This window comes from Colias croceus, chromosome 21 (assembly GCF_905220415.1).
Source record: "Colias croceus chromosome 21, ilColCroc2.1".
Classification (NCBI taxonomy): Eukaryota; Metazoa; Arthropoda; class Insecta; order Lepidoptera; family Pieridae; genus Colias; species Colias croceus.
Genome location: NC_059557.1, coordinates 5,054,263 through 5,197,669, shown reverse-complemented (window position 1 = coordinate 5,197,669; position 143,407 = coordinate 5,054,263). Strand labels below are relative to the sequence as shown.

General features: G+C 33.0%; 5 protein-coding genes, 3 long non-coding RNA genes and 2 other non-coding genes across 13 annotated transcripts; 3 read left to right on the top strand and 7 right to left on the bottom strand.

Annotated features, from left to right (window-relative positions):
• Positions 1-35,399: 35,399 nt before the first annotated feature.
• On the bottom strand, positions 35,400-35,471 carry Trnad-guc. The gene has a single exon. It is a non-coding gene; the product is annotated as a tRNA-Asp (tRNA).
• A 24,154-nt stretch (positions 35,472-59,625) lies between these two features.
• LOC123701294 lies at positions 59,626-62,250 on the bottom strand. Its single transcript, XR_006752717.1, has 4 exons — positions 62,032-62,250; positions 61,680-61,790; positions 61,128-61,300; positions 59,626-60,663 (listed from the first exon to the last, which is right to left on the bottom strand). It is a non-coding gene; the product is annotated as an uncharacterized LOC123701294 (long non-coding RNA).
• A 180-nt stretch (positions 62,251-62,430) lies between these two features.
• LOC123701303 lies at positions 62,431-63,938 on the bottom strand. Of its 3 annotated transcripts, none has more exons than XM_045648727.1 (6): positions 63,552-63,938; positions 63,434-63,459; positions 63,267-63,355; positions 63,076-63,164; positions 62,817-62,874; positions 62,431-62,636 (listed from the first exon to the last, which is right to left on the bottom strand). In XM_045648727.1, exons 1-6 carry the CDS (start codon positions 63,592-63,594, stop codon positions 62,486-62,488), a joined length of 456 nt encoding a protein of 151 aa, XP_045504683.1. In that variant the 5' UTR covers positions 63,595-63,938; the 3' UTR covers positions 62,431-62,485. The 3 variants fall into 3 exon arrangements, with proteins under 3 accessions (XP_045504683.1, XP_045504681.1, XP_045504684.1); XM_045648725.1 differs by having other exon boundaries at positions 62,817-62,940; positions 63,552-63,932; XM_045648728.1 differs by lacking the exon at positions 62,817-62,874 and having other exon boundaries at positions 63,552-63,935.
• Positions 63,939-65,183: 1,245 nt separating this feature from the next.
• LOC123701282 lies at positions 65,184-97,709 on the top strand. Of its 2 annotated transcripts, XM_045648703.1 has the most exons (8): positions 65,184-65,593; positions 66,417-66,608; positions 67,106-67,144; positions 79,780-79,890; positions 94,059-94,223; positions 95,072-95,163; positions 95,634-95,781; positions 96,349-97,709. In XM_045648703.1, exons 2-8 carry the CDS (start codon positions 66,497-66,499, stop codon positions 96,615-96,617), a joined length of 936 nt encoding a protein of 311 aa, XP_045504659.1. In that variant the 5' UTR covers positions 65,184-65,593; positions 66,417-66,496; the 3' UTR covers positions 96,618-97,709. The 2 variants fall into 2 exon arrangements, with proteins under 2 accessions (XP_045504659.1, XP_045504660.1); XM_045648704.1 differs by lacking the exon at positions 67,106-67,144.
• Positions 97,710-100,380: 2,671 nt separating this feature from the next.
• LOC123701490 lies at positions 100,381-101,766 on the top strand. The gene is made up of 2 exons (XR_006752745.1): positions 100,381-100,608; positions 101,102-101,766. It is a non-coding gene; the product is annotated as an uncharacterized LOC123701490 (long non-coding RNA).
• Positions 101,767-113,537: 11,771 nt separating this feature from the next.
• LOC123701487 lies at positions 113,538-115,485 on the bottom strand. The gene is made up of 2 exons (XM_045648982.1): positions 114,137-115,485; positions 113,538-114,009 (listed from the first exon to the last, which is right to left on the bottom strand). Exons 1-2 carry the CDS (start codon positions 115,159-115,161, stop codon positions 113,775-113,777), a joined length of 1,260 nt encoding a protein of 419 aa, XP_045504938.1. The 5' UTR covers positions 115,162-115,485; the 3' UTR covers positions 113,538-113,774.
• Positions 115,486-115,985: 500 nt separating this feature from the next.
• LOC123701155 lies at positions 115,986-116,611 on the bottom strand. Its single transcript, XM_045648551.1, has 2 exons — positions 116,576-116,611; positions 115,986-116,321 (listed from the first exon to the last, which is right to left on the bottom strand). The coding sequence occupies exons 1-2, from the start codon at positions 116,597-116,599 to the stop codon at positions 115,986-115,988; spliced, it is 360 nt and encodes a 119-aa protein (XP_045504507.1). The 5' UTR covers positions 116,600-116,611.
• A 7,112-nt stretch (positions 116,612-123,723) lies between these two features.
• On the bottom strand, positions 123,724-123,799 carry Trnas-gga. The gene has a single exon. It is a non-coding gene; the product is annotated as a tRNA-Ser (tRNA).
• A 3,075-nt stretch (positions 123,800-126,874) lies between these two features.
• LOC123701489 lies at positions 126,875-130,161 on the top strand. The gene is made up of 2 exons (XR_006752744.1): positions 126,875-129,620; positions 130,068-130,161. It is a non-coding gene; the product is annotated as an uncharacterized LOC123701489 (long non-coding RNA).
• Positions 130,162-138,918: 8,757 nt separating this feature from the next.
• LOC123701488 lies at positions 138,919-142,985 on the bottom strand. Its single transcript, XM_045648983.1, has 2 exons — positions 142,576-142,985; positions 138,919-140,368 (listed from the first exon to the last, which is right to left on the bottom strand). The coding sequence occupies exons 1-2, from the start codon at positions 142,748-142,750 to the stop codon at positions 139,590-139,592; spliced, it is 954 nt and encodes a 317-aa protein (XP_045504939.1). The 5' UTR covers positions 142,751-142,985; the 3' UTR covers positions 138,919-139,589.
• Positions 142,986-143,407: the final 422 nt, after the last annotated feature.

The window sequence follows — 143,407 nt, the reverse complement described above, 5'->3', positions numbered from 1 at the left end:
AAATCATGTAATCTTTTAAACAGAAAACGAGTTTAAAAAATTGCAGATAATGACGGGGCAATGTGCGCTGACATTCATAACATACAAGAAAATATAGAAAATAATACTAAACAAAGCATACAGAGAAACCGCAAGAAAAAAAAATCGTATATAAAAAGTATTATATTTATAAAGTAAATCAAATTTGCAGAGTAATTTTCTGTACAAAAAGTAATGATATCCCACCAAAAACATAAATGTAAAAATTGGAGCCGAGTTCAATCGTTGACTTAATTTGCCGAAAAAAGAAATGAGATCTAAATGTGTGCCAAGTTCTGCAGACAGTCCAGAAATTTATTTACAAAGATGTATTAAATTCTTAGGTTGACTGAAAACTCAATTGTTTTATTTTCCCAGAGAACAATGTTTATTCCAAAATATAACTTTTTTAATTTGAATAATATAATTATTTTCACAAAGCAAACAACTAATGACCTATAATTGAACCCCATAATTTGATGAGGCTAGTTTTACATACTGTTTATATTTTGTGAGGTTCTAAAAACTAGCCTCATCAAATTATGGGGTTCAATAGGTCATTAGTTGTTTGCTTTGTGAAAATAATTATATTATTCAAATTAAAAAAGTTATATTTTGGAATAAACATTGTTCTCTAAGGGAAAATAAAACAATTGAGTTTTCAGTCAACCTAAGAACTTAATACATCTTTGTAAATAAATTTCTGGACTGTCTGCAGAACTTGGCACACATTTAGATCTCATTTCTTTTTTCGGCAAATTAAGTCAACGATTGAACTCGGCTCCAATTTTTACATTTATGTTTTTGGTGGGATTTACATCTAACGAACAAAGAGCTAGAGCAAGAGCATTATTTCGTTATCTTTTAGTGTAAACGAAAACTCGTATCGAGTGTTATTCAGTATTAGAACATTTCATAGAATTTTCGAACGCTCTAAGAGAAATGAAAGAATACTCTACGCCTGTTTACACTAAAATAATTTGACATAATGGAGTTAGAACGAGCATTCGTCGTTTGATATAAATGCGCCGTTACAAAATCGTAAACGACATAACATTTGTTTATTTAATTATTTATTGCACACACAAAAGAAATTGAGACACATAAAGTACAGATAAGAGGAAAATAATGTGTACAAACGGTGGCCTTATCGCTAGGTAGCGAACTCTTCCAGGCCACCGTCTTATTCTTAGATATGTATGAAAAATTGTACATTAATATTATTACTTTCAATAGTTTAATTAAGGGATTTATTAATGTGTTTTTCTTTACTATAGAACTTATTGACGGAAAAGAGCAGAGTCGTAGAGCGTATTATCAGCACGTTAAAACCGAAATATCGATTATATAGTGTTACATTAATGTAATCTAAATACAAAATATTATTTTGTGAAAAGAAATTTGCAAAATACACTCAACTCCATTATACGATAAAGTTTTGGCCTGTTTAGGTTTCATACAAGTGCAGTCTGAAGTTTGAGGTCTGTACCCACCTACGTGCAAACTTTTCTTTTAGGGTCTACATTTAACTAAAATGTTACACAAAGTATTAAATAAAATAACAATTCTAGCAGAAATACACTGTTGTTACTTGTATTCTTCTATGGTAATATGTAAGTCTGTAACGATTTAAAAAAAAAGACCGGTTGCACTCCGGGAGTGCCGGCAGAAGTGAAAACTTGATTATTAACGTTCAGCATGTTTGATATTTTGGAATGGTATCCGTCTTACGCATGGAATATAAGGGCTAAAAAAAACATCCGTCTTACGCTTTTTCGATCAGGCCACGTGTCCTGACGCGAGTTTAAGATTTTATACCCAACGCCGCTAAAGAAGTTTTCACTTCAATTATTTTAGTTCATGATTTTTAGAGAAATATTTTGAAATGGCGTAACCCAATTACTATAGATATTATCTTAAATAACAATTATCCTCCCTCAAATAATAATCTCAAGGTAAAAGTCCCCTTTTATATTTGAATTTTCTACAATATTTCCAACCCTCTAAATTCAAAGGGTCTAATATTATTAATACAAAAAAATATTCATGAATTTGTCCGTAAAATATTGAAAATTTCCCAGTAACATGGTTAGGAAGCTTGTATGAATATTTCCATTTTCCATACTTACTGGATGGAATTCTGAAACCGATACTATTTTAGCCATATAGTGCTCGCTTTCAAGCATTTACAGGCAATTTCGTTTGTCAATGTTAGACGCAGCCGAGGTTCATGTATTCCTAAAAGGTAAGCTAAGAGTATATTCAAGGTACACTATCTCTATTTCAAACTTAGTGTACCTACAAGTGATATTTCATTTTCTTATAGATAAATTTGAGTTTAATATGAAGATACATGTGGGATTATAAACTATATACTTAACCTAAACTAATATTATGATGCTGGAGAGTATGTTTGTTTGCTAAAACACGTAAATCTCAGGGACTACGGGTCCGATTTGGAAAAATATTTCATTGTTAGATAGTCCATTTAGCAAGGAAGGCTCTATCATCATGCTAAGTCCAATAGAAGAGAACCAATATGGGTAAATCCACGGGGCACAGCTAGTTACTCTTATATTAAACATCGCACCTTCGATAGAATTATACCACCAACGCGTGAACAAGGCATTTTACTTAAATTGTATTTATTTAGTACAATAACCTCGGCTTTATATAAAATTACGTAGGATTTGAGCGGGATCCCTCATACCGCGCGATCTCAGAAGTGCTCGAATACCTGAACATTATTGTTGTTACAAACTCAATTTCTATGTTACAATGCTAAAATTATTATTATTATGGAAATGCGTATCTTAAATAGAAAGATGTTTGTAAAATATTAATTAGTTAGTTCAATTTAAATGCATACCACTCATTTTACTAGCTTATCACGAGTTAACAATACAAAGGATAAATTATGTATTAATTATAATAATTTATTCTAGGTATGTAAATTGTACTAAATTCATGTTCTGAACATGACATCTATTAGTTACATGCAATAATGTTTCAGCTAAAATAGCATGTCAAAGTATGTGAGCGTTTGTGAAATATAATTATACATACGATATCGAGGAATAGAATTTAAACATAAAGATATACATATAGAAGATTTTTCTAATTGATTTTTAAATAAAGGCCTTACTATGCCTTATTACTAACATTAGTTCAAATATTAATTATTAATTGACCTTCTTGGATTCTGAAGCAAATTTGGAAGTATTGGTGAAAACAATTATAATATACTAGCTTACCGCCCGCGGCTTTGCCCGTTTTGACTTAAACCTATTAAATTATATACTAAAACCTTCCTCTTTAATCACTCTATTAAAAAAGCCGCATCAAAATCAATTGCGTAGTTTTAAAGATTTAAGCATACATAGAGACATAGGGACAGAGAAAGCGACTTTGTTTTATACTATGTCACTACATAGTGCACAAACAAGTACATGACGTAGTGTGTATCTTTTTATTTAAAACTCAGTCTACGAGAACAGAAAAAATTAAACTTACTACATTTACCTAACAACTAAAACTGGTAAAACTGTAAATAACTTAAACCATGATTTAACCCTTACCTTCTTATCACTTGGGGCACTAAACGGTGCAAGTGTCCCTTCGAGGGCCATAAATCAGGCGTGAGGTGTAATCTGAGCTGTGCTCCTAATTTATCCTCTGAAGCTGACGGCTTATTCCCCTTTAGAATAATCCATACTGATGGTATAGAACCTTGTTATCATTAGTTAGTACCTAGTAGTTAGTCATATTGAAGTACTGGCCTTAATTATAGTATAAAAATATTAAGATGAGAGTTTTTTATCATATTCCGATTCGTTTATTTTTTGTGAATCTATTTGTACTCCTTTAATATTTGTCATTTAACTTATAAAAATAAATGAATATATCCGGACAATTTTCATACACGGCACGATCTGATCCCATACTACACTTTCGCTTGTGTTATGGAAACCAGATGGCTGATAAACATACTGCATATTATATAATTTTAAATAAATACTCTTATAGATATTTAACACCCAGACACAGCAAACATCGATGTTCATCACACAAATATATTGGCCCTATGTGGGAATCGAACCCACGACCTCTGGCTTGGAAGGCAGTGTCACTACCAACCAAGCCAATCGGTCAGTCAAAAAATAAATAAAGTAACATTTATAATTTCAGTAGTTGATGATGAGATGATCCTCTCAACTCTACTGGCTTTTAAAAGACTTTTCAGGCTGCATTTGACTGTTATTTATGTTATACTACTCGCAATTTTGCTGATATTTTATGATTTTATACTATATTTTAACATTGTTATTTGTATTTTTGTATTTATATTTCCTACTTTTATTTGCACCTTTTATAATGCTTCGCTATGCTCCTTCTACTATCCAATTGTTCATTTTCTTCAAACTTTTCCTATATCCTAAGTTTGCCTGGAAGATATCGCTTCTTAGCAATAAGGCCGCCTATTTGTACCGCTCCAGTGTGTATTATTATTATTTGATTTTGTTTTGTTTTGTGTGTGCAAATAAAGTGTTTTTTATTTTTATTTATTTATTATTAAATACTAGCTTTTCGCCCGCGTCTTCGCCCGCGTTTTCAAAGGAAAACCCGCAGAGTTCCCGTTCCCGTGGGATTTCCGGGATAAAACCTATCCTATGTGTTAATCCAAGTTACCCTCTATATGTGTGCTAAATTTCATTATAATCGGTTCAGTAGTTTATAGTATACATACATACAAACCTTTCCTCTTTATATTATGAGTATAAATTATATATTCTCTAGTTAACCAAGTCTAAACGAAATACCGCAAATTTAAATAAATTCTACATTCATGGATCGTTGCTAATGAAACTGTTTCAGAAAACATTATTCAAATATAAGCTGTAGGGAATTTGTGGTGCATGTTAATTACTGCTTGTATATTGAAGATAGCTATTAAATATTTGGTTAAAAGGTTAACCAACACACTCGAAAATTACTATAAATCCTGCCCATTTATAACAAATATTCCTACGGCCGGTTGCAGAGCTTGACCGACCATCAGTGCGTACGTCAGTCGGGCTTGTCATATAATTATATGGAAATTCATAAAACCGTTCATAGCCAGACCGACCATACGTGGACCATACGCACGCGTATTGTCATGCGATGTCATAGTCATACAATAATTGTTGATGCGTTTCGTCATGACCGACGGTACGCACCGACGGTCGATGAAGCTCTGCAACCGGCTTAAAAAGTATCGAGTGTAATTTTCTTGGATAATTATTATCAGTGAATAAAGTAACAGTAATAATTATTTTTTACAAAAAAAATACACCGCCTTTAAATCGTCAGAACTAAACCAAAGTTAAATGAGTAGAAAAGCTTTCACCCATTCGTAAGTTATGAGGTAACGAACTCAAAAAACTACAGTTGAATTGAGGACCTCCTCCTTTTTTAAAGTCGGTTGAAAAACTTTAAGACCGTATAACTCATTGACACTATTAGACATAGTTGCAGGTAAGATTATAATTGCAAATTTACCAAGAAATCCTGAAAATCCATCGTCGTAACATAGATTTAAGATGCTCTTTACCATTCAAGCATACTTATCAAGCTTGCAGTTGAGTTGACATCCATTTTGGAGAATCAAGCAAACTTGCAAATTATTCCTCAAGACTGTGTTTAGATTCTAGATTGAACTGAAGTTTGTTGAATAGTTATCGAGGTTATCTTATTATCTACTGTTTGACCTTTCTTTGGTACTGTTGATAAACCGTGAACGACCAAGAGGTCCTGCGTTCAATTCCGGTAGGTAATATAAAAATTATATTTCAATCTAGGAGAACAGAGAAAACTTTACTTTTTGTTCTTATCTAAAACGGCTTAAATTCTTTGGTTTGCTACACATTCACTTTGGTAAACAACGTACCTACAGATACATTTCTGTGCACATAATATTGTATAGCGATAATATTATATAAAACTATTTAAATCTTTTTATACATGAATAGGAAAAAGCGCTCTATCTAGAGCGACAAAATAACCTAAAATAAAATAATCATTTAATCGTTACAAAATAAACTAGCGTTGATTAGAGAACACCTATTTAACCCTAGAATACTAATATAAATTTACTACAGCTTAATACTAATGATCGCTCCGGAGGCTACTTTTTAAATAAAACTGTGTAATATATGTAAATTATATCAGTTTTCCTTATTTTTATTTATAAAGGTAACCTAAATTAATAGGCAAACCTCTACCTTTGCAAAAACTAAACTGAACCATTCTTCTTTAAAATAAAATTTTTACTAAAACCTTAAAGTCATTAACATTTTTTATTATAATATAACAGTCTTTGAACAGTCTTAAAACAAAAAAAAATCTTCTACATCTTATTTTTTTTTTGGCATCATTATACTATTGAGTTTATAAACTTCTTAAAAATCTAAATAAAACTTATGGCAACATTACAGTTTTGTCTACAAACTAATTTGAACTCAGATATATTTTTTGTCACAGGAACTGCAGTTTGGAGAGCGATGTTCCAAGCAGTAATTTTTATTGTTATGTTATGGCTATGTAATTATATGTTCAGGGGTTCTGGTCATCTAGTACAATATTTTCTTAGTCTTTTCCCCGTCGAAATTCGACGAAAGAAGGATCTGCCACGCATCGTCAGAGTCATAAGGATCCATTTCCAGGTGGTCCTCAGTTTCACTGTCAGAGTTCTCATTAAGTAAAAAATCGGCTATTTGTTCGTCGTTGAGATCCATCTAAAAATAAAATAAACATTTCGAAAGTTATAACATAGCTACATGCTAAAAAAATCGCAAAACAAAAAATAGTTACAAAAACTTACCGTAAATACTAATGATCGCCTCCCAAGCGACTGAGTGCCTTATATTTCGTAAACAAAGCATCCGAGCCTGGCCCGCTTGCGTTGGCTACTGCGGCTCGGAGAATACCGAATTGGCGTGAAAGCACAATATGCTTCGCGGACGCGTACTTGAAATAATCGGAAAAAACTGACCGCACGCGGCCTGTCAGGCGATGTTTAGTATTCTAGGGTTAATATTGATCGATGCGTGGAACTACATATAAAATACGAGCGAAACTTCTTTAGGCGCATGGGAATACTGTCACGTCATGAACTAAAGGGACGATTTTGGTATCTTTGAATCTTGCCAATGAAGTTTCACTTCTAACATGTGTGCTCAGCACATATGCTTTTTTGTTTTGCAATGCTGTCATAGGAAAACTAAACTGCTTAACCGGGTTTACATATGAATTCTTTAGATAACAAACAAAAAATACACGATTCAGGATTACTGTCACCTGACTCTCAAACAAGCCATAGCCTGATCCAGCCAATTTATCTGCAACACCCGGAGCCAATTCATCTTTATATATCCCCACATTAGTCCCTTACCGTTGTACTTTATACATGTTCCGGTGAACACACACACTGGGCACCACCATTAATATTCAGCGAGCGATGTATGTGCTACATATTATGGTAATGTCCGTTTGGGATGATTTATAAGAAGCTATGTAGCACGCTATGAATTGAGATGTTCAATAAAAACTTAATGAATAATATTCATACAACTATTCAAATTGCTTTATATCACGAATAACCAAATTATGGAAAAGCCTTTCTGCGGCGACATTCCTAATGTTTAAAACATGAATGCAAAAGTCGGCAACGCATCTGCAGAGGCCTCTGTAGATGAATATGTGATAACTATAATGAAGTTGTGGACTCGCTTACGATCGCAAGCTCGTTTGCCCGCAGTTATTTAGGCACACATTTTCTAATATGTATATTCTCAACTTTTTTTCACCAAATTAAATTAATATAGGCAGATAGAGTCAGATAACAAAACTCAAAAGGCAGTTCAATAATACATTAACGTAACAGTAAACACAAATCATTCTTACACAATAACTAAGTAATATCTAAGAATATTAATTATTCTCGACATTCAATAAATCATTTAAATTGTTCAAACAAACAAAGTATTCTATAATTGAAAAAAAACGATCTCATTGCATTACCTTCAGAAGTATTTTAATGTTCATAGATAATTTAATTTCACCCCATTTTCCTTTGAACACCCCTAAGCCTGTTTCTCTAAAGAACTTCCGGAAAGTGTCTACTATTTTTCCTAAGTTTAATTGACTTTGTAACGACGTTGCGGTGGTCTAACGCCTTCAGAATATACAATTTCTTTAACAGAAAAGGGAATCATATTACCGTTTTGAAGTTCTTTCCCGATCTATCCTGAGCTGACTATAGCTATAACTTTTAAGATCTACAATCTACATATATTTGAAACTCATTTTATTCTGATGAAAAAAAGCATGATTTATAAAAATGAGTATTTAATAATTTTGATTTAGCTTTTCCGCAAAAGATGATAAATTACATATGACCTATTTACCGAGTAATATATTATTGTCATTGATACTTGGTAAAGATGTAGTGTAGTTAGAGTTTACGATACATCCATACATAATATTATAAATGCGAAACTCAAACTCAAACTCAAACACAAACACAAACACAAACACAAACACAAACTCTCAAATTAATATTTCAAATTTTATTAGAAGGTTAAAATAAGACAAAGTTTATATTAAAAAAAATATTTTCAAACACTGGTTTACATTTAAATTGTAGATATCTTATCATTAAAATCTCAGTCCAAAGGATTTACAGAATCAGGGATTATCTCTATTTCTGATATCGTAGAATGATCAGAAATTTCATTATGCTCTTATTAACTTTCACTTTCCCCACTGCTTTCTGCTACCTGTGTAAATAATCATTTTATCGGAAAATTCAACTTTGAAACAAAACTAAGAAGGGTATGTAACAGCAGCTCTATATAGTTCCATACAGATATAATTCGTGCGGTCACCACCAATATATAAAGACGACTGACGGATTTTTGAATTTTTTGACTGACATGCTACCTTTACCTACCGCCCGAATTGTTTTCGATTGTGTATGACTCTGAATTGAATCCTATTTCTTACGAACAAGGTGCAAGATGCAAGTGCATTGTTCAGGTCACTTACGATTCAATGATTCGGGATGATTCGGGTGTTTCTGGAAATACGATTCTGGAAATTAGCGAAGATCTGCATGCGCATTATTAATTTTGGAGTACTATATAATTAATAATAAATAGATGAAATCAAATTTAATTATGAAACATTTTTTTTCTGAAACATCTTCTGCCTTTTGATTTATATGACATATCTTCTAACAGTTATTTGTCAACAATGTACCCGATGAATGTACACACAACACTACAAGTTACAACATATCTCATTAAACTAATAATTTATTTCAACGCAAGTCATTGAAAAACAGTACCTAATTTAAGCTGGCAAATTGAACACATAATGTTTCGTTAAATCGGTCTAACGAGAATTTAGAGTGAAACGGAACTGAGGCTACTTACTAAGGCTTGATAATGGTGAAATAAAGCCGAAGTTGTGATTTTGTTTATGGTATGTGGAAACAACATGACTATCTATTTCCTAGCGAGTGTTATAGTAGTAGACATATACTTGTATTTCTACTTTAGTATGTATCCCTAACAGTAAGAAACTTTTATACATTATTGAGCGATTCTTTGTTTATTGGAGAGCGTAATTTAAAGAAAAAAGTACATTATAAAAAACAGAGAAGTCTAGTTACTGGCCTACTAGACTAATATTTTAAGAATTCACCAAACTTTATACCCAAAAAAGTAAATATTTGTTCAGCTATTTTTACCAACCAAACGCAAAAATATTAAAATTAGCTTAATTCTCTTTTGATTATCGCAAAATAATTGGAGTGAAAAACAAGTTTTCTCGACGCTGTTCGCTAAACTTCGTCGACTCGTATATTCTGAAATAAAAATAATATTACTGAGAAACCCTTGTATAATTCAAAGTCTGCAAAGAATGCAAGTAATTTAATAAGTTTCGCTCGCCAGCTGGACAGTTGAAACGAAGGTAATGTTGTGAGAGAATACGCCAATTTGCTTTTTTTTCGTAATATAATATTACTAGCTGACCTACGCAACCACTTCTCCCTACAAATAATATTTTACCCATTTTTTCAACATTCTTTATTGATACTCCGATACATGTTACACGATAAATGGACCATACAGGCCAAATAACATTTGACAATTCAACACAGTTGTTCCCGAGATTAGCTCATTCAAACAAGTTAAATTGTAGGTCGTAGTCGAGGTCAAGTTAAGACAAATTGTTAACTTTTTAAATACTCCAATATATTTAATAAGTTAATACATCATAAATTAGAAAAACAGAACAGTGATGAAATGACAATATGCATACATGCAATATGTTTATTCGCAGGGTTTTTCATACAAACATTCTCCCTCGTTTAATTACGTAGGTAACTACTCTTTAACAAGTGTGTTATTTGCAAAACGTGAGCGCTTTAACTGTAGAACGGTTCCGATTAAAATTCCTTTTTCGATTTTTTTATCTTCAATCAGGTTAGTTCGTGGTTGGATAAGCGATGACTAATCAACATTTTCGGAAACAAATCTGCAAATGTGTTGCCAACTATGACAAAAGGATTTTGGAAAATGAAAAAATAAAAAAAAGGATTATTATGGTTTAAAAATAAACATCGTATATTTTTAAGCCACTTCTTTAAGCTTCCCAATTATAAAAAATAAAACAACAGACGTACGTAATAAATAATACCTGATTAATTCAATCAATATTGATACATAGTACAAAAAATGTCAAAAGTAATAAATTAAATAATATCTACCGGTCCCAGCTGGTCAATAAATCATATTTGACAGAGGTCCAAGAGTCGTAAAATGAACGCGATACATAACATGTACAGAAATATAAAATTATCAATTTATGAATATCTGCTATTTTGGCTACCTTATGAGTTAATATAATTTGGGTCAGTTTTTTGTTGTTTTGATGTAATTTATGGTATAAAAATGTTTAATAAATAATGTGTATTACTGCATAAAGATTCGTAAGGTTATCGAGTTTTTTCTGGTATGAACTAATGGTGGTTACACTTTCTTTAATTCATTTCTGAACTATCTTCTTACTTTAGTCGCAAACTAATATCCGAACCTTTTCGCCTGGCTTCGTGTCTATGTACTTATAAGTTATACAGCATAGAGGGATCACTGATGACATTCATATCCAACTATGAAATAATTTTAAATCGGTCCTTTAGTTCCTGAGACTAGCGCGTTCAAACAAACTCTTATTAGTATAGAAAAAACACACTTCTATTTCTCTTATACATATCATTTTATTATATTCTTTATTGTATGCTACTCCATAAATTTATTTGTATACTGCCGACCACTATTTCCAATAATCTACTGTATTTATTCCCCTCTGGGGATACAAGTGCTCTAAGCACGTATCAAGATGAAAAATGCACTTTCTAAGCTAGACTTCCAGTTGAAAACTGCATTTTCATGCGAAGTAACGTTATGTTAATAAAAGTCGAAGTAAAAGCACCGTAAAAATGCTTATAATAATTAATATTCCGCTAAAAATTAACTGAAATAAAAGGTTTTAACCTATAAATGAATTGATGATCAAAATAAATATATAAAATAATCTTTATTTTCATAATAATCTTTATTTGCTTTATTTGTATGGTTTTATAGGTCTTACTTTTATAAATTGTACAGCACATTCGCCAGAATACCACCGCTTGTCGGTTTTTACTTTTTAAAGAAGAACGGTTTTGTATCTTTTAGGAAACAAAAAGCAAGTAAAAATTCCTACTAGTAGTCAAACATTTATTCATTCAAATAGACTTCTTTTGGTGTGGTATCGAATTGTCTTGACGTAAAATTCTTCCTTTTCGAGACAATTTTGTTTACACGAAGAGCCGCCGCGCCGTAGACTCCTAAAACCATTTAAAAGTTTTAATATCACTTCATTTAAATATAATATAGTAATTAAATACAATATAGAAGCCTATAATATCACAAAGACAATGCCCAAAAGGGTACCTTATACCCAGGCCCCTTTATAGTGAGCATAATTTACCGAATTATATGACTGCCATAATAACTTATGAAATGAGTATTTCTTTGTGGGATAGAGTAAAATTTACATTTTCTCATAAATCTTGACTCGAAAAAGGCCAATAAAAGCTTTTATTAAATGAAAGGAGGGAATCCCAATGATTCTTTAGAAGCGTTTTTCTTACAATAACCTGTGTCTTTCCTACTTATGTAATGGCTTTTGGGAATCCATGAATAACAATATATTCTAAAAGATTACTCTTGAGTATATTCACTTCAATCTCTATTATATTTATTTGATTGTGATGATTTTGTTTAAAGTTATAAGCTAAGGTTTTAATATATATATATTCTAATAGATTGATCTTGGAAGACATAATATAGATTCTCTGTGTTTATTTGTCTTCTGTGACTGTCATATTTTTTAAGTATTAATTCATGACATAAATTAATTTTAAAAACATAATACATACACAATAGGTATTAATGCAGCAATAGAAAAAACTTTATACACTAGAAATAATGTAGTAGAATGCACCTCCTATGTTGTAAAATAAAATGTAACCCAGGCAAAGCAATAAAACTAAATGAATGCTATTTTAAAAGTCGTAGCGCACAAAATACTGGCCTGCACTGTGTAATAGAATTGTAAAAATGTAGTTAAATTATCAAAGTGACTATAATATAATCTACGAATATTATGTGTCAATTGCATACTATAACATAAGTATTATGTAGTCAAATACATTAGCATAAGAAACTCTAGGTAAAGTCTTAAGAATCGAATATAAAATACTTATGAATATATTATTTTAAACTGTTATTATGAAACGTCTTGGTTGCACAATAATAATCGAACTAAAGGTACAAACTGCCAATCTTTGAAGTACTGTTTCTAATTATAAATATAAGAATACAAATAAAACAAAAAGCCAATTCCTTCCATCAAACTTTGACCAGCTTTAATCTCACAATATTTTTATCTACTAAATTTTCATTGAACAGCACCCAAGCATTTCAATAGGAAATTTCCGAAACGTTATATCCAAAAAACTCCATAATACCACACAAAGAGCACTCTTCATACATCAGTGATATCATTCAAGTTTATCAGCCAATCGAAAGCCTTTGAATTGAAGAAAATATATTCTCACAAATTCTCACTAGAATTTCTTTTAGAAAAATATTTTATAAAAGTATTCCAACTAAGAGCTACTAGCCTTCCTAAGGCTTACGTTTGTCAGGAAAATTTAGATAAATGCTGTAACATTGCGCGACACAGCATTAAAATATTACGAAGTAAATTTTAGAATTGTAACAAATTTTCGTCGAGACATATCGAAAGATGAATTGCTTTTTACTGACAAGGTGACATGAATAAAAAATAATGTTATATTAGTAAAATTATATAATTAATTATTAGTATAAATATTTTTACAATTATTTTGCATACATAATAGAGTTCTAAATGTCGGCTTATCTAGTAATTCAGACGTCGGGGGAGTCCTTTCAGCGAAGCGGAGTAAAATTGGTTTGCAAGATCAAATTTTTCATGTATTTTCAATTATATGACGCTTCTAGAAAAAATAATCAATACACTTCAAGATATTTCCTAAAAAGTGTGCTAATTTGTTACACAACCACGTGTATTTTGGTCGATCATATAAAATCATAAAAATAGGCTAAAATAAAGATCGAAAACGAATTATTTATTAATGAAATTTCTGATTTTGGAAATAATTTTTATATAAGGATATGTATTTTGATGTACTGCAGAAAACGTGCTAAATTTTGGTTTTCTACTGAAGCCCTGTAATTATTAAATACATATTATATCTCAGAACTTAACGTTGCCCAGCGTTTTCTTTACAAACCGCGCTGCCCGCTACCCCGCCAGTCCTGATCAGGCGCTTGCTAACGTAGGACCTGTGTCAAATTATCTCCGCTCGATTTTACGTTTTGAGTAACGATAAATTATTGAAAATGGGTAACAAAACAAAATTCGGAAGAAAGCAGTGTCAGTATCAAAAAAAAGAGTAAACTATAAGAAACGGTATGTAAATTGAGTAATATGATAAAAACGTAGTTACTTGATGACACAGAATAAAAATATCAGTTGGTCATAAAGTTTCACCTCGTATGCTTTTATTTCAAAACGATAAAAGCTGCGTTACTGTGAAATAAGAGTTTAGTTTATAATAATTTGTTTTATATATATAATACTAGTGGTCCGCCCCGGCTTCGCCCGTGGTACATATTTCGCAATAAAAGGTAGCCTATGCCCTTTTTCGGGTATCAAAATATCTCTATACCAAATTTCATGCAAATTGGTTCAGTAGTTTAGGCGTGATTGAGTAACAGACAGACAGACAGAGTTACGTTCGCATTTATAATATTAGTATGGATTATTATTACGTAATTGGTGTATTATTTGCATAATTTTGGGGTATTATTATTAATTACAGTTGTTTATTTTAAGGAAAAAAACAATAATGATTATTAGTTAAAAAATAATTGATAATAGTCAAATAATAATGATTATTGACTTATAATAATTATTAATCACTACAGTAAAAGTTCCTTATTGGCGGGGTATATGTTCCATAAAATATATGCCTCGAATACAGAAACCGTAATTATTATATGGGATTATAGGTTCTACGTTATACGTTCCTAGGTGACGATTGAGATTTTTTTCGTGTCTCATTTTTTTTAGTTGACATTATAAACTAGGAAGAGTGCAGTAGACGTTACTCGATCACAATTTTTGTAACGAATGTGAAAGACGAAACAATAAAACACGCAAAGCGGCTTTTACTATAAACGGAACTACATTTAAAAATATACTTTATTTATTGAGTTATAAGGTTGCTTCCATTCTGTTTATTTACGCTCCTTCTATGTCTCGTTTCAGCACCATACTATGCCTGATTAAATAAATAGATATTAGATAATAAATACAAGGGGAAGAGGGAGGCGGACACGCGCAGGCTCGCTCGCGCACCCTTCGCACACCTTACTGCCGCCACGTGATCGTAGTGATGTGACTTGACCAACGCTGTACTCGATAGTTTACAAGAAAAACTATATTTTAACATATTAATATTTGACTTTAATATTAAAACTCTTTTAAAAATATATAAAAAATAATTTTGTGTTGTGTTTTGTATCATACACTTTCTAATATTATGAATGCGAATGTATTATAGTGTAAATGTAAAGTATGTAATGTTACGATATTATATTTTAACCGCTAAATTGATTTTTGAAGGTTTTGGTAGGTATAGAATTGATATATATTTATATTGTTTATTATTTCATTTTAAATTATTAATTAATTCTTATTTTTATTTAACATTAAATACTATTATTATTTGATTTATTATTAAAAAATAGTACTAAACCCGATCTTTTATTTTCTTAATTTTAATAGTTAAGAAGTCCACACGTTTTTCCAGATATTTCAATTATACATTTTTTTTAAACTACTTATAATTAATAGAAGACTTTACATTATTATTTAAAATTACATATATTTATACTTTCTTCATACATTTCTCCTTTAATAACATATTGAACAATATATTTTCTTATGTTACATATTTATTTACATAACTTATCGATAGCTCAACACGCAATTGATACCTACCCATCCCTATTTGTCACACACACATTTATATAGTATCTATAGCTCATCTGCCTTCGATGCGCACTAAGCAATTTGTGCAATACACGCGCTCTATACTATTCTAATATTATAATACTCTAAGCTTCTACTGGTAGCAGCAAGTAATATTTATTAGTTACACCAAGTACTTCCATAATTATGTTGTGCTAATTAATAAATTCCTAGTACCTACTTATCTCAGTTTATAAAGTTGTAAATGCTTACTTAATTTACTTTTATATTTACAATCTGACACAAACACTTTTACATTGCTTACATAATAAAAATTGATCACAATTTACTTTTGATATATTTTACACTGTGGCATAGCGCACGTTACGAAAAACAAACGACGCGAGGAGCGCGAGGAGCGCGAGTCACGCGAACGGCCCCCCACACTTCACATCCTAAAATCTTGCCTCGCGTTGAAATACCTCGCGATAGTCCTTTCCACCTAAGATGATTTCTGTGACACATCGATTTTTGACACGTGTAGAGATGTCTGTACTGAAATCATATCAATTCTTTCCGATAATCGATAATATTTTATATGGAAATGAAATCGATTTGAATAATGTACCAAAATTAGTTTTTTCGGCATTTCGCCATCAATTAACTAAGAAAATTTAGCAAACAACAACAACAAAAAGTCAACAATAACAATTAGTAACAATAGCAGAATACCACGTAAAGTATCAATATAAAAATACAACTTGTATACAAGGCTGACGCACTCGTACAGACGATTGACTCGATTGACAAACGATCACAAGATGGGCGCCGATTATATGATTTTCCAACTCTATGATTTTTCAACGATCCATTTCATATACACGAGTTACGTAGGTATTACATTTTTGTGTTATTTTATTTTATTTTTCATTATATTAAACTAAACAATACTGTTTTTGATTTATAAGCTTAAGATGTTTCATTTTTATATTTTTGGTAATAATGCCGCCATAAAATAAAAATATTATGCACTAAAATTATTTTGGCGTTTTAAACATAAAATACGTAATTCGGAACACGATGAAGTGTCACAGGAATCATCATAGCTGAAAAGGACTATAATTGAATATTAAACCTTTATGTTCACCCTATAGTGTAACAAAATCGCATTTTTAATAGTCTAAAAATAAACACCACAAAAATAGCAGACTCAGCAAGTAAAATTGATGGTGTATTGTTCAATGTCTTTAATTAGAATTGTTTATCACTTAGCCGTTCAAACAAAAAGGTTATAGCAGGCTTCGTGAAAGGTCAACGCAAGGTCGAACATGCTATTTAGTGCGGCTATATTTTAGTGCTAGTAAAAATTACCTACAAACTTTATAATTCCTTACACCTACGCAATAAGCTTTAAAAACATCTTGGATGTCCCTATTTACTTTCGTTGATAAGTCCGTCTCATATGTATATGTCGTGGTCATATCGTAGATTTGATCATTTCATGATATGAGTGGCCATTTCACGAAATGGTCGCATATCGTGAAATGGCCAACATAGTTTGATCAGATCGTTAAATCGTCAACGTTTCACGATTTGGTCATCCACATTTGGCCAGATCGTATAAAATATAAAGAGTCCATAAAATATTAAAAAATTTCAGAATAACTATATTCTAAAAACTTGTTTAATGTCATTTAAGTTAGTGCCGCGGCAGCGGCCGGCGAATGCCAGAAGCGAATCGTTTTTGCAATAGAAAACAGTTAGGTTAGGTTAGGTTAGACTTTGATAAACAACGCACGAGCCGAGCGAGCAAAGCGAGCGTGCCGCGGCAGCGGCCGGCGAGTGCCAGAAGCGGATCGCTTTTTAAAAAACAAACAATTATAATAATATAGTAGTAGCTTCTTAAATTATTTTATTTAAGTCGCATTTTTTCTTAAATACATATAAGATATCCACATTTTCCATAGTACTCGTACCTCTTCGTCGTAAATTCTTTGCTATGACTTTCTTCATAATATTGTTATTAAACGAATTATGAAGTTTTTAACTGCGAATAATTTAATTTTCGCCAGCGGCCGCCATCTTATCACATAAACACAGAGCTTGCAGCGCCTCTACCAACGATTAATGTAACTATTTTACGATATGATCAAATAATTTTGATAATTTCATGAAAAAACCGTGCGTTAATTGGCCATATCGTGAAACGATTTCTTATCATTGATCTGCCCAAACCACATCATGATGTGGCCAAACTAAATTGGCCATTTCACGATATGCGACCATTTCGTGAAATGGCCACTCATATCATGAAATGATCAAATCTACGATATGACCACGACATATATACAGTTTGAGTAAATTTTATATACCTATGAGCCGGACTTAACGGACAAAGACGAAATTTTTTCTAAATTTATAAAATGTAAGGATATTTTCGATACATAAAACAAACCCAATATTATAACATTTTATAAATGTAGCTTATTTTCACTTTATAAAAAAGCTCGATAGCATGATGTGTGGTGGAGTTTGGCCTAAATTTTTTATATCTATCTAGCTCTTCGCCCGCGTTTTCAAAGAAAAATCCGCATAGTTCACGATGGATTTCCGGGATAAAACCTATCCTATGTGTTAATGCAAATTACCCTCTATATGTGTGCCAAACTTCATTTTAATCGGTTCAGTAGTACTTGAATAATAGCAACAAACATCCATACGTACTGACCAACTTTCGCATTTATAATATTAGTATTCATGAGTCTAGTTTGCTGTTTGATGTGTGTATATACACGATTCATATTAACAACAACACAGCCGATTTGCTTCATAGTCTAGCTTAAACTGTTATTTTAAAAACAGATGATATAACTACTTATCTACACACAAGAACGAAAATCAAAGCCAATATAAACTACTTTAACGAATGAACATAATACAACCATGGGCGTAGCTAGCCATGGGCTCAAGGTGGGGCAACAAAAAAAAAATAATATGTAACTAGCAACTGTATGTACCCAAAGTCATATCCAGGTCTTCGAACCTCAAATGCCGGTGGCACGGCCGGCGGCTGTGCCGCCGGCATTTGCGAAGGTATTTGCGAAGGCATTTGCGAAGGCATTTGCGAAGGCATTTGCGAAGGCATTTGCGAAGGCATTTGCGAAGGCATTTGCGAAGGCATTTGCGAAGGCATTTGCGAAGGCATTTGCGAAGGCATTTGCGAACGCGCTTGCGATGGCATTTGCGAAGGCATTTGCGAACGCGCCTGCGAACGCGCCTGCGAACGCGCCTGCGAACGCGCCTGCGAACGCGCCTGCGAACGCGCCTGCGAACGCGCCTGCGAACGCGCCTGCGAACGCGCCTGCGAACGCGCCTGCGAACGCGCCTGCGAACGCGCCTGCGAACGCGCCTGCGAACGCGCCTGCGAACGCGCCTGCGAACGCGCCTGCGAACGCGCCTGCGAACGCGCCTGCGAACGCGCCTGCGAACGCGCCTGCGAACGCGCCTGCGAACGCGCCTGCGAACGCGCCTGCGAACGCGCCTGCGAACGCGCCTGCGAACGCGCCTGCGAACGCGCCTGCGAACGCGCCTGCGAACGCGCCTGCGAACGCGCCTGCGAACGCGCCTGCGAACGCGCCTGCGAACGCGCCTGCGAACGCGCCTGCGAACGCGCCTGCGAACGCGCCTGCGAACGCGCCTGCGAACGCGCCTGCGAACGCGCCTACGAACGCGCCTGCGTACGCGCCTGCGAACGCGCTTGCGAACGCACCTGCGAACGCGCCTGCGAACGCGCTTGCGAACGCGCTTGCGAACGCATTTGCGATGGCATTTGCGATGGCATCTTCTTTACCTTGAAAACTTTTTTATAACACTCACTTTATTCTGTGTAATATTTTCTGAAAGTTTTTTTTTCTTTAGAAAAAAAATTGCTTTGAAAAAAGTGGGCTTTAGCCCATATTTTTTTGAGTTGTAACTCACGTGACACGTTCTTTAGAACGTGAAACTGAAAACAAAATTGAAATTGGATAAAATAGTGGGGTAACTAACTGTACTACACTCATTTTTCTTACAGTTTATGTAACATCTATCTCTATTTGTGGCTTCTCTTTGCCATGTTGTTCCAGCTACCTTCCTATACAAATAGAGATAGATGGAAAAGCCTAGGGGAGGCCTATGCCAAAAGGCAAACTGATAATTAAGTTACCGATGTATGACCGATGTAAAATGAATCTAATTTATATTTATATTATTTAATTAAATATTGTTATTAATGATTAAAAGTGCATGTAATCTTATCATAATTGAAATTAAAAATGAAATTGCTAAATGTGCATGAAACTGATTGTATTAAAATAAATATGAATGGCATTGTAATATATTGAAAATTATTTATTACAAGAGAGATAGAAATTATATGTAATGTATAATGTATTGTAATGTAATGATGTTATCAGTAATAAAGGCTATTTTTATTTTTATTTATTTATGTAACATAGAAGCCTCAGCTATTTTCTTTTTTCGTGTGTAATTCGTTATTCGAATTATTCTTATTCAAAACACCTTATTGTTCACCTACCACATCACGAAATAGATCCAAAATGTGTCCCTATCTTCAGCCGTTTGGTCGCTGGGCGTATGACAATTATTTGTTAATCAGTCATTGTAGAGGTAAATAATACTAATGTTTTGGTCTCATTTTCTGTGTCGACTGTCGACTTTCGAGAATCGAGTGTGAATTTTCTTACGGATATTAAGTTTAGTAGTTAGTACCTGGATAATTCAATTTTTAGATTTGGTTAGGTACCTTCCAGGTCAAAGCCTGGGTGGGGCAAGCGCCCCACCCTGCCCCACCGTGGCTACGCCCATGAATACAACACGTATAGATGAATCTTTCATTAACAGCCAATAAAAGCTAACTATCAGAGGTTAATTGGAATGTGTCTTGGGAATCAGTTGTACGGTATATTATTTATATTATCTGTGGCTGAACAGTAACATATATACATTAACACATAACTACGAAGATTGATATGTGCTATTAATTATTTATTTGATAGTATACAATTGAAATGTTATTGATTTTGAATTAGCAAAATTTTTTTAGAGCAAATACATAATATTATATTGTTTTTTTTTATATAATTGCACCTATATTTCTGTCTGATATAACATTTCGAAGAAAGTATAGAATGGAAATTCAAACTTGAACATTCAGTAACTCAATTACACTTCATAATCGCTTATCCTCATTTCACGGACAAGAGAGCAGTTTCTATAGAGAAGAGTCACTTAATCTGTAATTGCATTTTGGAATAATATACCTCTTTTTGAATTATATATATTTTATCAAATATATAAAATATATTTGTCTTGTAGACAAATATATTTTATATATTTGATAAAATACTAATTCAAATAAAAATACTATTCGCAAATAAAGTCTGTTCTCACTTATGATACTTTATACATAATATCGATGTCATCTTATCCCTTCGATAACGGATTCAGTGAGCTATAAATTTAAATATTATATTGTCTCATAAAATTGGCCCTAAACATCGCCTATAAAGGATAAACTGACATTTATTTAGGAAAAGGAACGTAAAAGTACAATGTAGGCCCTTTGTAGGATGGAAGAAAAACAATACATATGTAACATAGATATTACGGTGCATTTACATCAAACGAGCGAATGCTCATTCTAACCCGAGTATTTCAAATTCTTGTGTAAACAGGCGTAGTGCATTCTATGCAATGTTCTAATACCGATCAACACTGATACGAGTTTTAGTTTACACTAAAAGATCACGAAAGAATGCTCTTGCTCAAGCTCTAGCTCTATGTTCGTTTGATATAAATGCACTGTAAGAGTAAATACCTAGTTGGAAATGGGAAATAACGAAAATCTTGGACGTTTAGATAAAGTTTTGGGTTTCCCCATGAGGTGTTCAGCCTACGCAAACTTCCAAGTAAGTACTGTATATCATCCAAGTATCATAGTATCATTGCGTGTGATTTTTCGCATCAAATTTGAGTTATGTTATGTGTATATTGGAAATAAAAATTCCTCACTGATCTAATTTATTAATTCTTTAATTGATAAATCAACTATAGCTAGCTGACCAGGAAGGAAAAAAAATAGAATACAACCGATCTACGGACCATGGTTGAGTGGCGACAAATACTGTGAGACGAAAATGTAATAAGATACAGTTATTTTTTACGTACAAATAGCGTGTAAAATATTAGCAAAGTTATATTTATCCAAACGTCAATATTGCTTAGAAAATCATAAAAAGTTGAAAAGGATAATCCCATCAGAACGGATTGTAAATGATTGATGAGCTGATAAAGTTGGAAATTTTCTTAGAACCATGGAAATTTCATTCATTTCATACTTATTTTGTTTGTGAAGATTGATGATATTGACTCGTAATTCAATATTTTGCTGCAAAAAACATTCCTGTCTTCATCACTCCATGAATTGGCACAGAGTAATCTTTGACCAAATCGGCCTTAAATTAAAAAATATAATCAGCTTATATTAGCTTACTGTCTGTGAATTATTAAATTCTGAAAGAAAAGAACGAACTTGTAAATTAATGGAAATTAACTTTCTCACCGCATAGGTATACTTATTTGCAAATTAAGTATGAAATAGTTAGATTTAGTACTAAAACTAAGTGTGAGACTGGTGCCTAAACTAGATAACCTAATAACGAAAACCTCTACGACAATTATTTGGGAAAAATCATCCTATTGTTTCTTAATAATTAACTTTATAGATAACATTTAACTGCGCTCATAACATTATTATGCGGGCAGCAGGTGCTTTAAAACAATAATAAAATCTAAATTCTTATAGTAACAAGAAAATATGCGCAGTAATGTATTCAATGAAATCTTCGGCAAGCACGTTCAGCAAATATCTACGGGAACGCGATAATGCATTTGAAAACATTGCGTTTTGTTTCATCCGAGCACCTGCTTTTTAGTAACAATATAATATTATATTAATCGTATTGATATATTTCCATTAACTGTATGTATACTAATGCCCCGCGGTTTTAGCCGCATTGCTCTGCTCTTATTCGTCTTAGTGTGATAGCTTATAATATGATGTATAGAATACCTCGATAACTGAAGTACCTATCTAACAGTGAAATAGTTTTTCAAATCGGACCAGTTGTTTTTGAGATTATAGATGATATATAGATAACATACATTATAGAATACAGATACATACAGATAGATTACAAGAACGTGTTAGTTACACCACGGCTAAAATTATGGCTTAACAGAATTTAATGCGGTGCAGCCGAGACGATCACCTGTAATTCAACAGCTAACCATAACACAGACAATGTTAATTCGTTAAAATTAACAAAATATAGTTTCAAGAAGTACTGAACTAAGTAGATAACATAAATATAAAAGTTAAAACGTCACAATTCCTTGTTATTTTTAAAGGTCACTCATTTAAAAGATAAATGTAATTAGTATCCCATATCATTCATAAAGGAGAGAACATTTTTCTAGACGATATTATTTGACGTTGATGAATCAACGCTGCCATTACTCATTACCACTATTATTTTGATTAAGATCTGCCTGAATATACTGTTCTATATAGGTACCTTTCATGTTATTTAAGGCTGACTTTTTTCAATAAGCAGCATATTATGTCGTGATTTTAACAAGTAATTTTTTATCTATTCTGTATTTTTTTTAATATCTATAAAATAATTTTAAGACACATGTAAATAGAATGGCAATTTATGCATCGAAAGTTTAAACAATCAGCTTTTTTAGTTTAGTTTTTATTTAAATAATATTTTGAATTTGTATCATACATGTTTATGTAAATTGCGATACCGTAATAAAAATGATACCCTTAATAAAATGAATTTTATTTCTAAACTTAAAGTTTAATACATTCCTTAGCTCGGGTTTTACGTAAATCCTCAAATCAATCCACAACCATACGGGTCAGTAGATATCTGTTAGATTAAATAGAGCAAATACATGGACAGGTCCAATCTCACATTTCGCCTTCACTAGTAATTTTATGTCAGTTCTATAAAGTTGTAAATTGAAAAAAGACATTAAGGAAATTATTAAATTTAATCAAAATCTGTATAATAATATATCCCCGGTAAAACTATATTGAACCATGTTCTGATTACAAATGCAATAAAACATACTTAATTGATTTCTTGAGATTTATTTCGCGGCTATCGTTAACATAAAAACAACCCCATGATCTACAGTGCCCATTCGTTTAAACCTTAAATTTTTGCTAAACAATAACCTAAAATAATACACTCATAATACCAAAATAATTAAAAGTTTAATAGATTACAATATCTCTACATTAACAATTTCAAAATAACCAAAATCATGAAAAATCACATCAAACTAACGAACCACACGACTGCAAAACTTTAAACCATTAACCACACACACTAGTTCCTTTTGATTGTTAAACGGCCTCGATTGCTCGACCAATGAAAACTGTAGCACATCGGAAATTGGAAATCTCACAGTGATGGAAATTCCCGTGTTCGCACCGTTGTCAATCGAATAGTCTTTGGTTCGTACGTAGTACAATTCACGTTTTACAACTGAACACTGGATTTGTATTCAAGAAGATTTGTTTGTATGAATCATAATATGTGTATGGAAATATGTTATCTAAATTCTGTAAGATAAGAATTACCATACTTTTCACTACATAGTATAAAACAAAGTCGCTTTCTCTGTCCCTATGTCCCTTTGTATGCTTAAATCTTTAAAACTACGCAACGAATTTTGATGCGGTTTTTTTTAATAGATAGAGTGATTCAAGAGGAAGGTTTTAGTATATAATTTATTAGGTTTTAGACAAAGCGGGCGAAGCCGCTTGCGGTATATTATAAATGCGAAAGTTTGTGAGTGTGTATGTTTATTACTCTTTCATGCAAATACTACAATGAAATTTGGCATACATATAGAAAGAAACTTGGATTAACACATAGGATGGGTTTCATCCCAGAAATCTCACAGCAGAGGAAATTATTAAGAGGGCGAAGCCGCGGGCGGAAAGCTGTTTACTGATAAGTTTTTAGAATACAGCAACTAATTCAATAAATAACATTTTAGCCTATAATTACTGTTAGATAGAAAGAAGATTATAAATTTTATCGCTCTAGTAAGTGCACGTTTAATATTTGACGTTAATTATATCGTCGCCTTCACGAGATAAGGGTTGCCAGCCGAACTCTAGAATATAAATATAAAATAATTATACTCTTCATAATGTACTCATCACCTATAATATCTACTAATAGAAAGCCCTTAAATGTTTACTATTCTAGTTCCCAGACTGATAACAGTTTGTATAACAATTATTTACCGGGTTTCAAGCCAACTGTATCATAAAGATAATAATATATCATATTTTGTACCGAAAAAATTAGGTAAGTACTACTAGGTACAGGAAAAAATTATGTGCTATTACTACTACTACTTAAAAAGACGTTTTCTAATGTTCAAAAGATTATACTCATATATTTTCTAAGTCTATACTCTTTTAAATCGAATACGAAATGAGATAAACATTATTTATTCTTTTAAAAAGTGACAACCCTCATCGAGACGTTTGACGAGCTGCGGTTTTGCTTTTACGAGAGACTGAATCTAATTACGTTCAAAATATGGGAGCAAAATCATACTTTATTTTAATAATAACGATAAAATCAATTATTAAGCTTAAGTTATAATCATTATTTAAAAAAAAATGGGGACCAATTAAAAACTGCCCTTAGGATGGTCCACTTTCCTAGAGGTTGACCTTGTTGTTGTTGTTGAACCTTGATTCAAACTTCGGTGGAAACTTATACATCAAAAAATCCTAAAAAAATAAAATAAATAATTTTTAAATATTAATGTATAATTACAATTACATACTATGTTATTAGTACTGTTCAAATGTCACGGCCATAACATAAAGCCGCTTAGGAGAAGTGATGAAAATTGACTCATAATAAAATTATTATAATAAAAATCATTCGGCATTCATCGGGAATATAAAACAAGTACCTAATTTTGTATCTACATTAATTGAACAATAATAAATCTTTTTCATATTTATCTACAAACCAAAAACAATGTTTTCATTATATTTTCTTCATTTAACTTTATTTATTGGTATTGTCGAAATAATATCGTACAACCTTTGATTATATACTCTAATCAAAGCGTACAACTTATTTCGTCTAGTCACGGTTATCCCTTGAGAAATATGACTGTATACAAAAAAATGACGAATGGCTTGAAAAAAGTCGATCAATATACAGAAATATTGTCTCAAGACATTACTTTTATCATAACATCAATGATGTTAAATATCTAATCTTTATAAATGTGAAAATTTTCGTGTCACAATGTTAGTTAGCCATACTCCTTCGAAACGATTCTTATGAAATTTTGTGTGCTTATTGAGTAGATCTCATCCAACATCTATTTTTCATACCCCTAAGTGATAAGGCAAAACAACGTTTGCTGGGACAGCTAGTAATATCGAAATTTATAAAATTTCTTCATCATAGAGTTCTGGTGTGTAGAGTAAAGGAGACAAATCTTAATAATGATAATCTTTTCGTAGCAAATACGGTTTATGCGATTTAAAAATATTTTAACACTAGCGGTCCGCCCCGGCTTCGCCCGTGGTACATGTTTACGTTTTCTCTACATAAGATCCATCCTCGTACTTCAAGAAATATAATAAAAAAAGAATTATCTAAATCGGTTCAGCCGTTCTCGAGTTATGCGCTTACCAACACATTTTGTGATTCATTTTTATATATAAGATTCAAAAGCACTTTTCCAATAAAGATAAAAGTATAAAATACCTATAACTTGTAAAAGTAGAAATGCTGCTTTGATCTATATGCATAGGTGAATTCATACAATTACAGGAATATTACTTATAATTTTTATCGCCAAGTTTTCTGTACCATATATATAGTTAGATGTTCAGTATTTCGCTTCGACACAAACGACCCTTTGACGCCTGAAAACGGTTTAGAAAGTTTTATTTTGTACGAGAGTACGGAATAGCGAACATACTTGCATGTCGCAATCCAATTTCATTTTATACATTCGTGGCATAGAAATGCTCATGCCAAGATATACGGGGTGTCACAGATGTGGTATATCAATGGAAGAGGTGGTTTTTCAGACATTGATTACATAAAAATACTAGTTTTGATACATGGTATTCTGTATTTGTTGATATTGTATCTCGAAGTACAAATAAAATCCAAAGAAAAAACAAAAAAAAAGAAGAGTAGAGCCTATACGGCAGTGGCATTTTCTATTTCGATTCAGCGATAGACCCAAATAGTAAAACTTATTATTTAATAGGGCTGTTATTCTTTTTAATAGGGCAAAAACAACTTTACAAATTAGATTTTAACGATTTCATTGAATAGGTAATTTTATCTGCAATTTATATCTATAAACGTATAACAATACGACTCTTTAAACCTTTACAAAAACTTTCAGAACCAATTTAATCTGTTTCCTCATTTCGAAACTTAAGCTTGAAATTTTTTTTCGTTTTTCGAACCCGTTTACACCGAAATTAAAAAAGTAATTCAATTAGATCGTTATTCTTTCTGTAATAAATAATAATCGAAGAATATACGTATATCTTTAATTTTCTTGTTGAATTCTTAAATAAATATGCCGTAGGGCTTCATAAACAAATGCCTTAAAGAATAAACTTGAACGTTAAATCTTGAAAAATAGGAAAAAGGGACTTCCTTGTCATGGCAAACATTGCAGTAACTATTTTGATTCTTTTGATGTGGGAAATGTATGTAATCAATATTCAAGATCATTTATTTAGGGATATTCTAGTGAAAGCTCAATCCATCACAATGTAGAGTTATTACTCTAAATATTTTTGGGGGTTCGTAATGCTACTTATTACATTTTTAAATAATGGTATTGCTCCAAGGACAAAGGTCAAAATTATATTTAGTCATGATATCAGTATATAATGTATTTAATGTATGCAACGCAATCTAATCTTACGTATTTTGTTTTAAAAGCTAACTTAGTATGTATTTAATTTCGTCTCGTGCACATAACATATTTGTTTCTGGATATTATAATGAAAAAACACTATACAAAAGTAAAAATAATATATAAACAAGCATTCTTATAAAACGGTTTTATCTTATTATTTCGAACGCATTAACATTATTTTTATTGGATAGAGATTATCACAATCAACTCAATTTCATTGAGTTAATCGCTAACTAACTTAGCCTCACATTTTCTTTTATCAGATCATACTATCCATAATTCCCGCTAATAATAAAGCATTTTAGAAGCAATATTTTTTACCATTTCAGTAATCAAAACACAAATAAATAAAATAACTAATGTTTTCATTTTTAAACTCACCTCAGTTAGGTACAAAATGATTGTTAAATATTTTTTTTTATGGTATGGCAAAATTTAATTAACCGGGAAGCACTAGCTTTCAAATAAAAATATAATAATCATAATCTGTTCACTCAGTCGAAGGTAACAAATCCAATACAAATACGTCGAATTTAGAACCTCATCCTATTCTTTACGTCCGTCGGTTGTACTATAATCTATACTTAATATTATAAAGCTGAAGAGTTTGTTTATTTGTTTGTTTGAACTCGCTAATCTCAGGAACTACTGGTCCGATTTGAAAAATTCTTTCGGTGTTAGATAGCCCATATTTTATCGATGAAAGCTATAGGCTATAATATATCATCACGCTAAGACCAACAGGAGCGGAGCAATGCGGGTGAAACCGCGCAGCACAGCTAGTTAAATATATATGTACTTAGAAAGCTAGTAAAAATTTACGATTACTAAAACTAGCATCGTATCCTATATCCCAAAGATGACGTAACAAAATTGAAATGTGCTATGACGTCACAACTTTATACACCGAAATTGACACTCGCGGGAGTTGGATAACAACCTCCCACAGGACCTTCAGAATATGAGTTATGTTGCTGTCCTTGTAAAGTATCCAATTGAATGCAAACAGGAAATTGGGAATATGTGAAATTATATTTTATTTTAAAATAGGTTTTATATAGGGCTGGTTATTTATTTATATTATACAGTGGTTGTAATAGGTTTATCTAAGGGTTTATGATTAGACATAATTTTAAGAAGACAGTATTTGTGATATATTATTTTTAATTTGAAGCTATTAACTGTATTTTTTTATAATAAATAAAATACTAGCTTTCCGCCCGTGGCTTCGCCCGCGTTTTCAAAGAAAAACCTGTTCCCGTAGGATTTCCGGGATAAAACCTCTCCTATGTCCTTTCTCGGGTATCAAAATATCTCTATACCAAATTTCATGCAAATTGGTTCAGTAGTTAAGGCGTGATTGAGTAACAGACAGACAGACAGACAGAGTTACTTTCGCATTTATAATATTAGTATGGATTCACAGATTGGCTGCTGCTGACTGCTCTCCATTTACTATTGCGCAAAGGTTGCCTGGTAAAGATCGCTTATAAGCGACTAGCTTTCCGCTTGCGGCCTCGCCCGCGTTTTCAAAGAAAAACCGGCATAGTTCCGGTTCCCGTGGGATTTCCCCTTTTAGTACGTATGTGCCGTGTGTTTTCATTGTATTTAATTATAGTATAGCTTATTTATGTTGGTATATTATGTACAATAAAGAATAAAATAAATAAATAAATGAAATACATACATACATAGAGTAATTACAAACCTTTCCTCTTTATAATATTAGTATATGTAGATAAGACAGCCTACTTAACATAGCAAAAGTTACCTACCTTCATTGTATGTGTACTTAACATACAGTGTATGTGTATTGTAAATTTTATTAATATACATAATATATATCTCAGAGTTTTTTTTTATATAATTCATGCTTTACTAACTGAGTAAGTACCTTTTAATAGAAATTGATTAACACCAGCGCGAGATGGCCGCACTCGACTTCGTTGCTCAATATTTGAGTAAGGACAAAGTTTGAATCAATTTTACGTTAGAGACGTGAAATTAATTTAGATTTACTATGTCTTGTAACTTAAAATTCAAATAGTGATTCAATATTCGGTTTCGCTCTTGTTATTCATAATATATATCATTTTGAAAATATAATACTAGTTTTTTTTCCCGTTCAGACTGCAAAATCACTACATATTATAAAACAAAGTCCCATTCTCTGTCCCATTATCCCTTTGTATTCTTAAATCTTTAAAACTACACAACGGATTTTGTTGCGGTTTTTTTTTAATAGATAGAGTGATTCAAAGGGAAGGTTTTAGTATATAATTTATTAGGTTTTAGACAAAGCGGGTGAAGCCGCGGGCGGTAATCTAGTGTCAGTTATTAACCTTTGCTCATAATTTTAGTTTGCAATTTAATACGTTCAATTTATATGAAAACAGTTGTTATGTGAAAATATAGTCCCCTTTATCTCATTTCTAATCTAAACATTTATTAATACAAATAAAGCTCAGTCTCAATCTAAAATGAAACAGAATTCTCGTCAAAATAATAGTTTCGATATATATTATTAAACTATGTCCAGCAGGAAATCATAAACCCCTAGAGGTATTTGGAAAAGCCAAATAAGCTCTCTGTTTAACATTGCGTCACTAATAGAGTTCAGAGAAATAGCTTTATTCAGATAAATTCTACTATAGGAAATCAGAAGCAAAACCATATACAATATTAAAAAAATAGGGCGTTAGGTAATCTAATAATATATAAATGAAACGGTAAATATGTCGCTATGTGCAAAACTCGAGAACGGCTGAACCGATCTTGTTTATAATATTCCTTGAAGTACGAGGTTGATTATTATGGTGAGATAGTATGTTATAATTTATATACTTTGTACTCTTTATCTACGTCCTTCTTTATACTATTAGATACTCCACGCAGTGGGTTGCTTGGAAGTTGGACGAGATCACTCTTAAGTGATAAGCCTTATGTGCAGGACTTGTTTTAAGTTTTAATTTGAAAGACATTTGTAGGCCGCACATTTGTAGGCCGCACAGGTTGATGGAATTTCACTTATTTCGATGATATTTTAATTATTTTGAAATAAAAATTGCGTCTGGCACCTATTTAACAACGAAAAAAAACGTCTTGCAATAAAAAATGTATGTCTAATGGATCTATCTAAAGGCAAAAGATTAAAAATTACGCGTAAAAAAATGACTTTAAATTAAGGATATTTTCCTGTGCAGATAAGATGCGCACTATTAAACGCAACCACTGCGGCCAGCCAGACAGCCCGGACTGTAACCGAAATAGCAAGAGGATCAGCATATCAAAGAACCAACTATACTAAAATGCTCACTTGCCAACGTTGCTACCTCCTATACGAATATAAGTAGTTATTTAAAATTATATATGTATGTTTATCAGCCATCTGGTTTCCATAACACAAGCGAAAGCTTAGTATGGGATCAGATCGTGCCGTGTGTGAAAATTGTCCTAAAAAAAACTATTTATTTATTTCCTTTCGTCTACAGTCTACACCAATCGGAGCAGTAGTATTTTGATAAATCATAATGTACCAATACGCCATTTTTTATCCTCAATTTTAATTTCAATCTGGAACCCCAATGTTTTAAAATGATTATATTGAAGTACTTTGTATAAGTTGAATTTTATGTAAATTTTTTAATTCGTCTCTAACTCATATACGTGTGATAAGATAGTATAAAAATGAAATAACAGAAACCTAACTTATATCAAGTGAATAACATGAATAAAAATACTCAAACTATTGTACTAAAGCTTTAGATTAAATAAACTAAGCATATTATCGCTATTAAGTTGACTCGAAGCAAGTTATTACATAGAGTACTTACGGCATGCGGGCCCATGTGATCAAGTTGGCAAAACTTTGATGACGGTTAAGTAGTTCGAAAATTACTAGAACTAAGACTTCTATGAACTCATCTTTTATCACCTAACTTAATATAACGTTATCTATACTTATTCTGAAGTAGATACCTACTTTCTATTTTTGGTTATAGCTGATTTTTTGCTCAATAATAATTCCCGATAACATTTTTCTTCCCGTATTACTATTTATGTTATACATAGGTACATATACAGGGTGTAATCGTTAAGTGTGCACAGGCAATTATTCCGTAACTATTACAGATAACAAAAAACTTTAAACTGATATCGAAAGTACTTAGCCTAATGAGTAAAATGGCCATAATATTTTTTTCAAATAACACGTAAAATATCATTAAAATTATCTTTAAACCCTCCCATACATTTAGATAGATATGAATATCCCATGTTCATTTAATGTGAAAGATTTTAGCTTTCTCTTTCTTTTTTTGGGTTTCTACTTTAATTACTTCGCAAATTTAAGGGGAAGATCATTTAGAAACATTAAATAGAGCTCCTCATTGTGCAATACAATGAGGAGCTCTATTTAACGTCACTACGAAAATCTGCTATTGAATACAAAATGTATGGGAAATCAAATGTATGGGAGCGTTTAATGTAACATTTTTTGATATTTCTCGATTTATTTTTAAAAATTTATTACGGCCATTTTACTCAATAGGTTAAGTACTTTCGATATCAGTTTAAAGTTTTTTGATATCTGCAATAGTTACGGAATAATCGCTTGTGCACACTTAACGATTACACCCTGTATATATAAAAAATCAACTGGTTTTTCCATCCAAATTAATCCTCTCCCAGTAAAGAAGGTGGTCGAAAACTTAAAAAATATATGGACAAAATGACATTTGATCAATAATACTGAGCCGTGGAATTCATAAAAATGGGATTAAAATTCTCGACTTTATTACAAAAGCTAGTAAAACCATATAAATATAATTAAAGAGATTTTCTCACAATGTTTTATTCTCTTTTAACATTGACTTTTCCCTTTACCTATACTTTAACAAACATAATATGTGGCTTGTACAGGAACGATCACTTTCAATCAATAAGCTCTATTTCCTAGAATTACATTGCTTGTAGCCTACAAGTAAGTAATACTAAGAAATAGAGCTACCAATAAATAGCCTTTATGAGAAAACTCTACAAGTTGTAGAGTTTTCTCATACACACAATAAAGTATAATAAAAATCGACTGAAAATCGAATAATCTCTTACTCTTTATTTATTTTAGAAGAATCTTATTAGTCTAAGAAATAACGATATAATAAGAAAACCATAAAATTATGGCAACGTCACAAAACCCATGATTGTGTGCGTGCCTCGAATATAAGACGAGGGGATTTTACGCGTGACGTTATTGTCAACAACTATCCATTTATTTTTGTTTGGAAGTATCATTTATAAGCCTGTTAGAAAGATATATCATTTATTTTTAACGACACGTGCTAAGATAAATTATTATAAGTTAATTAAGGTCAAATCTTTCGGTGACTTTTGCTTTGCCATACAAAGAAAATGGACTCGACTGTTTGTAATATCCAAATAAATAAATGAGTGAGTCGCTTATAAACCGTTCAGCATAAAAAAAAAATCCCCATTCTAAGCGTCACCAAATTAATATTTTAATATTCGCAACCAAAATGGGAATTGATAATTGATGTAAATAAAACGGTCAACTCAGTAAAGCGTATTCGCAAACATTTATGAACGAACTTGTACTAAACGAATTTGTAATAAACGAACCGATACACAAATGTTTACTTTTCAGGCTATGAATATTGACTATTAATAAAAACAATGTTATGACACTTTCATTACACTTAGCTGAAAAATAAACTTGATCCTAATATAGGCATATATGCCTATATTAATAATATAGGCATATATGCCTATATTAAATGCCTGTTCAAACTGATGTCACAATCACACACAATAGACCAGACTTAATATATGTAGATAAAATTAACAACAAAACATATTTGATAGATATAACAGTACCTATAGACTACAACATAGGACCGAAAGAGATAGAAAAGTTAAGTAAATATCAACTACTCAAGACTGAAGTAAGCCGTTTGTGGAAAACTCAAACAACGGTCATTCCGATTGTCATAGGAGCCACAGGGGTAGTAGCTAAAAACACGTTTATTGACATCAGCATTCTTCAAAAACAAGCAGCCATACATTCATCAATCATATTAAGTAAAGTACTTGGCGATAACGTATTTATAAACGCAGCAGTAAATCATAACACACAAAGTATAGGACCATCAACACATACATCTCAACCAATGAACATACAACACACATCACAAACAGACGAACCAGATAATCGATTAGAGCCACATCAAATATCTACAGACGAACAAACAATAAATATAGCACCAGATTCAATTTCAACAGTTCATGCACCAAGGAATCAAGAACAGAACAAAAGGCGAAGAAGAAGGTTGAACGAATAGTACTATATACTTTTCTTACACTTTATGACATAACATTTACAATAACATGATAATAACGGTTTAATTAAGGGGATTCTAAATACTTTTATTCTCGTGGGATACGAGACGGAGTATTTAATGTACCGACAACATGTCGTGAAAGTGGGCATCCACAAACAGAAACTTAGGCATATATGTAGGTAGATATAACAGATTTTGAGGTCACATAGCATTATCCATAATACATAGATATTTATATCCATACAACATCTATCAAATGTAAACATTAGAAAAGAGAATAATTATGTCTTCCAAATAAATTCAAAATTTAATTTAAAATTTGTCACAAAAATTAATTATTTATAAAAAAAACCACGTCGATAATGTGAATTTTAAATATATTTACTGCTAACTACTTCATGTATGACCCGTTTTATATATTTTTTGAAACGCACAAAATACAAAACAACTAACAAGCCAATTGACATAACGTTCTCGTTAACGAAAGTTAATTTTCTTTATCGCGGTCTCTCCTTACTCTACGCGCCATTTAACCCTATTTTCTCACCCGACCTCACACGTTGACGAAGTGCTATTAGGGCCTGAAAGAAATGGACTTTGACCCCTATTGTACGTAGTAACAGCTTTTTGTTATAATACCACTTTCGAAATTCTATCCTTTTGTATTGCATTGCTTTCTATGGAACCACATTGTGTTTATGGTTTACTGTGATTGCGTTTTAGATGGCATTTGAAGAAGATTATGAACGAAATTCGCTATCTTAGTACTGAAATCTCGTTTATAAGAAATGTTCCATATTATAATTATTATTGTAGTTTTGATATTTATTTTTTTGTTAGAGAAATTACAAAAAGAACAATAATTAATGTACTGTGTTTAATAAATGAATGCTTAAATCAAAGCGCCTGTAGTTTTGATACAGGCAATATATGATTAAAGGAAATTAATTTTTTTACAAGGTGTTTTAACTGATGGAATTCGTATTGGCAACAGAACCTTATTCTAGAAAAAGAAACGTTAACTAGAAAGAACTCAATGTATAAAAATAAAACTAACTATTTCAAATAAAAAGTAAAATTATTTGAAAAACGTATTTTTTATTACATATTTGAAAATGTTCAGATAAAAAATAACTAAAAACGTCAATAAAATGCTATATTATAAAAATTCAAACATTATTTATTTAAAAATTTAAATTAACATCAATTATTTAAATGCAAGTATGTACGATATAAAATAAAAATACAAATAAGGAAAAACTAAAAAAGGATCTCTCCGGCGGGGAATCGAACCCCGGTCTCCCGCGTGACAGGCGGGGATACTGACCACTATACTACCGAAGACTTATGAAGCCATTCGAAAATAACGTATAGTTGAATCAAAATAATAATTTATATTCAACGCTGTACGTCATGACTCATGAGTCTGAGTATATTTTTTTGTTCAATGCAAAAAGTATGTACATATATGATGCGTACATAGTACATACACAATATGTTATGTACCTACATATAACACGCCTTAATTATAAGAAGATGCATAAGGCCACCCAAGAAGGACTTGTACCTAATAACTAGACATCGGATTAGGTATATGCACTAACAAAATGCCAAAATATGCATGCAAATATGCACTAAAAAAGGCCGAAATATGCACTAAAACCGACTGATATGCCTAAAATATGCACATATAAATCAAAAAAACCTTTATTATTTTTATATATTTAAATCAAAGATTGTACAAAAACATTGAAATTTTCTTGAAATTGAGTATAGTTTTTGTGCCAATATAAAATTAAGCATTTTTACCAAATTTTCGAGCGCAAATTTGTGACGTTTGTTACCCGCGAGCCCAGTGTTGCCACCATTTCGGGCTAAATCTAGCCCTTTTTTGGAATTCAACCCGTGTTTTAAGTTTTTAGTCCCAAAAGGGTAATCTAGCCCTATTTTGAATGGCTCAAAATTTACTTAAAATGGAGCCCATTTTGTAATTTTTTGCTATTTTACCATGCCAAAATAGGGTTTGTGTACTTGCTGAGCGTTCTGATTGGCTAATGAAGGTTAGTCAACCAATCAAAACTCCCGCTACTTAACGAAATATGCACGATTGGGGAAAAAGGCTTAAATATGCACTAACGCCGTAATTAGAGAGTTTTATGCATTTGCATATGCAAACATGCAAATGCATATAATCCGATGTCTACTAATAACGATTGCGACATCACGCACACCCCTTCGATTCCAGAGAGTGTTACGGCAATCACCAATCACCACCACCGCGACGCTGCCCCGCCGAAGACGATGGACACTCTTGGTTTCAAGTTTCAACATTGAACGGGAGGTTAGTAGTACAATAAATTATTAATAAGTAAATTTCGGTTTTTCTTAAAATCAAAACCCATGCTATTAAAAAACATAATTCTACTTCATACACCGTTTTTACAGGTTTTTACTATTGCGACTAAATACTTTCGTTTTACTTGTCAAATCAAAACAAGACATCTTTAACTATATCTCTCAAGTCGTGTCACGTGCGACATCAAAAAAAAAGAAAAAAATAAGACCGCTTTCCGAGTTTCGAGGTCGTTAGAGCCTCATAAGAAGCACTTAGGTTCCACTTTAAAAATCCTTTTACAAGTTACAGCGAGCGTAGGTTTCTCGTAAGTCGGGATTATTGACTTGCAAATGCGTTCAAAATAACTATTTCGTGAAATATTTCACAAGTGCAACACAGCTTGGATATAATATTTTACCTATTTAAATGTTCAGTACTTTTTAAATGTACCGATTAACAAGTAGATACCGCAAGATTTCTGCGCAGTATTGAATTTTACCATTTTTTTTAATGCAGTAAAGTTTGCACTACGTCTGTCCCTTTGTAAAATGCTTAAATCTTTAAAACTACGCAACGGATTTTGATGCGGTTTTTTTAAATAGATAGAGTGATTCAAGAGGAAGGTTTTAGTATATAATTTATTAGGTTTTAAACAAAGCGGGCGAAGCCGCGGACGGTAGGTAAGCTAGTTTCCAATAAGTTCGAACTGTATGTGATGTAATAATATGCAAATATTTGTACATATTTGTGTACCTATTTAATATAATATGTAACATTAAAATAACATTTAAAGTATTTTCAAGCAAGAAATATTATGAAATAAATTTTCTCGGATTATTAGGTATAAGATCATTTTCTATATGTAATTACGCTTAACGTAATTAATTTAATAACTGCAGGAATGAAGATATTGTAAGTACCTAGTATAGGTTCCTGAGGGAAAATTAAACTTGATGTTTATCTTGCGTGATATGAAATTTTGAAGTTCAAAGTCATTAATTAAGACGAACCTTCTTTAATTAAATTAATTTCAACGTAGACGTCTTATGTTTTTGAGATATTTTAATTATAGCACTTAAGCATCCACCTCAAGAAAATTTTCAATTCGAATTTATAGTAGAGCCATTTTAATAGGCAACATTTGACAGTTCAACAAAATTCAACAACGTAACCTAGTAACGACGACATAGAATAACATGATATTTCGTTTTGTTAGAACTGCACATTTGCTTAACTTTTTTCAATTATGATTACATATTTATAATAATAATGACCGATACAAGTAATTTTAAGATTTCATTTTACTGATAAACCATACTAAACATAATAAACAATTTCTGAATTGAAGAACTGACGTCGCTACAATTTTGTGTCAATAAACCTTTTTTCTTTTTAAATACCAGAGACGTTACTCTAAAAATCGAAATCTGACATCTAGAATCGAATGCATTGATTACTTGTGAATAAAAATCATCATAAATTAATAAATTCGATTTACAAATGTTTCAAATCCGTATCGATTGATTCACTTTAATCGATGTTTTTAAGCAGGTTACCTCTCTTCGAAGATAAAATTGATAGACGTCAAATGTTGCCTATTAAATTGGCTCGACTATAATAAGGCATTTCGTTACACAAAATATGTAATTATAATATGTATACGAAATAATTAAGTAAGCTTGTATTTTTAATACCTCTATATTAATATTAATTTATTAGTACTATTGATTTGAAATTTATAATACTGATTGGTAATCGATTAGTAATCATTTAATAATAGTGAATATAGTGATTAAAGTAAATTCCCGTGTGGGGTTGGGGCAGATGCATTATGCAATATGCATATATCTGTTTCACTGATCGATTATTATCTATAAGAACTACCTAGTAGGTGATCACTGATCAGCCTTCTGTGTCCTACCAGACCGAAACATTTTTGAAGCGAAATTTCTCTAGGCGCGTTGAGAATATACAATTTCAAGGTCGCGTCATGGCGATATCGTCACGTCATTTTGGTATCTTTGAATCTTGTCAAATAAATTCACTTCTGACACTTGTGCTTGGCACACACGCTCTTTTTTCACCTGGATCGAACCCAGGTCCGCTCAGTTCTACGCTTACGCGTTTACCACTGTGCCAAAGGTCTTATTTTATAGTGACGATAATATGGAGTAAGTCCACCACACAGCGTGTTTATCCTGTGACCCTGAAAAAACAATCAAAAATCTTGATTTCATATCTTTAACCTTAAAAAACTGCCAGAATTTTTACCATCATAATCATTAACTAGCTATAATATTGGCGTACATAATTAAAACCTAAGTATTTCATAATAATATACATCCAGGTAAATCTTACAAACTTAATAATTTACATGTGAAATGAACGTCGAATTTCAATCATGAATCAATTTCCCCTCCGGTCGGTCTCTGATTGCAACTTGTGAGTCCTGTGCATTGCATTTAATTTTTGTAATCAACTGCTGTGAATTGATACTGTTGTTTATTAAAATGTAGTCGTAAGTGTATACAGACTGGAAAGGATGGAATTAATTTTGGGACTAAAAAATATTTGTATTGAAAATTCTGTCTTTGAATAACTTTATACGCTATTTACCAGTACATTTCTAAAGGACGGTTAATGACACGATTTTTTTTTTTTACGTTATGGGGAGGCAAACGAGCGGACGCACTGCCTGGTGGTATGCGTCGCCCGATGGCGTCGCCCATAGACCATAACAGAGGTTATGGTTGTTGCCTTCCAGAGATATTGGAAGGATTAAGGGATTTGGAAGGAATTAGGGAGAAAGGGGCGAGAATGGGAGGGATCAAGGATAGGGGAGGAGAGGATGGGTTGGGGATAGGAAGGGATGTGGGCCTCCGGACCCCTCACTCACCGTACGGAACGCGACAGTAAACTGTCACAATGGCGCCGATATTCTGTGAGGGTGTGGTACCTTCCCCGGTGCGAGCGTGGCCCAGTTCGTGCCGAAGCATGCTCGACTCCCACTCATAAAATTTTCTCGAATTTTTTCGAATATAATAATTACTATCTTACAAATATTTTTTACAATTTAAGAAATAAGTCAAAATCGTCTTAAATTTCGACTTTTTATTATTTTCGTACCTCTATTATGCCTAATAACTAGCACATTAGCAGCACACACATTTAGCTACCAATCAATTTCTTAATAAAAAACAACATAATATATAAGTAATCTACATGTTTAAAAGCTTTATAAATATGCACTCTAAAACTATTACCAACTCGTTTTCTTCGCTGACATACCCGCACATTATTTTTAAAGCTAACGCCGAATCTAATTTTCTCGGTTGACTTATCAAAAAACTTAAAATATTTTACGTCTTTCTTTGAAGCTTGGAAACGCTATAAATTGTCCATTAGGACGCCTCGTGTTTAAGTGTCGTCAGTTTTATTTTTGTATTTTAATGAAATTCTGTGACACTTTATTGGCATTTATAATTATAATTTATCCTGAGTATTGATTATTATTAGATAGAACAAAGGTTATCTTATAAGGTCGTAAAAAAATTATGAAACCAGAGCGGCGTGGTAACTCGACTATTTAATAAAATAAAAATGCCGTCCCACCAGTTATGAATAAAAAAATGCCTACCTTTAATGTTGGTTTATGTCGTTGAGATTTGCGGTGTGCGAAATTCAGGATATTCTATACAAGAACTAAAACCACATTCGTAACAAAGTTGTAAAATAAATAACAACAAAGGAACAAACGCTATGCAAACTAACTAAATAGAGCTATAATTCTCAAATAGCAGACTATAAACTAACATTACAGCTACTATAAAACAAATGAGACACATTACTAGAATAGCAGTTACTGACAGAATAACGTGGTTTTTGTGCATTTCAAAATTAATAGCGACGTAAAATTTGTTACAAAGTTGAACAAAATATTATTATGGTTACGTTTGAGATGCAAATTTACTGTAAGTTTGCTTGAGTTAATGTGAACTAACAGGTGTAGTTAAGAATTTGGATATTTATAACTACCTAACTACTATAATATCTATTACAGATAATAATTTCACTACCCAGGTAAAAGAATAAGAAAAATCATTTAATTCATAATAAAACCACGATATCATTTTATTTGTAGAAAACACAAAGTTAAAATCTAAAGCTAAAATCGTTAGAAATATAGTCCTTAAATTATTATTTTTAATAAATACTTAGAACAACCTAACATTCATTTTACACACTTAGTTACAACACTAAAAATTGATATAAAAGATCACAGTTACATAAAAATAGAGTTGTAAATTCCATAATTTATCGTAAAGTCGATAATCAGGCTAATTAACAGTCAGTAAAATGGAACATTCTATATAGTACGATTGCTCGTAGCAATAATCAAGTTAGGCTGATTTACTTTACAGATACAGGATTTGATTTGGCTTTCAACGCTTTGGTTTACGCCTTACGGCTATAAATTTGCGATAAATTAAATACTTGATCTATAAATGGGGAATGGGGCTATGTAAGTGCAGTAAAAACCTTGTGTTTATATAAAAGCCTGAGCAATCTGTAGAAAATTATAAGTGAGAAAAACATATCATTCATAGGTATATTATGTTGATTAAAAAATATTTCATTGCAATTCCATGTAAATACAAATATCTGATTTGTAAATGACAGTTCCTACAAATAACCTTTTATATCGTTCAAAATAAGTTTCTAATCTCGCTACCACTTCCACCGAGAATATAGAGCTAAAATGTTCATTTATAATTTCTTTTAATGAACAATTTTATCTTCAGGTAATGTCCTTTTCATTGACCTAACTTCTTCATAAATCCAACTTCTACTACACTGTTTTTCTAACTAAAACTAATAACTTTTCATCTTGTTTGTGACGAAATATGATAATGATTCCACATTCTTTCGCATCTCCATGAATGTAAAAGGATCGTTGTCACAACATTATGCCTTATTCATCATTCATGACTTATTAGAATTTAGATAGGTGTGGTATATGATTCTTAATAACATGTAAGGTGTGAGGTTTATCTAAATACAACAAGACATATGAAAGTAATCTTCTAAACAAGATACGAACCAAGTTTCTAATTCAGTACACATTGACTAGATTCCTTTAAGAAAAAAAACGTACCTACGTTACCTACGTAGGCGTATTTAAAGATTTCTCTTTTATTTGATGGATCATACAGGATAGTAATAAATTTAAAATTATGATTTGTAAATTTCCAACTTTAAAAAAAAACTCATGAACACCAAAAAGCATTTACTATGCATGTATTTTATCTGTATCAAAAGCCAAGCCTTACAAATTACCGTTAACCGCATTCAATCATCGATTACCGTTCAAATTCGCACCCCATATGGCTGAAAGTGCCAATTTGCATTTTGCTAGCTCCCTAATTGGGGAGACCGGTGGCTTTGTGCCGCTTCAACCTTTTGAGCTGGTGTTACCATGTTGTAAATCAAATTCACGCGCGGTGACAAGCGATACTGGTTTATTCATAGCTTTTCGTCCACAGTTCAAAGAAAAAAGTTCCCGCGTAGTCAAAATAATGTAAAAGGCATGATATACATTCTTGCAAATCAATTTTTGATGTTTCACCAGTGATATGTTGGTAATAAGTAGCCTATAATATGACTAGCGGCTAGCCTACTATGAACTATCTCCAGACACAAAAATCATAATACTAAAGTAACTCTGTCTGTATGTCCGCTTCTTCACGCCCGCCCATACCATTGAACGATTTGGAAGGAGTTTGGTAAAGACATAGCTTGAGCTCTGAGAAACGATATGGAACAAGTCTTATCCCGGAAATCCCACGGAACTATGCGGGTTTTATACAATAAATGCGAAGTGAATAAAAACAACAACAAACAAAAATACTTTCACATTTAATAAGGATATGAAAGTAAGGATTTATAGACCAGCTTCTCACAACTACTCTCCTTAATTAAGTATAATAATTAATGAAAAGAGCAACTACAGTTTTTTGCCTGCTTTTCTTTGTAGTATCTGCTTTTAGAACCGGTAGTATGAATATTATTACGGTCTACGCATCCCTTATAAGTTTGAAAAACTGACTTAGTTTGAAAAATACCTGTAATCTTTGTATTTTAGTTTTATATTTTTGATGTCAGAAATATACAAAATCCTTTACTATTTTAACAGCATAGGATTAGTTACCTACATGACATAATATCTATTTATCGACATGTTAATTAAGACATTATAAGATGAAGATTGAACTAACACTATATTGGAACAAAAAATGTGTACCAAAATAAACAAATATTAGCAGGACAACTTATATTTATTTATTAAAACAAACTTAAATCCTATTAGCTGTCATAAATAGTCGACTGTTTGTATAAAAGTTCGTTAATCTCATCAACCCTCATCACTTAACCCCATAAGTTGGAGAAACTTTAAGTTATGATCTGTTTTTGAAGCTCTACCCCAATATCAAATATAATAAACACCTATTAGCATAAATTTTATATTAATTAATTCTACTTTAAGGTTTTTTATTCCTAACTATTCCTACTAAGTTTTAATCGAAAATCTGGAACAAAGTTATTTTGTCGGCCGAAAATATTTGGCATAGGTAGAGATAGAGATAGAATTATAATTAGTATAAAGTGGATTCTACACTTTTTGTATAGAATCCATGTAGATGTCGTGGCCATATCGTAGATTAAAGAGCAAATCTACGATATGGCCACGACATATACACTAGTACAGTTTATATAATATGTATTATGTACTTACTACTTAACTATGTTCTACATTGCATACCCTGAATATGTTATAATCATGTTATAATCCATAGTGTGGTTAGTGGTTACATCTAGTTTTAGATAGCTGGGCGGAGATGTAGTTGCTCTCCGTTGGGTAATTTTAGTATATGCTAGAGCCGGTTGCCGGTTTTAACTTTTAAGTTATACAAACTTACGTACGTCACGCTACGGTTACTTATCTTAAAATGTATTTAATACTAACACATTCGCACAAAATTCTTACAATCTGTAACAAAATACTAAAACACGATTGTTAAAAATATCTCCACCGAATTACATTTTCACGTTGGAAATTCGTTCTCAAATCCAATTAGAATCGCCGTTGACAAATTTATGTATTTTCCACGCAAAATACTTTACAAGTGCAGTTAATGAAGGGTGAATCCCTTTTATAGAGTAAAACGTAGTAACGTAGAAAAGCCATGTATTTTTACAACCCTCTAAGTCAAGTTAACTAAAAATAATTTAGCGATCTGGGACACTCGGGCTGTGGTGTAAGATACATTTTGATCATAATAGTTATATTTTATTTTACTATGTTTTTTTCAATGAAGATGTAATCAGACAATTAAATATGTGTATTAAATATGATATTTATTTCTGAATTCATTTATCTATCCAGTAGGATAGGATAACAGTAGTTTTACTCAATATAAATACATTGTATAAAGTAATGTAATAACGTAATATATCCTTTTGTGCTTCAATCTAGTATTCAATAAATACGCACTTTTCTTCACTTTTAAAATTTCTTCATTTATTAATAAAAAGGTAGAAGTAAATAATAGGTATCCGTTTAAAAGTGTTTTTCCTTTTTATTTTCAGCTAAAACCGCTTGTCGCTCAAGGATTATCCCATTTATAAGCGGAACCCAATGAGGCAAGTCTCCAAGGGACATAAATCAGGGTGCAGATGTAAACGGAGCTGCTAATTTGAACCTCAAGTCAGTGGTCCTTCGAGCCGGATAAAGAATTATCGTCTCATTACTGCTTTATATAATATAGCTTTAACGAATTTGAAAGGGTCTTTTGAATATACTTAACTAAGATATTGTATTTTATGCTTAAAAATGTTTAATATTAGAACTAAGAAATACATAATTTATATAATATTGTTGTTTAGTGTTTTATTGATCACTTAAAAAATTTCTTGATAAATAAATTGCTTAAATATTAGGTATAAGATGAAATAAAAAAAGACCTGCATAGATTTTTAAATTTTTCTTTCATCCCTGTGATGTGAAATGTTAAATGGTAAATATAGGGTAGGATCATGAGTTTAACGAGATTCTGAGCATTGTCGTCTGACATTACTGCTTTGAAATTCGATATTCTTGGAGTCAAAGAGTGGCATTTGCACTTAGGAAAATGGAATATTATTCGAATAAACAAATAGAGATCGTCTGCTTTTCCAGTACTTAGAGCGTGGAACTTGTGCAGTTGTTTTTTTTTTTTTTTTTGTAAAATGTAAGTACCTACACCCACATCCTGTAACTCTTTCTATTCCTGCTATTAATTAATATTGTTAAATAGATACAAATAAGATTTTATTTTCGTCAGTCAGTATAGTGAGGAAAATAAGTTATATAAAATATTATTTTAATAAATGTATATATAATTATATCAAGAAAAACACGCTGAATCCCTAAAGAATATTATTCGATTGATTTTATTGGTTTACCGTAAAATATAATAAAAATATGAATGACATGTCATGCCCTGAAAGAATCCTTACGTGGGCTTCAGCAGTAAACACGTCATTAGTAGGTATGCCGGACTCCTATCCACGACTAATAAATAACTCTGAGAGAATATTAAGCTGCCGGTATTTATATTTTTATATATTTAATGGTATTAACAGCTTCTTTTGATAAGTAAAGGTTTAGATATGGCAAGTTTTTCGACTAAACACTTACCGTTAGTATTAAAATTAGTTACTGAAACACTATTATCAACACGATGATAAATAAGTTCAATATTTGCATCCGATTATAAGAAATTCCTATCTTATTCTTTACAAAATTAAGAAAAATCTAAATACCCATTATAGGAACCTACCTGTTGCTATTTAAACAAGCTGTGCTAGTAATGCTTTTCAAAAAGACTGAAAACATTCAATCTATTTATATTATAACTAGCTTTCGCCCGCGGCTTCGCCCGCGTTTTGAAAGAAAAACCCGCATAGTTCCCGTTCCCGTCGGATTTCCGGGTTGAAACCTATTCTATGTGTTAATCCAAGTTACCCTCTACATGTGTGCTAAATTTCATTTTAATCGGTTCAGTAGTATTTGCGTGAAAGACTAACAAACACACACACACACACACACACATCCCCACAACTTTCGCATATTTATAATATGTATTAGTAGGAAAGATAGTGTTAAAAATCTTATGTTTTCTTAATAAACTGTATCATGTAAAAATCTTACTAGAAATAATACATAATAATACTGTATAAACAAACAAAATCGATACGACTAGACAAGCTAAATTTAGTAGGGTTTAAAGATTAGAAAATTATTTATTTACAGTTCTGAAAGTGAAATAGAATGAACTATTGATATATATGAATGAATATTTTGATAGCGTTAGTTTAAAGTTACTACATAGTTCGACCTTTTGCCACAGATTAAATATTATTTTTGCATGGGTTAGGTAATTGTGGATAGGTTAAGTATCACATTTGCATGCTACATTTATATACAACTTAATTCGTGCACAGGTGTTAAATAACTTTAAAATATTTTAAATAGATACATTTTCACTTGACTATTAAACATTTGGACTTGCATAAATGTAAAATACGATATAAATAGTTTAAGCGTACAGTAAAAAAAAGAGCGTGTGTGCTGAGCACACGTGTCAGAAGTGAAACTTCTTTGGCAAGATTCAAAGATACCAAAATCGTCGCCTTACTCCATGACCAGGCTTAAGTCATTTTAAGCCTGGCGGTATTGCCATGACGCGATCTCAAATTTTACTCTCAACGCGCCTAAAGAAGTTTCACTTCAGAAAGATTTAGATGCAATTCTATCAATTTCAGTATCATACAGAAAAGTACTTTATCACAATTCACATTACATATCAACCATTCACATACATTATCACTACCATATATCATCCGAAATGTCACAACTCTATTGCCCATTTCGTGATTCTTAATGAATGAGACAGGAATATTGCTTAGATGCTTTACGGCCTACGCCATATTCTCTACACGAGCTAATTCATTGGTTTTCCTATGTAGGTAGGAGTGATTGAAAAGGCTTTTAGTAATATCAAAGCCATGTAGGCGGCTCTATTTACACCGCTAATTGATCGTTGGTTATTGGATCGTACTTTCTTTGGTATTTCACATAAAGTATGATAGAATATTGATGAAAAATTGGGTGTATTTCATTTTCATATAAATATATTATTTAAATTATTTTTAATTTATCTTTACCAAATAAGTATAAACCAGGGTTTCCCAAACTATGGGTCGCGACCCAGTGGTGGGTCGCGAGCGAACATTGAGTTGGCCCTGCCTGAGAACGAGTTTCAATCGTGGCTGTCGGTTGCCGGTAACTATCCATGCCTGTTTGATGAAGCTATGAAGGTCCTTCTTCCATTTACTACCTTCTTACCTATGTGAGGCCGGATTTTCTAATATGGTTAAATTTCCTAGAGGTGGGTCCCGAGTTTGGGAACATGTATTAGATGAGTCGTAGCCCATATAACTTTGGGAACCACTGGTATAAACAGATATCTTAATCACACTTAACTACTACTTAATGAAGTTACAAAATCAAAGTAACATTCACTGTTAAATAAATAAATAAATCACAGAAAAACTTTATACCTACATTATACAGCATTCAAATTATTTCAATAGATATAGTTATAGATTTTACAAATAATAATAATCAAAATGCTCTTATAAATCCAAGAAATCATAACATCAGAAGATACCTTTTTCTCCTCAAATGGAAGCTCTCCGAAGTCAAGGCAATTAGGTTGCATTGTGCCTGCATAATTACATTGCGAACATTTCCAAGCAATGCGAGCCACTCCATCTTCAGTTTACGAACTTGGACCCTAAATTAAACAATTAAATCCGAAATCGGGTTTTAGTTTCGACTAGTAAATTGCTTGCATTTTCAAAGTGGACAGAAGTTGTGTGGAATAATTAGGACTGAAATGAATTGTGTTCAGAATTTTATTATGTGATGGAATAAAAATTATAATTGCTATAGAGAGCAGTGGTGGCTCAGTGGTGAGACCTCGGACTTCGAATCGATAAGTCCGGGGTTCGAGACCAGGCGAGCGCGCAGGAATTAAATTGATTTTTCAATTTATCTGCGCATGTTGTAACATCACCACTGCTCGAACGGTGAAGGAAAACATCGTGAGGAAACCGACATGTCGAAGAATTAAAAAAGTTCGACGACATGTGTCATCCGCCAACACGCACTTGGCCAGCGCGGTGGATTATGGCCTGTACCCTCATAGGAGGCCCGTGTCCCAGCAGTGGGAACGTATATGGGCTGATGATGATGATGAAAGAGAATATTATAAAAGTCAATAGGTATATGGAGATACTTTCAATGCTATGTACTAATTTAATATTTCTTTTATAAAAGTGAAACTTTTATTACATCGTCTCAAACTTTTTGGTCTGTGTAGCGCATGTAGCGTGACGCACGATACGTACGATAATTATCGTACAAATACGATAATTTTTAGTTAAATGTCTATAGTGTGAAAAAAAGTTTCACTTTTACCGTGGTTTCATAAAACCACACAACATTTTTGTATTTTTTTTTATAGGGATTACTTCTATATCCTATGATTGCCAAGTTCCTACTTCCTATACCCTACGTTATAAACATAAGGTAATTTAACGACTGATCTAAATACTTTACTTTCAGGTACATTCAGGATGACGTAATTTTCATTACTTACAACTGTCTTTAGGACTTTTTTATAGACTAAGCTGGACCGTAAATATGTCACAAGGCCCTCTTATAGACCGTCCCGAATTTATGTTCGCTTTAACAGTTATGGGGTCACGGAGTCACTATGGTGACTTTATGACCAACTATCAGGGAACATTCATTTTACGATATTTTTTTTTATTTTGGCTTTACCTTCGATGTAGTTAAAAAATGATTAAAAAATTCGCTTTTAAATTGGTATTTAAAAAATGTATATATACAATTCACATAGGTAGATAGTAGATAGGTAGGTACTATACGCTCAAAGAACGAAAAGCTCTTCGAATGAAAACTAACTACAACACGTCGTGGTCACATTAAAAAATCCACATAGCGTGATAAGGCTCCAATAAAAACGTACGACGAGAATCGAGATGTTGTAGCAATCATAATACATCCACAAATCTTTCTGTAAAAAAAAAATCCTGTCGTGGCCGTCGTCAGCAATATACTTAATATTATAAAAGGACGTGGAAAGGCCCTTCACCTATTATATCGTTGGCCGAAGTGCCATTCGACCACGACGCGCGACTATGAAGAAAAACCATGACTGGTTCTGAAACTTTGGTAGGTACCTTGGTTTACCATAAAATGAGAGACAGGCTTTTATTACTTGGTATATATAGTTCCTACAAAAAGTAGTTCTAGTGATACATCTATACATATAATAAAATCGTAGGAAAGTCAAAACTGTACATTAAATATTTTTTTAAAAGAATACATAATCCATGATCTATAATCGATATAGAAGCCAAAAATATAGTTTTTAGAATTTTTGTCTGTTTGTCTGTTTGTCTGTTTGTCGGTTTGTCTGTTTGTCTGTATGTATTTCCGAGCTAATCTCAGAAAGTACTGCATAGATTAACTTCAAATTTTGCATTAATGTTCCTGAGAGGTCGGGTGAGGATAGTTTAAACATATTATCATGATATCACCTTCGGGGGAGGAGCTGTGGACCTTTATTTTTCTTACATATTCCGTGTACTACGACAGCGTACAATCTAAAGACTCATGTTTAAATGTTGGTTTCGAGTAAGCCATGCTATTATCTAGCTTTACAAAATAAAAACTATGTCATTTACGTAATTTGGGCAGAGAAACAGTTTAATGAATTAAATAGTATAAAGACAAATTTGAAACAGCGCCATCTATTGAGATTTCATTAAAATCAAATCAATTTACATAATATTAACGCTTCTTGCAAATTTATAATTTAAATATTATGATGTTGGTGGGGTTTTTTATTTGTATCTTTTTAACCCATGTCTTCCCAGAGTCCACTTCAGGTGCTTATATTTTATGTGAAGTGAGGGTAGATGTTTATTATTTGATGTCAAACAAGACACCATTTAACAGTTAATATTGGTAATAATAGATTGTGTTCATTGTTGACATTTTTAAAAATCCTTCTTGCGTTCCCACTAAAGGTAAGTTGTAGCTTTTATATTTATTCTTTATAATAATTATATAGTTAGACTCATGTTTTTAATTAGAATTGAAGTTAAGACAAAATAAGAAAATGATGAAATTCTATTTTTATGTATAACACGCCCAAAGAAGGTCACTTTACTTCTTGATAAAATTTTATTTGTTAGTAGCTTTTTAATAAAATTAGGTAAAGATATCTTTTGATTTTTTTATTTACAGATTCATAAAAATTGATGATTTGCGTGAGGATGTAGTAGAAATTAGTATCCTTGCGCGTGGTCAATTGTTGACTAAAGTTAATGTCCAACGTATGGTACAATCATTGGAAGAATCTTGGGTAGTTTTAGAGTATATTTTTCGGGAATGAGAGAAGGGGCAGCCAACCACGCATCAGCGTGCGTGCGTGAGAATCTACCTACGTTTTATTACCATAAAAAATGTAATTTTGAAACGTAAATATTGCACTCACAACTACTGTAGGTACAAGTATGATTTTAATTCGTGCTTTAATGTTATCTGATTGTTTTATATATTATATTATCGTTATGGCTACCGCGGTACAGATCGTACTGGGATAGTACATATTATTTATCAATTTAATATACGTACCACACCAAGTAAAATATTTACAATCATACCAAATGGATAAACGCGGTATGTACATAAGGCGGTCTTATCGCTTACTAGCGATCTCTTCCAGACTGCCCAAGGTAAGAGATAAAGAATTATACTCATGATCCAGCAATTTTCAACCGAAAAAGAAGTTTTTCTGTAATTGGTACATAGGTAGTTGTTTCATTTATTTATTTTAAATACCTAATTTTACTTTTAATATTTGCCCATTTGCATTACATTCAGCGTCCATAAAACTTATAAAAATTTAATGTTTATTTCTGTCTATTAAAAAAAGCTCCTTTTTAGATATAAATAACAAAAACAACTTTTTTATTAAAATTTAGTACCTTGGGAAGATATTATTATAATATATGTGTTACGATTTTATACAATGAAAATAGGTAAAAAATAATTAGCAGGTGTTATTATTAAATTGATCCCGAACCCAAAACTGCAGTTAATTTTTTTTTGTCATTTAGTGTTTATAATTTCATGTCAATTGGTTCATTAATAAAACAAATTATGATCATTTAAATAATCACGGCGAACATTTGCTAAGGCATTCATATACAGGGTGTAATCGTTAATCGTTAAGTGTGCTTTTGTGCTTTTTGATATTTCTCGATTTTTTTAAATAAATCGAGAAATATCAAAAAAATTATCTTTAAACCCTCCCATACATTAAGTACATATGAAAATTGAAATATGAATATCCCTTATACATTTAATATGAAAGATTTTAGCTTTCTTTTTCTTTTTTTGGTTGTCTGCTTTAATTACTTCGCAAATTTGAAGTGGCATTTTCCACGCTTTTTCCGGACATTTTTACGCATTTTCCGGATATTTTCCGGACATTTCCCAGGCATTTTCCGGACATTTTCCAGACATTTTCCGGACATTTTCACGCATTTTCCGGATATTTTCCAGGCATTTCCCAGGCATTTCCCAGACATTTTCCACGCTTTATCCGGACATTTTAAGAATAAGAATAAGAATAAGAATAAAATAAATTTTATTAGGCACACCAAATTACCACCACCAACACAAACAAAGAAACAAAAAACAAAATCAAAATACACTCTTAAAATTAAACAAACATAAAAATTAAAACTAATATAATTTGTGTGGCGACTGGCGACCTAAAGGGTAAGGCCGCTCAGCATATGCTATGCCGATGTGGTCAGCATAGCGCTGGTTTTCAGGGCCCCACCAGACAACAAAACGCTTAAGTCTAAAGTGTCTCTCTCTGCTATCGGTTAATTAAACAATTAATTTAGAAAAAAAAATAATTATATGTTTGCATGTATAGAATATAATATAATACGATTATATTACCCATATTGTGAACTACATATACTTATATAATACATTCAAAAATTCAACTAATACACTAATATACATATATATAAATAACCATAGTTTATAAATATAAGAAATTAAAAAATACAACTATATTGCATACTATATAATACGTGTATATACAATGTCTTTCGGCTTTGTTTGCGTTATATACAACGCAACTAAGGTTTTCCGACGAATTCGTTAATCAAATGTTTTTTATATTTATGTTTAAAAGAATTTTTAGACATTGATTCACGTATCGGCGGCGGTAGATTATTCCAACACTTAGTTGCGTTGTATACAAAGCTGCCTCTAAAGGCGGTTGTATGGTATCTGGGCATAACCATCATGTATGTTGATGCTCTTGTGAAGTGTGAGCCATTACCTACCCACCTAAGTTTATTATAAAGGTATTTTGGTATCTGTGACGTCACCACCTCAAAAAGCATCACAGCGAAGTGAAGGCGCCTGCGTCGTTCCATATTGAGGGTTTTTGCCTGGATTAGATATGGCGTAACATGTTCTCTTGGCGGTATGTCCCAGCAGAACCGAGCACACGCATTTTGAACCCGCTGTATGGCATTCTTGGTCCTTGCTAGCAACATTGCACCGTACATAGTATCTCCGAAATTAAATTTCGAGAGAACTAGTGCCTCACAGAGCCTAATACGTAAGGGTGTGGTGATATAGTTTCTGATGCGATACAGTAGCTTTAACCTATAGAAACAGTTCGATATAGTTGTGTGGAAGTGCTTTTCGAATCTGAGGTTCTCATCGAATACAACTCCAAGATTACGAGCTTCTACGACACGATCTATAGTTTGCCCTTCAATTTTTACTGTTAAATCGTATCCAATCACTTTTTCGACCATCCTCGGTGTACCTAAAACCATAAATTTGGTCTTTGTAGGATTAAGGACAAGTGAGTTTTTCTCCGACCACTTTGATATGCGCATCAGGTCCGAGTTTAGCTCAGCAATAGCTTCAGGAGTTCGGGACGGATGGAATGAGATGTATAATTGAATATCATCCGCATAAAGATGGTATCGACTATACATTATCTCGCTGATGATATCGGAGGTATATAGTATAAAGAGAAGTGGGCCCAAGATGGAGCCCTGTGGGACTCCCCTAGTTACCACCCTTTGCTGAGAGTACACGACCGACCCGTCCTCCTTACGAAGCGCTACTGTTTGTGTACGATTGCTGAGATAGCTACTGAACCAACTGACTGTTTCCTTGCTTAACCCGTAAAACGACATCTTAGATAAAAGTAATGGTATATTGATGGTGTCGAAGGCTCTAGCGTAGTCAAGAAAGACAATAGCAGTGCTCAGGCCCGAATCTTGCGCGGTCAAAATGTTATCCACAACTTCGGTCAATGCAGAGACAGTACCTCGACCTTTCCTAAACCCAGACTGTAGGTCTGAAAGTAATCCATTCTGCTCCAAGTACTGAGTTAGTTGGCCGTGCACTATCCTCTCGATAACTTTTGACAGACAAGGGAGAATGCTGATTGGCCTCAGGTCTTTTGAGGTCACTGGATTTTCTTTTTTTGGTATTGGCTGGACTAGTGCTCTTTTCCAAAGTTCAGGAAATGTATTTGTTTTAAATGATGAATTTATTATGTGCGTTATGGCTGGGAGCGTTTTGGAAACTGTGAGGTTTAGCATGTCAAGAGATATGTCATCCACTCCTACCGCTTGTGATTTTAAAGTTTGTAATGCCTTGAGAACAGTATTTTCGGTTACAGGTTTAAGCGTGAACGAAGCGTTGCCATTTTCACGCATTTTCCGGATATTTTCCGGGAATTTTCTGGGTATTTCCCAGATATTTTCAGGGAATTTTCCAGGCATCTCCCAGGCTATTTCCGGGGATTTTCCAGGCATTTTCAACGTTTTCCCGGACATTTTCACGCATTTTCCGGATATTTTCCAGATATTTTACAGGCATTTCCCCGGCATTTTCCGGATATTTCCCTGACATTTTCCAGGGATTATCCAGGCATTTTCTACGCTTTTTTCCGGACATGTCCACGCATTTTCCGGGGATTTTCCAGGCATTTTCCACGCTTTTTACGGACATTTTCACGCATTTTCCGGATATTTTCTAGATCTTTTCCAGGCATTTCCCAGGCATTTTCCGGACACTTCCTTGACATTTTCCGGGGATTTTTCAGGCATTTTCCACGTTTTTCCGGCCATTTTCACGCATTTTCCGGATACTTTCCGGACATTTTCATGCATTTTCCGAAGATTTTTCAGGCATTTTCCACGCTTTTCCCGAAAATTTTCACGCATTTTCCGGATATTTTCCGGACATTTTCCGGGTATTTCCCGGACATTATCACACATTTTCCGGTTATTTTCCGGGGATTTTCCAGGCATTTTCCACGCTTTTCCCGGACATTTTCACGCATTTTCCGGATATTTTCCAGATATTTTCCAGGCATTTCCCCGGCATTTTCCGGACATTTCCCTGACATTTTCCGGGGATTATCAAGGCATTTTCTACGCTTTTTTCTGGACATGTTCACGCATTTTCCGGGGATTTTCCAGGTATTTTCCACGCTTTTTCCGGACATTTTCACGCATTTTCCAGTTATTTTCCGGGATTTTTCCGGGATTTTTCTGGGTATTTCCCAGAAATTTTCCGGGGATTTTCCAGGCATTTTCCACGCATTTTCCGGATATTTCTAGATATTTTCTAGGCATTTCCCCGGCATTTTCCGGACATTTCCCTGAAATTTTCCGGGGATTATCCAGGCATTTTCCACGCTTTTTTCCGGACATGTTCACGCATTTTCCGGGGATTTTCCAGGTATTTTCCAGGCATCTCCCAGGCATTTTCCGGGGATTTTCCAGGCATTTTCCACGCTTTTTCCGGATATTTTCCAGACATTTCCCAGTCATTTTCCTGGCATTTTTTGGAGATTTTCCAGGCTTTTCCCGGACATTTTCCGGAGATTTTTCAGGCATTTTCCACGCTTTTCCCGAAAATTTTCACGCATTTTCCGGACATTTTCCGGGTATTTCCCGGACATTTTCACACATTTTCCGGGGGATTTTCCAGATATTTTACAGGCATTTTCCGGATATCCCCGGAGAATGCCCTGGATTTCCGGAAAGTACGTAAGTTTTTTAGCTTAGATTAGTAATAAATTCTATTAACAATTCTTTGAATTGTTTATTGTAGTACGTGTTTACTAAATAATTGTATGTAAAGTAGTAACTACTATGCAGTCGCTATTCCACGCGGACGAAGTCGCGGGCACAGCTAGTATTTAATAGTAGAGTAGTGTTATACTTTTCAAATCCACCAAAACCGTTCACCAATATTTTATACTTACATACACATGACGTAGCTACTTCCTTCCTGCTTCCCTTATACCATCGATCGGAATCGCTCGTTATCACGAACCATCACGGTTCCCTCCATTATCGTGTTTGTGGGAGACCTCCGTCAAAGGAGATTTATCATTCGACCCAGATGTCACGCACGAACACCTAAGTACTTGAAACATGCTTCAAACTTCGCGCATAATATAAATACCCTGACGTATACCATCAACACATGGCTCAGATAGGGTTATGTGATAAATAGTTTGTTCTACGGCTATTTGAGTTTATAATGGGGCCTATTTATTATAATAAGTTCAATGGGTATGGCGTTTTTGCGAGGTGGTTTTATTAGGATATGAAGTAATTAATGAGATTGGGATACAAACTAAATGAGGGTAGGACAATTAATAAATTTTCGATTGCTTTGTTTGTTAGTTATTTATAGTTACTAATACCATAGTTATTTAACTCATAATAATAAGATCGAAGATCCAAAAGTTTATACTGCGAATGTAAAAAATATGTTATTTGGATTCAACTACATAATGTATAATATGTATTTTATAACTTTCATAATTCATGTGTTACAACAATTCGACATGTCATGTGATTTAATTTATAAATAAAAGACACATAGTTTCTTTATAAAGGCGTTTATTTCAAAAATATGCTGAACACGTACACATTTTACTACTTATTCCTAGTAATTATTTTACTCAAAAAGTCATCAGAATAAACAATAGCTGCTCTGTCGCCCTCGCACTTCCCTGAATCATTTAAGAGCGAGAGAGACAAAGCTCTCATTAGTTGAACCTTAAAATAAAGTTTGTTTAAAAACATTTTAGATTTCGATTACTTTAAAAACTTTTTATAAACTTGAAAATGCTTAAAACTGTATTAAGAAATGGTAAGTATAGATTCTCGGCTTTAATTTAGGAAATTACGTCTACTCTTGTTCCTAACTTGTGTGCGTATTTAAAGTTTATTTTAATTTCAGAACTACTAGTTTCAAGATTTATTATAAAAACTCTTTTCAAATGAACAATATTTTCTAATAAGTGAGAGTATAATTATTGATTAGGTATATGAATTATTAAAAAAGGTCCTTATGAAACACAAACGAGTACTGTGACTAGAAACATAGTATAAATGCACAATGTTTGTAATACTTTGGCAAATTTATCATTACGGTACAACTACATAAGGTACCAAATTTAATACAGATGAAAAATAGATATCTCATAAAGATATATCGTAAAAACTTCATTCGTGGCCACACTAAGGCACAACATACACACATTTATCAATGAACTCATAATTTAAAAATACCCTCGAAATAGAATAGTAACTACATGGTCTAGTTTTTAATTTAAACAGTCTATGTAATGCTCTGAATGCATAGAAAGAAAATTTAAACACGATTAAAATTGAAGTCAAATATCATAACTATTGTAGATGGCGCCACCTTCTGCGTCATAATAAAAATATTTTTAAGACAATCGTGTACAAAATTATTACCCAAGTAAAATAAACATCATTTTCTATTTAATTATGTACTTCTCTTTGAGAAATTGACTTAGAGGCGTGAATCGACATATTTAAAAAATAAAACAGTATATTTAAGTATTTACATGCTTATGTCTGCCTATTCAATCCAGACCATCCGCTTATTTGCTTTTTCTAATTCTTGCTTGCTTTCCTGGGTAAGAAATTTTGAAGGTAACTTATTATAAAATTTGTGACTTGTCTCTATATTAAAGAAACATAGACATTTTTATTTCTGCTTAAATTTTGTCAATAAGTATTTAAAATTTATAAAAATCGATATTTAAGTGAACGACAAGAATTTATTTTCAATTAAATATTGTTAAGTACGTATATTAGGCAGTTTATAATTTTAATACCTATATTTTATTATACAAGGTTTATCTACGATTTACGTGCTCGTATATTTTCTACGTATAATTACAAAAAGCTTATGTTTTTGAAAAAAATGTCTTTATAGCAAATACACATGCTACAAATATTTCCAATGAATTTTAAAATGTATAAACAATTGCTTGAAAATGGCACATTTATTAAATGAATATGGCACAGCTTGACTCCATTTATTAAAAGTTTTAATCAATGTTTACTATTTAAACTAATAACACAATTGTTTTAAGCTTAATATATAGCTTTTTTTTTCATTTTTGATGAACAACAGAGTTTACAGTCTTATGCATACATTCAAAAGGCTATAGGTTCGGATAGGGAAATGCACTACATATTTAATTAATTTCATCTACTTGCATAATAAATAATTTTAAGGAACTAGTAATCATCAAAAATTGCTTAAATTTTAATACTCTTAGTATATTATCAAGCGTAATATTTATTAATTAAGACTTCATTTTATAAATTATTACCGTGGACAAAACGTGACTAGTTACAATCTTAATAAATTACTTATTTATTAACTATAGAACATTAATTATAGATACATGGACAGTTTACAATATTTTAAGGATTTTAATTGCACCAAATACATTGAAAAAAAGGACTAGATTTACTTTTTACAATAGGGAATATGCATAAAATTTTAAATGGCCTAAAATATTTTTTTCTCGAATACTTACTATCGTAATATTATAATGAAAAGGATTTTTATTTATTCACTTTTTATTTAAACCCTTAAAATAATATTCAAAAAGTGCAAAATAAGTGAGCGAAATTCAAACTGCCAGAACGCGCCACCACTGGTCGAACGAAATGTGACGTCATTTGACACGACATTGTATGAATCATCACTCCATACTCCATAGTAAACACAAGGTAAACACCCACTGGACGTGTCATGTGACGTCACGCAAAGCGCGCGCACAATGGCGGCGTTTGAACTGCTTACATTTTTTAAAAGATTTAAATTTCATTTTTAAAAATATCTAGAGTATTTTGAAGCCCATTAATATTTTTTTCTACGTTATAAAATAGTAAACTATTAATTTAAAACAAAAAAGAAAAACATGAATATTCCCCATTATAGTGAATCATAAACCTGCAACCTTAGATTACAAAATAAAGTACAGATGGAACATGACAACCGCCCGTCGCCCTTGTCAAAGAAAATACGAAATCAAAAACAAATACGTCGCTGCACCAGTGCTATAGCGCATATAGTGTCATGCAATACGTCAAAAAGGGTTTGCAATTTTAGTAAAAAAATGCCGTCTTGTGATAATAAAACGCTGTAAAATTTGTTCCCGAAAACAAAAAAAAAAGATAAAACATCGTTTCACAGGTTTTCTGTAGATTATTTGGCTGATTTATTTCTTTAATACGAATAATAATTTTACAGATATGAAGGAATACAAAACTTCAACGTATGTTGCCAGTATTTTGAAAATGAATCTGCCATTTTTATTGGTAAAACGGTAAAATGGTTAAAAGATCTTCAGGGTGATGCTGTTGGATTTTTCGATCGTGAATGTGATTATTTGTATAGTGCACTAAAGGTTCATGATAATTATTAGATTATTTTAATAAGCATAATACATTATTTTGTTACTTTTATAAAGCTTAAAAACGTCATAGTCGTTTTCGCTAGCGATTTAATTTATATGAACTCCATGATGGATATGATAAAAATAAAATGTCCCGTATTCTCGACTAAAAACTACCGCTATTCGTATTCATATATTATGAAAAATAAAAAATAATATAATAATTATAGTTAATATTGAAACTTTTTTTATGTAATTTATTTAATAAAAAATTGAATACAATTATTTTGTCCATATATAACTTTATAGTAGAGCCATTTTAATAGGCAACATTTGACAGTTCAACAAAATTCAACAACGACGACATAGAATAACATGATATTTCGTTTTGTTAGAACTGCACATTTGCTTAACTTTTTTCAATTACGATTACATATTTATAATTATAATGACCGATACAAGTTATTTTAAGATTTCATTTTACTGATAAACCATCCTAAACATAATAAACAATTTCTGAATTGAAGAACTGACGTCGCTACAATTTTGTGTCAATAAACCTTTTTTCTTTTTAAATACTAGAGACGTTACTCTAAAAATTGAAATCTGACATCTAGAATCGAATGCATTGATTACTTGTGAATAAAAATCATCATAAATTAATAAATTCGATTGACAAATGTTTCAAATCCGTATCGATTAATACACTTTAATCGATGTTTTTAAGCAGGTTACCTCTCTTCGAAGATAAAATTGATAGACGTCAAATGTTGCCTATTAAATTGGCTCGACTATAGTAGGCAGGTACTTTATGTAATAAAAGAATTTAAATAAAAATTAAAACTTGACTTCTCATTTATGTATATAGCCTACGTCACTACCGCCACTAACATAATAATTCAGATCATTGCAATGAAACCTCACAACTCAAAATCGGTCCAACGGTTTATACTGCAGGGCGTGTCAAAGAAATATTATACACACATACATAAACTCGAAAAACATAACCCTCTTTTTTGGTTTGGAAAAATTTGGGAAATTTTTCAATATCTGGCAACATTACACGCACACAGAAGCACCGTGTACGTACAGTGCAGCGGCGAAATGACAGCACACATAGCTTTATTGAAAATGACGATAAATTATTCGGTTTAGTTCGGCAACGCTCCATCTGTCTTTTATTTTGTAATCTAAGCCTGCAACTAAAAAAAATATCAAATAACTGAAAATAAAAGTGACAGATCAATTATTAATATTATCCTACTAATTAGACTTTATTTTGTGCCGTAGACAGTTTTAAATTGAAATTAATAGATTAGCTTAAATATACTAAAATAATAATATCCCGCTTCAGAAGTGTTATTTGTCAATACATAATATAATATCAATTTACGTCTATCACCAATAACTACTAACATAGTAAAAAGAGAACAAGTAGGCCGTCTCCAGGAGCGCACGATAGCTAAACTCGAGAGGCGCAGGGTTGTCACTTGTCACGTTGATATTTTAAATAATTGTATAAACAAACACCGACCGCTCACAGCGACAGCGCGGCCCTCACGGGAACGGTCAATGAGAAGGAACCGAGCGGCGTTGTGTGAGTGCGTCAAGCTTGCGTATGTACATGAACTGGGGGCGTGGCCAAGCGCTCCGCGTACATACAAACGGCACGATGTACTTTGTTCGAAAATAACTTACTTGTTCTTTTTTTACTATGCTATTAATCAATTTTCATTATTCCATTTGAGATTTTAAAAAGATATTTTATTATAGGCCGCTAATTTAAGTTCTTGTAAGACATATTAAAATTGTTTTAAACATTATATTACTAATGTCTATATAATCACATACTTGAAAACCCTACAAATAATATAGAAAAAGCAGGCAGTATCTTAGTAAGATAATACTTACAAAGTGACTAGAAAGTTATTATACATAGGTACAGAGTAAAGAGTATAGAAAATGTACATACTTATTACTATTTTAGAATTTTTGCCTTTCTCTCTTGTGTGATGTTACAATAGCTCTTTACTATAGTAAAGTATATTTAACAAATTCTCATTTCAAAGTATAAGACAGTAGAAAAAATGTACAATGTACAATATAGAACTATTTACAATAAATAAAAATTTGGCAGAACATGCTTACTTCCTTGTGAGGGACATCAAAATCCATGAGCCCAAAAATATTTGTCATTCTGTAAATAAGTACACAAAATGTATTATAAATAAAATTCTTGAATATTGAGCTAAAAAAATTAAAGCAAATCCTCTATACTCAATATTAAACCCAGATCTCTTTCACCAAAATTAATTGTTATAAATATTGCGTTGAAGAGCAATTTTGTTCTATGGCAAACAATAAAAAATGAAGGGTGTGCCAAATAAATACACATACACTAGAAAAACATAACACTCCTTCTGTCGTAAATGTTTAAAAAGTAAAAACTAGAGAATAATCTTCATAGCGAGTTCTATCTTCTTCACATGTTGAAACTGAGTAATATTATGATATAATTTTTGTAACTAAGATAGCAAGGAAGCTATTTCAACTATAAATTCAGCGCTGGCGAAACACTAGTAATAATAATTACTTAACAATTGTTATAACTTTGACGGTGTGTGCAATGTTACGGGTAAAAGAAATTGTAGTTATACTCACTTGGCGATCGTTGTTCCATTCAGAGTACTATAGCAACATCTGGTATCATTATGGTACAGTTTTCATTTGCATGCGGCGATTGGCAAGTATTCCTTGGTTTTAATTTTTCTAGATCAACATTCACATTCTTCTTCTTTGCTAATTCCAATATATAATTCCTCATCTTCATGTCACTGGAATTTGATTAAAGTGGATTATGTTAAACAGTATTAAAAGATTTATTGAATTATAGACCGGGAGATATTGACACAATATTTTGAGGCATTTGTAACAGGATGGCGGTTCTACAGGGGTCTTAGTACGCAATGACAAAAAGAAAATTGATGGTGTGAACGTTGGTACCGGCGGCTTAGTCGCGTGGGCGTTAGTCGAACTCGTCGGAAAAATAGCGAAAGTCAAACGATTTGTAACACAAAAATTTTAGAATTTACCGATAGCCCATAAAAAGAAGTAGGCGGTAGTGTCATGCCATACTTTTCCGGTGTGACTTACAGCCCGCCATACCGACGCGAATGTGTAATAATATACTAAGTACAATAATAATTATCTTACCTCAACTTCATACAAAAACAGCAGAGACAGCAAACAAATGCCAACATCAGAAAAGCTCCTAATGTTGTAATCATGTAGTCAATGCCACTTATATCAGTCATTGTCCCAACTCTAAAAGGATTCACACATATATTTTATCAATATTAGAGAAAATTATACTAAACTGCCTCAATAAAACAATGATTCAAAGTTGAACTTACAAATGCAACAAATCCTAATGAATACGTGAATATGCAGAAAAGATGATACTATCGCTGAATTTATTTTTACTTAGAAAACATATTATCACAAGATAGAACGTATACGAAGTCTATGGAAATGTTTTCATAGTTATAAAAATAAAAATACTTACTATGTATCTAACTCAGGCTCATAAAAAAGTCTCACACTAAAGATTAAAGATGTAAAAACACTTTCATTGTCAGTAAATTAATTTCCTTAGGAAGTTAAAACATTAAGAATACACATTGTATCAAGTTTCATTCTTATTTCAGCGTTTATTAAACGATTATTGATTGAATTTTCATGATTGTACCATTCAAAATGACTGTCAAGTGTCGAACGTCAATTCACAATTGTCATTAACAGTCAATAGCTTAGAGTGACAATAGCATTTTTTAATTACACTTCTTGGTGTTAATACGAGTCTTTTGGATTGAGAAGGGAAAATGAAAATGGTTGATGGTTGATCCATTTATCCATCAAAATTATCCGATACTCCACAAAAACATCTCAAAAATAATAAAAGGCATTACATGTTTAGAAAATGTATGTATAACAAATCAAATCTAAATAACATTTATTTATTAAACACAATACACTCCTGCGTTATCAACGATTATATTGCAGCTTTCTCCTGATTGGGGTGGTGCCGGCCTATGTGGCATTTTTTTATAACGGTTCTCCCTTTTTAATTTAGCCGCCAATGCATCAACATCCTTTTTCAAACGATTATCCCTGAAATAATTGTTCAAATAAAATTAAAGGTTTTAATAAAAAATGTGTACTAGTGTACACACGTAAGAAGTAAAACTTCTTTATGACTTTATTTTTTAAGTATTACGTAACGTACGTAATAATCGTTACTTGTACAAATTTTTACGTAAATAAATAGATATAATTTCTAAGATTTCTTACATATAATTTATGTGACAGCAATAAAAACACGCCGAGCAAACACATATTCCAGCACATGCTGCAAATATAATGACTGATAATATAATGTGATTAAATACTCTATTTGCCTCCGAAATTACACTTTCTGTAAAAATTAAATAAAATCAAATAATGGAAATGGATAACATAATGTAAAAATTAAATAAAATCAATTAATGGAAATGGATAACATAATAAAGTCAAGTAAGTAACTTCACTATTTTGATAAGATTTTACCTACCTTGCGTATTATATTTTTCAGTTAATGTTTCCAAAAGTAATTTAACATTTATATCACATTCTTTAGTAGTTTCATTATAGTACAGCACGCTAAAATAAAATTTTCAATTTTATTTAAAGGAAAAACAATTATCTACGAAAAAACAAAATGATACTAATAACTTAGACTAATAATTTATTGTATATACGTACGCTGAATATACGTCGCATCCACACTTTTTATTACATTCGTCAGGGCTAGAAATGCAGTCACCATGTTCTCCACAATCACTGATATGTCCCTAAAATTTAATAACTTTAATAATCTTCCCACAAAAACACAACACCATTGGTTTATAATGTAGAAATAAAATACATACTGACACTGGATTAGAAGACACTGATGCTATGAAATTAAAAAATGTATTATTATTTAATTAGAAATTAAAAATATTACTCAAGAAATACGTAACAATCGTAAAGTGTGCAAAAGCTTACACAAAAACAAAAGTAAACAAGTCCAGACAACTTTAATATGCATTATTTTATTACTTCATCACATACGTTCACAAAAAAAAAACTCGCATACATATATTATTATAATAACAAACACTTTAACATTGATAGCTAATTAATTAATAAAACTGATTTGTTAATCTTCCGGGATGAATACAAAAGCTCGGAACTTATATTAGTATTCCATCTGCAAGACTAAAATAGTACTATGACCTCGTAGCAAATGACAGTAGGTAGGTAATTTATAACGATGTCGAGCAACTAGGGAATTGTAACTAAAAATAATTTTTGTTTGCTGTAAGGAGCAATAATGTTCAATTACCATTAGACCAATTTATCACTTTATACATATATGTACTAAGTGGAAAATTGATATGTAGATCGTTTATTAATTAATTATATTTTACACATTAACTACAATCGTAGACAGAGAAAGATAATCAAAAATATATTTTGTTTTGATATACTAATATGCTCTATGTCTTTACAGTTAAGGTTGCTTTTTCCTTTTATGCGTAAGCTAACTAAAAACGGTTCGAGCGAGAGGTCTCCGAAAAGGAAATGGTCCTTGTCTAACGTTATAACAATTCTTCTGATTGGTTTATCATTAATGTTTGTAGAAATGGTAGTTAGGGTGACTATGAATTTTGTTTGAGTTTGTACCATCTCACGAAATAAATTGGTATAAAATCTATTCTTCTTTATCTCTTTAACTAAAAGATTGTTGTTTAAAAAGTCTTTAAAATTATTGTTTATAAATAAACGTTAAACATAAATAATAATTTATTAGTACTATATCATATTTTAACTCATATAAAGAGTTATTTGGCTACGATTAAAATTATATTATTCGGCTATGAATGAAAATTATAACTAACGGTGCTTTGATTTAACGGTACTCTATACGTACATTATATTTTGGTTTACTTTTACATACATTAAATTTACCTATTATAAGTTATAACTAATAATTTAAAAACGTATCATCAATACATAATAACAATAATATTATGTACATACATTTACGAGCGGATAAATGTTGGAGTACTTTTCAAGAAATGTTTCCATTATTTTGATGAGTCATGGTCACAGTCAGTTAGAAAGAGACAATTTGGAACGAAAAACGCTCTCACTCGGACCGGTTTTTGCGCCATGGTGCACACTGCACAGTCTAGCTCTAGTGTATGTAGTATTTTTTTTATTACAACTTTGAGATTGTCCTTCTACGGACTACGACCATAAATGACTCCAATGCCAGTTGTGGCCAGCTGGTTTGATGACAGATCGTTGAATGTCTTGGCTTTTTCCCTATTTACAACAATCTTACATAATCCATTTGAATAACTGACTATCATAATATTTTGCGATTCGAACTAAATGCGAATAAGCGAAGGAGATTTTTAAGGCGTCCGTCATCCGTCGGCAAATCTCGATTTTTATTTGTATATGAAACAACATAAAACCAAAGAGTAGTATAATCTTGTAATAGGTACTTTAAACTACATAATATAAAAGTTTTCCAGTTGAAGTTTAAGCTAAGGTGGCAACCCAGATTTAACAGTCAAACTCAAAACCAGTTTATTTACTGATCACATGATCACATTCAGTAGGAATTCACGACGCGAGTGGTTGTCAATTGTAAAATGTAACAGTGAATACGTCCGTATTCCCGTTAAATTCATTGTTCGTGTGTAACCAACCAAATTAATTATTAAATATTGTTAGCACGCGGTGATATTGTTTGTTATAGTAGTGGGTACAGAATTACGATTAATAAAACGAAGGTGAATAACGAACCGTTTGTTACAAAACTAAGGCTTTAGCGGTATTTTCATAAGGTGTGTCGTTGTAATTTGAAATACCTAGTGAGTGAACCTTGTGCATTCACGTGAAAACAAGTGTTATGTTACTCGCATTTGAATGCACTGTATGATGATGTTATTTTATATAAAGTTGTTTTAAAAGTTTGTTGCATACTCGAATGAACAGCGTGTGATTTCTCAGTGAATGCTCGTCCGGCAAACGTGAGTAAAAGTTATATCTAAATAACTGTAATGTAGTCTAAATTATTGAACATTGCATGCTTGAATAAACATTTTAATTGAACGAAAGAACCAATCAAATATTTTCACTCCAGTAAGATTTCAAATGGAAATGACGTGGTCTTATTGGAATATTATCAAAACTTAATGAATGTTTTGATGCAAAATTTGCATACAAGACGTGCAGCATGCTTGTTTCGTTAGGAGTCGAATGTAAAAGCTTTAGCCATGAGACATTCCATTGAATTGATACTCAATACCAAAACATTTGCATAAAGAACATTGTTATCATTTTAAGTTTTAAATTGCGCTTATGTCTCTGTCTAGAATTCTAAATTCTAAATTTCTATTCCATTTTTTGAAAATTATATTTTCTATACAGGTAAAGGATAAACAATTATTGTACTTTTCGTAACTTACCCAGGTAAATCCCCTGTTTTGTGTAAAAACCCATACACATTACACATGCATATTTTGAACTAGATAAGATATAATACTGCTTTCTTATTTAACTAAAACAACAAAATATAATCTTATATCTGACTTAATACCTACCAATTTCGCTGGTTATCTATAGTATTTTTAAATTCTTATTAGGAAGTGATATGTATAAGCTCTGTTACTATTTATTCTACCATCACTTTGAATGCCCAAACATTCAAATAAAAATGAATTGCAGAATATCAGTAACAGACAAAAAAATATCCTAAGTGAATCTAAATTAAAACATGCATGTTTAAACACTTGTTACATCTGATATTTAATTTTATAGCATTACTTTTTTTAAAGTATCTCATTTCCACAGATGAGTGGAGCGTCATCTGTACACCTGTACAGATCCTGATGCCGTCTAGAAGGTTCTACGAGTTTGGCTGAGATGCAGTCATGGCCAGGGGCAAAACACTATACTCATTGGCGGTTGTCATACTTGGGTTTATGTGCTTTGTGGTCGGTGCCATAGCTGTCGGCTTGCCCACTTGGGGCTATTTTTATAGCTGTAAGTGTTTTTGTAATGTTTATGTGTATTTTGTGTTAAATATATACATATATGTTACTTGGTGATTGTTCAATACATTTATTTCTTAGATGCTAAAAGATCACAATTTTCTATGACAATTTCTGTATAGCTGTAAGTTGCATGTGTTTGTTTAACATTAAATAAAACTGGTAATAAGGCTTATAAACATATACTTCCAACTCGTTTTCATAAAAATATATTACATGCAGAAGATGAATGTACAATATATTCTTTGTTGTCTGTTTTAGTTGCACTGTATTAAAAAAATCACTTAAGCTTATTAATGAATATCTATTAAAAGTTAAAACTGTAAAAAAAAATACCGACATAATTAATACTCAAGCATGCCTTCCTTTTGGTAGAATCACTGAAAATATTGCACAAGTATAATAATACCTTAGTTATTAATGGCAACACTCACATTAGTATTTAATTAGTGTAAACTATGTAGATATCAAACGTTAGACTTCTTTCAGATGACTCTGACATAGCACTCTCCCTGCAGTCATATTATTGTAAGTACAGTCACATCACCTTTCATTTAATAATCACTAATAACTTATTTTCAAACTTACAATTTGATATAATTTAAGTGAATTTACGTGCATGCATATTCATCATAAAATTTCATTCAAATCAGTTCAGTAGATACTTATGTATCTACCTATATTTATATGTATAAAGGATGAAGTGTTTCTCAAATGATGTACACTTATATGGTGTCATTTATGCAGGTAATTTGAACTGATACACATACTAAGCTGATTATTTAAATTATTTCTAGTAAATTTTGGGTACTGGTTGGTCCACAAAACAATTAAATATTCAGTAATTTCATTGTTTTTCTAAAAAAATCGTAAAATTGTTATTCTCGAACGTATTCCATTTAAAACCGCGTATTTAAATACGAATCTAAATTTGTTATCATCGCTTGTTTAAATACAAAACGTTAAAAAACCGGATTTATCAACGGAAGTTACACTCCCAGGCGAAGTAGGGCGAGCCGTGGAATCTGCCATACTTGCATTGTCTTACTTTTACCTTTCTAAAGCCCTATCTCGAGATTAACGGGAAATAGATCGGTTTTTGTGTACGGTAAACGTTTTGATAGTCGTGCACAGATCGACACGATAATTGATAGTGGTGTGGCGGAATTGCAGAGGAACACTGGCGAGAAAATTGTATTTATGTTATGTGATTGGTTAGAACTTTTTCGCAATCATTGTTTATGTTTGTGCTTATACAGATATATTATTACAAACTACGTTACATTTAATACTTGTATTTTAGAAACATACCGCGTCCCTTCATCTTGAACACAAAAAAAATTACCGTTTAAAACCTTCTTCGCGTTTATCGCACTGGCCATAAAAGCGTAACACAAAAAATTTGGCATTCTTTTCGCGCGTTTTTTTTGCATTTTCGAATTTATCATTCTCATGCCCACGTTCCATGGTGCATTTTAAAATGTGGCTCGCCCGCCAAACAGTTCGTTGACCCCGAGACCTTTGTCACAAAACTTGTAGATGTACCAGTGTTGCGCTTATGGCGTTGCTTTTAGATACCGTACGTTCAACTTTGGTGATATATTAAAATCCGGATTCTGTACATATGATTCTCGTTAATGTGTCTGTTGCCCAAAATATTATGGCTACTTTGTTTTTAAATATTATGCAAGCTATTTATTAAAACGTAGCCTGAAATATAAATTTTTTATCTATATACTGATAACTCATGTTTTTTTTTTTAACTAAATAAGGCTATGATTTATGGTGTCTGTTTTATGTACACATTTATCTATACGTACATATTACACCGGTGCTTTTACCAATGTACTGAGAAAAATATAAGTACTTCGATGCCCAAAGCATTAATATTTTGCTATTGTATGTTTCTTACTTCTTATTCTCACGCGGAACCAGAAATGCGTATATCAACGTAGGTATTAGTCATTAAAAAAACCTAATTCTCATATTAACTTGCATGGTAATGGACAAGAAAGCTAGACTCATGGGAACAGTGAGAGCTAAATCCAGTGTATACTAATAGCGTAATTTCTAACGCTAGAACTAGTTGTGTATCATCCATTACTAATATCGATTAAGCTTTCCTAGCTTCATACACTGACATCTCATTAATATACCGCCTACAATGTATTGGTAAGTGACAAAAAACTACCTAAAAATAATCTGCTTATTGTAATAGGGTTAAATAAGTAAGGTTTTGCGTACGACGTGGTTTAACTCGTACCTGTTTTGATAATAGTATAAGTAGAAGGTCAATAATGAATTGTAAGAGGACGTTGATCCGATACATTGTATCAAAAGAAAATAAGCAAACAACACGTACTACAAAATACTTTACCAACAAAGACGGAAGCGCGCAAACAAAATTGGAAAACGGGATGTTAACCTAAATATAATTCTGTTAAGTTTTTTTACCACTTTAGCCATGTCTTTAAAGGAAGACCTGTGAAATTAGTTTAGTTCTCGGAACCCTAAAAATACGTTCTAAGTAAGTAGCTAGTTTAAATATTTATTTCGATATTAATCGTACAAATACTAAAAATGATACGGACGACGTAGTACTAAACTAGAAGCTTTATATCTGGTAGTTATGATGCTTTATCTATTTTCTTTTTGTTGCGAAGTAACTTGAGCACAAAGTACCTACACACGCTTTTTATCTCTGTAAGAAAACATGTAATATGCAATAGTTTGATAGGCAACCAGATTATGTCTCAGCAAATTTAAAGTGGAAAGTTATCTCTAATTGTATGCATTGTTGTTTAAATATCCTACTGTTTTGATGTCGAAATATTGGTCAATACACAATACAGTTAAAATCTTCAATACAGGTACGTATTCACGAATGAACGCTTTTTGCTGCAACTTCACCAACAAAATATACAATGGAACTTGTTGTTTGCCTATCGATTTGTCAAACAACGTGTATAATGTAGGTACGGATTCACCAGAGTAACTTTAACTATCTCCTTCAAGTATTTTTCCTTGTATTTTTATGAAATTTGTTCTGATATTTGTATGTTTGTATATTTGTATGTTTGTGTGAGAGAATATAAAAAGTACTTCCTTTCCAGCTTGCTTGAGCTTTCACAATGACTTTTTTGTTAATAAGTTGAATGTTTCGTATTGCTTATGAATTATGATTATACAATAGAAAAATACTTAACACTTTAGAAAATATAAAACTTTGACAATAGCATTATAAGTTTAATAACTTATTTTCCTTCAACACACGGTGACAGTATAATAAACATTATTAAAAATAAGTACATTCTCTCAAGATTTTTTACATTAGATAAAATATATTCTCTTTTCTTATACAACTTAATCCATCTCTGGAAAAGTGCGTATATCACGATGACGATGCTAATACAATGACTGACAGTCACCGACCTCGGCTAAAGTTTGGCACATAATGTTAGGAAAGCATTTTTTACAAGCCTTTGTTTTGAGATTAGTATTCAATAGCAGACGAATTCAATGCAAAATGAAATGCGAGACAGAATTTAGTATTTGACAGTTGATATATTATAAAAAACTGAACAAAAATCGTTTATTTTATTAGGATTATATTATATGGCATTACTTTATTTACTAGCAGGCGTTCAAATCTTGCGTATGCTAGACTGCAAAAAAATGAAAATAGTTATTATACCTTTTATCTTAGTGTACGATTATTTTTATAATTCGATTGCATTCACATTGACATAATTAATCATTTGTCCGATATTTTCAGCATATCGTTATATTTAATCACTCCTTTGTAACTTTCTTTTTCATACAAAGGCAACTTAATTAAAATACCATAAATATTAAATCACACCAATCGCCTATTTTACTTCTTTGAAAGTCCCGCATTTCTATCAAGCCATTTATAAAGAAAATATTTCATCAACCTATAATTCTAGTTATTACAAAGTCTACAATAAAAGGCGCCAACCAATCGATATCAACCATCAGTGTAATAAAAAATTTACGCCGCGAATTTACCTTCCACAATGCAGTTTTATGTCTAGATGCGAACTAGGCTATCGGTTTACCGGCGCTCAGTAGAATGTGGTACAATCGTTAAAATTATCGCCTTGCGTTTTACGAGTTATTGTTCAGTAAACACACAGTAAATAGATATGAACAGTAGCGAAACTCCCTAAAAAACGTTCGAAACGGCTCACTCACACAAACTGCATACGCAACTTGTATTTAAATTTTGAGAGACTTCTAAGCGGCCAACCGCTTCGGAGTACCCTTTGGAGACTCGACGATAATGTTTGTGTGCTTAATAGGTTTCGAACGTTTCGTCAAAGTTTCCGTACCGTTCGTATATTTTTACTGTTGTACACAGCTGTAAGCAGAACTCACGAATGCATTGATGCAAAAGCATCATCCATTGTCAGTGACTACGTAATTCAATTGACTGCTGATTTGTATGGAAGCGTGATTCGTCCTTTTAGAAGAGAGAAATGTTGCGACATTGTGCTCGAAGTTAGAAGTCACGAGTTTATAGTCGAATGCGAAGCCATTTTTGTAAAAAGTTATAAATTAATTAAAACGTGAATATAATATTGTATGACGTATAGTTCAGGATACATCGCACATTTTTGCAAGTGACTACTATCAAGCTGATTTTCCGTTTGTAGCTTTATTTTGATGAGACACCGAATAATTTCGTGTACGAAACTCTCGATTGTGGTAGCTAACAGAGATAACAAGGATATAATTTTTTGATTTGATGGTTCTCAAATATTTATTACGCAATTTGTAGGACAATATGTCTGTTGAATTATATAAACATTAACTAAGTGAAAACAAAAAAATCAGCTTGTTAGTAATCATTTATGATGACCTCGTTATCGATACACTTTGGAAAGGGGGACTCTTTGAACAAACCATAGATTTTGTAGGACAAATATTTTTTCGAATAATTTAGGTAATTATCTTGAGATTGAACAAAAAAAAAAATTCAGCTAGTAATAAATATTTGAGAACCATCAAATCAAAAATTTTTATCCTTGTTATCTCTGTTAGCTACCACAATCGAGACTTTCGTACACGAAATTATTGGGCGTCTCATCAAAATAAAGCTACAAACGGAAAATTAGCTTGATAGTAGTAACTTGCAAAAATGGGCGATGTATCCTGAACTAGTAGGATGTTTTTACAAACTTATTAATGTAATATAAAAGCAAATGCACTTTTTCTTTTTAATTTACGGAACATAGCCTATTTGATTCAGGCACTACTAGTTAATAGGAAATTTTCTTGTATTTTCTTGTATTCTGACAATGGACACGCAATAAAAATATTCAATTATAATCATAACAATTCTGTAGAACATTTTAAATTAACAGGTAAAAACTAAAAACATAATCTTGTTGTTTTAGTAATTTTTCCTTGATTTTAAAGTTAGCGTGTTGTTGTTACCAATAAGAGGTCAGGTGCAATTAATGGTGTACATTCTATTTTCAGTATTGTTTTGGTAGCTTGTTCTTTTAGACAAGAGCAAATTTTAATTAATTAACACTCTGTAGTGATATTTAATTGAAAGGGAAGATACAGGGAAAGCAAATACCAAGCTCCAGGTCACAAGGAAATTCTTTGTAGAACTATACAATATACAGAACTACCCCTTGATACGGTAAAGTCTTCGGCCTTACCAATGATATTATATTACAAACAAATTACCCTTTACAATTACGTTTATCACTAGACACTAACCAACGAGAATTTATAGAAAAGTTTCCTAAATCCACCATTATTAACCTTAAAACATGTATCACATTACATACAGGTGTCATTACGTATATCTTCATCCATATAATTATTTATATATTCAAAGGTATCGATTCCTATGAATCACTTCTAGCCGTTGACTGCAATTCTAGTGACATACTGAATTTTGTACCAATATATGTAAGTACATACATACAACCAAGTGTATGCGTTATGTCGTACATATTAATGTGTGACTAATATCTTGTTTTGATCAGATGTTAACGGCTATAAAAATGCAAGGATAATTCTTCCATCTATTGTAATTTGTATATGTAATAAAACTGCTTGAAGCGCTTGAAACAGCGAATAATTTAGCCCTTTTTAATATTCATATTTAACAATACATCAAATATGTTAATGTGCAAAATAGATAGGATGGTTTCATATATATTGATATCCATTCAGTCTAAAAGTGTTTCAAAGTTTAGTTAACAAAATCCTCATGATTATCAAATATTCATACTAGTAACTTTCCCAATTCTTCTAAGGATGTGAATACATCCTACATTATATGCAAACGCAATCTAGCGCCTCAATAGCTATCAATGCATCTAAAGTTGGCATGAATGAGCCAATTAAAAACGGTATGAGTAAGAAAGCGGGTTGAAACATTTGAACCGCACAAGGTCGGACAATTGACATGTGACTCAGTGTTAATGAGGTGCAAATGTGCCACTCAGATTTTAGAAGACGTGCTGTGGGTAATTAGTACTGCAGCCTGTGATGTAGCTTTCACAGATGAAAGAAAAGACAGGGGATAAGTATAGGGGCAGTTCGCACCACTCTTCAATGCAAAGTCATAACGATATTTTTATGACACGGTACTTCTTAACAACTTCTTTTTTTTTCATTTGCGTATTACGCTGAATCCCTCAAAATTGAAAATACACTCAAGGATAACTCCTATGGGCATGAGATGTTTCACCGCGTATGTCGTTCTCTAGCCTCCTAAATATCTCTATACAAAAATCATATCTTAAATTATTATCCGTCGCGACTTCTCCGGTTGAAGGTGACCCAACCTTGTTCGATAGCTGGACTTCAAACAAACAGACATTCATTTGCGGCAATGTTCTGTGGTGACTGGTCAACTGTTGTTGCGCTTATATCAATTGCAAATCATGTTCTTGACGCGTTTCTGTCTTGTACCTAATAGCCGATACATATCATTAGTTGAAAGGCTCAACACGTTCGTTTGTATTGTAGTACGTGTTCTATAAGAATAAAGTGTTATCTTACCGTTATTAACCTGTTTAAGATTGGTTGATATGCAACAGTAATACCAATATATAGGTATTTCGGTTTGGTAATCGGCCTATTTGTTTTTATTAGTGGAAACAATTATTTACTTGAAAAATATAAACAAATGCTCACTGCATGAGCTTAAGCTTGTTTACATTAAATGTAGGTAATTGACATATATAAAACTACCTCCATCCTGTACTATCTGCTAGAGGATGTATTTACCTTAGATTACAAAATAAAGTACAGATGGAGCATGACAACCGCCCGTCGCCCTTGTCAAAGAAAATACGAAATCAAAAACAAATACGTCGCTGCACCAGTGCTATAGCGCATATAGGTAGTGTCATGCAATACGTCAAAAAGGGTTTGCAATTTTAGTAAAAAAATGCCTTCTTGTGATAATAAAACGCTGTAAAATTTGTTCCCGAAAACAAAAAAAAAGATAAAACATCGTTTCACAGGTTTTCTGTAGATTATTTGGCTGATTTATTTCTTTAAGGCTAGGATTTTCCGGAGTATTAGGCATTTTTGCTGTCCCAGAACGCGCGAAATATATCTCGCGCGCGCGCGTCTAAGATGAACTTGCGTGACCCCGCCGCCCGCCACAGTATAAAATATTCAGTAATATCAGTGGCTTTCATATTTATTAAATTCGAATATATTTATTAAATACGAATACATATTATTTATAGGATACAAAAATGAAATAATCGTTATTTTAATTTTATAATTTTTTTTTAAACATAAATAAACAAGGCGCAGGTAGGTTTTTAAGCTAAAGATTAATAGCAAACAGTGCAGTTCGCAGGTCCGTGATATGCAATGACTACGGAATGGTCGTGCCCGACATGCTCTTGGCCACTTTTTCAAAAACAACGCAAGTTAAATTAAACACAAATTCTTAAATAAGGCATGTTTTGTCAAAACATAAATTAATTAAGTATTGTCTACCTTACATGTCAGTTGTCAGTAACAGAGTGTCAGTTAAATAATTCTGCAATGCAATGCAACCAATGCAATAATTCTGCAATTTTTTATTCTATATTTATATGCCTTTTAATACTCTATCCTTTTAAAATACTCTTGAGTATTTTATTGTATATATAAACACTTATGACAATAATGGCAATGTAGCTGGGTTTTAATTGGAAATCCTTTATGTTGGCCGATGATCATAGAACGTTATTGTTATATCTAAGTTGATCTTTTAAAATTCTTCAATATTTAGTTGTCGAGTTCGCAGCACCGGCTGGACATTTTGATCACCCTGGACTGGCTGAAAGTAAGTCCACACTGTGTAGACTTTCTACCCTCATCTGACAACCTACGAATTAAATATTCCATTATAATTATTTCACCCCACAAGTAGATATACAGGGTGGTTTTAGGACCTCCTGCCAAATTTAAATCAGTTGTTCAGATCAGACCATGAAACTGAACAATTTTTCCAAAGAAACATTAAAAAGTAAAAAAAAATCAGACTTCCAATACAAAACCGACCACATGATCGAGTAGTTTTCTATGGAAGGATTTTTTCTCATTTCGACTCGTGCATGTTTCTTTGTAAAAGGTGTTCAGTTTCATGGTCTGAACAACTGATTCAAATATGGCGGGAGGTCCAACAATAATCCTGTATACACACGAGTACCTCTACTGTTATTATCTATACTGTCCCTCTTTTGTCGTTTATTTATTTTTAATTTTTTAACAAAAATTCACGGCGGCGGGAGTCGGTGAGCGCACGACTCGACACAGGTCTTACCTCAACAAAGCCTCGCGGGCATTTGAAGGACCGCGCGGCCTCGATTTCGCGCGTATCTTGGTTTATTTTTTTATGTGATTTAAACTATATTCATTCTTCAATATTTTATGACACTTTGCCCTCCGTAATAGTAATACCTACCTAAATATGCATTTTCAAAATGTCTATGTTATTAAACACACCTATAAAATTGAAAAAAACGGCGCAAAACGGGTTGACTTCCCGATTTTTTTTGATCGTACAAAGTAATTGATATCGTGTTACCGACGACACTCTGCCTTCAAATAGATCTTTGTGTGTAAAATATATTTTTTCCAGTCGAAAATAATGAATATTTCATTGTTTAAAATTAATCTAAAAAAGGGCAATAATCGGAAATCCTCGCCTTAATACGAATAATAATTTTACAGATATGAAGGAATACAAAACTTCAACGTATGTTGCCAGTATTTTGAAAATGAATTTGCCATTTTTATTGGTAAAACGGTAAAATGGTTAAAGGATCTTCAGGGTAATGCTGTTGGATTTTTCGATCGTGAATGTGATTATTTGTATAGTGCACTAAAGGTTCATGATAATTATTAGATTATTTTAATAAGCATAATACATTATTTTGTTACTTTTATAAAGCTTAAAAACGTCATAGTCGTTTTCGCTAGCGATTTTATGTGAACTCCATGATGGATATGATGAAAATAAAGTGTCCCGTATTCTCGACTAAAAAGTACCGCTATTCGTATTCATATATTATGAAAAATAAAAAATAATATAATTATTATAGTTAATATTGAAACTTTTTTTATGTAATTTATTTAATAAAAAATTGAATACAATTTTTTTGTCCATATATAACTTTAGTAGGCAGGTACTTTATGTAATAAAAGAATTTAAATAAAAATTAAAACTTGACTTCTCATTTATGTATATAGCCTACGTCACTACCGCCACAAACATAATAATTCAGATCATTGCAATGAAACCTCACAACTCAAAATCGGACAACGGTTTATACTGCAGGGCGTGTCAAAGAAATATTATACATACATCCATAAACTCGAAAAACATAACCCTCTTTTTTGCGTAGTCGGGGAAAAATTTGGGAAATTTTTCAATATCTGGCAACATTACACGCACACAGAAGCACCGTGTACGTACAGTGCAGCGGTGAAATGACAGCACACATAGCTTTATTGAAAATGACGATAAATTATTCGGTTTAGTTCGGCAACGCTCCATCTGTCTTTTATTTTGTAATCTAAGGTATTTACGTATAGGAATGTCAAAAAGACTAGTATTGCCAAAAATTTATGACAATGGTCGATGATACACGTTTGAAATAATGCATTTTCGGTACATAGTGTCTCATATCCAATCCTAGTTTAGTAGCTTGAGTTGTTCAAACTTCAATATAACATTTGGTACGGCGTAATACTTCATGCTTACATATTATGCACCTGCCGATTACCTTACACGCTTTGGAATCGTAAAATGGTGATAAAGCTTACCCTATATTTTAATCTTATTTACTTTCTTTTTACTACTTAGAGCTGTTAAATATTAATTGATATACACACGTAGTTTGCTTTTCTATTCCATTACATTTTTTGTAAGACGACGAGTCACGTAAAGGATGACGAAAGAAGGTCATAAGGATACTAAGATATAACTGGAGATTGGAAAGAAATACACGATTTTGGAAGTTAAAATAATAAGAAATATAAATTAGCACTAGCTTACCGCCCGCGGCTTCGCCCGCTTTCTCTAAAACGATTTGAGATTTAAACTATCCTATCTCTCAAGTTGGATCGAACTGCACATGGTGTGCGAATTTTATTATAATCGGTTAAGTGGTTTAGGAGTCAATTGAGGACAAACATTGTGACACGAGATTTATATAAATTAGCATATATCTATGATATAACACAAAAAGGCCGATTTCGATCTTGACTTAAATAAAAATTTGCCTTTCCAACTCGGGATATCCGTGAGGAGCTTTACAGTAACTATCAAGAATGTCTTTGCGTCGGGTAAAATAAGGGCAGACAGTCGAACGAACCTCGCGTTTTTAATGTCCAAAAGAAAATGGGTCACGCTCCCACCAATCATGTCACCGCACCCCTCGTTATATAGGGCATAAGTAGAACAGGGTACAGTTCTTTTGTAAAGGTTTTCATAATGTTTAAACTACTATCGGAATAATTTCAAAATCATCTGCCTGGTGGGTTGTTAGATAAACGTACGAAAGTTCTTGAGGTTGGATGTCTTGGCGCATGTATGAACTATGAAATAATGTTTGTAAAATGTGCTGATCTGATCCATATGAAATTTTGCACAGGATAGATTAAATATATATAGTATAACAGATCGGCACTAAGGGATACTACCTACGCCAGGGAAGTTGCAGATACTATTTAAACTTTGCAGAAATCTTCCCATAATAGATTATTCATTGAAAATAATTTAAACACTTATTTATGAATGAAACCAATCTGTGGTTGTTGTTTCTCACGTGAAATAAAACTGGTAAATTATACTTAATGTCAGCTAAACCTCGGTACAAATTAGATAGTTGCCAATTCGCAGGATCATTTCAACCTAGTTAGCGTGTATTTGATACTGATTTACGAATGTTTATGAAGATATTTTAATAGACGTAGGTACTGTTACAGAAAATATCTTTCCAGTAACTAAAAATCTTAACAAAAAGCATTTGTTTCTATTTTTCTTTCTGTCATCCATCCATACTTATATTATAAATGTCAAAGTAACTCTGTCTGTCTGTCTGTCTGTTACTCAATCACGCCTAAACTACTGAACCAATTTGCATGAAATTTGGTATGGAGATATTTTAATACCCGAGAAAGGACATAGGCTACCTTTTATTGCGAAATATGTACCACGGGCGAAGCCGGGGCGGACCACTAGTATTCAATATGTATTTATTAATGATCATAATTAAAATTAATTATCATAAATTCATTCGAAACTAAGCATTAAATAAAATAAAAATTACACAACTACAAAACATGTCACGTCATATATGGTGATGTCAATAATAACTTACAAAGACAGGTGAGGTCAAAACAATAAGCATTAATTAATTATTGTTTATTTTTACACAGGGATTAGCTCATTGTGTGTAAAATAACTACAACAACAATTCATGTAAAAAGGGAAGTCAAAACATTTTATACGTGTAATCATTTACATATTATATGTTTATGTTCATCGTAAATTTTATTAACTACTAAATATCGTCAATTTGTAGTTTTACAATGTAGGAATATAGGTACATAAAAAAAACTTCCATACTTGTTTGAAATAATAAACAAAATTTAATATTTTCAAATTCATCTCCCGTAATAATAAAAGTTATAACACAATTTTAACTCGCAATTGTTTCCCAAGGCGCCATTCAATAAAAGTTACAGCAGAAATTATCTACAGGTTTTTTTCGCTCACCAATTATCATTGTGGTTTGTGTAATTATCATGACTGAATAAGTAATTAATAGCTTCATTGAGTTAGTCATCGCCCTTGTACGAGATTCTTCGTTATGTCACAAGCAATTTATTAATCAGGTGGTAAATGTCCGCCTTGGTAGCCCGTGATGAGTCGGAATAGAAAATATCGTGTTTGTGATAATGCACCTATGAGTATGAAGCCATATGATTTTCTTTAATTAAAATTGCCCATCTTTCCTACCTATTTTAGCATTGTAATGTAGTTATTGTGTTGGGTGATGAAGGTTTAATATTACTTAATTCATGATCTTATCCAGTCTTGAGGTTCCAGAAATCAAACTAATAATTTTACTGTGTCAATATGTGTAGTATGACGTGTCCAGCGTCCGTTTATCTTCTTGTTAAGAAAAGTATAATATGATTATTATAATTCATATAATATATAAAAATAAGTCGGGTTTTCCTTCCTGATGCTATAACTCCAGAATGCACGAACCGATTTCCACGGTTTTGCATTCGTTGGAAATGTCTCGGGCTCCGTGAGGTTTATAGCAAAGAAAAGGTGTCTCTGGTGTTCGCCCGGTTTGCTAGTAATTCATATAATAGTATGTTACTTGTTACTAATGTTATAAAGTAGAAAAATATCCATGGTAAAGTCGATACCTCACGTTTTGTCTTAATGAATTGCGTAATTAACATACAAGTCATCAATTTTTATAGCTCTTCAATATTATAATCATCTAGAGATAGAGTGAGATTTTAGACGATAATAAATAAGTCTAGACATATACTTACGTATAGATATTCTAAAATATCTAAAATAAGTTTTAAAAGTATAATGTGTTTGGACATTTAAATTTAATGTTATCTCTTTGTTTCAGTGGAGAATCCAAACTTCGACCAAGGATACTTCGGACCATGGCGTGTTTGCAAGAAACTTTTGTACAACAGGGAGAAATGTGGCACAGACGTGTCGAAGTTTCGACCGACCAGTAAGTACCGAACTTTATTTTTTTAAACATTCCCAATTTCTATCTAAACTTTAGTTTTATACATTCGTATTTTTCTATCAAAACAATTGTATTGACTGTATAAACACAACGAATTTTATTTATGATGTGCAAAATTAAATATTTTAATCAAATAAACAATTGAAATTATTGAAGTGAGAAAATATTAATTCAAACATGAATATTATACAAACATACTGACATACATTCAATTAACGTCACTCGAGGTTTTATTGAAATATTTTTATATAAAAGCGTTCTTATAATGTCCGAGACGATATCGTATGTCTTTTGAAATAAAATAGAGGAAGTGTCGTTTGGTAATTTTTTTAATATTTTCATGACTACCTGAAATGACATAACTACTTGAACGTAACGTTAACGAAACGTTTGAAATTCAGTATTTAAATTCAATATAACAAGCTTAACTAAATATCAGTTAGATACCTACGTAAAATCTGATAACTGAAATTTGATCCGTAGTAACAGCCTAAGCCGATTTTTGGGAACTTCTGTATGATACTTTATAGGCGGCAGGCGGTAATAAAATTCGAAGTAGATGAATGATGATATATGAGATGGAAACTTGTATAAGGCACGTGAAACATATAGGTGAAGCCACCTGTCAAATTCTAGTGTTTCAGTTCATGTTAAACTACTTTTATACAACATGTCCAGCAAGGACGTGAAATAGGCTAGACAAACGACGCCAAAGGCGTTTCACCTTAGAGTCACTAATTATATTCGTTGTTCGTATTAATCGTGAAGTTTTCTGCCGTAACGATATCGTATCGAATACTATAAAAAATACCCATCGCGTTAAAAATTTAATTGGCTCGTAATTTTCGCGTAAGCGTATATACAAAACACAGTTAAAATAAACTGACTGCCAGATAAAAGCATTGGTGGGCCTAATCGAAAATTCAGTATTTATTAACGATATTTAATGTGCCCTTGAGTTGAAATGGGATGAACTTCAAAGAACTTTGTATTTAATTTTAAAAAGCGAGGGCTGAATGGAAAATATAATTTGATTGAGAAAGTTCTGCGTAATACAAAAGTCAGTAGGGATTGAATGGGATTGCTTTAACGTCCGATAACTTGGTATTTTTTGTAATAAAATCCATACATATACATGATATAACCATTCCATTGAAAGAATTTGATTACAGTGCCTGAATTTATAATTAGATCTATATTCCAACAATCGAAATAAAATACTAACTATCGACTATCTGTACATCAGAAGTCGACGCAATAAGAGCTCTTGACCTATAAAGACACAAGAAATTTACGATGCCGAAAATAACACTAATATAGACTGAAGGAAAACGCTTTCAATACATTTGTTTTTTTAGGTTCATTTGATTGTCTTGTTGAATCACGGACTGCTATTTTTAAAATACATTTTAAGTCACTTACGAAATAAATTGTAGGGAAAAATAACTGCAACCTTTTAAAAACGTTTTCTTCTTTCAAACATTTATCTTTCAGAAATACCTAAATTTAATTAAATTACACACAAGAATAATGTAACAATATGTATATATGTAATGTTTTGTAATTAATTCGCAAAGTAATTTAAAGTTACACGAGTTCTGAAAGTCTATTAGTAATCGTTTGAAATAGTATGTTATCATGCAAGGATACGTCTAACAAACTAGGAAACGTCGAAGAAAAAGCCATTATATAAAGAGTCCTTTGTTCCTTTATTGATATTTATTTCACTAAAGGAGATTTGCGTGTTCAAATTTACATGTTTTTGGAAGTTTGGCTTTGGAATACACATTTTTATTTAGGGGAGTAGTTTATGTGAATTTACTGTAAAGTTATTGCTCGTATAGAAGACATTTAGTTTCTCTAAATCTCAAGATTACTACATTAAATTTTAGTTCTCCTTTCCTTCTCTTTTTTCATATGATACTCTATTCGTAATATCTATACCTATAATAAATCTGTAGAAGGGTCAATTCTGTACATTGAAAATATTGAAAAAATAAATAGCAGGGGGTGTTACTGGATCGATACCAAACCCAAATATGTGATTAAAAAAATTTTTGTCTGTCTGTCTGTCTGTCTGTCTGTCTGTATGTGAAGGCATCACGTGAAAACTAGCGGTTCGATTTCGATGAAACTTGGTATAATTATACCTTATTATCCTGGGCGTAAAATAGGATACTTTTTATCCTGGAAAAATACGTAGAAAAAATTTATCTTAATTTTTCAGTTTTATCCATAGACGTTGTTCCGTAGAACCGCGAACACACGTTGCGTATTATTATAGGCCTAGCCGTATTTGGGAATTGGGTCCAATAGATATTTATAAGATGTTATTGACAGAGGTACTCAAAATGGAGAAATAACCATCCACGCGAAGACCGACATCCGCGCGGACGGAGTCGCGGGCGGAAGCTAGTGCTGAATAAGATAGAGAAATGGGAATTAGCTAACACAAAACTAGGCATTTTTGTCAAATCATGCATTCATCTGTACTTTAACTTACTTTAATTGACTTTTTTTTAAACGTAGTACATATCTTAATATGTGCTACTACATTTTTTGTTTTTGCCTTAGAAGTAAGTACGCACAATTAAGCCGGCAAAACTGAAACAAAATTCGGTTCAGTGACATTTTAAACATCTGATGTGAACTGATGTGAATGTTGAATATTAGAGGTATAATAGCGTTATTGTTGAGAATAGCTTGTGAATTTCCTTTGAGGTATTTTTGTCTTTATGACCTTTAAATAAAATAATTAGTGGGAAGGAATTTTGGTTCCTTCTAGAATTCGGTCACTTTACTGTCTTCGACTTTTACCTCGTTAAAATTTTGGAACTTCATCTGGAAGTCTGTAAATTTATAATACCTTTGTAATACGCCCATATCGAGGATGCTTACTTACGTCAGCATACGCCTTTGTTATTTATTTTGGACATTTTTTTCAAAATAAACAACAAGATTTTAAGACCAGTATCTGGTATTGTTCAAAAAGAATAACAATCGATTTCCAACTGCGTAATTTCTATGTTTTTGTTACGTAAAGTTATGTGTGTTATAGGTAAATAGAAGGTTTGGTGAATTCTACAGAACGTGACTGTCAAACCGTTTTCATTAGCACTATTATGTGACAGTTGCGTGTTCTAACATTTTGCAAGCTTTGGATATGTATTTCAAGATATTTTTAGATATAGTTAAAAAGGGCAATGTTTTATGGTAGAACTGTTTAGTATGATTTATTCGGATTTTTAATTCTACTAAATTGGTTTCTGGAATTATATTATGGAGGTATATTTTAATCGTTTCTCAATAAAATCATGTGAAGCATGTGTTTCTGTCAATAAAAAATGTAAGAAGGAATGTTATTCGCCGCTTAGGTTATGGAATCTATTTCTTTACATACATTAGCTGTTATTTATTCAGCTTTCAGTTTTCATGTACCTTTCATCCTATCCATCCAACATTCATTTTATTCATTCATACAACTGTCATTCCTTGAAAATTCTACCATTCAGATGCGAAGCTCTAAATGAAATAGAACATTTATTTACCTTTCAACAATTGAACTTAAATCCTATATCAAGTCACCAAAACATTACCCAGGTAATTAATTACTTTAAGTACATAGCTTCCCCTTAACGAAATGAGCAGACCAATGAGGGCTAGCCCATCACGCACTCTGTTAGTTTTCTCAGTACCTCGTTGATAGCTTAACGTGTTGAGTAATCATACCGTATCTAAAGGCTTATGGAATTTTTGAGGTAACAGTTCATTTCGTAATTGTTTCTGTGTTATTTGGAGACTAATTCTTGAGCAGTTGTACATTCGTAGATTAAGTTTCTTTTAAAACTGTTCGAAGCTTATGATTCGTTAAGATGCTTATTATAAATTTGATACCAATTTTATTATGAATTCCACTTACTTAAGCAATTATATCTACAATAATTGCTAACTTCGATTGTTTTATCATTGATGTTTAAAATATTATACTATGTGGTTACACGAGTCGAAATTTGTCCTTCTTCAAAACACACCTGTCTTCCCTTTCCCTTTAGTACTACGTATTTTCTGTTACGTATTGCAAATACTACATAAAATGTGGGAACAGTAAAATACATACAAGACGACCTACTACATATTAATCTAGATTCACATTAAAGCTACAGTTAACAAATAACACCTCTTAAATTGATCGCTTATCAATAGGAGAGAAAAGTTCTATGAGAGTCTAGAGTTTTAATTGTGCAAGTCCAGTTTTAAAGATGTGCTCCACAGAATGGTCACGATCAGAGAGAATCGTGATCCTTGTAGTTGTAACTTTACCTTGTTACTGGCTAGATTGATGCGGGCTTAAATGATAAGGGATTCGTGCTGTTTATTATAAGAGTTTAGTGGTGAGATGGTGAGAATTTACACTTACCGTTATGTTATGGCGATGTTTGGCCGTTAGTGGCCAGACTATTTTGTTTATGGATAGTCTTTTGAGCTCATAAACAAGTTGTAGGTGTTTAAATGACAAGTAAAGGTCAAGAATTTGTACGACGAAGTTTCGTAAGACTAAAGTTGTTCGTTTTTTTTTTTCTTATGGTGTAACTGATGTAATTTTTTTTCAATTGGTCAACGCTTTATAATATGTTCTTTAGTTTAAAATTATCGATTTATATTATGTTCAAAATGGTAAAAGTAATAAATTATAGAGTGCAGCAGTAGGTATTATGAAATATAATTACCTCTTTATTTAGCATCAACAAATAACAAGTTTTCAATGTATCTTTCTGTTGATCGTTGACCTTATATTTTATATTATAAGGTAAATGTTATATTAGGGATATCATACTATGTGTATTGTATATTGTATACTGTATATCATATTAAATAAAATAAGTCGTGGGAAATTTGTTCATATCGTCGCTTATTGCGGTCATATATTGTTGCACTTCACACGTACTACTTTTAAACTTATATGCTAGATAATTCTTTTTATAATATACTAACTGCGCCCTGCGGTTTTACCCGCGTGGCTCCGCTCCTGTTGGTCCTAGCGTGATGATATAGATATAGCTCGATAAATGGACCATCTAACACCGAAACAATTTTTCAAATCGGACCAGTAGAGATTAACGCGTTCAAACAAACAAACAAACAAACAAACTCTTCAGCTTTATAATATTAAACATATTTTATCATAGATGGTACAAAACATATATACGTTTAAATGCTTTTACACTACAAAGTCTGTGGTCTTATTAAGTATTCTTTTGAAAATTATTGGGACAAATGGAATTTATTATACTTAATTAGTTATACTTACATTCAATTGTAACAATTAAATTGTCATTATATTAAATAGCTTTTACATATCTGAAAATGTAAAGAAGCTTAAGTAATTCAAACAAAATTGACTTGTTTTAACTTATTGTTTCACAAAACACAACATAAATTATTATGAGCCACCGTAAAAATAGATTGTTTTATTCGCTGTTATAAATCGATCCTTCATACTTTCACTAGTCGGGGAATGTTCATGGTAATAAGTAAATTAACTATTTCTTACTGAGTTTTTGTCTGATTTGGAAAGCACGTCGCCTCAGAATCAATCTGTGAACCTGTCTATAAATTGCTAGTATGCGCAAATAATTTTTTATTATTTCTGTATGATATTGTTTGAATTTGTATAGAATATTAGTAAATAATCAAAATCAACGCTGTTCGTTCCATATTAAAGTTGCTCGCATGAAGCATCTATGTAAGCAATAGTCGTAATCAGAGTTGTATCCAGAAATCACAAAGTAATATGAATAAGTTTTTATTTTTATTATGGGTCAATTTAAATACCTAAACATTTTGTTCCTTTCAAATCAAAAATGTCTGATGATTTGCGCTCTTTATCTATACTTTTTTTAAAGCCATGCATTGTCGTATATGAGATAAGTAGGGATACCTAGATATCTTATAGCAGTATTATTTCCTGCAGTGTGGGAAAAGAATTGGGGATGGCGCTAGACGACCTATACATAATATAGTGCTGTCATTATTCCACACTGGCAATAATACTGCTTTAAGACATCATGGTATGGGGGCAGTTCATTAACGAAGAAAGCTAGGTGTGTTTACGTACCTATAGAAAGTAGCTTTAATTGAAGCGTCGTCCGGTGCGAGCGTAATTAGTTTGCGATAATATGATTATTATATGTCTTATTCGCACGATTTGAATTATTGTATCCGAGTAATATAATGACCCTTTGACACGGTCTATGTTTTCTTTTTTCTGGTTTAGAATTCAATGTTTTGAGCGGTCAAGTATTTGAGATTTCATTTTTGTTCATTTATCAAATTACAAGTTCTTTCATTCTTTTTTATCAGGTGTTTCAGTATTCATAAACAATAATCATTTATATGCCATAAGGCATAAAGACATATATTATGTTCTCATAATTCAAGCGATCAATATTTTACAACTTATTTCCCTGTTAGGTGTTAGCAAGATCCATAAATAAATTCTAGTGTACGAAAAATTGTATATGCCTATGTAGTGTACTATCTTGAAGCAGTCGAGTTGAAATATTGGAATATTATACATATGTTTTAAACCAATAGTGATAAACTCGTAACTGAAAACCATTAACAAACGATTAAATAATACTTCGAACTTGCTAAGGAAAATCTTCCTTTGCTTGGTCAATAACCTTTATCACTGTAACGACTAAACAATTCTGGATATTCAGTAGGGTTATCACTTATTACTTAGAAATTAGAATTATTGAGAAAACCATAGAGAGTGTTAATTCACCAACTACTTTTGTGTGATGCTTTTTCTACGTCATTTATACTTTCAATTATTTTATTCAATTGTAATCTTTTGTATTTAATTTATTTTTATGTAATTGTAACGAAAACATGGTGAGGTAATGCTCAAAATATAAACAATGAGGATCTTTGGAGAAAGTGCAAATATCGGGAAGTACTTAGTTGCAGTAAAAGCCAATCTATAACATTTAGTAGCCCTACCCTAAGTTTCGAGGGTATTTTAAAGATTTCGTGTTAGATTACACCTTCAAGTAGCAACCCTGAACCCCAAGCAGAGGGACACAGGTGCGCGCTGGTTTAGGCATTCACTGTATAGAAATCCGTATATGGGCCAGCTTTGTTGTGTCAGGTGGCGTTTTATTGTTTCAATTAGATATTGATATAGTTTTGCAATAGATGAAGTTGGTTTATGCACGGTTATACCAAACAAACATTGTGTTATATTTTTGTGAAGTTGGTATTGTAGGTGCTTCGTTTGCATGTATCATGGCCACAACAATGACTTTAAATTACTTTTTTGAGCGTTCTGTCATGATGAAGAAGTTATTAAAAGACGTAATTGACACCATATTAGCATTGTTTTTTATATTTTTCGAGTTTTAATTGATAATGTACCTACCTACCACTATATTATGTGGGTGTGATTAGACATTAACTGAAGTATCTGTTGTATTATTACCTGTAAGGTACCTTGTACAAGTAAATAAATTAACGAAAAATACAGTAACTAACGTATTTTATATCATTATGCCTATGTAAACGAAGAAAAAGCAAAATGTTTAGGGTAAGGGTGACCCAATTCGTCTCAAAAGACGCTTCGACACATAATCGAATCCTGAATATTACTCCTGGGGGCGATGACCTAATTCCAACCAAAATATGCTCGAAAAAATTTCTTATTAAACACACATCAATGAAATTGCTATTGCCAATGAGATCGAGGAAAAACGATACACTAACAATTCATAATAATGACTCAAAGTCACGTTATGAAACGTGCAGAAATGTCGCCTACGAATAACTCCGTTCATTGTTTGTGTGATAATAAATCATACTGTTGCAATTATCTGTCGATTTGTAAGACAATTCGCGACTAGTAAAATATATTAGTAAGGGAGGCGAATTTGTAAAGGCCTCTGTAAGCTAGAACTAAATTCACTAAGAATGTTAACATAACCTTTGTAAATACTTAAACAACGCAACACACATTGAAAAATATTATGTCGTGCGTATCTATAACAAAATGAATTTTTACATGTACACGTAATATGTAAACCTACGTAGTTCTTATTGTCGCTAATTAAGTATATTATGTACACCGTAATCTGTACTTAATATTATAAAGCTGGAGAGTTTATTTGTTTGTTTGTTTGAACGCGCAAATCGCAGGAACTACTGGTCCCGATTTGAAATTATTTGGTGTTAGCCCATTTATCGAGGAAGGTTAAGGCTATATTATCTCATCACCCTATAAGACAAATAGGAGCGGAGCAATTCGGGTGAAACCTCGGGGTACATCTAGTGTATTATAAATCAGTTAAAGTGGGCTAATATAATTCAGACATATATACCAAATTACCCTAAAATATATAAGTTATGTAGTAGATTATTAAATAAAATCTCGAAAGATCATATAAAACGACAAAACATCGTTTCCTCTATACATCCGGCATTCTATCCTTGTCTCGATTCAGGAACAAGTAACAACGCAAGTAAAACGAATGAGACAATGGTTCTACGAAATTGCATCGACTGTGAAACAATTACGAGATGCAATTCAATGTCATGCCATTGTGTCGTGATCATGGAGTTTTTATGGTGTTTCTTGTTATTGTAAACAACCATCACGCATAATTTAATATCCTAATCGCGGGCTTCTGTGCCCGTGCATAGGAGTAGCTGATTGTTAAACTAAATACTGTGGTACTAATCCATACTTATATACTTATATTAATATTATAAATGCGAAAGTAACTCTGTCTGTCTGTTACCCAATCACGCCTTAACTACTGAACCAATTTGCATAAAATTTGGTATAGAGATATTTTGATACCCGAGAAAGGACATAGGATAGGTTTTATCCCGGAAATCCCACGGGAACGGGAACTATGCGAGTTTTCCTTTGACTGCGCGGGCGAAGCCGCGGGTGGAAAGCTAGTATTGTATAAGGGTTGATTATTAATTCGATGTGGCTGGGAAATCCTATTATGAGAAAAAAACAGAATAATAACAGAAAAGTGTTTTCAATTAATTCTTGTAGATGATAGAATTGTAAATATTTCAGTCTTTATATTATGTAAAATATAACTGAATAAATAAATAGTCCTCTTGTTACTTTGAATATGTATACGCACAGTGGATTTTGAACAGCATCACGTTAAATAATAAGATACTGATTGGTCATACAAGTACCTTCTTTAAAGAATTCCATCAATCGGAATTCATTAGCTTATCTTAATTTTTCTTGTAAATGACGTTTTAATTATGTCTCGATTAATTAGTATTTTATTGACGTCGTAATTGAGTATTTGAATAAAAAATTTTTTTGTGCTAAATGGAAAGATTATATATTGGTTTTATAACAAAACTATTTTTTTAATTTTTTTTTTGCAATAATTCAAAAGTTATATCAAAATAAAAATTAGTCTTTGAATCCAGTACCGAAAACACACCGACAACTCCCGAAACGTCACATCTATGGTGACCAGCCATGGCGCGTTTATAGTCACGTGATTTTAATTTAAATTTCATCAATTTTTAATTGCTTATAATTAATTGAAAAACATTTTTTTTGGAGATTTTGCATTAAATATCAATATTATTAATAATAAAGTTTTAAAATACATGAAAAAAATCAATATTTTTTTTTATTCAAATACTCAATTGACATTTACACGTGCACATTATTACGTTTTCTTTGAATTAACTAAAACCACAACTAAAACGCACTAATTAAATTTAATAAACAGTCGATAGGGATTTAAAAACATTCAATGAATGTGTTCAAGTATTGCTTTAATTTCAATTTAACGATAAGCATAAAATGAATATTCACTTAGCATTTACCGTACCAAGAAAATGCTAGAGATGATTTGAGTAAATGACCCTTAATTCAATCATCTGTACTGCGAAACAACCTTGAGCGTATTTAGGGTTGTCTCTGTGGATAAAATAAAACACAAATTCATATAATATGGAAATTGTATCATAATTGATAATCAAACCAAAATGTTCAACAATCATTGGGAATTCTATAGAAGAAGTAAATTGTATATTTAAAGCATTTGAATTTTGAATGATATAAAATACAGCTAAGAGTTAAAGGAAGTAAAATTTTGCGTATTTCCCAAAATTAAGTATCTAAATAGTTGAAGGTTAATTTTAGATATATTTTGCATAGATTTTTGAGAAAAAGTTAACCGTGATTTGGGATTGGAAGCTGCGTCTTTCGTTGTTCCGACTGACCTCTCCAGTCATTAATAAAAATGCGGCAACCCTAATTATGACCTAAATGTGTAAATGGCGAGTCATTTTATAGTGCAAATATTTAACTTGTTTATACTTTATAGTGAGTGTCAACAATTATATTATTCATAATTGAATAATCCTCTTCTTCAGCTTAATTAAAATTACTCATCAATTCTTCTTTTTTTTACGATCTTTTTCAAGAACAATATTTATTTTCGGGGACAGTGTGTCGAAATCAATTTCCTAATGTAATTTCATAGCAGACATTTAATCTACTAATGAAATAACACAATGTTATTTTTATATTGTGTTCGTCATTTCAAGGTGTATCCAGGCACTATTTCTTCTTTTATGATTATTATTTGTTTCCTTGTAATTATAATATTGTAGGATTTCCTGAAACAAATTAATACTTTTTGATTACTCATTACTTTGTAATTTATAAATAGCTGGTACTTTTACGTAATCCATGTTGTTTTGATTTTTTTTTAATATTGCGTTAAACAAGATATTGTAAAACCACTCAAAAGCTTATTAAGTTCGGGATCCTACATTTGACCACTGAATATTATAGGTACTAAAGATTGCATTATTTTTATTCGCTTTTCATTCAATAGTGATAATGGAACAAACTAGAATGTCATAATATGAAAAATAGAATCGGATTTCGCAGCTGTTACCACCAAACAGAATATGTAGGTATTAGCATATCCATTCAATAATTTATTATGTACTTTTAAATGGTTATATTAACAAACTTCATAAAATAGACAATAATGAATATCGCCACAGTCAATTTTACACACACTAATATAATATGGTATATGAATGCTAATGCGCAGCGTGTATACCTTATTTACCTACCAAGTGACACGCTATTATATTTGTTACCTACGTAAAACTGACTGAATGACTTTTATGGTAAAATCACAGGGTAAAATCATAAAACGTATGTTAAGTAAACAAGTAATACGATCATGTGTAAATTCGTTGTTTTTACCATATTAGGTAACAAGTGTAAGATCATCCTTTCGTATTTCTTAACATTAGTAATGAAAATGTTTTATTCATCGCTTTTACTACATGCACGTTGCATATACAGGATGTTCCCTTAAGCAGTGAGTAATAGGAAAGTCAACCTGAGTTGATGATTCAGTTTTCTGTCATTCATTCATCCGCCGGTCTAGTGAAACGTTCTATATTTGATTTTTTTAAACGTAAACTAACAATTTTTTTTGTGATAATCGTCTTTTTCGATGCGTCTTTTACAAACAATTTTGTAAGTACAGGGTGTTTTATTTCTGAATGGAAAATATTGATTAGTTTTTCTACATCTATATCGAGTATTGTAGACCTTGACTTTGTTTGCTAATGGTTAGATAATATTGACTCGACGTAATTTTAAACGGAGTTGAAGTTAGTGATGTCATACATAAAAAAATGTTTATATCTCACGTGTATTTGTAAATCATTTTGTTTTCAATAAGTAAGTAATATTATGAACTAGAGATTCTATTTTTTTTTATGTGAACGCGTCTACTATTAATATTTCTGATTTTATGCATTCAAATGATAAAACTTACTTTATAGCTTTTAATTTTAAACTATATTTCATTTTAAGGATCATATTATCTTCCTTAAGTAATTGATATTTGATTTGTTAATATGTATTTTTTGTATAATTTGAATAAAAAATGAATTTTTATAGATATTTCTCATAACGGCTGAAAATTTGCTACTAAAGATAAGAAGTTTAAAATATTGTCGAAAAAAACAATTAATTGAAACCGTATAACCTTATAGATCGGAACGATGTTCGCTCGTCCATAGAAATAAGTTATTTCACGGACTTTACTATGAGTGAAACTCATTTATATTAAAACTGTGTTCATTTTGAGTACTGTTACCTGTATTGGTTGGGTGCGAGTCGAAATCTTTAACAATTGATCACAAGGAGACGAGAGAGAAGGAAGGAGTTATGTTTATTATTATATTTATGGAAAAAAGAAGTATCACGAGGTTTTTGAACTCAGTGCAGTGTTTATGGATATTGTTATAGGTACGTAGGTGGGTTGCAATTTAGTTATTTTTTCGTCGAAATAGCCTTTTTGTTGATAATGTTCGCAAATATGCTTGAAAATCCCTAGCTAATATTTTTCATGCGAAAGTAATGTTTGTCTTTCGATCTGTTACGGTTGAATCTCAAGTTGAACCAATAATAATAAAACTTGAAACAGAGGTAGACAAAGCCTCGGAATAGCATATAAGCTAGTAATAGCTGTTTGTGGGTGAAACTTGCACAGGAAAAAATGACTGGTATGGCTTTCACGCTATAATGTTAAGTACACGCAAACGAAGCCGCTGGCGGAAAGGTAGCTAGTTTTTAAAAACGATTGATTTAAATTGCCGCTTTTACAGAATCCGTTAAATTGAGCGTGCACAAAATACCTACTGTATATGTATTCATAACATTAATGAAACCAAGATTGGTCGTTGAATGTATAAAACATGATGCATAATACTTTATTTTTTTCGTTAAACGTATATTAGTTTGTATGCCGTCATTATCCTACTAATATTATAAATGCGAAAGTTTGTGAGGATGTGTGTGTGTTTGTTACTCTTTCACGCAAAAACTGCTGAACCGATTACAATGAAATTTAGCACACATATAGAGGGTAACTTGGATTAACACATAGGGTAGGTTTAATCCCGGAAATCCCACGGGAACGGGAACTATGCTGGTTTTCCTTTGAAAACGCGGGCGAAGCCGCGGGCGGAAAGCTAGTGGTTTAATATATGTAATCAAAACTATATCTGTCTTTGTATCTTTTCTGACAACTCTAAAAGTAATTATGGTCAAAGAATACATAAGTATACAGTGATAAAGGTGTTTCTTATTTTTTGTGTTCGAACTGAGACTGCTCATTGTATTTATTTTTTGCTTTACGTATGGAGCTATTTCCAAAATTATGAACGAAATATTAATTGTGCTATTTAACTATAAGGCATCATTTATACATTGTTTCATGTTTGTAAGAATTTCAGCTTTTTATCCAAACTGTAGTTTTAAATGGAAGTTTTTTGATCCTTCAAAATTCAATTTTAAGAGTACAATCTTAGAGCATTGTACAAAATGACTAGGTACAAAGCTTTTTAAATATTGTACAATTTATTGCAATCAATATCTATTCTTGTGATTTACTAATGAATTGTTAAGTGATTTGAAGAATCATTAGATTTATAAAACGTGCTCATTAATAGCTCTCTTTTGTGTGCTTTTGAGGTCTTTTCAAATATAATATTTTGTTCACATAGTAATGCTCTGTGGTTAAATACAGTTACTTTTACAGTTATTGTGAATCAGTTTAATATAATTGTAGATACAATTAAACGCTAATTTTAAAGTGATCAGTGTTCCTAAACAGTGTCGTATATATAATTAGAGTAATACTGTATATTACCAAAGTTGGCAAAGGATTTAATTCCACATATTATACACAGTTAAACGTAGGTAATAAATTATAGTTATGGCAACGCTTGTAGCTACGTTTCTCTCGATGTTTTGGGGAACAAACGATCTCATAATTTATTAAAAACATTACTGTCTTTTTTAAAATAAATGTTTCGATCTGGCAGAACGCAGGCTGATCACCTACTTGTCCTTAAAGAAAATCGATCAGTGAAACAGGTATATGTATAATGCATCTGCCACTTATCCCACTAGGGGACACGGGACTTCACACACTTTTTAAACGTCTCTGCCATTTTTCAGCACTATGCAATTGTGCAGTCAATGTTTGTTTTGACTGGATTATATATTAAGTATTAACTATGCAATGTTGTTATAAAATATTTTTAATAATGTCTCCTTACAGCGGCGGTGTACCTAGCCGGTGTGGTGGGTGCGATAGGGGTGTCAGTTCTCGGCGTATTCTGCGTGCTATCCGTGCTGCAGCTGGCCATGATCTCGTCCAAGGAGAAGGTGGGCTTCAAGTACACCCACCTGGTTATGATGAAGTTGGCGCTCGCGTTGCTGGCGAGTGAGTATAAATAAATGATACATTATTATTTCCTACTAATATTATAAATGCCTATAAATGCGAAATTTTGTGAGGATGGATGTGTAGGTATGTGTATGTTTGTTACTCTTTCACCTAAATACTCCTGAACCGATTAGAATGAATTTTAGCGCATACATAGAGGGTAACTTGGATTAATACATAGGATAGGTTTTATCTCGGAAATCCCATGGGAACAGGAACTACGGGTTTTTCTTTGAAAACGCAGGCGAAGCCGCGGGCGGAAAGCTAGTTAACCATAAAACTTAAACCACCTTCAAATGATCAGAAATGGGACCAACCTTTCAAGGTCGTTTCACCCAGTCAAAAGTATTTAGGCCAACCCGAAATTATAATAATACAGGCGATTTGTAAACCTCCGCCTTTTTTGAACTTGACTGAAAAAAAATATAGGAGTTCGATAGATATTCATCCGTTCATATGAAGCTTTAAAACGTATTCTGCGTATCGTATAAAAAAAGACGTAATAGGTACATATAATATAATACTAGCTGCTCCGCGCGGTTTCCCCCCCGTGGCTCCATTCCTGTTGGTCGTAGCGTGATGGTCTTATAGCCTTCCTCGATAAAAGAGCTATCTAACACCGAAGAATTTTTCAAATCGGACCAGTAGTTCCCGAGATTAGCGCGTTCAAACAAACAAACAAACTCTTCAGCTTTATAATATTAGTATAGATTATACGATATGTTCTTGTATTCAAACGTGCAATTATTTTTGCCAATAAATACCTTTCTAGTTTCTATCTTTCTTTAATTTTAATTATATTTCTTTATTAAGACATATCAAGACCTATATGTTTATTTTTCCAGCGCTCCTGTCAATCGCTGCAGCCGGCCTGTTCGCAGTACAAGGCGATGACAGAGGATTTTATCTGACTAGGGGAGAAGCTTTTTATGTACAGGTAATTATTTATGCATTATACCAAGAGAAAGTAGTATTCAAAATTCATATTTATTATATAAAATGATTATAGAGGTTACATATAGGTAAATGCAATTAAAAATAATGGAAGTATAAACTGAAACATGTGAGTTTGATTTTAACAGGAACCAATATAACTGAATCAATTTTAAATTTATATTTTTAAATTAATATCACTTTTACTACATTCGAAGTAGTTCCAATGTAGTTCTCTTATGTTCATCGTGTTTCTCATGGTATGTTTTTAACTTTTTAATAGGAGAATTTATAGATAATATTTACTTTTTTCGTTATTTTAAATTGACAAGTTCAATAGTATAATATCTAACGTCATGCTTTAAAGAGAAGGAAGGTACCTTCTTCATATATAAAAGAGATAGCCAATTATAAATAGCTATTTATTTCGTCCCATTTTTCTATAATTTAATCGCTAATAATTTTCAATTACAGATAGTATGCATCGTGATAAATTCCCTCCTATTCATAATGTCGTTATACGACACGTTATTCTCGAGGCGAGAAGGCGGCGACCCGACCATCCCGATCGGCGAACCGACAGCAACTACTATAAATAATCCAGGTTTTAAGGAAGGAAGAGGTAGTTTATTTATTTATTAATTCTTTTTTGCTCCAAGAAAATTACAATAAAACTTAAAGAAAGTTACAATAAAACTTATGCAGCGATTTCTTCCAGACAACCAGACGTACGGAGAGAAATTAAATTAAAGGAAAGGAGTAGGGTAGAGCATAAATATATAATATAAGTAGTTATGTTTTATTTGTATAAAAAGCTTGAAAAATTACAATTTTAAATTATTTTTAGAAGTTTTCATAGGACATACAATTATGTGTTCATGCGTCTCTGTTATAAAACAAAAGTCTGTCTGTTTGCCAAAAACTCAAATTTACAAAAAACGACTGCACCTGTTTTCATTCTTTTTTCAACTGTATGGAACTGTTACTATAACTGTTTTTTAATTGGTTCTATACATAAAGTGTATTATTATTATGGTAAAATCACAAGGCAAATGTACTCCATCTTAGGCCACATTTCGCTTACCAGCAAGCCAGATCGTGGTCATGCGCTTCCCTATAATTAACAAGAAAAATTAAAACAATCTTAACTATATGCAACTATAACAAATATGCATGTAAAACATTACAGGCATATCAATGACAGACGCATCGGGCAAGCCGTATTCCACAAACGGGCACGGCTCCGTGGCCTCAATGAACACGACGGCGACAACCCTCACAGGGCTGTCAGACGCGAGCACAATAACAAGATCACCGTTACGGTCCTCGCTGAAGAAGCCAAAAGCACAAGGCGGTCTGGGCATACAAAACCCGGGGTATTCTGGCAGCTCGCCACCGTTAAATCGGAACGGTAGCCAGAAAAAGGTCAGGATACAAACGCATAGTACGGAAGTGTAGTTTTACAAGGTATTTATCAGCTAGGTATAGACAAATGTCTGGGTATACACCGTTGACGTACAATAAATAAATGGATTCACAATCGCGCTAAAAACTGTCAGAAGTATAACTGTCGCAGGTCTGCCAGAAGCAAAACTGTCACAGGTCTGTCAAAAGCAAAACTGTCAGAAGCAAAATTGACACAGGTCTGTCAGAAGCAAAACTGTCACAGGTCTGTCAGAAGCTAAACTGTCACAGGTCCGTCAGAAGTAAAACTGTCACAGGTATGTCAGAAGCAAATTTGTCATAAGTCTATCAGAAGCAAGACTGCCACAGGTCTATCAAAAGCACAACTGTCACTGTAAAATTTTTAGATATGTATTTCCCGTTTTATTACAAAAAAATTGTTGTTATTTGATTTTGAATCTTATTTTAAATCGGAACAATGTCGATAATAGTGTGCTGCGCCGGCCCTAAGTATATTATTTGTACCATGAAGAACATAATATTATGTAAATGTAGATCATATAAAAAAGATGACTGTGAGAGACTTATGTTTATTGTATGTCAATGTGTATGTTAATTTGTTTTTACGAATTTTGTTTATTGATATTCAGGTATTTAGATAGACAATTGTTGTGCGTATAACTGTATAAGAATTGTTTACAAGTTCTGCCATTTTATGTTGTGTATGTTTTATGTATTTGTAAGGAAAGAGTAATATTATTTTCAAGTATGCAATAATTTTTGGGTTGATAAAAATTCTGATGTATTGCTTCATTTTGTGTATTTTCATTGAAATATTTGAATATAACAAGTATATGGAAAGTAACGAACAAAATCAAACACTGTATATTAGTAACATTGTTTGATATTACGAATAATATGAGACTCATCCGATTCAGATTTAAGCAATTAATAACAATTTGACAGTTTATATGGAACTTTATTGTCGAAAAATAAAGTATTAATAGGAATCGATTTTTTTACATAATATGCGGTCTCATTTTGAATTTTAATTCAGTGTTTAATTTCTTGGACTACAGAGTAAAAATGTTAGAAATAAAGTAGTGTATGTATGAATTTAAAAATGCACACATTTTTTTAACAAAATATGTATTATTTATAGATACTACTTTTGTAGGTTTGTTATTGACTCTCAAATGTACGTGACGCACATTATTTCATACTAACACTGTATTTCTTTCCTATTTTTGTCTTTTTTTAACAGTAATTTCTTCTACAATCAACAAATTTTTGTGCAATATCACGCAATATTTTATTTTATATTTTCTGGTATTTATTTTTATTTCTGATAAGTATGTTTGATTTTGAAAATCAATCTTTAATATGGTTTTATAAGAATTTTCTTTGATATAATAAAATAACATTATTTTGTTTATGAACAAAGTTCTTTTCTATAAAAATTGTAAATAGCTTGGCACATAGTGTTGCATTTCTATGCGAGCTAGCGCGCAAGAGCAACTTTTGTCACCGCAACTATTTTGTCTCTCCCATCAACTCTATAGGAAGTTGCGTCGCTACGTGCGCGCACTTTCTTACTAGCCCATAGAGTTGATGCGAGAGACAAAAGTTGCTCTTGCGCGCTAGCTATATGGGAAGTTTGTGGAATTTTATAATTATAATATTTTAAATATATGCAAAGGTTTATCAGTAAAATAATAATTTTATTAAGTTTATATGAGAACAGAGGGACAATATTTATTTATCTATTATTTAAATTTCGACTAAACACCTGACTATGAATTCAAAGCATGTGTATTATATTCATATTAAAAATAGCAATATATAGATTGAATAGGTATTATAATTTCTATATACTTTTAAAATGGATACAATTTACGGAATGTTATTTGAATGAAACTATAACCACTTTAATATTATAAAAATAAGTATAAATATTGTCCCTTGATATAAAATGATATTTAATCATGTGTAAATATGTTTTTATACATATACTTTACCCACCAGGCTTGTTAGACGGTAACAAGTATGTTGTTTTGGTCTCGTTTATAAAACTGATAAAAATAACACCGATTTAGTTATATATAATTTTTTTCTTAATGGTTAATAATGTCTCATTTATTGATGAATGTCAAAAATGCTTTATTCTATATTAACATTATGTTAAGAGATAAAAGAGATGTTTAGAAATATATTAATTAACCTTTCACAAAAATATACTTCTAAAACTAATTGTGCCTTAAATGAAATTCTTAGGGATATTAATTCTTGCACTCTGTGTTTAATTGGTTAATTTTTATTATTAGTTTAGTGTAAATCCGTCCGCATTCTGGTCTTATTTAAGTCTAGTTAGTTTCACAATAGATCTGTAAGATATTAAAGGTATAATACCATTATTATTATTTTTTTGCTTAAATTATATTCCTCTGCGTCAGAAGTGATACAAATATATTGTTTTTCCGAATCTAAATGATGTATTTTGTATGTAATGTATATGTTTAGTGTAGCACTTGTACCTACATAGTATAATGTCAGAATCATAGATGATTAAGTCTCCGTCCGTTATATTTTATGTTTTGTTTGAAATTTCTAATTAAAATGTCGATAATTAAATTGTTTTTTTTTATTGCATTCATATAAATTTATAAAGAACTAGCTTTCCATCCACGTTTTCAAAGAAAAACCCGCATATTTCCCGATCACGTCGGATTTCCGGGAAAAAACCTATCCTATGTGTTAATCCAAGTTACCCTCTATATTTATGCTTAATTTCTGTTATCTACAGCTTTTCTGTCAGAACAAAACTTTTTACTCAGTGATTTGCAAAGAAAGATATACCTAACTTCCTGTATACCGCTCTTCTTTCGAACATATAAGTAAAAAAAATGAAAGCAGCGTGATATAAACGGTTATTGTGGTTATTCCCAGTCACACCCCCAACTTGTCACACTTACTGAATGAGAAAAAAATATTCTCTGCTTATGAGTCACACTAAACATTTTTTACATATTTTGCAGGTGATTTTCAGGACATTTTTAAGGAAACTATCAATTCGGAATTTTAAAAAACTACAAAGGTAAATTTTCATTAAAAATACGTCCTCAAATTCACCTAACATTATTTATTTATTGCAGTGAGTTGTAATGTTAGGTGAATTTGAGGACGTATTTTTAATGAAAATTTTCCCTAAAATGCAGGAAAGTTTATAAAATGGCAACACTAGAAGATAGAGCAAAATGCACTGAGATGGCCACGCATGTTCGGAATCTAGTTGTAGTCCGTGGTTGTAGTAGATCTGTGGCAAGTTATATAGGTATATCGCAGTTCAATAAAGAAACGAATCTTCAATGGCGGCGCTTATCATTCCCTCTCGCTTACACACGGCCGTACGGCATGCAAAAAAAAGGGAAAAATAAAATCACTAAAATGTATTTGATTTTCCCTATAATAGTTTTTATCATAATCTATATATCTATATATATCTTTGGTGGCAATCTTATCACAAATAGCCTTTAGTCAGTCTCCAAATTCCAAAAACCAAAAGATCCTCGTAATTACCATATAATAATTCATGCAATTAATAATGATCTAAGTGGCAACCACTTAATCGACCAAATACGATTTGGCAACACTGACTACGTAGTGCATCTTTTAATCTTTACGAACTAAACTAAATTATCTGTGGTGCTGTCGACTGTCGTAGGTTTATTTTTCTGAGTTCGTCTTTATTCGTAGACAGAGTAACTAAATATTTATCTTTATTCTATACTCTATTGTTGTGTCATAAATCATTCGTAATCATTGCTCAATGCTCAGTCTAATTGATAAATTTTGATAATAGGTTATTGATAATATTGTTATAAAAGCAGTATAATTAGCTATCAATTATTGTTGTTCCCACAGAGCAAGTAATATGTTGTTCCAAACAGGAGAACAGTTCAAATTCATATTAATAACTAAAATGACAAGGTATATAAAAGGTAAAAAAGAACAACATAGGTATTTCTACAGAAATGTTTGAGATTTGGTATGTATTTACATCTTTAGCTTCTAGAAATTCAATGTATTATGTCGTAAAACGGTGTGAAACGGCATAAAATAAAACTTCACGCTTTAATTTCCAATATTAGGAGCCGATTTTTCAATCTTTGGAATGTATCCGCCCAATAAAGTATTACACGAACATATTATAATGTCACCTGTACTGTCATAAACGGACAATTACAATACATTTTTGAAATGGTAGTTTTATACATTATTCGACAAATAAGTTTTATTCAAGGATTGAAATTTGAAAAATCAGCCCTAAGTCAGTAAAATGTATAGAATGCACACAGTTATTGCAATTTAAGTGATCTTTTGATGTTGTTAATACCAATTACATTAAAGAATTTAAAGATTGTTTATGAATTCTGAGATAGAGACAGAAATAATTGCTGTGGTCCAAAGTGAAGTATATTGATTTTGAACATTTTTTTTCGCCTTAAAATCCCGTTTTATCTCATTTTTGTACATTCGAGGTAACATTTGATCCCTTTAAATGGATTAATAATCATCGAGTTGTCATTTCAAATAAAGTATTACCGCCCCAGATGAAAAAATTCATACTAATAGGCTTGATGAAATCAAGGGCCATATGTTTTTGGTAACGGCTAAGGAATTTACTGAGGTGTTTTAATACCTAGTTTTTGATAAAATAAAGATGTGTCTGTGAATGTGTCAAATGTGAATAACAAAATTAGTTTCATTGCTTACTTATGTAATAGGAAGGGACAGTTTGGGATGAATCGCACATTCGTGTGAGCAACCTCATTTCTGAATGTTGGTACTCAGGCACACCATTTTCCCATAAAAAGTTAAGCAGCGTTTAAAGACGAAGTATGTTAGGGGGTGCAATATTATTTGAAGTCTGACCTCTGTATACGCTGCCGCCACCACATAGGTGTGACATACCAAGCTAAACGACAGAACATTCAAAGGCGTCAAGTTAAATTAAGAAAATTTAATTGATACAACTGGATATAATGGAACAAGAGTTTATTCAAAACTCTTAACATTCTTATTTTTACGAGTCCAAAATTTTTATTACTTTTTAATCAGCCATAATCGTACATGTACCTTGTATTAATAATTAACAAACAAGGTAATGTTAGGATTTATATAATAAAATAATATGTAAACTATAGGTTTGTGGCTGTTTTATTATGCCACTCTTCAAAACATGAAGGGCATAGAGCTGGCTTGTGTGGGCACCCTTTGCACCTATAGCTAGTTTCTCTTTGTGTCTTGTTCTTAGTACACATCTTGCATTTCAAAAATGTATTCTTATTCCAAGAGATTTTCTTTGGTATCTTTTTAGGCCAGTGACCAGTCGGAAAAGATGTTACTTTATTCGAGGATGGTACAGATTCTTTTCTTACTTTCTGTCGATTGTCATATTTATGATGTTTTATTAATTTTGTCTGGTTTTAGAGCTGGAACTAATTTTAAGAGTTTTATCCTCTCGAAAGTCGATAAATTCATAACTCTTAGCATTACCTTTACAATATTTTTTATAAATATAAAAGCTGTTCCAAATTGCTAGGTCTAGTATATGGAAAAGTACCTTTTTATACCACCTTACTGTCTGACTGCTGGGAGATGAATAATATGAGACCATTTGGTCGGAACGGTCAATACCTGACATATATTTATTATAAATTGAGTCATATAAAATCAAACCTGGCAATCTCCATTCCGTCGAATTGTTAGGGAAATAGAAAAATGATATAAAAAATATCATGAATGTATTAGTAATGTTATTCCTAGTTATTTCAATGAACAGTTCTAATGTTGACTATTATTGATCACTAATTGTAGACATTTACTTGAAAAACCTGTCATAAAATGCACAAAATGTTTGGATATTGCCGTTTTTGTTCTGCTTTCAATGACACTGCCGTTTTTGATCTGATTACCTCTGGAGAAAGCCAATTTTGTTATGGCTTCCAGTCTGTACCTCCATAGACTACACCAACCAATTATTTTGATACTTTAAAAGTGGAATATAAAAATATGCAAATTATGTCAGAAATTATTTATTTTAATTAATCATAGGTAAACTAACTTATATTCTAAGATTATGATCTTCTTCTTGTGGTTCACAAACGATGTTATCTGATGAACTTCTGTTTTCTTCAACTTCCGAGTTTTGAGCAAATATGGTTTTATAAAAAACCAGCCCCTCCACTTGCTGCCATTCGTCGCCATAATGAGTACTAAGAAGTTTTTTGACATCATTAATTTTGTTTGTGTTCGTTTTTATCTGACACTTAGCAATAACATTTGGGTTTATGTCTTTTGCCAGCTTGTTTTTTCGTGTCACCTTTTTATACATCCCATCACTAATTCTATAATTCACGTCCCCTTTAATTATAACGTTTCCGTCATTTTTAGACCGCGCTATGTAAAATCTTTTGCATTTTTTTAAATTGAAAATGCCAAGTGCCAACGTCTTTCATTATAGAAGACATAGCACTTTTAAAGTCATATACTTGACATTCAGTACTACCTAATCTGATAACTGTACTCCACTGGCTTATAATGTCTAAGTACTCTTCAGGCCGCACTATAGTGTCTCGTTTTCGAACTTCTTACTCAATTTGGGCAAAGACTCGATCTGGAGGGATGAAAGAATGTCCTACAACAGAGAACACAAACTCCAGTGTTTTTACATTGCTAGGTGCAGATTCTACCAACCACTTGGAGCACATTGCTAACATAATTGAATTTTTGTTCTGCCCTCCGCATCCATCTGCTATTAATCTTACTGTTTGAACTTCAGATAAGTCAGTGTTCATAAGTCTGTGATATACAATTGAAGATATCTCATTTGCACCTTTGTTAAACTCGTTTTCCGTCCAGCAGTATGCAAAAACGTTATTCTGTGTAAGTTGCGACTTGGAGCTCCCTTCAACTACAGTACAGTTATATAAATATATCTGGCGGGAGTAATAAGTGCTCTGGTCGGGTATCTTGGGCAGAGGCATGTTTTTCTCGCAATCAAATGAGAGAGTTTTTATATCTGGACTTTCCTCCTTCACCAATGCAAAAAACGCTTTTGCCTTGAGGCTGTGTACTCGTTTTTCGATTATAAGTGACTGCCGTTTAATTGCATCAGCCTCCAATTTAATTTTCTCGAGAAGTTGTAGGCATGTTGAACAGACGTCTGTTCTAGGACTTCCAAATCCAAGTGAATAGTTTCTGTTGAAAACTCTTCTAAAAAACCCACGTTTAACTCTTAAACATTCTTCTGTTTGTTGGGCATTGTATTGTTTGAACATTTTGTTTATGCTTAGTTCAGCTGCCAGATAATGTCTTTGAGATTTTCCGCGACAATAGTGTGCTTCATCAACATGAAATAAGTTGATAAAAGCCATGACCGCTTCCTTTTTACGCATAAATAAATGTGATTTATGATCGCCTCCTCTTTTTTCTTTTACTGGTTCTCCTGTTTCTAAAAACTTTCTCATAACATACTGAATTCTATGTTTAGTAATGTCCAGAATTTGCAGAAAGGCCTTTTGACATACTCGTACACGGGTCTTCGTTGATTTACTGTAGATAGTAAATTTGGTTTGAAATTTCTTTTCTATGTGTTTTTTATTTTTTGGTCTTTTTCTTTTTATGGGTTCTGCATGGCAGCACTTGAGCAGGAATGCATCTTGAGTTTCCTTGTCTTTGTATTTATAAAAAGATGCGTGAAAAGCTTGCAAATCTCGTAAAGTCAGTGTGTCGTACTGATATGCATTTTTATTATGTTTACATTGTGGTTTAGTCGGTAAGGTCCGCGGAGAGTAACTGAAACAAAATTAGATGAGAATCTGTTAAAATTTACTACAAAACATTAAAAATAAAGTAAATTAGTTAATTAAACTAAATTAAAAAAAATCCCGAGTAATGATTCAGTTTATATAAAAAATTCGCATCCACTATTAACCAAAATAGGGTACCAACCTACACTAACAAAAATTAACTTGTGTTAGTCCTGATGTATAATCGAAGTTTCAGCCATAGTCGTTACGGAGATGAACACGGACAAACCTACTCTCTCATTTACTTACAAAACTTTCGCTCATTTTAAAAAGTATCAAAACGGGTTAATCATTGCGTACTTACCGGGCTGTTTTTGCCAAATTTTTCTTCCACTTTTCTGGCTCAGCTTTACGTTTTCTCGTATGTTTGGAAGTACAGGGCGATGCTGTCTGCTCCATAATAAGATATGCTTAGGCTGATTTTATAGATAACTAGCGAAAAACAGTTCAAATCATTAAAATACCACAACACAATACACGACAAGACCGTCCGCGTCACCATACAAACAATACTACAATGGCGTCCACATGCCGTGCTCTGATTGGCTGTCTTGGAGAATGCCAACATTGAAACGCATGACGTTGGAGATTGCCATGTTTGTATTAGAATCATACTTTTGGAAGCTTATTTCTATGGGACATTGCCGACTTTGCTGTGTTATGGTGTTTTCAGTAGAGAGATAATCACAGATAAAAAAATCCTGCATTGACAGTTCAATTTTGACAAAATATGGAGATTGCCGTGTTTGTTTTTAGATGCCTCAATTGAGACTTCCAGCGGTTTAGATTTAGGGTGACCGTGTCTGTTATGATCATTAATTATTTTAGAATGGTTTAGGGTGGTAATCATGTGTACAGGTCTTTTGTCAACCCATTTGGACCCGTACACTTTATGCTGTCCTTTTTTAAGTTTTTTAGAAACAACTTCTTTAGGATTATTTTTCCTGTTTTACCTTTAAGTTCCATTGGTATGTGTTTTTAAATCTAATTGTTTTTCAGACAAGGGCACCGAATTATAATAATTGTCCATAAAGAGATGGTGGCCTTTCAACATATATGGCCTCATTAGCCGAAGAACGAGTTTTTCTGTTTTCTTTCCTTTATCAAAAGGATCAACAGTCTTCCCAATTATATTAAGAACATATCCTTCTGCAATCGTCAACTCGTAAAATTTTATTCCATATCGTGCTTTTTTGCCTTTCATGTACTGTCTGAACTGAAAGGAAAGAAAGGAATTTTTTAGGTGGACATCTCAAATAAGACACGATATGGAAAAATAGTAAATTCATTAAAAATGGAGGGCCGATGTCACCAGCCAAAACAATGGTAAAACAAAGCATACTGGAATTTTTAATTTGTTCTGGGTGGCGTTTGGAATGTATAAATAAGAGTTTCTTTTTTCCAGGGTCATCATGGAACTCTGTTACTAACGTACAAAGTCAGTTATTTGGGTCTGTTTTTGACTAACTTTTGTTCGGTAATAAGAACTTCGTACAGCATTGTGAATTCGTGACAGCATTGTGAATTCGTGACATCATTGTTTTCATAAGATCATCATCGAAGTTAGTTTGAACAAACTCATTGAGCATTTCCGCAGCCTTCAGAGCTTCAGACACAACTCACGGTAGGATGAATCTCCTCTGGTTCGTCATCATCACCGTCGCTATCCATGCCATTCGCGTCGTTGGCGATGATATTTACCACAATGTTTTCATCAGACGGTTCTTCACAAGTGGCGACAGCATCATCGACATACGCGTATTGTTCAAACTCCTCGTTTGTTATGGGTGTCGGTGTTGTGATACTGATGTTTATCAATAGCCCTCACCGAAGTGCTCAGCGGTAGGACGTCGTCTTCTTCGTTAAAATCATCTGCGTTCGAAGTTACGCTACAGTCTACATTGCTTCGGACAAAACCAGCGTGTTTGTAACAGTTAAAAATTGTGTCTTGCTTGAGTTGGGTCCAGGCATCTTGAATCATTAGAATAGCATCAAGAACTGTATGTTAATTATTTGCTCTACTACCATATACCAAAATGACAATAGTTAAATATTACCCTAGCCACGTCGCGTAGTAGGTACATAAGCAGGCACATGTGTGGTTTGAAGGGGTGTGATATGGTATGGGTTAAGGGTTTATGGTGGAGGTTATGTTAGTAAGGGGTGTGCTTTTCACCACACTGTACAGCCAGGCACAAATCAAATACGCGGTCCGCACGCAAAACAAAAAATACGCGTCTTCACAATCACCAAGTACTTATCACATTCACCAAATCGCATTCTGTGCGTGAATTACACCAATATCAATAAAGAATACAATTAACAAATCCGTGGGCCGATTTAAATAGAAAATATGCGACTTCCGTAACGACAGCCTTTCTCGTCCGCGGTGGCCGATTGAAATCAATTAAATCAAATAAGTATTCCGCACGTGAAACTACAAATACGACTTCCGAATGCCGCGGCTGTCGGTCGACTCGTTCCGATTGAATGCATCGCGTACTCGCTATCAGGGTTACCATTTAATTATTATCTTGTCTAACAGTTAGTTATCTTTGAGTAATCAACACTACTGCTTCCGCGACCGTCTAGTAACTGGATCATTTTCAGGACAAGGTTTTTACGAAAATGTGATTTCAAAGCTCGAATAATCCCTTGATCAATAGGTTGCAACACTGATGTTGTGTTTGGAGGCAGAAATACCAGGGTTATGTTTGCAGGACAGTTGTCAACTAACAGCATAATTTTCTTGTTCTTTTTCATGAGTTCACGATCCCATGCGCGTATCCATTTGTTAAAAATGTCAGCAGTCATCCAGGCACTTTGCTTGCTCTCATAATCCACTGGCAAATGCCGTACATTTTTAAAACATCTGGGACGTTGAGATTTTCCGATTACGAGAAGTTTTTTTTAACAGTGCCACTCATGTTCTCATTCATTCTCTCCTTTGATAATTTCCCTCCTGTACATTTTTCGCCTTTAAATTTCAAAGTATTGTGTGGGGTTAATTTATAAAACAGCCCGGTCTCATCTGCATTAAAAATTTCATCATCTCTAAATTGCGCACGCAGAATAGGCCAAACCTTTTCGAACCAATCGACTACATCACCTTGTTGAACTGATAAAGACTCGCCAGCAATCTTACCACTGACGATGTTGTGTCTTACTTTAAAACGGTTTATCCAACTCATCGGGTCCGTAGGTTACGCCCCCAGTGTGTTTTGCCCCCGTGGTGGAAGCCCCCGATTTCGTTTTAGTACTATAATATTTATTAGTTAAATATTTTTATCAAAAGTACAGTCAGATAGCAAAGTGTAACCTATTATAAAAAATGTCTAAGTCATGGTTCATTATTAAAATCAAAATCATAGTTTATTATTATAAATCTTTATTAACAATGTCGGTGTAACAAACGTTTGCTTATCTAATAATAGGTACTAATGGGTAATAATAGGTAATACGTAGGTACTTAATATGTAATAAAAATTAAATTAAATGTCTAATAAATAATAATAGGTATCTACGTAAATACAACTTTGATAACAAATAAAACCAAACATTAAAATAAAGCAACAATAACATGCAAAATCACAGATACGAAATTAAAAATCACAGTTTAAAATTAGGATTATTTTAAGTACTTATATACTATTTACGTACTAAGTATATAGGTAGGCATCTACTTAAATATTTAGAAGATTGGTAACAGAATGTTCAAACACTAAAATATAATAAAAACAATTAACATTTAAAATCACAGATAACAAAAGTAACAAAAGAAGAAAAACATAGTAAAAATATTAGGATGATTTGAACTTTGTAATTAAATTATGTAATTTAAGTCATTTATATGCAGTGACTATGGAGGTTACAACATTGATATAGATATAAAATTAAAATGTAGTAATTATGTAACAATAAACATGCAAAATCATTATTTTTAAGCTAAGTAAGTAGGTGATTATTCTTGCTTAAAAATTAATTAATTATTGCTAAAATTGTAAATATTAGTATTTATTAACTATTTTATTGATTAAAAAGTGAAAATAATTGTGAAACACACCTTTTATGTGATCTACGCAACGTTTTGTATAACGCGGAGGTCAACGTGTCAACGGTTATCCGAATTCAAACATCTTCTCAAATAACCAGGGGAGTACTAGTTTTATAATTTCATTGTTAATAATTATAAACGACACCTACATTCATTTGTAATACTAACACCGCTCATATTTAATGAGCTACGTCACAATAAATACATTGGCATAAAAGTTACCGTCTCACTTTGCTTGACAAGTTGGAAGCAATTTAGAAGACAAAAACTTATCGCCCCAGACAATATTATTCTTTACTCTTTACTACATCATACCGTTAATCACTTCATATCAACATTGAGTTCTATCATAATAGTATTCAGGAATAATTATCTCATACATTTCTTTTCATCTGTTTCAGCAACTTAAAAGTACAACATGCTGACCCGCAAGGCAGTAGCTAAAGACATGGAGAATAAATTAAAAGCTACACTCCATGATTTAAAAGCTTCACAATCTTTATGTGAAAAACTCATACAAGAGCGGGATGAAAGTGAATTAGAAATTCAAGAAATTATAAAAAGGAACTCTCTTCTAAAGGCCGAGCTGGCTGAACTACACATGAAATACATTCATAGTGAAGACAAGTGCAAAACCCTACAAGACGTTGTGGACAGCTTCCAGCAGTGCTCTAGTGACCATGAGAAAGCTCTTAGCCGTATCGCTGAGTTGGAATGTAGCTTAATGGAAGTGCAAGAGGACAATCCCAAGCGGCAATGCAACACACCAAGTAGTCTTCATGATGAATTAATTGAATGTGGACAGTTAAGTGGCTCTATAAACTTTAAAAAAATCAATTTCTCTTCGCATAAGAAGTTAAAAAAATATCTTAGATTAAGTAAGTTCATCAAGCGCACGCAATCTATTTTTAGAAAGAGTTCTTTAAAAAATATAGTTCAACTAGAGAAAGACAACAAAAACCTTGTTCAGGAGTTAGATAAATATCATAGGGATCTAGAATATTATAAAATCTTGTATGATGTAGAAACAACTGAACTTAAGGAGAAGATAGACTCCTTAAGTCAAATGTTAAATGATGTGAACCAGAAATACTCTTCTGCCCAAATGCAAATTAACGAGCATATACAGGAGGCAGATTATCTTATTAAGTTGAGCAATGACAATATGGATCGTTTTGAGTCGCTGACCAATAAATATGTATGTCAGTGTTCAAACAGTAACAATGAGCAACCGTCGCCCCATAAGTCTGACTACACAGACATACATAGTGTTAAACCCACTACCACAATTCAAACCAGTAATACTAAATACCTTTCAAAGCAGGAAATTATTGTGTTGTCGGATAATATTGGTCAGGGATTTGGCGCTATGCTTAACAATTTAGGGCTTAAAGTTACTAATGTTTGTACGCCTAACAGTTCATTTAAATATATAATCAAATCACTGGATCATTTCAGCTTTAATAAGAATAATATTGTAATTATATTATATGGGGACAGTTTAAATATAAATAATAAGGATATTGATGTAGGATTTAAAAAATGTTAGATATTAGTAGTAAGACTAAATGTAAATTTATGTTGTGTACATTGCCATACCTACCTGGTTTAACACAGGAACAAAATAGATTAATTCATAATATGAATTTAAAATTGTATAACCTAACAAATCATCATTGTGATGCATTTATTTACTTTGACATTAACTTATGTATTAAATCTTTTACTCTGACAAGGAATACAGTGTATCTGCCATCTAGATATAAGCGTGAACTTGCTATGTTAATAGCATATAATATTAACCAGTCTGGTACATGTTCGGTATCAGACCATCAATCTACTATAATTTTATGTAGTAGTAATTATATTATACATCAACCTAGGTTAAGTGTTGACAGACAATCTAGCCCTAAGCTAGATTTAAACTAGTATATAAGACAACAGCTAAGCAGTCTTTTTCCATTGTGCATCAAAATATTCAAGGCTTGGCTAGCAAATTGTTAGAAATAGAATTGTTTCTGAATGATAACAATATTAAAATATTTTGTGTAACAGAACATTGGCTTAAACAATGTCAGTCGTTAGTAAATATTGAAAATTACAAATTAAAAAGTATATACTTTAGGACGCAGGCTATTCACGGAGGTTCTGTTATATTTGTACATGATAGTGTAAAATGTAAAGAACGAACTGACATTGTTGGTCTTTCTGTAGAACGGACCATTGAACTGTCCTGTGTGGAGCTGGAGCGATATATTATTGTTTGCGTTTATAGACCCCCTTCCAGTGACTATAATATGTTTGAGAAAGTCATGGAAGAAATATTAAAGCGTCTAAGCAGGAGTAAAAAAAAAGTTATAGTATGTGGTGATTTTAATATTGATTTACTTTTACAAACACAAACGGCTACACGAATTGTTAATTTATTTCAGTCATTTAATCTATATAAACTTTTTAACGAACCCACACGAATTACACCTACTTCTGCAACCTGTATTGATAATATATACTGTGACTGCATCTGTTTAGAGAAAAATATTCTCAATACATTGACTTCGGATCACTGTGGCCAGAAAGTAGTTTTTGAATGGGATTGCATACCTACATTTAAAAGGATTAATGTTAGGCCTATAAGTAAAAAAGGCATTAATAAATTTAGAGATAATATTAATAAAAACCTGCCCGTACTGAATGATCAATCCTGTAATAATAATCCTTGTGAAATGTTTAAAAATCTTTTCAATTTAGTTCATAATGAATTTGAAAAAATATTTAAAGTTAAATCTTTAAATATTACCAAGGATTTACCATTTAGTAAATGGGCGACACCTAGCATACATAGGTGTAGGATCGTTCTTTATGAGTTATATGGTATGAAGCAATATAATAAAGACCCATCTTTTCTTAGTTATGTTAGAAATTACTCAAAAATTTTAAAAAAAGTTTGTTTTACTGCAAAGCGTTTGTATATCAAAGAAAAAATACGCGACTCTGATAATAAAGTTAAAACAGTCTGGTCTATTATAAATGGTGAAATGGGTAAAAGCAAATCAAGTAATGCCATAAAACTTGTAAATAATGACAGGGTTATTGACAAAAGTGCTGATGTTGCGCTTGCTTTTGAAGAATTCTTCAGTAGTGTCCCTGCTACTATTACTAATAGTTTAAATTCGTCTTCAGCACTTGCAGAAACCTTTTTGAGGGACCATGTTGCGGGGTGCAGTACATTATTTGAATTACGACACGTAACTGCTAGTGATATTGTTACTGCCTTTAAGACGCTTAATCTAAAAAATACTTGTGATCTTTGGGGAATGTCCGTAAATTTAGTTAATAATATAATAGAAAATATTGCGAAAAATTTAGCTTTCATATTTAATAAGTGTTGTGACTATGGTACATTTCCTAATTTACTAAAGCTTAGTAAAGTTATACCTCTATTTAAGAAGGGCGATCAAGAAGACTGTAACAATTATAGACCTATCTCTATTTTACCAACATTAAGTAAGGTATTCGAGAGGTTGATATTAAACCAATTGAGTAGTCATTTTGCATCTAATAATTTACTGCACACCAAACAGTTTGGTTTCACAAAGGGGCGCTCAACCACAGATGCTGGAGTTGCACTTCTAACACATATTTATAAAGCATGGGAAAACTCAAAAAATGCTCTGGGGATATTTTGTGACCTCTCCAAGGCATTTGACTGCGTTGAACATTGTACTTTGTTACGTAAACTTAATCACTATGGAATTACAGGAAAAGCCCAGAACCTCATAGCGTCATACCTGCATGATAGGATACAGACTGTAGTTGTTAATGGAGAACGTTCTAGCGGTGCGTCAATTAACATTGGTGTTCCACAGGGGTCCATTTTAGGTCCCTTCTTGTTCTTGGTATATATCAATGATCTTCCCTATTATTTGCAGGATAGGTGTGAAATAGTTCTGTTTGCAGATGATACCTCATTAATTTTTAATGTGGATAGGCATGACCCAAATGTTGACGAAGTGAACAGTGCTCTTTTACACATATCTGAATGGTTTACTGCCAATAATTTATTATTAAATGCTAAAAAAACCACTTGTGTTGAATTTTTACTTCCTAATGTAAAAAAGTTGAACAGAGATATTACCTTGAACGGGGAGGTATTGCATCCTACTGAGTCTACTGTATTTCTAGGGTTAACATTGGATGAGAAACTACAGTGGGGAGCCCATGTCAACACCGCTGCAGGTAAGCTCAGTTCAGCTGCATATGCAGTCCGAAAAATAAGGCATCTCACCGATGAAGATACGGCTAGATTGGTTTATTTCAGCTACTTTCATAGCATTATGTCCTATGGAATTCTACTGTGGGGCAAGGCTGCAGATATAGAAACTATATTTATCTTACAGAAAAGAGCCATTCGCTCTATATATAATTTACGTGCTCGGGACTCACTAAGAGATCATTTTAAGAATACTGGTATCCTTACTGTACCATCACAGTATATATATAATAATATTTTGCATGTTCACAAAAACGCCGACTTACACACAAGAGTAGGAGATAGACACGATTATGGCACAAGGAACAGGAATAGAATTGAAATGCCATTTTTCCGATTAGCTAAAGTTAAAAATTCATTTATGGCTCAAGGTATACGCTTATACAATAGAATTCCTCTCAATATTAAAGAGTTTAGTAGTTCTAAATTTAAAACTTATATAAAAAATGTACTAGTTCAGAGAGCGTACTACAGTATTCAGGAATATATGGACGATAAAGACCCATGGAGGGTTGTCGCGTAAAAACCACAGGACAGTTCTTGGGCATATTATGATATATTATGTATAAGTTAGATATAAGTTACATATTATGTAATATTGACATGATTTTAAAAGAGCAACTATGGAGTTTCTTGCCGATTCTTCTCCATAGATACTGCTTTCCGAATCGGTGGTAAATGTTAAAAATACTTATGTAATGACGATTCGAAAGTGCTACTAAATAGTAGTCTAATTGAATAAATAAATGTTTGAGTTTGAGTTTGAGTTTGAGTTTGCTTGACTTGCACATACGGACGGATTTGTTCCAAAAACTCCATAATTGTAATTTGTTTCTTTTCATATTTGTCTGTCAGCTTAGCAATGAGTTTGTCATTGATTATTGAAGATTTTTTCCTTTTACATATTATAGGACTGTCATTTCGTCGTAATCTGAAAGTATAAGATAAAGATTATTTACTAAGAGTAAAAAAAATGAATTACTGATATATTAAGCGTTATGTAAGTAATCAGCATTTTACCTCACTTGACCTGTGCTATACGTAGAAATATCAGTTGTTATAATTTCCAAAAACGATAATAATGATGGTTTTCGGCCCAGATAGCACTGAAGCCGTTGATTCCTGGCCTCCACTAAATTTGTGGTTCTATGTCGTTCTTTATAGCAACACCACTTTGAGATCATCCCCGGAGGCTCAAGCCATTGTTCAACGAAATAATCGTTGAATTGGGTGACTTTTTCATCGGGAATACTGAAAACAAAAATTATGATATATATGACATGTCGTATATACCTAAGCATTATTTTTATTTTTGCGTACTTATAAAAACAATCTATGAGCTGTTAAAACTTTAAAATAAAATGAAAATTAAAATTACCTGTTTTCCATTACGGAAAGCCAACCATCTTCTATATCTTCTTTAGGAAGAAATGCTAGACAGGTGCACAGTTTCACATACAATGTTGTTTCTTCGTGTGCCAATAAACCTAAAGACTTCGCTTTTCTGTAAATGGCTCTTTGGAAGTGAACATTACAGCCATGTATTGTGACCGCTGGCAATACCTCTTTTATTGCCAGCATTGTAGCTAATTCAAAATCTACAGTGAATTTCATGGGGCTGAAGTCCGGCACAGCTTCTTTAATTTTTTTAAACATGACTTCATATGTACTTTTTTCTTTATTAACTAGTAGCACATAAAATATAGGCACAATATTGGTTGCTTGTGCATCACTTCCCATATCTCCATGAATGGTAAATATTTGGTAAAATGGACCTGGACAACAATCAAATGTACCATCCCCGAAGTAGTGTTGTATATTTTTGATGTGTTTTAAAGCCTGTGCTGATACGAATACTATAATTCTGTTGTCGTTCTCACAGTAATCAACTAATAGATATTTTTGAAAAATCTCAGGTATAATGACTTCAGCTGGATTACGAAACTGTGTCTTTTCTACATTTAAGGCTTTCTTTCGAGAGTTGTATAACTGTTGCTTGATATTATTGAATTTGGGTATGTATTCATCGAAGGCTGTGTCTGTGTTTTTTAACTCGGCAAATTTTGTTTCAAATTTTTGTTGTATAGAGCTCGAGAAACTCGTTTTCACTTCCTTTTTTAATTTTTCCATAACAACTCTAACTTCATTTTTCATTAAGTTAGGTTGACACTCAGCATTATGACACTTTTGGATTTGTACATTGTCACTTTCCTCACTTAATTTTATAGAACCACTACACTTGCCATGTCTTTTATTTACGCATGTCCACACACTCGATTTATTATTTTTCCTATGAAGATTATAAGCAAATCCGACATGTAGTAACGTTCTTCCACCTAGTTTATTTGAAATTATTTTGTAATTGGTTTGTGCTAAACCCCGTGAAGGACCTGGACTTGCCATTTTGAGTTAACATGACCGACTAAACTTTCTTATCAGTAACATATTGCAACTATGTGGGAAAGGGATAGAAATAGTGCCCATCGCTATGTTTGCTATTTTCACTGTCCGTCACCCTGGACTCTATTGTTTTCAACCCTATCTTTCCCTTTCTTTGACTACCTATCTCTTTCTTTTAGAATTCGATCTGGCTATTGTGTAAAACCAGTTTGGCCGGGCACGGGCGCCTCGTTTAGACAAAGTACAAAGTAATGCATCTAAAGTAAATAATTGTAATATAGTAATAAAGTGAATATCCTTGTAGCATGTTTATAGTATCCAATATTGTGTTAGTAAGAATACTTATTTAGTAAGTTTGTCTACGTATTTGGTTCCGAAACACTTTTTTCATCGTCTGTATCTAGTAAAAAATATTTTTATTTCGGCGAAATCAACTATAATAACTTAATTTAAAATCGGGGGCTTCCACCACGGGGGCAAAATACACCGGGGGCGTAACCCACGGACCCAACTCATCGAACATGTGAAATTTTGCATGTCTAACTGTCTAGCAAAAAAAAATTGCTTTCTCTTGTAGTAGAGGCCCATTAACGGGTATTCCCCGGTCGCGCTGAAGCTTAAACCACTGTAACAATGCCTTATCCACCTGCTCATGAGTAGAAGTCCTTACACGTTTGCATTTCAAAACATTAGCACTAAACAGCAGCTCGATCTTATATTTATTCTTCTTTATTGTAGAAATTGTAGAATGAGATACGCCAAACTCCTTTGCGATGGATGCATTTGATTCACCAGCTTCTAATCGGAGTAATATTGCACTTTTTTCTTCAATTGTAAAACACTTTCGCTTCACAGAACTCATTTTGTCGAGCTTTAAGAATAATTGGTGTGAGAGGCACTGGTAGTTCTTCTTCGACTTCTGGCTCGCTATTGGGTATTTCGTCGTTAGAAGAATCGTCACTGCCATTGTTGCTGTCGAAAATATTCAGGTTTTCCAATGACGATGGTATGGATGGTGCATCTGATGAGATATCATCAATTTCCTGACCATTGTGCAGATCTGGTTCTTCATCTGAACTGCTCTGGCCTTCTACGTCCGATAGAGCGTTAATTGGTGGTACTAAAGCTAATAATTTTGAGGCACGCGATGTTTTTTTGAAGACCTGTAAATAATAATATTGTTAGGTATCATAAATAACATATGACGTATATAATTTAGGTATAAGTTCATAATATTATACTAATTGTTAGTTGTCTGTCTCATTGGCAAACATAAGTTTCGCTGAGAATAACGAAAAATCTTTAAGTAATATTATGATTTTAGTATACAAGTACATATAAATATACGTTACGGAATATACAGAAAAGAAATAACTATTTGTTTTAGAACACTAAAAATAAATAAATCGAGACTTACCGAGAGCGGTCGTGACGCGTTCATCCACCCTGACGTTGCGGCGTCGACTGACCGGCCGAGCGCACGTGCTCATTGACAGTTATTTATTATGTAATAGCACACCCCGGACACTCCATACAAAATTATCGTTTTGACAGTCACACTGTAGAGACTGTAAATGTGTGTGTTAACGCTTTATGGTTGGCACATTTGTGACTAGCGTAAAAAAAATTGCGTTTTTCTGATGAAATACATCCGTACACAGCACAATATCTAACAATTTTCTACGAAAAACAATAATCACAAATCCAAAATAATAAAATTACTTTAAGTCAATTTGATTAATGTTGTCAATCTTCGTTGCGTATCGTCCTTGCAGAAAAATACGGACCATTTTCAGGCTGATCGTGCGGGGTGAGGTAAGTGTTTAATTTTGGCGGGAGGCGGAGAGTGTCCGTTCTGTAGCGTTTAGCAACTATTAATTATTATGTATTCTGTGGTAATAGTGTAGGACAGAACCAAGTTATTCCATATATAAAAAACTAAAGTTGTTAAAAAAATGCTGTATGCTGATTTTTTCAAAGTCGATGTCCAGTATGCTTCCCACTGTCGAATTAAGGGCTAAAAAAGTCATATGTTTAGGTTCGATTTCTGACCTTGGATCGTACATGCAAAATAAATGTAAAAAATCGTATGAGCAGAAAGAAAGAAAGAAAATAAATGTATTGCCAAAAACCATAGCCAGAAACATTATAAAATTTCTCTTAAAATTAGGCAAACGGATACAGCCTCAGCAAAATGCTGCACAAACACAGAGCTGATTTTCAGGCTAACGATTTAAATCGTATATCTGGCAACACAAATACAAATTACACGCATATAAAGTTCTTTATACTGCTCCCCATCTGCCGCCCCTTTCCCATGGGATGCTTCCAAAAAGGACCAGGAAGCATAATCCAAATCTTCAAATTTTTTACTAAAAAGATACAAGTTCTTTTTCTGTTTGTATTGTGTGGCGGGGCCATCAGAATACATGTGTACAGTTTTTAAAGAAGGAACTATTTGTTTTGCATATCCAAGAATTGGTGGTTTAGCTGGTATATATTGTTTCAAAGATGATATATCTTTGAAACGTATCATAGCTTCATCAGTTCTCGCTTCGCTTCTCTGCGAAGTTGATTTTTTAGCTTCTCTTTGACAAGCAGTGTTCAACATTTCAAATAGAGGCCGAATTTATACAATTTTTCATAATCAGGACTTGTTTTCGGAGGAGTTTTGGAATTATCATTCAAGTGAAGGCTCTCTTAATTTTTTTTAATCTTTTACATGTCATTACTTGAGCAATTTAGTCGACTCTAAAAAATGGATCACTAGACCAATATAGATTTATGGATGGTAAAACGTGAATACCCATCAGAATAATAATTCCCAAAAATGCTTCAATAGCAGACTTACATTCAAAATCTTTTGAAAATAAAGCATCTAATAATCTGTATACACAATTATTAAAACCACTCCCTTTAGAAGCTGAGCACATAATATTATATTTTTGTAATAAGCTTTCAAACATGTAAAAGTTTGATAGTTGTTTAATGGGTTCTATTATAAATTTTTCTTTTTGTGATCCTGTAGCTTCCCCATGTGTAACAAATGTTTTCCTATTTTCCTGTATTGAAATTTCTGCAAGTTTTTTTATGATTTTATTTTGATTTTGCAAAACCATAAGAAGCAACTCTTGTGACATAGTAGTTTAATCATTGACATATGATACTTGCGGCGTAGAAAGTTGTTGTCTAATATGTAATTGCTATATCCGGTGAATTTTGAATCACTGTATAAATTTCACCGTCCATACCTTGAGCTTCAATGACTACATATTCCACTTCTGAACTTGTACTTGCTGTGGAATCAATGTGTAAAATAAATACTAATATAATAAATACTAAATAATTATAGAAAGCCGAGTACTCACTTAAATTAAAATAACTTGCTCCCACGGGAAAAGCGGAAACTACGCGGCTGGAGCTAAGCCGTGGAAGGTCGTTAGTAAATTGTACTATATAAACAGATACTTTGTCAATAAATAGATGCTACTTACCAAACCCTTCAAATTCTGGTTCCAAGAATAAATAAATTTCTCGGCGATGCATTGTTTCTCTTAAGAGGACTACCAGAGCTAGCTGAGCTGACTCGCGCACACATTAACACAATCCTCCTCTTGATTTTTTAAGTCTCTTTCACAAACTTTAGTCCTCTTGACGGGTTTTATTTTATTTCCCATACAAGGAAGTGGTCATAAACTGCTAAAAGTGAAAACGTTAAATTATTATTTTTCTAAAATTTTCACTTTCTAATCGCATCGATCGCAAATTCAAAACGATAAGATTATTATTACCCAGAGCGAAAGCATACCTGAATGCGCTTATACAGCGGCGTGGCCTTCCAATCGAGATCTTTAATAGTGTCCTCATCATCCTCATGACTCATCCCAGAAATCCACATAATAGACCATCTTGAGCGTGCCAGATTCCATACTGAAAAACCGCTAAAAATTGCTAAAAAAAATAATAACGCTATGGAACTAAAAAAATCCTCTAAAGGCTTTAAAAAAGCTCTAGTTCTGGTGGAAAAACCACCAAGGTGGCAACACTAGATATAGGCCGGTGGGGCTTATACTTTATAGCCCAAGTCATCAATATTGGACAGTGTAACAGTACGTTTTTGGTTTGGTAATAAGAATTTGCGATTTACACAATATTGGACAGTGTAACAGTACGTTTTTGGTTTGGTAATAAGAATTTGCGATTTACACAAGATCTATTGATTGGGGTAAAAAAATAAAACACTATTGAATAATACATACTAGAATGTTGCTTGTAGAATATGTTGCTTGTAGAATTATTTGCCGAAAAAACAGAATTATTGCATGTAGTTTAGTATGGTTTTTAAGCATCAAAAGATTTTTTTAGAGGTACCTTTGTGATTATTTTCTTTCGAGTAAAATAAGTTGTATTGTGTTTTCACTTTTCAACGCACTATCTAAGTATCTAGCTAGTATATCTCCTGAAGAATATCTTATATTTGTCTGAGATTTTTTAACTGCAGTTAATCATATACTTTAAAGCATTATTTAACTCGCGTTTAGCTTTACTAGTCCCCTTAATTCTGTCATTATAATCAACAATAGTTTTATCCCATAAACATGGATTAGATGGTTTAGATTCAACAAGTTCTATTAGCGTAAAAATATCGTACATATTGTAACTCGATCGTACAATTATTAATGAAACGAACGGAGCGTGTGTCGTGGAAGTGACCTGAAGGGAAGGGCCGCCAACGCGTGCGAAACATGCGCCCGCCTCCTCCGCCCCCGCTGATAAATATAACAAGCAGTGCAGTGCACAAGCTACACGTTTTTCATTGCTGTCATCTCGAACCGGAAAATACCATCCGAAATAGGGAAAAGTGAAATGTGGGACAATAAATATAAATATAGTGCACAAACTAGTATTTAGATGAATGGCGTGCTATACCGGACGTGAAATTCGTGAAGATCTTTTATTTTGTTTTCTTTGAGTTTAGGTTTAGATCTGTAGGCCAATTTCAGAGTTATTTGGTTCAGTTTTTTTTAGTGTTATAACTGTTTCGGAATATTGATCATCCTTATAAGAAGTTTTGTAAAATAACTTGGTAGGATCATCTTGCATTAATTTAAATGTTTTTGTCATTCCAATGTCCTCAGATAGACGCTTCAGTGAGTAAAAATCACGACATGCGATTTCTGTTACGGTGTCGGGTCTGCCCTTTTTCTTAGCGCATTTTATCGCTTCCACGTACTGACAAGGTACATAAATTGGACCCGATTTCAGTATTTTCTGAATTTGCTTTTAATTGTAGAATGCACGGAGTCCGCTTTATTTTGGATGTGGCCTGTTATTAGGTACTTGTGCGTTATACAGGGTGTCTCAAAAGAAAGTTTATATTTTGTGGATGAATAAAAAAAAAAGTAAGCGGTGTATTGAAAAAATGTTTATTAATTATTAAAGTGCATAATATGGGAATTTATTTCTTAAAAATAATATCGTCCAAATGCAGTCCATTGCGTTCACGGCACTCATTTAATCGAACACTAAAATTATTTATGACAGCTCGGCAGATAGACACAGAGATGACTGCCATTTCGTGCCGGATATTTTCTTTTAAATGCACTAGAGTAGTTGGTTTGTTGGCATACACTTTAGATTTAAGATACCCCCACAAGAAAAAGTCCATGGGAGTTAAATCAGGGCTGCGTGGAGGCCAATTTATATCACCTCTCCTAGAGATCAATTTTCCCGGGAAAATTTCATGAATACGAGGTAAAGACCGTCCGAGGTAGCTCCGTCTTGCTGCAACCATGTTCTCTGGTTATAGCCAGGAAAGTTTTGCAGTGCAGGCACCAAAAACTTGTCTATCATCTTTACATAGCGCTCTGAATTTACTGCAACTGCACGCCCCCTTTCGTCTTCAAAAAAGTAATGGCCAATAATTCCTCGCGCCGACATCGCTGCCCATACAGTCACTTTTGGCGAAAAGGGGTTTCTGATGCTTGCGTTTCGGATTTGTTGCACTCCAGTAGCGGCAATTCTGCTTAATGACGTGCCCATTAAGGTGAAAATGAGCTTCATCAGAAAACAAGATGTTGGTAAACGTTGAAAAGCGCTCAATTGCCTCATTTACGAAGTTAAGCCTCTGCATGGCATCTTGACTCTTCAATTCTTGCACCAATTGAATTTTGTAGGGGTGCAGCTTTGGGTCTTTGTGCAAAATGCGGAGCAATGACGATCTATGCACATTTAAAACAATTGCGCGCTTCCGAATTGAAAGGCTCGGGTCGTCACGAACAGACTCATTAGCACTCTCCACGTTTTCCACCGTTCGTGATGACCTTGGTCGTCCCGATTTTGGTTTTTCTAGTGTTGTACCGGTCTCTTCAAACTTTTTAACCCATTTTCGGATTAGGGGAATGCTTGGGGCATCATTTAAGTGATGAAATCCTCGAATACTACAGAATCTTCTACGCGCTACAGTCGCCGAATCACCGTTTTTGTAAAACTCGCGCACGCACATCGCGCGGTCTATTCCCGAGAAGCGCTCCATAGCAACTAAATTCCCTAGAGCCACGCTACCAGCTGCCGTCACCCCCGCGCCCCTCGGATTCGTTGCGTTCACGCAGTATTTATTTATTTATTTATATAAGGCACAGTTACAGGATATAATCCAAAAACATTTACATAAACTTACTAAATTGATTAATATTAAAATTACATCCCAATTAAAACTGCACACAACATTTAAATCATTACAATAACATAAAAAAGTGAATACAGTAACTATATACCATCATTAATTATTAAGTCAAATGTTTTATCAATATATCACACAAAAAGTATGCTAAATAAAAATAAACTTTCTTTTGAGACACCCTGTACTTTAGGGAATTTCAATAATGCGAACAAGTAAACAGAAACAATAAGCCGATTCTTATTCTGACCGCAACAGTTGTCGGAGTAGAATATCAGATCTAGTCCAGGTTCATCGTAATTTAGCAGTGTATTTTCGATAAACTTGTATACACAAGTACCCTAATGTACCCTCTGAATTTAATAGTTGTTTTTTTAATAAATTGTTCTCAATGATTAAGTTATCAATTTCATTATGAGCAGATTCCAATTGGTTTTTCAAACTTTCAATCTCCTCTTTAAGTTCATTTGATATACTTACGACTGTAGATAGATCTGGTAGGCTCTTAGGTGAAAAAGATGAATTCAGACTTTCATTAAGGCTTATTTTATTTATGCTTCTTACAGTGATGAATAGGGCCCGGATAAAATATGTATTAAAAATTTCGAAATATGTACATATAAAATGGACTGAAAATACTAAAATATGGAAAAAAAATGTACAATAAAAAGCAACAATATTTTATTTTTAATAAAACTAATGTTTACTGAAAAAAAAATACAATTTTACTCATCTTCCGTTTTACTAACATCTGAATTACAATAAATAATGACATGATTTTTTTTAAATTTTCGAAATTAATTTTTTTTCTGTTGGTACGTAATATTGATTTTAATTGGCTAAATGATTTTTCAACATCACAGGATGTGATGGGAGCATATTTAAATTTGGATAGTTCTGCTAGTGAGTAGGGTGAGCATTGCGTCTGAGTATCTTCCACTAGTTTAGCATAATCTGGTTTGTAGTTGGAGATTGCCAACCTTAAAGAATCCTATGTATGAGCGTCTGTCAAGCGAGAACGGTGTTTACTTTTCGTTTGCTTAAAGTAGGAAAATGTTGACTCACATAAATATGTTGAACCAAAACGCGAATGAAGTTGTTCAACACATTTCTTCAAATTTGGAAATTTTTCATTGGACACAAATCTTGACCTGTGCATGACCTTTAAGAAATATGTCGCAGCGCAGAGTAATAATTTCGTTTTGTAACATCATGTGCTCCATTTGAAATGTATCTGTAAATTTTCTAGCCAATTCATAGATATCGCTATGGTCAATGGAATTATTGAACGGATAACTGATGAATTGAACCAAGTTCTCAATTTATCTGAAATCACCAAAGCGAATTCCGAAATCTGCTACCACAGCCCTAATTTCTGTCGTATATTTCTTAGAAATGAAATTGTAGGTAGGATGTTTTTCCATGTGATCCTTGATGTTAACAAATTGTTCAAATTTTTTCTTCTCTATGTCAACTATCATAGACGCTGTTTGACATTGGAACGCTGCAATAGAACTCATCATTTCTGTTAATGTTTTATTCTTGCCTTGTAGACTCAGATAATGTACTCAGTTTTCCAGTAAAATCTGCTAAAAATGCTTAATCACATTGCCAGTCTAAATCACACAATTGTTGATAATCATCACCCCTTTCATCAAGAAATTTTATTATTTCGTCCAATAGGTCTCGAAATCTTTGCAAAAACTTGCCTCGACTCAACCACCAGTGTGCATTGTCAATTCTGGTTGCTTCTCATCTAATTGCTGTTTAGAGAGCTGCCTTGCCTGCCTGCCTAAAACAAAATCGTTCTCGAATTTATATTTTTTGGTTTTTATGGCATTCAAATGCTTTATAAATATAAATTTATAAAGAATAGAAAAAATTCGATCACGAGGCGGGACTCGAACCCGCATCCTTCGCGCCATTCCGGGGCGGATGCCTTACCAACTCAGCCACTCGTGACCCGCCTGAGTAATCGAATTTATTCTATCCTTTCAGTTTTATGTGTCTTAAAGGCATCCGCCCCGGAATGGCGCGAAGGATGCGGGTTCGAGTCCCGCCTCGTGATCGAATTTTTTCTATTCTTTATAAATTTATAAAATCGTTCTCATTCAGTTTTTGGACATTTGCATTTCATAGGGAGTTAGTTTTTTTTCTCAAAATCGTATGCACAGTTGACTTCTTAATGCCTGTAGAAGCGGAAATCTTTCTTACTGATTTCCTAGGATTTCTAAGAATTTCTTGGCGCACGTGTATCACTCGTTCTGGTGTTGCTGCCGACGCTGATGGTCCTGGTGGCGGCCTATTGATCATTGTCCCTTCTTCTCGAAATCTTTCTAAAGTTCTTGCACCCACGTTCTGATAAGCTGCGTACTCGGACCATCGGTTAATCGCCGTATATTGTAATTTAAACAAAGCGCAAGATGCGCTCGAATAGGCAATTTGCCGTTCAACAAATATTGTTCCACCGCATACGCGCGGTGCGCTCCCGACCAAAATCTCATGGCGACTGACAAATCCGCAATTCCCGGCTCCCGCGCTTTGAATGGTACCTTTCCCGCCAACTTCACACCGCTGGTATTTCGAAATTCGAAATTTAAATTTGAAAATTTTCCGCTGGACACCCTTTAGGTAAAAGTTAGGTACAAAACATTTTCGACGTTTATAAATATTAGGTACATAAAAAGTACCTTGAAACTACAGTTTTTTGTGATTCTGATTTCCTGGTATCTTTACCGGTCCTGTAACTATCGCTCTTTACTGGTGTCATTATGATCTTTGCCCGTTTTCTAGATATATTTAAAGTATAAGTACTAGGTTCTTCAATATTTTGTTCAGGGCTACAGTGTTAAACCTAAATTTGTGGTAATGTTGATACATCTAAAGCTTCTAGGTCATTTACATTTGTAAGATCAATCAAAACACTTGAATCAATAAAAATAATTTCACTGATCAGGGAACAATCATCAGTCTCAACTCTCAATGGGTTCAAGGCAATTTTGTTTGCTAGTTTCACTTGGAAATAAGCTGGCATTAGTATCCATAATTTGAGCTAGATCTTCCTCTTGAATCAAACTATCTTGATTGAAAGACATTTCACCAGCTTTTAGTCGTTGGTCTGTATCAATATTGAGTTTCTGATTTGCGTTTGAAAGTTAGATGCATGACTGGTGCTCTCAAAAAGTTTGAAGTCTTCTGGAACTAATGAGTTTCGATCTTGTTCAAGCAAAATATGTTTTCGGAGAATGATGGTTACATAGACCGTGTCGGTCACCGCAAAAGCAACTCAGTTGTCTGTAAAATATAGTATTTTGGCTTCCTGTCATAATTTGATGTAACTTCATAGTTTCAGAGCAGGCCGAATGTTGACTGGTATATGATGTTTCATATTGCTAATGTCATAATATGTGTTCTTAGGAGACGGAGCTTTTGCACTTGGCATGAACCTCATGAAGCCTTCAGGAAACCATGACAGAAATAGCCATGAACGCACATTTAATAAGAAATTCTCAAGTGCACGCGTGATTGTAGAAAATACATTTGGAATATTCTCAGCGAAGTTATAATTATTAAAAAAAAGTAATACTTCTTCACAAATATATTGCAACAAATAGCTCGCAGACCAGCTGTTAGTTCTGTACAAATACGAGAAGAGTTCAAAAATATTGTGACGAACTACACTAAAACAGTAGAGATTGTCTAATCTAAAAATGAACGCCCCTCCACTAAACTTAATTGTTTCACTCACACTAAAACGTAAACTTAACTGTCGAAATTCATATTGTCATGATAATCACCAGTTGTTGAATTTGCTTTATATATTAAGCAAGCATTTGGAACAAATCCTTGGCATCCACCGGCATGAACGATTATGACCCGCATTCCTTTCGATAACTTTTTCTGAAGTGGTGATACCCCTTTCACACTTTTCCAGCATTTATTTTGTACGTGTGTGGTGTGAACATAGCTCTCATCAGTATACACGATGTATCGACCTTCATCACGGTATTTTTTCAGTTGGTTTAAATATTTAAAACGCAACATTTGTATATCATGTTTTTCTATAAGTATTTTACGGTTGTCGTCAGTTGTGGACCATTCAAATCCAGATTTTTGCAAAATTGTACGCAATGTTTCTATACAGCCGTCGAAACCAATTTTTTCTGATAAAACTTGTTTGAGTTTTTTTAAAGTAGGCATTTCATTAAATTCTACATGAAATGACATAATTGTTCTTCGTAGCACAGATGTGTCAAAATCGTCCAACGTCGATTTCGGACACACACGTTTTCTTTTTGAGGGTGACTTAAATATTTTATGTGCCATGTCTATGGATGTGCTAGCACCGGCTTGTTTTTCTTCTTTTAAGATATTTGATATAGTATGTTCATTGTAACGAACAGCTTGAGCAGTTCGCCATCTGGCATCAGTTAAATTTTCAACTCCATTTTCTGCTTCATATTTCATTCGGTGATAGACCTTTGAAATAATTTCTTTGCCCTGTAAAATGATACATAGGTAAATTATGATTTACAAACGTATACGTTTTAAGTACTGTATAGTTTAGGTCATCGTGGCATAGTCGTTGCTTATTTATATAATAAAGTGACACAGGAAAAATAAATTTAACACCTGACATGTGATGTCATTTTTACATTACATAATTAATAATCACCTTATTAATTGGTTAAACTTTGTTTTCCTGTGGGTCAAGTCATACCAATAAATGAGAACGTGACAATAAAAACAAATAATACTCACTTGACTACGAAGATGTTTTTTCGTTGACATGCTGACCGTACTTTTGAGGTGTAATCGACGCGTATTCTCTTGTTTGAGTCTAGCTGTATCCAATGAGGCAGACCAATTTGTGTGTATTGCGTCTTTACACGTACTTTGAATGTGAGCGTTTAGTAACAATTATTATTATTAAATAATAATACTTACATTGATTAAATTTGTGTTTATTGTTTTCGTCGTTAAGCCTTGATTAAGGAAAGCATCCAATGCGTCGTACGCAAACCATATGGGTTTCACCCCGCACCTGATTTCAATGAGTCTTTGACTAATTTAGGGTATTTTCTTTTTTCTTTTTACTCTTTACTCTTTTTTCTTTTTTAAATCTGAAACTTCCACCTGCATCATTTCTCCCAGCCTGTTCCACGCGTCGTGGTTTAAACTTTTATCTTTATAATATTGTTTCGGATCCCATAATATGGGTTCTGACTGAAAATATTCAATAACTTCAATAAACAATACGTTCGTCACTCTCTGACGGCGCCTTGGTTACTACTGAGACAAAGCGAGTATGTAGTACTGTTCTTGGTTCACGCCCGAGAAACCCTTTGAAGCGGGCAAAAATACCGACAACTAACGAGAACAGGCGAGAACGAGAAGGCGAGAAACCGTTCACATTCACGCTTCTCGGGTGTTCTCGGCGTGAGTCTGGAAGCGCTATTAGACATACTTTCCTAGATTTATATTAATCATTATGGGCGCTCCACATTCACGCGAGACATTAACGCGAGAATCTCCGGAGATTCTCTGCGAGGACTGTAGTGAGAACTTCTTTGGGTACACACTCTCACGCAACAGAAATAAGAGATGAATTCGCTAAATATTTCAGTAAATAGGTTATGTACTGGTTGTCAATAGACATAAGTTGATTGTACTTACATAAAAGGAAAACTTGCTGTATCGTCGAATAAGGCGTTTTTGAACTTTCCTATATGTAATAATAATTATAAGTAATAAAAGTTGCTGCTTACCGTATTTATTGTTTTCTTACATTTCGTAGTATCCCCAAAAAAAGAGTCTATTATTTCGTATGCGAACCATATCGGCTTGTAAACATAGTCGACACCTGCTCCAGAGTTTTCTGATTTCTTAACTTTATTTTTGTACCCTCTGTAGCTTGCAAATAACGATGTTTTTTTGTTTTTTAAGTCATCAATGGATATTCCCATCAGTTCACTTAGACGACACCACGCATCATAGTTTTATGTCTATTTTTGTAGTCTTTTAAATTTGTATTCCATAGCACAGGTTCCGCTTGGAAATATTCCAAAAATTTCAACTCAAGTTCGTTTGTCCAAGTTACGCTCATATTGACGCCATAAGGTACACAATTACTTCCGTTCAAGTCGGCGGCGCGCGCGCTACTGAGAAACATGCGAGTGTGGAGTCAATACGCGCTCTCGCCTGTTCTCACGTTCTCGCGCTCCTTTGTCTCGCGCCAAAAAACCGACAAAAAGTGGAGAAAAGCTGTAGAACAACGCGAGAACTCGAGAAATCGCTTCCACATTCACGTTTCTCGCATGTTTCTCGCGTTCTCGCGAGATTCTCTTGAGAATGTGGAGCGCGCTTTAGCCTATAGTATAAGCACATGAGTAGAAAGACGGAATAGAGACTAAGCTTCTTAAGAACGTGCAAAATTGTTACCTATTTTGGTAGGGTTGTCACAATAGGTTACGACAAATTAAACAAAACATTTGTTAAATAGCTGTATAATTACACACATTAGTTTTATAATTACACACAATTACATGTACATACTTACAAATGCTAAACTTGTAGTAAAAATGAAAGGTAAAAACACACCGTGTAGAATTCTCTTCTTATTAAAAAAGGACCTAATAAAATAAACGCAAGTAGGTACTTAGGGTAGGGCGGGGCTAGTTTAGCAATTTTTCACTTGAGCGGATATAGCTCCTCAATAATAAGTCTCAATGAGTCGTTATGCGGCTTGATGGATTAGTAATTTATCCCTTAGCAAAAGTGTCCATAGTAATTTTTTTGTAACAAGTCGAATTTAAGAGCTACAGCTGTCAATGTACCCCATAGGTGAGGTAAGTTGAGCACTAAGAATGTCTAACCAAACCATGGGTTCAATGTTGACTAGAGAAGTGAAATATGTGTTCGACAATCAGTTCTTTATTTATAGTCTTTTAGTGACAGAACAACACAACTTCAAGTAATTTTCTTTGAATAATTAACCAAAACTAGAATCAAAAAAACATTAACGTATCTTAAGATTAACTTCAGCATTAGATTGATGCCCGTTTTCACCAACATCCCCTATACTACCACATAAGTATGGGACCCTTTACTTAAAAGGTCCCCTAAACTAGCCCCTATATAAAATTGCGTTTCACCATCATTTCTATCCCCTAACTAGGGGTTACATAACTATGTGACGTTTTTTTCGATGTTAGTGATTGTTTCACTTGTAGACTTATCGATACTTTTAAATAATATCGTTTTTTATAAAATTCTCTGAAGTTTTTACACAAATAGATATTTATGATAAATAATGTTTTCATAGCAATAATAAATATAATTTCATTCATTTTTTTAATTAATTTAATATTTTCTAGCATTTTTACTCTGTATATGCATAACGAAACTTGCATTTAATCTGTGGTAACTTGTATTTGACAGTTGGTTGACATTTATGTTTGTTTTAATCGCCTCTTCCGTGTTATTTTTAAATTTTACAATTTATTTAGTTGCGTTCGACAATCGATTATTATAATAAAATGGCAGAAAAAAGGAAGCGTAGTCAAAATTTTACAGTGGACGAAAAAGATAAGTTGATGAAATTGGTGTGTGTATTTAAAAACATCATTTTAAATGAAAGAACAGATGGTACAACCAACCAAGCTAAGAACCAGGCTTGGATAAACCTCTGTTCTCAATATAATTCAACGAGAAATATGTACAGGTTAGTTAAATAAACACAAAGATTTAGAAATAAAAATAGAAGTTCTTAACCAAATAAAGGGTATGCTATTATTAATTTATTTCATGTAACAGGTTTTCAAAATAATTTGTAATTTGTAGTCTTCTGTATCCATATGTGTTCTGGGATGTGATGTTGGTAATGTTTCCTATTTGCCCATTTGAAATGAGTTCCTCTATATTAGGAACATTATTTTCATTCACCGGCTCACGTTCTTTTCTTAAAATACATATATTGTGTAAAACACAACACGCAATAATAACATTTATTGCATTTTTCAATTCCAGTCTTATACCAACAGCTAACACAGGAAAACGTCGTTTTACGACTCCATATTGTCTTTCTACCACATTCCTGGTTTTTATGTGAGCCTCGTATTTCTGTTGACCTCTTGTCGTAGGATTTAAATAAGGAGTCAACAAATGGTTCTGAAAAGAAAAAAAATATCTGCTGTTTTATAAGTTCATAATATTATAATTTACTTTACAGGTGGAAACTTCAATCTGAAGAATTTATTTGGTGTGCCAAAGAATGACTAAATAGAGAAATTGTATTTTTTTAAATAAATTGATTATCTATGACACATGGATTGTATTTATTTCTATACATATTTTCCTTTTATAAATACTTGTACCTTCAACGGGTATCCACTGTCACCCAGTAAATAGCTGTCAGTAAAGTCTCCTCTTTCAAATTTTCTAAATGTATGACTATTTTGATAAATAGCCGAGTCATGTGTTGAACCTGGCCAACGTGCCACAACATCCCTTATTAATAAATTAGCTGATGCTATTGTCTCAACATTTATGGACATGTATCCTTTCCTGTTCCTGAATAACTCTGCATCATCGCCACCTTAAAAAAACATACAAAACGACATTATTTTGTGTAAAATACTGACTTGTTAAAGTAATAAAGTTTAGTCTTGAAGTTTCACCTGGTGATTGAATTTTCACATGTGTACAATCGATGCAGCCAAGAACATTAGGGAATCTTGAAATATTATAAAATTCCATTTTAACGTTTTCTTGCTCCTCACTTGTATTAGGGAAGTTGACAAACTCTGGTCGTAGAGTTACAATCGCTGCTGATACTCGCTTTATTATCCGACTGCAAGTAGCCACACTGATACCACCCATGTCTGCCACAGCTAACAAGTGACTCCCCGTAGCATAAAACCTCAATGTTATTAATAATTGATTAATTGGAGATATAGAATTATTTCTATATCTATATTTCAAATGAAATAGGTAAGGACAGCATTTGTAACTACACAAGTTTAAAAGAAAATATAATCGTAGCGTAACTAAACAAAAAAAAAAAATACCACGCGCACTATCATAGCATGTGCATAAATACAAACCTATTTATAAAAGCTTGTAATTACTAATTAGTAGTACTCACCTATTATCAGGAAATTCTAAGGCGTGTTCAATCTTTTCCAATAAATACAACACTGATGATTTACTTAACCTATATCTCCGAAAAAAATCAGTTTCATCAAAACTTTCGAAGTAATTTGGTCGTTTTCGGTATATTTTTGGTCTACGATGGTTATTTACGTCGAATATAGTCGAAACCGTGTCTAAATTTTCTAAAAACTCATATAAATCACTATCCATCTTTGTTTCTTAAAGGATCACACACTTATGTGCCGGTTTATGGGCCAAAATGTCGGTCTCCTAAAGTTAGGGGACTTTTTAACGTTTAGTTGACCCCTAATGGCTGGTGAAACAGAAACCATCTTTTAACGGTCCCCTAAGCATGTTTAGGGGATCCCATAAACTTAGGGGATGTTGGTGAAAACGGGCATCAGTCTCTCTGTTTAAAATCAGACTTAAATGTTTATATTATTACCCATATAGCTTATATCTTAAAAAAATATTAATTAGACCTTTGAAACTTAATGGTCATTGTCACTGTTGCAATTGACAAAAATGAAAGTAAGTTTATATAGTCTTAGTGACAGAAAAACAAAACTTAAAATAATTTTCTTTGGATCATTAACTGAAAATAGAATAAACAAAACATCAACGTATCTTAAGACTAACTTTAGGATTAGATTCAGTCTTTCTGTTTAAAATCAGACTTAAATATCTTAAAAACATATATTAACAAGATCTTAGCAACTTAATCGTCATTGTCACTGTTGCAATTGACACAAACGAAAGTAAGACCAGCACCTGGAACACATTTTGTATGTGCCCATTCCCTGCAAGCTTGACACTGGATCCAATTTTCTCCTGGTAAACTTTCAGCATAGCCTTCGCAACAAATCAGACAGGAATAATCATTATCATCACTTTCTTCACTTGACTGGAGTATTTTTTTACAGACACCTTACCCATGTTCTTCTTTGGCTTCTTAATTTTTTTAATGGTTTTCTTTTGCTGTTCTTGTAAAGCGTTCTTTTCGAGAGTGTCTGTTAGTATTGCAGCTTTCCTCTTTCTTCTGTTAGTTTTAGCTGCTTTTCTAGGGCCAGCCTTTGGGTATGGTCGTACAATTTCCGGGGAAAATACTTGGATTAGGTCGATCGTCTCGTTTTCTTTGTTGCTTGGACCAGGTTCGGGTTCAGCTTGGCTGGTGGAGGCAGAAGGAGTGGGATTAGGTTCAGTGCTGGGCATCACAGCTTGCTCTGAATGATCTTTTTCCGGCTCGATAGTTTCTGGTTCAGGACGACCGGTTACAAATGATGGTGAAAACTCATCCTCACCAAAAATGTTTGAATTATACGGGAAGATGCCTGTCTTTCGGAAACCGTTAACAATATTGATACTTGTCTGAGCAAACGGCAACGAATCAGCGACTATTTTTGGTATATCATAAATAGTAAGGGTTTTCCCTGGATTGTTTCGTAGCCATGCGTCTTGAGCAGCAGCGCAATACTTTTTGAACGGTCCAAAGACTGACACATCCAACGGTTGTAATTTATGGCTACAATGCGGTGGAAAGGACAGCATTACAACTCCGTTCTCTTTGGCCAAAGTTAGTGTCTTTACGTTCAAGATAGGAGAGAGTAGTGATTATCCAACACTAACAAAACAGGGCGTTCCATGGACGGTTTCACATGCTTTATAAAATGTTGCATAAACTGATAGAATTCTTCGTCTGTAACCCATCCACTGGCATTGCCTGCTCCTATACATTCAGGGGGACCACCGTTAAGAAAGTGTGTCTTAAACTGTTTTCTCGGAAATACAAACATAGGAGGTACAGCATTTCCAAGAGCAGATACAGCAGTTACTACTGTAACGTTAGTCCCTCGTTCCCCAGAAGTCATTGCGCCGACGTTGCGCTTACCTTTGGCAGCTACAATTTTATTTGGCTTCAGCAAAGTGGATACTCCTGTCTCATCTATATTCCAAATGTCTGCCGCAGTAAATCCATATGTGTCCATTACTTCCGTTAATTTCTCAAAAAAAACTTTAACATTCTGCTCATTAAATGATGTTGCCCTACCAATGCTGGTGGGTTCTGGTTTACGTATGGATAGCTCCAGATTTCGTTTTAAAAGCATCGTAAGCCATTCTTTTCCGGCCATCTTATTCGCAGTCCAGCTAGGTGGAATTGTAATGCCAAATTTAATAGCACATTCGTAGGCAAGGCGACGGACTTCTTTTGGAGAATATCCATAGAAGATTTATGCCATTTGTAGCAAGTATTTTTTCAGAGAGTCTTCCTGTGTAGGAGAAAATACTTGCCTCGGTGTTGCATAGCCCATGGATCAATCACACCTTCATTTAATTTCTTCAAAAATCTCGTCAAAGTCATCCGTTTGATACCAAATTCTTTAGCGGCGGCATTAACACTTTTTTCTTCATCATTGACAGCCTTTGCAGCATTTTTTAAATCTTCAGTAGTGTAAGAACATCTTGTAGTCTTCCTCTTGTAAGTCCGCATCCTAACAAAAAATAAAACATTAATTACTTCAGTTGTTTGAGTCGTGGGGTAAGTTGAGCAACTATAGCTCAACTAACCCCAACCCGGAATTTTAGAACAAAAGTGAGGTTATAAAAAAATCGTAAGAGTTATACCCAGAACCTCTCTACATATCAAAAGTACAATAATTATCTGGAAGATTAACACTTACCTGATTGAAAACAGACAACAATTGATTAATATAGACGAAAACTTGCAATAAACGACGTTTTTACTTTTTGGGCACAAAATAAACAAAACGCACGGGCGCTTCACTCGTTCGTCTAGCCGCCTCTAGTGATCGCGTGGTGATTACCCCTCCCGCGACTCCTTCTTTCCGCCATACGATGCCTATACGTATGGTGAATAGTTTGCGAGATATTTCGATTGCTTGCCCCTATGCTCCACTAGCCCCGCCCTACCCTACTTGAAAAAGTAATAATCAAAATATTTACTCACCTATTGTACTCCCTGGGATAGTTCAAGTATGATATATTTTTAGTTTTTCTAGTATGAATAATACACAGTACAACAAACAACAACAACATTTTTAACAATAAAATATTACGTTTTATATTAAAATATTCAAACTTGCAAGTTACAACTAATTAAACAAACAACGTACGTCGTATCAACCCTGAGAGCGTTTTCACATTATCCGATCCGATATCGGATATCGGACGCCGATAGCCGATATCCGGTATCGGAGGTAAGTAAAATGTATGATATAGGTACCTGTCTTTCACATTGTCTGGTCCGATACAGACGCACGTAAAATCAAAGACGCACATAAATATTCGAGTTAGTAGCCAAGACGGTTTTCATAGTTTTTTTCGTAGAAGCCAACTCTTTTTTTTTTCGAACAAAAAAATCTATAGGTTTGTCTACGTACTGCGGATGTTTTGTTTCCAAATATCTTCGCAGCAGTGAAGGCTTCATCGAGCTATTTGCGAGAACCTCTGAACGTATTACACACTGTGGCTCTGGGAACTGAGATTCTTCTTTGCACGTAAATCCAATTTTCAGATAATCGATAATTCTTTGTTAGAATCCTTAATTGGATCTGTACTAGGCGCCAGGATGGTACGGCGACGCAATAACGGCTCGTCTGGCCCTTTGTTTGCATAAGGCGCCAGACAGACGCGACAACCTAATGAGGTGTAATTAAAGTTAGACTGCGCAGTTAAATTATTGCGTGCTATAATTTTTAAAAACAGACTGTTTTTATCTAGTATCTTAGTTACTTATAAATCCGCAATTTAATAAGTTATTAGGATTGAAGCTATGCAAAAGATAGGATTGCAAACAGAATCACTAGTAAACAAAAACCTCTATGATAGCTTTGTAATATGTGTCCTCAATGTATAGGAGAGTTGTTCCAACCTGTCAGGAGACTTGATCCCCCCTGATCAAGTCAGGGACGGACGGAGGACGGACACACGGAGGACACTTGGAACACGAGATGCTAATCATAAGTCCAACATAGGAGACTGTATCCAGAAAATCGATACAGATCTGTACCGAGATCTTATGAAAAGAAGTTTAAATAAAATACTGACGTGAGTTTCAATTTGTTCTAATCATTAACTAATAATGGCAAGAGTTAGAGGTCAATCAATCTTATAAACTAAATTTATAGCAACAACACCATAAATTACTTTTTCTCCTGCTTTTATAATTATTTAGTAATCATTCTGGAATTCAGTCAAATCTTAATACATATTAGTAACTAGCTTTCCGCCCGCGGCTTCGCCCGCGCAGTCAAATACCAACCCGCATAGTTCACGTGGGATTTCCGTGATAAAACCTATCCTATGTCCCGGGGTAAAAACTAAAAAGTAGCCTATGTCCTTTCTCGAGTATCAAAATATCTCTATACCGAATTTCATGCAAATTGGTTCAGTAGTTAAGGCGTGATTGAGTAACAGACAGACAGAGTTACTTACGCATTTATAATATTAGTATGGATTATGTCTACTCAGTTTCAACTTGCTACCATAAACTTTAAAGATTTAATAAATCTTATTTAAAAAAAAAAGTACATGTTACAAAAATAAAGCGTCTTCTAAAATTCTGTACAAAAAAGAAGATCAATCGATAAATCATACAAACAAAATGAAATTGACTAAGTAACTATGACCAAAGCACCAACTAATGAAAAAGATATAACAAAATTGGCGTTTTTATCGTAATGGGGTTTAAGTTTTTAACTTTTTACGTCACAACTTATATAACTTCGTAACTTATTATAGGGTTATAAAGGTATTTTTCAGTATTTCTTCATCATCGGTGATTATATTTTGAAAAGCTAGTTGATATTCGTTCGATTTTTCCAATATTTTAAAAGGTCTGACTTTGCCTTTTCTAAAAAATGCTGGTGTTTAATCACACCCGGTGATCGCGTGGAAGCATGGCAAGATACTTGTTCCCACAACACAGGGAATCATAGAGAAGAAACAATTCAATTTCTATGCATCTTATATTTTCGAAAAAAGAAGTTATTGTTTAAAAAACACAATCATCAAATTGTAATACTTACCTACTTTTTTATTTGTACATATTTAATACTTAACAATCGAATTTGCGTCTGGCTAATTAATTTTAGATTACTTATATTATGTTTGAAGAACATAATATGAAAATTACAGACATTCTAAAATGATTTGAATTTTTTATAAAAACGAAATAAAAAATTGCGTATGGCACCTATTTAACATCGAAAAAAACGTCTTGCAATAAAAAAAATATGTCTGATGGATCTATCTAAAGGCAAAAGATTAAAAATTACGCGTTAAAAAAGACTTTAAATTAAGGATATTTTCCTGTGCAGATAAGATGCGCACTAATAAACGCAACCACTACCGCCAGCCAGACAGCCCGGACTCTAACCGAAATAGCAAGAGGAACAGTATATCAAAATAACTAACTATACTAAAATTCTTTTTTTTTTTCAAACGTTGCTAGCTCCCGTACTATACAGCTTTGGGTGTAAGTCCATTTATGAATATCTTTAATGACAAATAGGAAAAAAAAAAAAGAGTGCAGACAATCTTGTAGTCAAACTAGTGTTTACTAATTAAAATTAACGCTTAAAAAAATCTTGAATCTTCGTCTGCCGAAGCAAGCCTACCCGCTCACGAGAGGCTAGATCACGTACTTTTTTGAGAACAGATATTTGATACTGGTCGCTCTCGGCCTGTGTTTCAAACCAGCGCAAGGCAATATCTAAGCAAGTAAACGCTTCAGAAGCACTATGTTTTCATCGAGGTGGGGGCATTGACCCGCGCGTACTATGTTCGGATAAGCGGTCGTTCGGTTGAGCGACGTTCGGATAATCGACGCTCCACTGTAATTAGATAAATCTAATTCTTCGTCTTTGGAAAAATATTGCGCCTGTTTATAATCAGGCTCATATTTGAGAGAAGAACTGCCTGTAGATATAGCCTCTCTTTTTTTGCAACATAACGTTTCAGAGTCATTACAGACAGTTTGTACGACATAGCCATACCCCGTAGCGACTTATTATTATGTATGACCTCATGGACTGCTGATGAATTGTAATGTATCTTTGTTAATATGCTCCCGCTTTTTACTGCCTTCCTTAGTTTTGTATACACGCGGCATTTTAAATCTGCAAATAATATACAAACACGTCAAATACTTGTACCTTTGCGTAGATAATATCTTATAAGAATAACTTTTCACTTATCGATTTTTCTTAAGGGACAAGTAGGTGATCAACCTTCTGTGCCCTACCAGACCGAGACATTTTTTTTTTCTTCGTCTCCACCGGGAATCGAACCCAGGACCCCTCAGTGCTACGCTCACGCGTCAACCACTGTACCAAGGAGGCGGCCAGATAATATCTTATACTGAGTGTTTATTTACGGAATTAAAAGTAGATATAACTACACCCGTGCTAATGTATTAAAACTATATAATAACATTAAAAATAATGGTTTAAACAGCGATAAAGTTTCGTTAACATGTCAACAACGTAAAGAGATACTCGGATACTCCAATAAATACCCTAAAAATTACTTGTAGGTAAAACAACAAGATAAGTGCTGGTGGGTCCTATTTTGTTTTGAGTATGAGTATGAGTTATGTCAGTGACATGCCATTTGGATTTTTGTCGTTTAATTTTCAATTCGATACTAATAATTAAGACTAAGCCTAAAGGCCTCAGTCCGTCAGCCACGGAAGAGATGGGCGTCTGCGCTGCAAGGCACACTTTCATATTTTTTTATTTAGATACACAACCTGTAATTTTATTGCACAATTTCAGCACTTCTGTCTCTTGAACTTCGTGAAGTTCTTTAATAAATTGAAATGAGACATCTCCATCCTTTCTTGTTAATGTATACTCTGAAAAGGCATTTCTTGCTAGTTTTAACATATGCGCAGCATCTAATAGGCAATGCACATTAATTGACCCATTTGGGTGGAGAAGGTAAGGTTTAAAATCGTTTTGAGATAAACAGCAGCCTAAAGTTTCTAGCGCATTACATTTAGCACCATCAATATGTGAATTGTGATAGAACGCATTGTAATGCCAATCACTTGTAAGAGTATCAGTATAGAGTGCGTTATTTGACCAAGCTATGTGCCTAGTACGACTGTAACAAAAACAAGCGAACTTAACCATCGCGTTTATCGAATAAACTCCAAATGCGGTAACCATCGAGAACGAGCGAGTGCCGGTGAGGCGGTGACTTTCGGCCCTGGCATTTGCTTGCTTACGTTTATTTAAGCACCAATTACATTACACAATTTATGAGGCACTATTTAGGGCATGACAGATTGGGCGTTCTGATTACACTGCCCTAAATTGCTACCATAACTCAGTTGGCAGCCATATGCGTTAGAGATGGTTCCTCTTTCAAAATTTCAAAAGCTTGGAATATCTCTTGCTGTAACGGCTATTCCCATTAAAAAAAAAGAAGTGTTGGGTTAAAGACTATTTGTTCCACACAAATCAGTACCTTGTTCTTTTAGGACCCTATTTGCAATCTTAATTCTACTTGCTCTTAGGGCGCTTTTAGTGTCACGCGGATTTGCTCACGCACGCGGGATTGGACCGCATGCGTAAAATTTCACGCTGCGGATCATACGCAGCATGAGTTTCAGTTTTCTACGGGCTGCGTAACGGTATAGACGTGTTCAAAAATGATCAATGTCAGAAGAATATGTGTCGCTTACATACTTTACAAACGACGAAACAAGAAGACAAGAGTACATGTTGATCCCTATCTTGAAAATAGGCTTCTTGCTGGGGCGTTTGTTACACGCTTTGGAAAACTACAAAATAATGAACGTAAATTTAAAAATTACTTTCGATTGTCCATTCGTTCTTTTGATGAACTGTTGTGTAAAATTGAGAATAAGCTACAAAAAAGCAGTTTACGAAGGATTACAATACAACCGATTGAGAGGCTCGCTATTACATTAAGGTAAGTTTTAAATTTTAAATATTTAATTTCCTGCTATGATTTAGTGGAAAGGGATTTGAACAGGTAGGATAAACGTTTTTTGACTTCAAATTACTGTCATGTGTAAATTTACATGTGCAAAAAAAAAATTTTATCATGTACTCTGAAATTTCATTGTTCATAATTTCATTCAATTTCATGTTGAAATTTCATTAAATAAGATTATTTCACTCATAAAATGTCGCCATTAAAGTGGAATCATTCCTACCTTTCATCACACGCTACTTATTATAATATAGATAAAAGTTATAGGTTTGCACATGACAGTAATTTAAAGTCAAAAAAAGTCCTTAATTGGTTTGGGATTGGTACGTTCAACCTACATACACAATCCTTTTTTTTATCTGATAAAGTACACATGGCCACAGATCAAGTTACCCAAAACCAGCATAAATGGAACTCGCGCCTTGCGTATTATCATACTTAGGTAACCCGTCGGAGTCCCGCTTATACTGGATTTGAGTAACTTGATCTGTGCCGTGTGTACAACCGCACTCATATGACTAAACAAACAATTAGAGAGAAACTGGAGAAAAAAAGTTAATCGTACTCATTTTAATAAAAAGAGTTTTATTCATAAATTAAAAAATCAAATTTTACATCATTCATTTCTTTGTAAATTTGTATCCTGAGCGTTGACATTACTTTCGCCTGTAGATGATGTTGTTGCTGGGGTATAAATTACGTCATAAGACGTGATATTAAACAGGCCGCTTTCAGTCGAAATAAGAGTTTCATTGTCATTCACTGCAGCAGAACTAATAGCATTGTCGTTAAGACTCGAAGTATCCTGGATTATACTATTGGTTTGGTAATCTTGATTTATCGGTGACAAACTGTCAAGCTCAGTAAAAGCACTAGAACTTGTTGTAGGTATGGGACTGTAGTATGCAGGTTGTGTTTGACTTTCCATTTCCATAACTATATTTAACACTTTTGTTCTGAACATTAGTTTTTGATATCTAGTGAATCTTTTTAATGAAGGCTGCAGAGACTGAAAGAAAGCCAAATCCTCACTTTCTAGCTCCAGTTGATTAGACTTTAAGCATTCTAATAACTGTGCCTCAAATTCAGATGGTGCTTGCTTTTTAGATTTTACTTGTTTTTGTTTTGATGTTGGGTGAGAACTTTCTTGACGTGAAGTATCTGGTTGCGTGGACTCATTAGGTGTTTCTAAATTACTTTGTTCAGACATTTCTTCACAGAGTGACTCTTCTCCAGCAGTTTCCGTTGTACTGTCTAAGAAAGTCAAAATGTCATAGTAAGAATATTTCTTCTTCTTCTTCTTACTCCCAGAGCCGGATGGCTGATTTTTTTCAGATATCTTGTCTTTCTGGTAAGTGTCCCTTGCCGTTCGCCAGCGTTGTTGTATTTTCTTGTCTGAAATGACAAAATATAATAAGTAAGTGGCAAAAGTACACACAGTTTCAGATCAAGTTACCCAAAACCAGTACCAATAAACAGAACTTGCTAGGGCCTCGCCGGGCGCCGAGTCGTCTACGATAATAAACAACGCATGAGTCCTGTTTATACTGGTTTTGGGAAGCTTGATCTGTGGCCGTGTGTACAAATCTGATATTAGTTGGAAATTTAACTGCATTCGATTAAAGGCCCTCCTTAATTCACACATGTTGTCAACTTTACACTGTCTCATGAAGCATTAGATAAATCAAGCAATATATATATACCTATACAGAGTGGAAAAATAAGGCCGCAGTTGAAGGAAAAGTACCCTTAGGCGCAACGCAAACGGCGGGCCGGCGCAGGCCGGTCAATTTCGCCGCGAACGATAGCGCAAAGTGAATCTTATACTAGACGCAGACGGCGCGGCCGGGGCGGCGCGGCGCAGACATCGACGAAATAATTCATTTTTTACAAAAATAATTAGAACTTCATTTAAGGATTTTTGGAAAAACACCGGATTGAATCGGGCAATTTGTTTATTTGTTACAGTAAAATTTGCCATCATCAAAATTAAGGTGAAAACTTCCGGAAGTCACTAGCGCTGTAAGTTTTTAATTTGTTTTAACAAAAATTTGCTTTATTTGCATCTGTCAACCTTCATGAAGGAGGACATCTTGTAATGTAAATATTGCCTGAAATAAACGATATTTCATTATATTATATTATATATATTTATTAGATTCCTTTCATTTGCCGGAAATTTTACCATAGGGGTTAATTTATACAGAGAAGATTTCTTATAAAATATTTACAGCATAGTTATGTGTCTCAAATCTGCTAAAAGTGGCCACTTTTAGCAGATATGAGATACATAACTATACTTCGAACTTTTCATATGAAATCATAACTGCATAAATACCCCCCTATGATAAAATTTTCGGCAAATCATAGAAATCTAACGTAGCTATAGTACTGTAGTTAAAACGAATTAAAAACTTCTAGCGCTAGCTACTTCCGTGCCCTTTCACCTTAAGGGTATTTATTTTTCTTCTGAAGTAAAATTCGAGCGGTGCATGCTGTCTTATGTCTGATGTCAGCATTATTAATATATTATGTTATCATATTATTAATATATTGTTTTTGTTTTCAGATATTTGGCAACTGGTAATACATTCACTGATCTACACTATTCCTATGTGATTGGAATTGCAACAATTAGCGAAATAGTAAGACAAGTTTGTTACATAATATGGATTGAACTAAAGTCTGAATGTATTCCACAGCTTAATGGGATCAAATGGAAAGAAATCGCAGAGGGATTTCTCACATATACAAATTTTCCTAATTGCTTGGGTGCAATTGATGGAAAACATATAAGAGTGATTCGGCCGCCGCACAGTGGATCACTATATTTTAATTATAAGAAATATTATTCTGTAGTGCTCCTCGCAATGTGTGATGCTGATTATAATTTTACATATATTAATGTCGGTACCAGTGGAAGCAACGCCGATTCAACCATCTTTAGAAGGAGTCAATTGTATACGAAACTGGAAAGTAACACGTTGGGTATCCCTGACCCGCAAGAGTTGCCTATTATTTGCCCCGAAGTAGCTTATCCATCTAGTGTAAGAGCAAAGTTGCCGTTCGTGATAGTGGGAGACGAGGCATTTGGTTTATCATCACATGTGATGCGGCCTTATGCTCGTGATAATTTACCTTACAAAAAGAAAATATTTAATTACCGTCTGTCCAGAGCTAGAAGGTACATAGAATGCACTTTTGGAATTATGTCAAATAAATTTAGAATATTTCACAGATCCATGAATGTCAAGTTAGATCTAGCACAATTAATAGTCAAGACGGCATGTGTACTTCACAATTTCATAAGGAAACGGGATGGCTACAAGGTCAGCCATACATTTGTCACAAATGGTTTTACGGGACCACTACCCAGGCAGCAGACTGAAAGTAGTAATACGTCGGCAAGTAATATCAGAGATATATTTGCAGATTACTTTATCAATGAAGGAAAAGTCTCCTGGCAACACCTATATATAATTAATTAACTAAACTCAAAAGGTTTTAGAAGGTTTTTGATGTTATTTGTGAATTAAATAATTATGCTTATATTAATAAAGTAATGATGCTTGTATAAATAAAATAATGAACCAAACACATACCCGCCTCTTTTCTTTCCTCTTCGCTCAAATTTTCGTAGTTAGGTGCCAATTCCTTCAAAATATCTCTCCATGCAGCCTCCCTCGCGTCCCTGTTTTTGTATAATTCATTGCGTTTATCCCACAAAACGGGCCGCAGATGAACTTCAATGATTACTCGTTCTGTATCGATTTTCATTTCGGTAGTACAATACGGCGCGTGCGCCCCGCTCGACTCTAAAATGGGCACTGAAGTTGTAGGCAGCGCTTACGCATGCGGATACCCCGCACCGGGGTGACGCCCCGCACAGCGCCCCGCGTCCCGCGTGCGTTTATCACGCTTTACAATAGATACCTATATGAAATTGTTCTTTGCGGATGCTACGCATGCGGTCCAATCCCGCGTGCGTGAGCAAATCCGCGTGACACTAAAAGCGCCCTTAGGGCATGACAGATTGGGCGTTCTGATTACACTGCCCTAAATTGCTACCATAACTCAGTTGGCAGCCATATGCGCTAGAGATGGTTCCTCTTTAAAAGCTTGGAATATCTCTTGCTGTAACGGCTATTCCCATTAAAAAAAAGAAGTGTTGGGTTAAAGACTATTTGTTCCACACAAATCAGTACCTTGTTCTTTTAGGACCCTATTTGCAATCTTAATTCTACTTGCTCTTAAGGTGGCAGCTTCTTTACAATTTTTGCCATTAAACCAAAAAACAGATCATTTTCATCTAATCCACTTTGAGTAGAATTCCTATTATTAATTTGCTTAAGTAAATTTAGACGCTCTTGACTGTGCGCATTATGATTCTGTTTCCTAACGCTCTTAGCTTTATTTTTTTTATTTTCTATTTAC

Excerpts from the sequence above, each read along its gene's own strand:
- LOC123701487 (XM_045648982.1), bottom strand. The coding sequence starts at position 115,161 with ATGGCAAGTCCAGGTCCTTCACGGGGTTTAGCACAAACCAATTACAAA. Across the intron at positions 114,010-114,136 it reads CTTTCCGTAATGGAAAACAG|TATTCCCGATGAAAAAGTCA; the intron begins GTAATTTTAATT and ends TTTTGTTTTCAG.
- LOC123701155 (XM_045648551.1), bottom strand. The coding sequence starts at position 116,599 with ATGAACGCGTCACGACCGCTCTCG. Across the intron at positions 116,322-116,575 it reads ACGCGTCACGACCGCTCTCG|GTCTTCAAAAAAACATCGCG; the intron begins GTAAGTCTCGAT and ends TATTATTTACAG.
- LOC123701303 (XM_045648725.1), bottom strand. The coding sequence starts at position 63,594 with ATGCATATTAAAGTTGTCTGGACTTGTTTACTTTTGTTTTTGT. Across the intron at positions 63,356-63,433 it reads TGTCTTCTAATCCAGTGTCA|GGACATATCAGTGATTGTGG; the intron begins GTATGTATTTTA and ends ATTAAATTTTAG. Across the intron at positions 62,941-63,075 it reads TGAAAAATATAATACGCAAG|AAAGTGTAATTTCGGAGGCA; the intron begins GTAGGTAAAATC and ends TAATTTTTACAG.
- LOC123701282 (XM_045648703.1), top strand. The coding sequence starts at position 66,497 with ATGGCCAGGGGCAAAACACTATACTCATTGGCGGTTGTCATACTTGGG. Across the intron at positions 79,891-94,058 it reads GTCGAAGTTTCGACCGACCA|CGGCGGTGTACCTAGCCGGT; the intron begins GTAAGTACCGAA and ends GTCTCCTTACAG. Across the intron at positions 95,782-96,348 it reads AGGTTTTAAGGAAGGAAGAG|GCATATCAATGACAGACGCA; the intron begins GTAGTTTATTTA and ends AAAACATTACAG.
- LOC123701488 (XM_045648983.1), bottom strand. The coding sequence starts at position 142,750 with ATGAAAATCGATACAGAACGAGTAATCATTGAAGTTCATCTGCGGCCC. Across the intron at positions 140,369-142,575 it reads AGAGGAAAGAAAAGAGGCGG|ACAAGAAAATACAACAACGC; the intron begins GTATGTGTTTGG and ends TTGTCATTTCAG.